At 65.2% G+C, this 133,769-nt stretch overlaps 7 protein-coding genes and 2 long non-coding RNA genes across 30 annotated transcripts; 2 read left to right on the top strand and 7 right to left on the bottom strand.

Moving 5' to 3' along the window:
* Positions 1–22,097: 22,097 nt before the first annotated feature.
* MRPL23 (mitochondrial ribosomal protein L23) lies at positions 22,098–31,979 on the bottom strand. Of its 3 annotated transcripts, none has more exons than XM_079787181.1 (5): positions 30,754–31,979; positions 26,679–26,801; positions 25,809–25,891; positions 25,196–25,269; positions 22,098–22,344 (listed from the first exon to the last, which is right to left on the bottom strand). In XM_079787181.1, the coding sequence occupies exons 1-5, from the start codon at positions 30,981–30,983 to the stop codon at positions 22,180–22,182; spliced, it is 675 nt and encodes a 224-aa protein (XP_079643307.1). In that variant the 5' UTR covers positions 30,984–31,979; the 3' UTR covers positions 22,098–22,179. The 3 variants fall into 3 exon arrangements, with proteins under 3 accessions (XP_079643307.1, XP_079643309.1, XP_079643308.1); XM_079787183.1 differs by lacking the exon at positions 30,754–31,979 and adding an exon at positions 27,510–28,215 and having other exon boundaries at positions 22,099–22,344; XM_079787182.1 differs by lacking the exon at positions 30,754–31,979 and adding an exon at positions 28,944–29,060 and having other exon boundaries at positions 22,102–22,344.
* Positions 29,093–40,313, top strand: LOC307108891. The gene is made up of 4 exons (XR_013814357.1): positions 29,093–29,234; positions 30,820–30,962; positions 31,411–31,511; positions 39,488–40,313. It is a non-coding gene; the product is annotated as an uncharacterized lncRNA (long non-coding RNA).
* Positions 40,314–43,071: 2,758 nt separating this feature from the next.
* Positions 43,072–56,398, bottom strand: TNNT3 (troponin T3, fast skeletal type). Of its 7 annotated transcripts, none has more exons than XM_079787178.1 (14): positions 55,961–56,398; positions 55,794–55,814; positions 54,943–54,963; positions 54,703–54,717; positions 52,719–52,754; positions 52,060–52,078; positions 49,061–49,106; positions 47,532–47,648; positions 47,353–47,430; positions 46,999–47,112; positions 46,772–46,881; positions 46,507–46,597; positions 44,730–44,770; positions 43,072–43,293 (listed from the first exon to the last, which is right to left on the bottom strand). In XM_079787178.1, exons 8-14 carry the CDS (start codon positions 47,613–47,615, stop codon positions 43,239–43,241), a joined length of 573 nt encoding a protein of 190 aa, XP_079643304.1. In that variant the 5' UTR covers positions 47,616–47,648; positions 49,061–49,106; positions 52,060–52,078; positions 52,719–52,754; positions 54,703–54,717; positions 54,943–54,963; positions 55,794–55,814; positions 55,961–56,398; the 3' UTR covers positions 43,072–43,238. The 7 variants fall into 7 exon arrangements, with proteins under 7 accessions (XP_079643304.1, XP_079643305.1, XP_079643303.1 ...); XM_079787179.1 differs by having other exon boundaries at positions 52,719–52,751; XM_079787177.1 differs by lacking the exon at positions 54,703–54,717 and having other exon boundaries at positions 52,719–52,751; positions 54,925–54,963.
* On the bottom strand, positions 56,271–64,848 carry LOC307109281 (uncharacterized protein; the record flags this gene model as incomplete). The annotated part of the gene is made up of 4 exons (XM_079787976.1): positions 56,271–57,482; positions 57,617–57,647; positions 58,338–63,231; positions 64,832–64,848. 2 exons carry the CDS (start codon positions 64,846–64,848, stop codon positions 62,232–62,234), a joined length of 1,017 nt encoding a protein of 338 aa, XP_079644102.1. The 3' UTR covers positions 56,271–57,482; positions 57,617–57,647; positions 58,338–62,231.
* An 82-nt stretch (positions 64,849–64,930) lies between these two features.
* On the bottom strand, positions 64,931–98,030 carry LSP1 (lymphocyte specific protein 1). 2 transcript variants are annotated; one of them, XM_079787172.1, is made up of 11 exons: positions 97,901–98,030; positions 75,421–75,558; positions 74,036–74,158; positions 72,092–72,272; positions 71,682–71,774; positions 71,424–71,467; positions 71,180–71,261; positions 69,543–69,677; positions 69,194–69,271; positions 68,914–69,041; positions 64,931–65,373 (listed from the first exon to the last, which is right to left on the bottom strand). In XM_079787172.1, the coding sequence occupies exons 1-10, from the start codon at positions 97,969–97,971 to the stop codon at positions 68,952–68,954; spliced, it is 1,035 nt and encodes a 344-aa protein (XP_079643298.1). In that variant the 5' UTR covers positions 97,972–98,030; the 3' UTR covers positions 64,931–65,373; positions 68,914–68,951. The 2 variants fall into 2 exon arrangements, with proteins under 2 accessions (XP_079643298.1, XP_079643299.1); XM_079787173.1 differs by lacking the exon at positions 97,901–98,030 and adding an exon at positions 88,081–88,490.
* On the top strand, positions 65,380–68,907 carry PRR33 (proline rich 33). Its single transcript, XM_079787171.1, has one exon. The coding sequence runs from the start codon at positions 66,406–66,408 to the stop codon at positions 67,951–67,953; it is 1,548 nt and encodes a 515-aa protein (XP_079643297.1). The 5' UTR covers positions 65,380–66,405; the 3' UTR covers positions 67,954–68,907.
* Positions 98,031–102,630: 4,600 nt separating the features above from the next.
* Positions 102,631–103,814, bottom strand: TNNI2 (troponin I2, fast skeletal type). The gene is made up of 5 exons (XM_079789017.1): positions 103,677–103,814; positions 103,449–103,577; positions 103,238–103,327; positions 102,975–103,151; positions 102,631–102,858 (listed from the first exon to the last, which is right to left on the bottom strand). The coding sequence occupies exons 1-5, from the start codon at positions 103,701–103,703 to the stop codon at positions 102,763–102,765; spliced, it is 519 nt and encodes a 172-aa protein (XP_079645143.1). The 5' UTR covers positions 103,704–103,814; the 3' UTR covers positions 102,631–102,762.
* Positions 103,815–104,143: 329 nt separating this feature from the next.
* Positions 104,144–111,499, bottom strand: SYT8 (synaptotagmin 8). 11 transcript variants are annotated; one of them, XM_079789009.1, is made up of 10 exons: positions 108,891–111,023; positions 108,378–108,586; positions 108,110–108,276; positions 107,564–107,662; positions 107,306–107,473; positions 107,053–107,220; positions 106,865–106,970; positions 106,642–106,775; positions 104,903–104,998; positions 104,144–104,351 (listed from the first exon to the last, which is right to left on the bottom strand). In XM_079789009.1, the coding sequence occupies exons 2-10, from the start codon at positions 108,556–108,558 to the stop codon at positions 104,148–104,150; spliced, it is 1,323 nt and encodes a 440-aa protein (XP_079645135.1). In that variant the 5' UTR covers positions 108,559–108,586; positions 108,891–111,023; the 3' UTR covers positions 104,144–104,147. The 11 variants fall into 11 exon arrangements, with proteins under 11 accessions (XP_079645135.1, XP_079645140.1, XP_079645133.1 ...); XM_079789008.1 differs by having other exon boundaries at positions 104,259–104,351; positions 104,449–104,998; positions 108,891–111,024; XM_079789006.1 differs by lacking the exon at positions 104,903–104,998 and adding an exon at positions 104,449–104,478 and having other exon boundaries at positions 104,312–104,351; positions 108,891–111,020.
* An 8,101-nt stretch (positions 111,500–119,600) lies between these two features.
* LOC307109201 lies at positions 119,601–128,383 on the bottom strand. 3 transcript variants are annotated; one of them, XR_013814393.1, is made up of 4 exons: positions 126,687–128,383; positions 121,861–125,496; positions 121,352–121,638; positions 119,601–120,108 (listed from the first exon to the last, which is right to left on the bottom strand). It is a non-coding gene; the product is annotated as an uncharacterized lncRNA (long non-coding RNA). The 3 variants fall into 3 exon arrangements; XR_013814392.1 differs by having other exon boundaries at positions 121,352–125,496; XR_013814394.1 differs by having other exon boundaries at positions 121,352–125,496; positions 127,028–128,383.
* Positions 128,384–133,769: the final 5,386 nt, after the last annotated feature.

The following is a 133,769-nucleotide window of genomic DNA, read 5'->3' as shown; positions in this document are numbered from 1 at the left end:
CAGCCCCTGTCCACTCCCGGGCGGCCTCAGGGAGCTCCCTGGGAGAAGGCCGTGAGGCCCCCCACGTGGGGTTCTCTGGCCTCCAGCCGCCAAGAAGCGGGTGCACTCTGACCTTGGGGTCCCCTGCACCAGAACCGAGTTTCCTTTGTGGCGAGGGTGGGACTCGGGGAGACGCGCTGGAACAGGGGCGTGCGAGTGCTAACCACGGGCCGCCGGGCCCCCTGCGAGCTCGTGGGCTCCGGCAGCACCTGGGCGTTTACAGTGACGCCCGTTCTGCAGATGAGGAAACTGAGGCCCTGAGCTCCCGCAGCCCCTACGGAACCCCCGGAGGGCGGGTCCAGGTGGCCATGCAGACCATGCCGTCCTCACCACCCTGGGCTTCGTGTTTGCTTGGCGGGCAGTGACGGGCCCCCCAGGGCAGAACCGCCCAGAGGGGACGCTCATCAGCGAGATTGCCCCAGACACCGGAGAACTTTCTGGAAGGTCAAAGGCTTCCGAGGTGGAAGCTTGCAAAGGAGGCAGGTGCCTGTAATCCCCCCCTCCCCCCGCCCCCTCCCCTCGCCCACTCCCCGGCCGGGCAGGATGGAGGGGTGCAGCCTCGTGGGCTCTGGGAACACCCACCCTGGGCAAAGTCCAGGGTACTGACCTGGCGCTCCACAAGGCCGCTGGGCCCCCGGGGGGCGGAGGCCGCGGCTCCCTAAGTGGGGTAAGGGTAAGGCGCCCCGGGCCAGCTGGAGGCCCCTCAATGGTCTGCGCCTCGGGCTGAGCTCAGCCTGAAGGTGGTCTCTGGGGAGCCTCCAGCTGCCCACAGCCTCTCTGAGCGGAGACAGTGGTTAGCCCCCCAGGCGGCCCTTTCTCTTTGAGGGTCCCCAGCCCTCGGGGAATTCCTGGAACGCACTGCAAGCCTGCCCCCTCCCCTCACAATCGCCCCCCAAATGTCTGCAGGGTCCCTCTGGGCAGGGCGGGGCTTGGCACCAGGCCGGGCTGGGTAGGGGCAGAATGTCAGCTTGGCCTGGAGTTCCAGGGGCTCCAAGGTGGGCACAGCACGGGGTGCCCCATGTCCATGCAGCACTGGGCCCCGGAGGCCCCGGGAGGATGCGCCCCAGCAGCTCCGAGGGGGATGTGCCATCCTTCCGCCCTTCCTGCCACCCGCCCCACCATGCCAGGGAAGAGAAGGGTGCGTGGTGGGCTCCGGGCAACGCCATCCTGTTTCCAGAACCTTCTCAGGGCACTGAGAGAGCTTCCGGCCCTCAGGCTGGCTGGGGTCCTTGCTCAGGCTGCCTTCAGGATTCCGGGGTGCATGGGGCCTGTGGGCGGGGGGCCGCCGGTGGGAGAGAGCCCCCCCCCCACCCGAGGCCTGGGCCCAGGTGGAGGAAGTGCCACGTGCCTTTGCAGGGCCTGCTGAGGTGGGAGCTCCTGGGCCTTCAGTCCCAAGGCCAGGGCTTGAGGCTTGGGAGCAAAGCAAAGAGCCGGGATGGGGGTTGGGGGGAGGAGAGGGGGCCTGTGTAGGAGAATCGGGGAGGGAGGGCTGTGCTGGAGCGGGGAGACCCCGCTGGCCTGGCCTGGAGCAGTCACCTGAGGGGGGAAGGCAGCCGCCGGGGAGACTCACGGCTGCGTCCCCAGCTCTGGGCGCACCGGGGGCCCAGCCTCAGGAGCCAATGACCAGGGCGTGGGGTCCCCTCGGCGTCCAGGCAGCTCGGGCGGGAGGACCCCACGCTGCCCCCCTCGCGCTCTGGGGATCCAGGGCCGTCAGAGAAGCGCCAGCAAAAGTGTTTATTTTCAAGTGACATTTTTAAGAAAAACAGCTTCCCCCAAAGGCTTGACCTTGCGTCTGGAATGTGGGAGGCAAGCAGCTGTCCACTCCCCGGACCCTGCACAGCCCTGATTGGGGTCGGAGCTGGCGGGGCCTCCTGGGGGACACGGGCTGTACGTGGTCAGAGCGTGGAACCCGGCTCTGGGCTCCGTTCCCAGTCTCGCTGTGTCCCCAGCAGGACGCTGACACCCCCTCCCCGGCCCCTGCAGGGACAGCTTATCTTGGCTGGGGCCCCATCACCCGGGGCCTGGAGTTCTGGGCCATTGGCTCCCAGCAGCACGCGCCACACTCCGGGGCAGCCCCGAGCTTCTGCTCCTGCTGGGCTCCCAGCTTGTCCCCCTCGGCCGACAGCCGGCCCCAGCCCTCTCGCCCTGCGTGGAGCCTCCACCTCCAGGAAGCCCTCCAGGGGAGCTCAGCAGGGTCTGCTCTTGGTGGGCAGCCGGCAGCCCCCATGCCTGTCCCGCCCACGGCAAGGGTCCCGTGCCTCTTGCCCACGGGCCCTCAGGCAGCGGCTGGGTCCGTGGATCCCCTTGGAGAGGATCATGGGGCAGCTGGCTCGGTGACCCCTGCCCTAGGTGATTTCCTGGAGCCGACCCCTGCCCTGTGCCAGCCAGTGACTCTCTGCCTGACGGCACCCGGGCGGCCAGCCCACTCCGGCTCGTCCTGACGGGGTGCCCACGGTCAGAGGGTGGGACCCGTCTCCTGCCCCCGGCAATGGCCTTCACTTCCCCGCCGAGGCCAGGTGGGGAGGGAGGGGGGGTCCCTGACAGCCCTCTGCAGAGGAGGCGGCGCACGCTGCCCCAGCCCCCCACTTCCTGTTCGCAGCCCACAAAGCACTAAAGGCCTCGCTTGGACATCAAAGGCCCAGGAAGCCGTTGTGCGGAATTAAGTGTAAATGGCCAGAGGCATGTGGCTTGCATTTCCACAAGGACCGCCTGCTGCCGCCCCGCTCGGAGGTCCGGAGGTCCGGGGGAGCTGGCGGGTGGGGAGGCAGCCTGAGAGGGTGCCCCCCCCCCCCCCGCAACTGCCCCCCACTGCTCCTTGCCCTGAGGAACAGCACGGACAAGCCCCTCAAGGGAAACCTACTTGGAGCCCAAAGCGAGTGGGCTAAGGGCCAGGATTCCGTCCCCCTGGGCTCCCACGCCCTGGGCCCCCTCTGCCTGCCCGTGGGCAGCCCTCAATATTTGCCAGGCCAGTGCCCTCGGGACCCGAGGGGCCTTCAGGATCGGCTGGCCTTGAGCGGTGACCAGCCTGAGAGGCACCAGCCTCCGGGGTGCCCAGCCTTCATGCCTGGGGCACGTGGAACTCGGGCAGACAGACAGACAGACAGACTGACAGAGAGCCAGGGGCTTCCCTCCCCCTGTGAGTCCTACTGGGTGGGAGACAGGTAGGGGCAGAGGGTGAAGGGAGCCCAGCGTCGCCGGCCCCACCTTCTCCGTCGTCTAAGTGGCGGGGCCTCCAGCCAGGGCTGCGGGAGGTTCCGGGAGAGGGTGGGCAGCCCAGCGGGGGGAGCGGGCTGGGGGCTGGGGGGCAAAGAGCGGAGGCCGGAGGAGGGGCGCCAGGAGCCGATGACCCGGGGTTATCTTGGGCCTCTGCACACAGTGTCTCGTCTGCAAAGTTGGCTGAGCAAACACGGAGCCAAGGGTCGAGAGATAGGCCTGGTGCCCCCCCCCCGCCCCCTCTGCTGCACGTCCCCACCAGGCCCTGCTTTTCCGGGTCAAACTCCAGCTCGCCATCTGCCCCCTTTATGACCCAACGTTCCCGGAGGCCCAGGGGTCCCGCGGCCCTGCCCGGCCCACCGGACACGCCAGCCCCCACCCCCTCTCTCCCCCGGGGGGTGGCTCCCCGGGCAGCTTCCCCTCGGACGAGAGCAGCGGGATCGGGTGGTTCTCCGGGGGGGGGGGGGGGAGGCCTCGCTCGGCTGGGCCTGGGTGACTCGGTTTACCCAAAGTCCCCAAAGCCCTGGAGCCCGGCTCTGTCCGCTTCGGGGGGGAGGGGGCGCCTTTCTCGGGAAGGGCCTGAAGCCCCAGAGAGGGGAGCAGGGAGAGCTGGGGCCGGAAGGAGCCCGTGGGAAGCCGTGCAGGCGGGGGGAGGGGCGGCGAGGGGAGAGGAGGGGAGGGAGCGGGGGAGGAGACACCAGGGCCCCTCGCCCCTCCTGCAGCTGCTGCCTGAGCCGGCCTTTTCCCGGGTGTGAGTAACCACCTCCATCAATCATGGAGGCTTAGCCCAGGGGCTGGGACAGCTGCGACTCCGAGGGTTCCCAGGCACCAGACCCACCAGGCAGCAAGCTCAGCCCCTCCCCCGAGCGGTGCCCGGTGAGGGGCCAGGCCCCAGAAGGCCGAGGGCCAGAGAGAGGATGGAGCCCATGCAAGTGGCAGCAGGGAGGGGGGCGGGGGTCCCAGCCTCTGGCTTCCCAGGAACCCCCTCCCCGTCCGCTCATCACACCCTGAACCCCGCACTTCTGCCTCTGGTCCCCGTGCAGGCTGTGGGTGCCATCCAGGGCCCAGAGCTGGCACCCTCACCAGCCCAGGGTCAAAGGTCTTCGATGAGCCACTGGAAGAAAGGGGGAGGCTGACAGATGGGGACAGCTGCTCCCCCCGCCCCCTCCCGCTCTCCCGCCCAGCCAGGGAGCCCCCTGCCCACCCGCCGCGGCCACCCAGGACCGTGTGCCCACCTCCCTTCTGCTAACCCTAACCCCCCACTTCTTCCCAGTGCTCCAGGCATCGGACATTTTCCAAATTCTCAGGCCCCTGCTGCTTCCTCTTCAAATTCCTCGCCCCCCGCCGCCCATCCCCACCCTGGGAAAGGCTGTTACGGCCCGGACACACGCTCCGTCCTGGGCCGGGCCGGGGCAGGAGCAGCTGGCTGGTCCCTGCAGCTGTGAGGTGTGGGGGTGCCAAGGAGAAGAGCCCAGATTATGGGGGCGTCATGGGAAAGCTGTGAGGGAATGCTCCCCAGAGCCCTCCTGCCCACAGCCCGGCCGCTCCCTCTCAGGGTTTCCGGCCTCTGAGTGGCTCTGGAGGGAGGCAGATGGGGTTCCCCACGGGGACCACCGTGACCCGCTGGCCATGGGCTGTGCCAGGAGCGTCCATCTGCCGGGGCTGTGCGGCCCCTTGGAGCTCCAGGACCGGGGCCCCCGCCCGAGGCCTGCTCACGGGCACAGAGGGCAGGGCCCGGCCGAGCGGCACGCATCCAGGGCCAGGTCCACGGGCAGCAGCAGGATGTCCGCAGCCCGGTCCTGGAAGGGGCCGGAGTGCGGCTGCTGGAGGCCCCGGGGGCAGCCCAGCCAGGTGTGCACGGGTCCAGGTAGCCCAGGGATGCAGGGACAGAGGGACCGCCCGGCCGACCAAGGGCGCGTCCCTGCTGGTAACAGACCCTGGGCCCCGCCTCCACGTGGACAGGGCTTGGGCCGCTGTGGTCTCTATCCGTCCAGATTGCAGAGCCGGCCCTTTCCGGATGGCAGCCGGAGGGGGGCTGCACCCACGCTCAGGGCTGCCCCCGTGGCCGGGGGCCCCTCTTTGGACCTGGCTCCGGGGCCTCCCCCAGGCTGGCGGCCCGGACCCACTCCTTCCTCCGTGCAGCTCAAAGGCGGCTCCTCAGCAGCCATTTTCTCCGTCCTTTCTCCCGTCCCCTCTTCCCAATAAAAACCGGAGCCTTCTGTCTCCTGCCTGGGGAGACGGGACCCCAGGGCCACACGGCCCAGTGTCCCGTGGGCGGACCACGGCCAGTCCCCAGCCGCTCCCCTGGGCCCGGCCCCCTGAGAGCTCACGTCCCAGGGTCCCGGCCCATCGCTGTGCCCCGTGCGATGGGGCTTTCTGAATGGCCAGCGTCTACACGCACCCCGGCCTTCCATCGTCCACCCCCGGGCCCCGCCGGCCCTGCTCCTTATCGGCGGTGGCCTTCCGTGTTTCCCGGGCACGTGCCCACAGCTTGGAGCCTGGCGCCTTCCTGCTCCCCGTGTCCCCACCTCGCAGGTGCCCCTCGCGCCCACGGGCGGCCACGGGCGGCCACGTCTGTCCCTGTCAGGGCTCCGCCACAAGGCACAGGGACGGGGCCGAGAGCCAGGGGCCGTGGCTGGACAGTGAGGGCTGGTGGCAGGAGGCAGGCGCGGGGACCGTCTCCTGGTGGGGGGTCAGGCAGGTCAGCGACCTGAGTGAGGCCGGGGTGGGGTTCCCGGAGCCCGGCCCGTGGGATGCCACCTCCCTGTGCTGGGTCTCGGCCCGGGGACTTGCCCGGCGGTGGGATGGCGGCTGCAGGCACTCCCGCGTCAGCCTGTGCATGTGATTGAGGTAAAACGTGGGACAGAGAATCGCCATCATGGCGTCTGTCCGGGAAGGCCAAGGGCGGCTGGCTCGTCCACACTGTGGTGGCCACCCCCCCCCACCCCCCGCCGTCACGTGGCGCCAACACTCGCCCTCCTGAACGGAAGCTCCTGGGACCTGCCCGTCCGCCTTGGCCTGCGCCCCTGAGGGCAGAGGGACAGGGAGCAGCTCCGTGTCACACAGCAGCCATCGGGGACCAGCGTCCACGGATCCCTTTAAGGTCCCGTGGAAAGCACGCGGCAGCCGGGCACTGGGCGGACAGACCGGGGATGTGGTGGAGAGGCTGTGTGCCCGAGGGAGGCCGTGAGCCGACCCATCGGCTGCGCCAGGCCCCAGCCCTGCTGCCCACCTGCTGGCCGGAGGGTCGCCCCGCGGCCTTGACAGCTATGGGGGCTTCACCTTCCAGCCTCTGTTTGTCATTAGCCGCTGCCGGGCGGGAGGCGGGCGGCGGGCGGCGGGCGGCGGGCTCTGCAGCCAGTGAGGGTCCATGCTCGCGAGGGGCCACCTGGACCTCATTATTCCTAAGTGGTCGGGCCTGAGAGCGTGGGGGAGGGAGGAAGAACTGCCCACCCCACCCCCACCCTCCCAGCCAGCACTCTGGGGGCTCCACAGAGTGGACTGGACGGGGCCACCCAGGGCCCAGAAGGGGCGTCTGTAGACGCTCAGCCCAGCAGGAGGAGGACCCTGGTCCTGCCCTGGCTCCTGGGGTCCCTCTGTCCTTCCGGGAGGTGCGCTGGGGGTGCAGTCAAGGCCTCAGCGATGCCCTGGTTCGGACAGGTGGGGGGCTGGGGGTCTTCCTCACCAGCTCTCCACCCCCCCCCCCTTCTGGCTCCCCAGCTTCCCCGCCCGGAGGCGTCCGGCAGGTGACGGGGCCAGGAGGGTGCTCAGGGGACTCCGGTCCGGCAGACCTAGGCCCAGGGTCCCCGAGATGCCAGCGCGCAGTCTGGGAGCTCGGGGTCTCAAGGACCCCCTCGAGGGACAGGTCAGCCAGCAGCCTCAGCTGACTGGAGGCCCCTGGGCCCTGCGTGGAGAGGGACCCCGGTTCGCCCCAGCCCACAGCCGCTGGCCCACGGGGCGCAGAGGCCTGGAGGGAGGAACCTCAGGGCTGGGGTGGGAGGCGGGCGGGCGGGCGGGCGGGGCCCCGGGTCTGGGAGACGGCTCGGCACCTCCCAGAGGGTCCTGCACCCACCTCCACCCACGTGCTCATCCCTTCACTCAGGGCCCAGGGCAGGCTCCGGTCGCCCTCCAGGCTGACCACAGGAATGTGCAAAACGGCCACTGGAGAGGGCGGGGTGGGCGGGCGGGGCGCCTCCAGCTCTGACCGGAGTGATGGGAGCGCGGCCCGGCCCTTGGCACCCTCACCTCCGCGCTGTGACCCCCTGAGCAAATATCACTAAAGGAGGCACAGAGCAGCGCCGCCCAGGAACGGCCGATTCCGTCCTTTCTTCTTAATCCCCTTGGCTTAGGGTTTCCCCGGCCTGGACCGCCTGTCCGAGGGGAAGGCTGCCCAAGGGCACGCGGGCATCCGTCCGGGGACACTCAGGCGGCGACCAATCCCCGGCCGCCCTGGCCTGCGCCCTGCACCGTGGGCCTTTTCCCAGCCGGCCGGTGGGGGAGCGGCCACTGTGGGTCCCCGAGTCTCGGTGAGACGGTCGAGGCTGGACCTGGGATGGGGACCGGCGTGCGGTCGTGGCCGGGAGGAAAGGAGGAGCGCAGGCCGAGACAGGGGACCTCTCTGCCGGCCCCTGGGCCAAGCCAGGGAAAGCGACCTGGCCCCCAGCCCCCGCGGTGCCCGGAGACCACCCTGCGCTGCCCCGCACGACCGCCATCGCGCCTCCGCTGACCGGCTTGGGACGGGCCGGTTCTCAGACGCCCACGCTGGAGCAAGTCCTTGAAGAGCCTCGGGGTGGTGCCGGGCACAGGAGTGCCAGGTGAGGGTCCACCGCGGGCTTTGAGGTGCGACTCAGGCTGGACACTTGCCCGGAAGGAGGCGACGCCGCCCTGATGGCCATTTCCCGGAGGCGATGCCCACGGCCCGGCTCTGTGGGCCGCAGGGTACCAGGGAGGAGCCCACCCCGACCCGGGTCAGGACCTGTTCTCCGTCCCACCCAGTCACAGGCTATTCCCTCCACCTGGCTTCCCCGGAGACGGGGCAGAGCCTGGCCCCCCGGAGGCCCTGGGCCACAGGACGCCCCTCCGGGGCTTGAGCTCCCGCTGGACCAGGAGCTGCTGCCCAGCCCGCTCCCTGGTTGGCGGGGGGGTAAGCGGGCCCCACGGGGCATGAGCCTGGGTCTCTCCTCTAACCCCGGCCCCATCCCATTGGGCTGGGAGCTTTGGACTCACAATGACGCTTTGCATCTTTCGGGGCCTCCTCCAGTGTCCCCCGGCCCCAGGACACCGGAGCGGGGGTGCTGGGCTGCCACCCAGCAAACAGGAGGACAGAAGCCCAGACAGCAGAGGGGTCCACGCTGGACCGGACGGGGTCGGGACCTCCTCACCCTGAGGGGAGCGCTGGATGCCACCCAGTCGGCTGGTGGTCCCGGGAATGATAGAGGGATGAGCGAACAGCCCTGGGTTCTAGAAGGTTCTTCCATATCTCTTCTGATGGAGTATCGCTATGCCATGGCCCTATGGGATGGGGGTCTTGGGGAGAGCATGGACCCCAATCCCCAGGGCCCTGCCCTCAGCCCAGCAAGGGGGTCGCTTGGGCCATGGGGAGAGCATGGACCCCAATCCCCAGGGCCCTGCCCTCAGCCCAGCAAGGGGGTCGCTCGGCCATTTCTGAGAAGCCCTCCCCCTCCCTGCTCCCCACATTGCCTGAAGACACCCCAGCCTGGGGGGGAGGCCACCACAGGGGAAAACATGGCCCGGCACCCCAGCCCCTCCATACACCTCCTGCACTGGCCCTCCCACCCCCAGACCTGGAAATGCAGACATGTGTCTGCTCTAGTTTCCTGCCCGCCTGCCCACCGCCCAGCGCAGCCGGGGGGCTGAGGGCCTGGGCACAGCGGGTGCACAGAACGGCCCCCATCCCCTCGGCAGGGACGAAGGGCTCTGATACTTGGCCAGCGGACACTGCACCCTCTGTCCAGCCCCGCTGGCTTCCGTGGCTCCCTCCTCCCTTCCGTGGCCCCCACGCCCGCCGTGACCCCTGTGGGAAGGCTCCAGACCCTGTGCCCACTCCCGTCCGAGGCCCCAGCCTGTCCACCCTCCTTGTTCTCTCCCCAGCGCCTGGCCTCTTTCTCTCAACGTCCGGTTTGTCGCCACGAGGTGCCCGCCCTCCCAAGGCCCCTCACCTGCGCCCTCTCCCCGTGCTCCGCCTCCCAGAACCGCCGGCCTCCTCCCTGGTCCAGTCTCCACAGGGCGAGAGGGACGCGGGCGGGGCGGCTCGCGCATCGGGCCTGGGGTGCTGCTGGCCGCCTCCAAGGAGGCCCGAGGAAGTGGCTGTGTGGGTGGCCGTGGGGGGGGGGGGGTGGCCCGGGCCCGCAGAGCATCCAGGGGTGGCCGCGCCTTTGCAGCCAAGCAGGGCCACATCCGGCCGGGGCTTCCTTGCCGGGGCCCGAGCTTCGGGCCTGACACCCAGCCGAGGGCTGGACAGAGCGGCAGGCGGTGCCCGGCCTCGGCTTGGAGTTGGCCCTGGTGCTGGGTGCTGCGGGGCCTTACCATGTGACCACAGGGTCCCCACTGTGGTCCTCAGACCACCTGGAGCCCCCCCAGGCCTCCCACGGGGCCCATGGAAATGTGGACAGACTGGGTGTCCAGCGAGAACTCAACCATCGGCCAAGGGGGCCAGGCCTGACTGGAGCGGGCTGCCCAGAGGCTGCGGGCGGGTCTGGGATGCCCTCCTCTCCCGCTGGCCACCTCTCTCTGCCGCGGACGCGAGGCCGGCTGCAGGAGGCGGCAAGGCCGGCGGGGAGGGAGGAAAGGGCACCCTGGCCGCTCTGCTCCGTGTGGGGATTGGGAGCGTCCCAGGCGGCGGGGAGGGGGAGGATGAGGGAAGGAGCCTCGGTGGGAGGCAGCATGGCGGGGACTGTCCCGTCCTGTGGAGCTGGGCCATGCACCCCGGCCAGCTCTGCGGAGTTTGCAGAAAGTGCTGACCCACGGAGCCCACGGGCCAGGCTCGGCTCGCGCCTGGCCTTGGGCGCTGCTGACCCAGCTCCCATTTCCCGGGTGCCGGAGCCACCAAATCTGCCGGCTCTGTGCCCAGGACGGGCTCGCCGGGACACTCAGGCTGGGCTGCCGGCCTCATGGGGAGGGTGAACTGTCTGCCCCTCACCCACGCCCTCGTGTCGGTCCCCTCCCTGCTCTCCCTCACCTCCTGGGCCCTCTCTCTCTCTCTCTCTCTCTCTCTCTCTCTCTCTCTCTGAAAGTGACAGAGCCGTGGAGCTGCCCGATCCCCCACCCCAACCCCCGCCTGCTCTGCTCCCCCTCTGTCCCCTGGAGGAAGGCAGCACTCGCGCAGGGAGGGGTGTCTGAGGAGCTGGGAGAGCAGCCCCATCTCAAGGGTCTGCCCGGGAGGGAGGGAGGGTGGGCAGCAGGGAGAACCTGGGCATGCCCCCGCAGCCCCCCAGGGTCCCCACGGCCCCCCACGGCCTCCGAGGCCGTAGCCGGTCACTCTCTGGGGGTTGCCATGCCAGGGAGTGAGATGAAGGGGGAAGGCCCGGCCACAAGGCCAGGCCGGCCGACCAGCAGGCTCTGGGGCCTGACAGGGATCCCGAGAGAAAAGGGGGCAGGGCGGGGAGGGAGCCAGAGCAGGCTGGGTGGTGGGAGACTGGTGTGGGGAAGGGGAGACCCAGGGGGGCCCTTGGAGGTCCCAGGGGGAAGGGTCTCGGGCCGAGGAAGGGGGATGGAACCAAAAGGGCCGACCCCAGGAGCCGGGCTGCCAAGGAAGCCCCAAAGGGCAGGCGGGGCAGGCGGGCGGGGGCCTGTTGGGAGCTGGCCTCGTCTGGAGGAGATGGGGGGCCTGGTCCAGAGATGGGGGCACTGGGGGCTCTGGGGGCTGCATAGTGCAGAGCCGGTGGGAGAGGTGCCTGGGCCCGGCTGGCGTCCGCTTCTCACCCACAGTGTTCGGGAGGCAAGGGGGCGGGGGCCCTGTCGGCGTGGCTGTGAGAGCCTGGGCTCAGAGAGAGCCAGGGGGCCGCTGAGCCGGCGGGACCTGGGTGTGAGCCCAGCGAGCACGGGGCAGCCGGCGAGGGGAGGGCCAGCCCGGTCCGGTGTTCGGGTGGGAGAGTGAGGAGAGCCGGCAGCACCCGCCCCCCCACCCTCACCCCCACCCCCCACCCCGGCCTGCGGCCCCCCCCACCTCCGGCCGGCCCACTCAGGGGCCGTCTGGCTTCCATCAGGTGTCACAGCAATCTGGCTGTGACATAATGAGGCAGGCCGGGGTCAGCAGGATGACCCCTGGTGGCCCCGATGTTTGAAAATCCCCAAATCAAAATGACCCGACAGACAGGCTCAAGACTGCATTTTCCAAGGCACCCCCCCCCCCCCCCCCCCGCTTCAATTACCCAGAGGCACACCGCCAGGCCTCACGATTAGTGCTCCCCACAGCGGGTAAAGCACCCCGCCCCCGGGACCACCTGGGGCAGGGAGCTGGGCCCGCGGGGTGGAGGGGGTGGGGGCTCCTGCAGGCCCACCTCTCCTGGGGCAGGGGGTTAAGACAGCGGGGGCTTCCCGGAGCCGAGCCGGCCACAGGAGACAAAGGACAAGGCATGACCATGCCTGCGCTCACCCCACCCCCACCTCCACCCCCACCCCACCCCCACCAGGAGCCGAGGGCAGCGGCAGGACTGGAGAGGGGCTGGGAGGAGGCTCACGTGGCCGGAATCAATAACTCACTCGGAGGAGGGGAGTGGGGAGGGGTCCCTCCTGCACCCAAGTTCAAAGTCTCCTGTGAGCAGGCCTACCACCCTCTCGCCCCTCCCCGCCAGGTGTTTGCTGGAAAAGAATTCCTTTCAAAGTGCGTGCTGGAACTTCAGCATGGAATTTCATGTCAGACCCGTAATCTCTTTCCCAGAGATAAGACGCAGCCCGGAGGAGGGGCGGCCCACCCCCTCGCCCGACTGCCTGCCGACGTGGAGCCGCCGGAAGGCAGGGCGGGGGCCCGGGCGCCTGAGAGTGGGCCCCTGGGGCAGGGGCTGCGGAGGGGGCCGTGGTTGGGGTGGGGGGGGCACGTCCACAGCAGGCAAGCCACAGCCTGTCTCCGGCATGGCCTGTCCCTGGGGTTGGACGGACATTCCTGCTGCCCCGAGGTTCAGTGTCCCCATGAGGCTGAGGTCTCTGCTCAGACCCTAATTTAGGCCTCGTGGCTCCTGGCCAGCGAGAGGGTCAGGTTATCAACAGCTGAGCAGAAGAGGGACGGTTCGGCCCCCACAGCCCGCGACCTCCCCGAGCCCTTGGGGGATGTGCCCCATGCACGGTTAGGTCCCCTGCCCAGGCCCTGGCACTGGGTCCACGCCGGCAGTCAAGGCCCTGGGGACAAGGCTGCTGTGGAGCAGAACTGCCCGGACACCCCGAAGGGTGTGGAGAGGTGAACAAAAGGCCTCGGTTTCCCCTCGGTGACACAGTCAGAACTTCTCTAGTGCACCCCCCCCCCCCCCCCCCGAGTGCTCCCTGCAACATGCCTGGGCCTAGCCTTTGGGGAACGGTCCGACCCCCCAGCCAGCCTGTCCCTGCCCAGGGTCCTTGCTCAGCACCCCAGGAAGGTGGGTGGGGTCGACCCTGTGGCGCCGGACCCCGATGTCCAGGACGGTGTTCGGAGAGAGGGGGTGCGGGAAGGCGCTTGGGGTGGCATTGGCCTGGCTCGGGGGGCGGGGGCCGGCTGCCCGCGGCCGCCCCGCGTGACGAGACTGCCCCCGTCAGGCGGCCACCACCTGCCTTTGGCCTGGTGACCCGCCCAGCCCTGCTCGGAATGGTCTGGGACTCAGACACCCTGAGGAAGGGAGGGGTTGTGGCAGGGTCACCGAGCCCCTATTTTAATGGACGGAGATGGGGGTCCCCTAGAGTGGGCCCCGAGCCCCGAGCCCCGGTTTGCCAGCAGCCAAGCCCTTCTCTTGACAAGTCCTGGGGACCTTGCCCCGGCCCGGCCCCACGCGAAGGCCCTGGTGCGGCGCTGGGCTGGAGCCAGGCCAAAGGTGAGCCTCTTCTCCCAACAGGCTGCCCCCTCCCGGGATCGGGCTCGCGGCAGTCCTGCTGCGGGCTGTTTGCTGGTCCCTCCCCGTTGCTGTGGTGACGACCTGGGTGCAGGGGGTGAGCCATACCTCCAAGGTGACTCAGTGTGCTCTGCCCCCTCCCATACAGCCCCCGGCTCCCTCCTGGGCTCCCACCTTGGCCCCCGGCCCCTGGCCCCTATCCCCCGGCCCCCAGCAAGAATGTTCCATGACCCCGTGGGCAAGCATGTGTCCCAGCACGTCAGGCCGAGGGCGCCTGGCCGGCGCCTGCCCCCTCCCGCCTGCAGGCCTCCCTGCCTGGCTGGAGTTGCCCCGCCCATGAGTCCACCCTGGCCATCCTGGGGTCCTGTCCTGGGGCTCCCGGGGCCTGGCTTCCTGGTCGCAGAGGCTTCCCAAGTCCCCCTGCTTTCCATGTGGTCCCCAAAACCCACTGGCCTCAGTCCCCTCGCTGTCCCACGGCCCAAGTCTGCGGCCCGCACACACGCCTGGACCCCAGTCTGCGGAGGGGGCTCAGGCAGGGAGGAGGCAGGGAGGAGACCGGGGGGGAGTGGGCAGACGTGCGGAACCGAAGCCGGGCGGCCGGAAGGCCTTTGAGTGATCCTCTCGTGGGGGGCTGTTGGGGACCCTGCCGCCTCCCTGACCCTGGAGGTCAGGGCAGTTCAGAAACGGCTCCGGCCGGTGGTCCTGACGGACAGGGACAGCTGTGTCCCACCGCCCGGGCTATTTCGGCTCCAGAGGAGCAGGAGGGCTGGCACAGGCTCGGCATCCCGGCGGGCAACCCGATAGCTGCAGATGGAGGGCATTCCTGGCGCCCACATCACCCTCCCGGGCAGCTGTCGCTCCCCTCACCCGCCAGCCCCCCCCCCCCCCCCCCGAGGCTGGGAACACATAGTTTTCCCGTTTTGTACCAGCCGAGGGGCCAGCGCAGGTTTAGCCGGGGTGAGGCGGGCAGGGGGACAGGCCTGGCCGGGAGGACCCTGGGAGGTGAGGGCAGGCCAGGACGGGAACCCCAGCTGCTTCTCACCCCACGGGACCTCCTCGGGACCCGCCTGCACCTCCCGCCAGGAGTTACTTTAGGAGGCACCTCTCAAACGGGCACCCCTCCTCCCAGGGGCACAGGGACAGCTCAGCAGGCCACGTGCCAGGTGGTCCCAGGGTCCGGGGAGACCTCCACTGGGGGTGCTGGAGTTCGCAGCGTGTTTCCCCACACACTCGGCCACACCTCCCCTAGCAGGGGCCAGGGCGCCCCCCCTGCCCCCCCTTCTTCCTGGCGGGCAGGGTGAGACACCGGCCACCCCTGCCTGCACACACCTCTCCGGGGCCCAGGAGCACCCGGGGCCACCTGCAGAATGCGGGGCGCTCTTTAAGGGGGAGTCTGTGCTGAGCCGACACTGGGGAGCAGGGAGCCCCTGGAGGGGCCATGCCACAGGCCGGCTCAGGGGGGACGAGAGCCTTGGTGCCGGCGGGTCAACCTCGCCACCTCCTGACCTCACTGCTTCCCCTCAGGGTTCGGGGACGAGACGGAGGGAGGGTTCCCTCCCAGACCAGCAGCCTCCCCGGCACTTCTGTGGACGTGGCCTGATTGGGGGCCACACGGGGCAGCGGCCATGGGGGTCGCTCCGGGGTGTGTGGGTCCAACCCAGCACCCCCTGCCGAGCCTGGACAGGCACACGCGGGTGGACGCTGGGCCGTTGGACCGGCCTCTGGAGGCCCTGCGTCGCACACTGCCACCCCGCGGCCGGGCGGGGAAGCTTGCCCAGCCCCGGGCTGCGTGCCACACCCAGCAGGGCCACGGGACGTGACAGGCCGCCCAGGGGCGGGGCATGGTGACGGACAGCCTCAGGGAAAGGCCGGGGACAGGAGCCCCCAGGCCTTGCACAGCACTGGGACGCATCTGGCACCGGGGTCCTGGGGTGGCCCCGACGTCAGCCCCGTGGAGAGCTCGGGCACCCTCCCCCACCTGCCGCGTCCCCGGCCGGCTTTATTGTGCCCGCGTTTTAGACAAACACAGTCAAGGCTGTACCCACGGCCTCACAGTTGCAAGGCCAGCAGCAGACGCCCCGGCTCCGGGACGGCCTCCGTCACCCTAACCCCGAGACGGGGCCTCACCCCCCAGGTCCCGATGGCCCGCTGGGGGTCCGCGTTCCGGCTGCGAAACCACAACCCGGCCTTGGACGGCCACGGCGGCAGGAACCTCACGGCTGCCGCGCCCACCAAGGCCCGGCCCCGCGGGCGACTTGTGACCGAAGCATGGGGGTCCCGGGGTGGGACTGGCTTCCCGGCAGAGCCCCCGTGCCCGTCTGCCGGCCCCGGCCGGGCCTCCCTAATGACCTGTTTCGAGGCCCTTTGATCTGATCCAGCCTTTAATCACCAGCCCCTACAGAGCCGACACCCGCACCCCCGGCCCCGGCCCACGCAGGGAGCACGATCCGGGCACCACACCAGCGGCAGCCCGAGCTGGGTCCTGGGGGCTCGCGTCCCAATCGGGGCCCAAGAGGACATTCCCGGTCATGATCCTTGGCCTGTCCCGGGCAGCTGGACGCTTCCTCCTCCGTCACCCTCGCGCTCTCTGAGCACCGGGGCCGGGCAGTCATGCTGGGGAGCAGCGCCCGTCAGCGGCCTCCGACCACGTCCCAGCGTTGCCCAGTGGGAAGGCCTCTGTCTCGCCAGGGTGTCCGGCCACAGCTTAGTGACACGGCACAAAGTGGGGTGTGGGTGGAGGGGATGGCTTCGGGGCTCAGTGCGGGCATCGAGCTGCAGGAGCCCTGCTCTTTGGAGGTACCCTTCCCTCCCTCCCACACACGTGCACACGCACACGGACGTGCACACACATGTGCACACACACGTGCACACGGACGTGCACACACACGTGCACACGCACCAGCAGGACACGAGGCCTCTGCAGCACCAGCTCCCGCCGCCCCCGCCCGGGCAGCAGGCGTGGGTTATGAGGGCTACAAATCAGAGGCCACACCGTGGGGGGCTGACGTGGGTCTGAAGTTACTGGGGGCCTGGCCGCCCAAAGCCCGGGAGAGCCTGGTGGGGAGCACCCAGCTGCTCAGGCGTCGGACTCGCAGCCCTTCGCGAAGCAGCGGTCTGAGGCTTCACCCCGGCCCTGGGCCTGCCGCACAGGCTTCTGGGAGGCACCTCCCCCGCCGCGGGGAGGGGCTGCCTGCAGCTGTGAGGTGAGGGGAGCTGGGGGTCCCCACGGGCGCCTGCCCCCTTCCGAAAGCTCCTCCCAGAAGCCTCGGAGGCCCAGACCCTCTCAGGGGCCTTCACACTTTCCGGAGTCTCTTTTTTTGTTTGTTTTAAATATTTTAAATTTTATTTTTATTGATTTCAGAGGAGAAGGGAGAGGGAGAGAGAGAGAGAGATGGAAACATCCATGATGAGAGAGAATCACCCATCGGCTGCCTCCTGCACGCCCCACACTGGGGGTCAAGCCTGCAACCCGGGCACGTGCCCTGACCGGGAATCGAACCCTGACCTCCTGGTTCATAGGTCGACACTAAACCACTGAGCCACGCCAGCCGGCCCAGCAGGAGTCTCTTCAAGCTTCCCCCGCCAGGCGGGCAGTGGGCAGCTCCAGACACCTGCCCAGGCCTGCCACCCAGAGACTGTGCCCAGGGACCGCACCCGGGCATTCACTCCGGTGCCAGGCGGCAGCTCAGGGCTCTCCTCCTCACACCCACCCCCCCCCCCCTCAACCTGGCAGCATGGAGATTGTCACGGGGCTGGAGGAGGGATGGGGAGAGGATGGCCAGGGCATGGGGACAAGGGGTCGGGCCTGCAGGGCTGAAGGGACCGGCGGCTGGCGAAGGGGGTCAGAGAAGAGGGTCTGTGCTCCACCCCCATGGCTGTCCACTGGGCACCCCAAGCTCAGCAGAGCAGGGGGCTGCCTCAGGGACCCTCTCGGGGGCCCATGGAGTTGCACCAACGTGCACGAGCCCATGTGGGAAGGGAAGGAGGACGGGAGCTCCTGTTGGAACCGGCAGACCAGCAGTCTCCAGCCTCCAGCCTCCCTGACCTCTGACCTCCAGGCCCTGCTCCCTGCAGGGGACACAGACTCCATGCAGAAGGGTAGGGACTTAGGGAGTCCTCCTCGTGCACGGTTCTTGATGAGAGGGGCTGGCCAAGCTTCCAGGGGTGAGAGGGAGCCGCCCGCTCCGTCCCAGGGTAAGCGGCACGGGCGCTGGGATGTTTGCCACATGTCGGGGGCCTGGGGCTGACCCCCCGTTGCTGAGGGTGTGGGCGTCTGTCCTATCTTTGCAACCGACTCTAAGTCCCTTCAGGGCACAGAACCGAGTGCATTCCTGGGAGCTCTGTGGAAGGGGAGCCCCCAGCCCCCAACGCTGCGGAGGCAGAAGCAGGGCCCTGCAGAGCGGGGCGGGCAGAGCGCAGCTGTGAGGGGAGAGGAGGACCCCCGCCCCCCCGCCGCCCCCACGCCGCCTGTGCGGGAAGGAAGGCAGGCGCCCCTCTCCCCTCATCATAACGTCAGGGCTGCAGCATCCACCCCAGGAGGCTGGGGCCAATCAAAGCCAGATGTGGGAGCAACACAAAAATGCTGATTATTTTGACTAGGAAAAGCCCTATTTACAAAGAAATAATGAAGTGATTTGGGGGGCTTGGGCTGCGGGTGATCTCAGCCGGGAGGAGTGAACGCAGATGCTGAGCAGGTCGCTGCTGGACCCCGAGGGGAGGGTCCCGGGCGGCTGCCTCCAAGGCCAGGGGCCCTCCTGTCCCCACAGGCATCTTGCTGAGCCCTGTGGGGTGCAGCGCCTTCGGCTGAGCTGGGTGCACATCTGAGAGGTTCCTGGGATGCAGACCAGGCTCTCGCCCCTTTTGCCCGGGAAGCAGAGGCGTCCCAGAACCCGGGGGGAGCAGAGCGCTGAGCTGGCAGGAATGGAGGGGTGTCTCCGCAGTGGGTCACCCCCACACACAGAGGGAGTCCCGGCATGGCTCAGAGGGGGGTGCTGTGCTCCAAAGGGACTTCGAGTTGGTTGCAAAGACACCTCTACCCTCTGCCACGTGGGGTTCAGCCCAAGGCCCCCACATGGGGGACCCAGCACACACACACACACACACACACACACGCACGCACACGCACACGCACACACCACCCCGCCTGGGCACTGGAGGATTTCTGAGGGTGAGAGCCGAGTGTCCTCTGAGAGGAGCAGGCCCTGGGGTGCAGCACTTAGAGGGGCACGGGGAAGTGGGGGGAAACGCAGGGCAGCTGCACAGGTGGAGGCCCGGACCCCCCTCCAACTCCCAACCCAGGGGGGCTCAGGGACAGAACACCCGAGGGAGCGGGGACTGTCCGAGGACGTACCCCCCTCCCCGCGGCCTTCGGGGACTTGGGGGATTGGAGAGACCCTTCCACGGAGGGCAGGCCGCTCCAGTTCCAGTGGGACCTTTCGGGTGACGTGGCCTGTGGCGTGGAAGCAGCCCACGCCCATGCGGACACGGCCCTCGGGCGTGTGCACACCCACACGGACACTCACTCAGCCCCGAAGCCGATGGGCCCGGAGGGCACCGCGCCGAGTGAGAGAAGCCGGTCGGTCACCCAAGGCCACACGTGTGACCCGTGTCTCAGAACCTCCCGAATCCACACGGTGGCAGCAGGTCGCAGCGGGCAGGGTGGGCCGGGCAGGGGGCAGGGGGCAGGGGCAGCGTGGGAATGTTCTAAAACGGATCAAGGGGACGGCACCTGACTCGGGCATCGATGGAAGGACGCCTTTTCAAGGCGCGGGGACTGCAGGCTCTGGTTGCTGTGTCTCAATAAAGCCGCTGAAAACAGACGCAAACAGCCCGGCCGGCGTGGCTCGGGGGTTGAGCACTGACCTATGAACCAGGAGGCCAGGGTTCGATTCCTGGTCAGGGCAGTGTGGGGCGTGCAGGAGGCAGCCGATGGGTGATTCTCTCTCATCATGGATGCTTCTCTCTCTCCCCCTTCCTCTCTGAAATCAATAAAATATATTTTTTTAAAAAGATACACGAATGCCCACACCTGCCCTTCCTGCCCCATGACGGGCGTGACGGCTGACACAGCCTCGCACCAGCCAGGCAGGCGCCCGGCCCCCAGCTCGCGAGGGTGATGGCGTGACGGTGGCAGAGGTGCCAGCACCACCCAGCACCTCGCTGCCTGCCTGTCCGGACCTCCCGCCCTGGCCAACCCCATTCCCAGCCCACCTCTGCTGGGGAGCTGCCCTGGTCACCACTCCCCCAACATTCACGCACGACAATCGCACTGGACGGCGGGAGGTGGAAGGCACCCAGACACGCTCACTCCCGAGGGGCCTGGCTTCTCCAGCTTCTGCTGTTTAGGACCTGGGTGGGGGGCGGTCCCTGACCTGGGTCCCTGCTCGAGGCTGGGCCTGAGGGAGGAGGGCAGTGGGGAGCGGAGGCCAGAAGACGGGTGGACACCCTCATATGGAACTTGAGGCTCCTTCTCGGCAGAGGGGCTGGCCGGGCGGGTGGGGCGTCCGCTGCAGGGAGTCACTGAGGGGGCTCAGCGGAGCCGGGTGACAACGTGAGGGGGCCCAGGGAGGACCCTGCTGGTCCTGAGAGGAAAACCTGAGGCTGAGGAGACGCTGGCCAGTGGGCTCCTGCTCCGCAGAGGCCTGCCTGGGGCAGTGGGGGTCTGGATGCGTCTGTGGCCCTGGAGCCGGGCCTGGGGCAGCTCAGTCATCACCGACTGAGGAGTGAGGAGTGGGCCCAGGGCACTCGAGGGCGGGAGGCGCTGGTCCCAGTCCCCACAGCCCCCTGTCCCTGCAGCCGTGTCTCCCTCCCTCCCACAAAGCAAGCACCACCCACCGGCTGACAACAGACATCACCGGCGCCTGGGCAGTGCTGCGGGCTGCGGGCTCTGCTCTGATATCATCGGGCCTGGACATTGCTGTGGGCTCTGCTCTGCTCTGCTCTGATATCATCGGCGCCTGGGCAGTGCTGCGGGCTGCGGGCTGTGCTCTGCTTTGACATCACAGGGGTCTGGGCAGTGCTGCGGGCTGCGGGCTCTGCTCTGATATCACCGGGCCTGGGCAGTGCTGCGGGCTGCGGGCTGCGGGCTGCGGGCTCTGCTCTGATATCACCAGGGTCTGGGCAGGGCTGCGGGCTGCGGGCTGTGCTCTGCTTTGACATCACCAGGGTCTGGGCAGTGCTGCGGGCTCTGCTCTGCCTCAGCCGTTTCCTCTCCCCCAGGAGCTGCCCACCAGCCCCCAGCCCCCAGCCAGAGGCACCCACGGAGGGGAGCCTGGCCCACTGGGTCGGGCCCCTGCTAGGGCTTCCAGCAGGACTGGGCCTCTGCAGGAGCCGACGGCCGTGGGGGCCACACGGGGGTCTTATGGGGAGGCCTCCTCTGGTCCCCATGCAGGGGGGTGCACGGGGGGGGGGGGGGGCAGCTACGAAAGAAAAGGGAAAAATGAGTCACCGAGAAGCAGGGGCTCACGCTCTCTGGGCAGAGGCGCCTCCCAAGGCCTGGTCCCCCCTCCCCAGCCCCCGCAGGGAGGGTCTGGGTGGGGAGGGGGCAGCCCCCAGCCCCCTGCCTGGGGTGCAGCCCAGCAGGCCCCCAGCTGAAGGCCCATTTCAAGTAACTCCCACCCCCGCATTCCCTGCCTCACTGCTGGCCCAGACCCTTCCCTCCCCCACCCCTCCCTGCATTCCCATAGGGGCCCTGCTGGCCTGGGGCGCCAGGGAGGCAGAGGACCCTGAGGTTGGGGGGCCCTCCTCCCCCCAGCAGGGAGGGCCTGCAGGCCAAGGCTGCCCTGGGAGGAGCCTGTGGGGGCGGCTGGGCTGGAAGGGCAGCAGCGGTGAGGAATGAGATTCCCCTCCCAGCCTTGAGTTGGGGTCCTGGGGGCTGCAGGGCCCCATGAATTATTTCTCTAAGGAAAATACCGTTGCCTGGTCTCCAGTTCACTTCCGGACCCTCCCGTCACTTTAAATCAACACTGAAGGGCGGAGTTTGCCCGGACCTTCACCCTGCAGGCGTGGAGGGGTGCCTGAGCCGCCATCCTGTCGGGGATGGGGGAGAGGGGGTGTCCCCACTGGTGGAGGGGGTGGCCAAGCTAGCTCCCCACTTCTGTCTCCCCTGAAGCCCCCGCAGGGGAAGAGTGGGCAGACCGCACGGGGCCGGGTGGCATCGTGGCCCACTCTCTCGCTGCCCAGCTCGAGGCCCGACCCCTCAGCACCAACCCTGCACGCAGACGTGACTCCGTCCTGGCTCCCAGGCGGCCAGTGCAGGGGGCAGCTGCCCGTGGGGCTCAGGGCAGAGCTCAGGCTCACAGACCAGCAGCACGGCAGCCGGGCAGGAGACACAGGGGCCCTGGTGGCCTGGACACTCACACCCACGGGCTGTGAGTCTGCAGGCCCCCCACCCCCTGGACAGGTCCCCCCTGACCACGCTCCCTTCCTCTCTGGGGCGCTGGGCCGAGCACCCTTCCCAGGCCCGGTGCTGTGTCGGCTCCAGGCCCTGCTCTGCGTGGCGTCTCCTACACACCTGGTCCCTCGCAGCCCCTGCCCACTCGAACCCACCCACCCTGCGGAACTGGATCCCCAGCTTAGACAGCTCCTGGCCCCTGCCCCTGCCCCTGCGGCAGGAAACCCCTCCAAATACCCGCCAGCTCCTCAGTGTGGACGCTCAGAGGTAGCTTCTGGGTGCTCTTCCAGGGGCACCCCATTCCCACACTGCATGGGGGTCCGGGCCTCGCCCCTGCGCCGTGGGGCCAACTAGACGTGTGACTGTGGGCTGCCGTGCGCACGTGCCGGGAGTGGGGTGCCGGGACCAGCGGGAGGACCGTGGAACAGAGGGTGAGCCGGGGTGCGTGGTGCACTCAGGTACTTTTATTTACTTAGGCGGCCGCCCTGCGCCACGGGGCCGTCACAGGCCGAACCACTGGGGGACGCCGCCCCGCCGGGGGTCCTGGCGCTGCCTCTGTCGCTGCTCCTCCAGCAGCGCCTCGAGGCCGTCCTCCGTGGAGCCGTCTTCGGGGCTCGGCTTCTTCTCAGGGAAGAGATCTGGGAACGTGAAGGTCTGTCCGTGGGCCTGCGGAGCGGGAAAGAGGCTGCAGCCGGCCGGCGCCTGCGTGGCGGGAGGGCCCCCAGCAACGTGGACAGGACCTCCCCACCCCCCACCCGTCTGCCACCCGGGACGGCGGGGCTCCACTTGTCTGACCCACAGTGAGGTTCTGACTCTCCCCACGGCACTTCTCTTCAGGGGTGCCTGCGGGCCGCCGGGGGAGCGGGGCTGGAGGGAGGCTCGGGGACACGGCTCCACTGTGCGCGGGGACGGCCTTCACCCCACGGAGGGCACCCCTCCCGGCAGAGCCCTGCGCCCCAACCAAGAGCAGGGGCCTGGCCTCGGCCCAGCTCTCCCCTCTCACGCACGCCCCCAAGTCCACCCAACCCCGGGCCTAGCGCCGGTGAGCCAGCCCCCCAGTCCCGAGTCAAGGCCAGGAGAAGAGGGCACCCAGACAGGTAGGGAAGGCGGGGGGCGGGGGGGGGGGCACCGTATCGGGAATTCCACTCGTGAATCAGGAAAGTGTGCTTGGTTCTCGCAGACCCTTGTTTTGCAGAGAAATCTGGATCGTGGGCGGGCGGCCAAGGACAGGCTGACCCGGCCCGTGTGCCCCCCGAGAACGTGAGGTTCATACATTCGGGTCACGTGGCGTGGGGCCCGGTGGTAGCCAGCCCGCGGGAGGATTATCTTACACGTTTCAAAACCTTTTTTTTCCCTTTTTTAAAATACCAAAGGGCAATAGTTTACATGCAAGGCTGACTGCTCGGAGCAGGGGGGGCGGTATGTTTAATACATCGAGGTGATTCTGCTGGTTTTCTGAGGTGGGGGAAACCCAAAATGACATTTTAAATATAAATACAAAGATGGCAGTTTGCAACAGCTTGGGAGAGGACAGGGGCTCAGGAAGAGGAATGCGGCGTGTGGGTGCGGACAGCGGCCCCTTCCAGAGAAGTCACCTGGTCCTTTCCCCACAAGCCCCTCCAGCCTGCAGAGAGGGCGGCCGGACTGCGGAAAAGTACAGGAAAGCAGGAGGCCATGCAGTGAGGGAACCAGCCCAGGCGGCTCGGAGCCGGGCCATTGTCTGCACTCCGCGCCTGCAGGGCCCACAGCGCCTTGCATTCCTGGTGCTGTGTCAACAGCAGGCCCCGCGGCAGGTCAGCCCTGTTTGCTGTGCGGCCACCGAGGCCCTCGCTGGAGCTGGACTTGCGGCCAGAGAGATGTTTATCAGGTTGTCAGAGGAGGAAAGCATGTGGGTCTCCCACCCGGTGGGACCAGCTTTTCCGCAGCCGCCGACTCAAAATAAACCTGGTGATTTGATTTGTCTTTCTGATTGACCCTCTGTGTGCTTTATAATTGCTCTGTTTTTAGAAGCCCTGAGGGGGGCCCGAAGGGACAGGCCGGCGAGGGTGGGCGGCTGCGGCCGGGGCCCCCACCTCGGGGGACTGGACAGAGGAGGAACCCTTTCGGAGGGCACGGCCCCCCTCGCCGTGCTGCCGTGCTGCAGGCTGCGTAGAGCTCTGCAGCCCCAGGGTGGGCCGGGGCTTCACAAACAGTAATTCGGAGCAGCAGGGCTGGCCGGCAGGGGCCCTGGGATCCCGGTGGGGCGGCCTGTGTTGCTGCCTGGGGCTCACAAAGGCGTCGGAGCGGCAGCTGCAGACCCCAGATCTAAGTGCTCAGTTCGGTTTTCATGAGTGGAGGTGGGGGTGGGGGTGGGGGGCCCGGGCAAGAATGCGAGGCTCGGATGACTCAAAAGCCACTTGTAACTATAGCTCTCCTGTGAAGGGCCTCGTGGCGAATGTGGGCATATGGGCCGTCCACCCGCTGCCGTGACAAAGACGGATGGCCGGCCCGACACAGAGGACACAGGCGTCTTTATGAGGCCAGCGGTGCCCCCCCGCCCCACGCGGGCTGATTTTATGTACGGCAAATATTAGGGCAAATAATTACGGGGGCCCCGTTTAGGACAACAGCTGTGACTGTTTTTCAGAAAAGCTGCCACGCGGACGGACGGGGTCTCCTCACCAACGGCCTCCCGGAGCCGCTGGGCCTGCGGTCGGCCGGGCTTCACCACAACGCTACTGCCATCTAGCGGCCGGCACCGCGGCTCCGCGCGGGGCTTAGACACAGAAAGGACGAGCGAGCGGGAGGCCCCCCACCCCCCAGGGTCCAAACAGAGGGGGCAGCCCCCGGACCCCGCGAGCAGGGCTGACCTGGGAGGCGCCCACCCAGCGACGGTGGAGACCCTGCCCGGGCCCTCGCGGCCTCGGGGGTCAGGGAAAGGCACCTCTGAGCAGGCGGCCAGCCTGGGGCCGTCATGGGAGAGCGGGAGAGGGACGTGGGAGCGAGTGTCCACAGCCCTGGGCTCGGTCAGTAAGGCTTGGGGGTCGGATCCCCCTGGCCAGGCAGGAGCCACAGGGGGAACCTGGGGACTGTGCAGGCGCCCACAACCCAGCGTGCAGGGAGGGGGGCGCTCAGGGCCTGGGAGCCGTCCCAGCGCAGGCCCCCGAGGCCGCGGCTCTGAGGCTCGGCGTGATCTGGTTTCTGTCAGAGTCCAAATCCCCGGGCCTGGGTGGGCCTGCTCTGCCCACAGCGTGTTCAAAGTTCAAAGGCTCGACAAGGGTGGCCCCGAGACGCTCCAAAGTGCCCCGGCCCGGCCCCTCCCACCAGCTTAACTGTGCTTTGAACCCCAGCTCCTCAGGGCTCGCTGTGGATTAGAGCGAAGGGCAGTGGACCTTGAGATCCTGCCCCTCAAGGCCTTCCTGGGCCCCGGGCAGTGGCTGCTGCACAAACACGGCCGGCCCCCCGCCCCCGAGAGGTCACTGCCGGTCACGGCGCGTGCAGGTTCCCCGTGCCCCCCGCCGCCGCCAGGCACGCTCACCAGCTGCACGTAGGCCACCTTGTAGTCCGGCTTCTTCACCCTGACGTTCCTGTGGTCCCGCTTCCTGTTGGAACCTGTCGGGGGGGCGGGGGGGGGGGGGGAGAAATCGTGACTGCCGCACAAAACCTGGAGCCCCCTAATCCAGGCGCCCCCTTTCTGAAGAGACGGGCCGGGGAGACTGGGCCCACGGGTGCCGGCACGGCACACCCCAAAGGTGGCCATGCAAGTCTGCGGGCCGTGCTCGGGGGCGCGAGCCAGACCCCTGTCTGCTAAGACCCCGACGTGGCTGGAACGCTCAGCACAAGGCTCCTCGGTCAGCACAGCGGCTCCCGCCGGCTCCTCGCCTCAGACCGAAGGCCTTCAGGTCTCCGGGGAGGAAGGGGCCAGGGAGGAACCGGGAAGGCGAAGGGGGTGAAGCAGTGCTCAGAGGGGCCTGTGGGGCCGGCGCCCAGCTCTGCTCAGGCCCAGACCAGCTCTGTCCCGTGAGAAGCGTGACCCCGGAAGTCAGCCGGGCACCGTGCCGAGGGCCGCGAGGGCGTGGTGGGTCAGTGGGGGGGGGGGCAGGGGGTGATCCCATTCATGCAACAGGGAGCAGCCCCGCCCAGGCACCCACCATGCTGCACCCTGGTCCGCACGGCGGCCACGGGCACGCTGTAAATGCGCTCCAGGTAGTTCCTCAGGTCCACCCTGGTCATCCTGGGGGAAGGAGGACGGGGACGTGTGAGCTGGGCTGGCGACCAGCGGCCCAGCCTTCGGGGTGAGAGTCGCCGGGTGGCAGGGAGGATGGGGCACGGCCTCCTCGGCCACATCAGGGAGAAGCCACGGCTGCGGCTAAGCTGGCCCCCACCCCCCGGGGCCAGCAGCGGGTCCCCGCCCCTCACTCCCACCACCACGTCGGTGTGGGGGTGACAGCGGGACCAGGCCCCAGGCCCCTGGTCAGTCCCACTTGCCCACGCCCACGAGAGGCCCCGTGGCCTCGCTGAGGGGAACGCTCCCGAGGGAAGTGGCGGTCTGCGAGTGCCCCCTGGCTGCCGGGAGCCCAGCCGGCCCAGCGTCCAGCCGTGGGGTGGCCCCGTCGGCAGCTGCCGCCCCACCTCGACCGTCCTTGGAGGGTGAGGCCCGGTTCCCCTTTCGCCTGAATGCATCTGAAACTCGGGCCCCAGCCTCTCCTGCCCCTGCCAGCTCCCACGGGAGCTCGAGCCAAGCCTGGGCCCACCCCTGGGACAGGCACACCCTGCAGCTGTGGGGACGGGAGGCCCGGAGGAGCCGCCTGCAGGAGCTGCTCCGGGGACCGGGCCTAGCCTCTGGGGAAGAGCAGTGACTCGATTGGGCGGGAGGGGCAGGAGAGAAGCCCCCCCCACGCCCCCCCGGCTCGCCCCCAGCTTCCCCAGGTGCAGGGGGCTGGCCAGGCCTCTGTCAGCACTTGCAGAGCCTCATGGGGCTGCCTGCAGGGTTTTCCACGGCCCAGTTCCTGCGGACTCACTCCATGGGGATCCGGAACTGCACGGTGTCCTCGGGCTGGGCTCTGCCGGGCCGCACCAGCTGAATGAAGAAGTTGGTGCGGAAGACGCGGAGCTGTGGGTTGCCCACCTGGTACAAGGGGTACCTGTGAGGGGAGATGCACGTCCACAGGGCGCCCAGGACGCCCCCACGGGCCCCCATCTGCCCACCAGGTCAACAGCTCTCTGCAGGCCACGGCCCCCTGCACTCACTCGCTCACGTGGCTCTGCCCCGTGTGGGGGCCCGTTCCCCAGCCCCCGCACCAACTGGGGTAGCATGGGCCGCTGACCTCTGAGGCCAGCCTTCAGAAAGCACCAGTGAGTGACTCAAGAAATGAAGAGCCACAGAGACCAGGCCCCCCCCCGGCCCCCACACGGCAGGCGGCCTGCTTGTTCAAAGCACACTCCCCCAGGCACACGGCCCCGCAGGGCGGTCGCCATCCCAGGGGTGGGCCCCACACGGCAGGCCCGTGCGCTGGGGTGAGGTGGGATGGAGTCAGCCCAGGGGTCCAGGCTCAGCCCCGCAGTGGGGACGGGTCCCTTCCACACCCTGTGGGGAGGGGGATACCAGCTCCTCCAGGAAGAGCGAAGACGCAGGGTTCAGGGTACACGGTGTGTGCAGTTCCTCGCCGTGAAGTCCCCCAGGGTGGGCAGAGGTGGCTGCAACTCCGACCCACTGCCATCTCCAAATGGAGCCAGGCTCCGGGCCAGACTGGCGGGCTGGGAGCCCAGGGGCAGACCTTGGTGAAAGGTGGGTGCTGGGGGTCTCCTCGAGGGTCCCACACACACACACACACACACACACACACACACACACTGGGTCCATCTGCAGCACCCAGCACCGGGAAGGGGCTCCGTGGGGCCGAATTCCACGCTGGCTCTTGCTTCCCAAGTCTGGGAGCGTGAGGAGGCCAGGGGGTCAGAGGACCTGGTGGGGTGTCCTGAAGGGTGCATGGCTGAGGCAGGAGCGCTGGGGGCTGCTCCCCCAGGGCAGGGCTCAGGCCAGGACACCTGAACTGAATGGCCGGGTGCCATCCACCTCCTGCTGGCACGGCTTTTGTGCAGGGCTGGGCACCGGCAGGGGCGGGAAGGAAGCAGGTCTGAGGGTACAGGCCTGCCTTGTACCCTGAGCTCCTGATGGCAGCTCTGCAGGGGCCAAAGGCTGGGCCCGCGGGCCACGTGGGCGTGCAGGGGCACTGGTTCGGACCTCCCAATCTCTCCAAGACCCCCAGCCCCAACTGGGGCCTGAGGGGGCACGCTTAGCTGGGGGTGGAGAGAGGCCCGATGTGAGGGTGGAGGTGAGAAAGGGAGCCTACCAAGGCCCCTGCCCCCCCAGCTCGGGAGCAGCGCCTGCTGCTGACCACCCTCCTGCAGGGCCCTGGAACCCAGCTCTCCTGGAGGCCCGGCTCCCCTGTGGGGCCCACCCTGGCCTCTGGGTGGTTTCGCCCACCCCTGCCTCCCTGACCGCTCCCCCGTTTCGCAAGCACCTCGACCTAACATCGCTCAAGCAGAGCTTGAATCTCTCCTCTGCTCCAAACAACGAGCTGGCTGCCCGCCAGCAGCCCTCCCGCCCTGTGGCCCCGAGGCTGACTCATCCCCATCCCACCCTCTCCCTCACCCACCGCGGCTCCACCGCCAGCCTCCCCTCCGGGGCCTCCCTGGCCAGCCAGGCAGCACGTGCGCGCCAGCGGGGGCCCCTGTCCCGGCTCCTTCCCGCCGGCACGTCCCTGGCCTCCAGGCCTGGCTTGCAGCTCCCCCTGCTCGGGGCCCCCGCGCCTCCGGGGCTGCTCCAGAAAGCAGGGTCCCCTTCTCGGAGCCCCTCGGCCCGCTCCCCCACCCACACCCTGGCCCTGCCACGGAGACTGCTGGGCGGTGGGGGTGGGAGCGCAGAGCGGGGGGGGGGGCGGGGTGTGTGTGGCGGGACGCGGTGCCGGGTTTGGGGGCTCCCTTATCCCGCGCGCCTGCACTTATTCACTCATTTGTTCACGCGCAGGCGTGCACGGGGCCCCGCGGTCGCGCGCCCTGAGCGCCCTGCGCGCACTTGGGGGGTTGGGGCCGGGGGGCGGGGGCGCGGGCTGCGAGGGCTCCGGGCCGCACCCGGGGCCGCGAGGGGGTTGGTGCGGGCTGCCGGGCCGCACTCGGACCACACTCCGCCGACCGCCAGCCCCCACCCCGGCCTGGGCCCGCGTCCCCTTGACCGTGACCCCCTTGCCCGCCCCCCCGACCCCCCCGCGGGACGCCCCACTCACAGCACGTTCCGCGCCATCGCTGACTTCCGGTCCGCGGGCAGAGAGGCCGGCGCGCGTGGCCCCGAGGCCTCCGCACAGCGCCCCCTGGCGTCCGGAGGGCGCGCCCCGCCCCGCGCGGCCGGCCTGTGTCCGGAGCTCCCCGCACCTGAGCCCCACCCGGCGGGCCAGGAGTCCCCGCAGCGCCCCCTCTCCTGTCCCCGGGGCGGGCCTGGTCCTCTCTGCACCCCGCAGCGCCTTACACGCTCCGCAGGGCAGGGAGGGCATGGCAGGGGAGTGCCCAGCAAGCCACAGGTGGGCATGCGACCCCGAGAGAGAGGGGGGCAGGCGGCTGGGCCTGGTGGCTGCTGCTGGGGGAGCCCCCGGGAGGCGGGCCCTGTGCCCTCAGAGGCCCGGCCTGGGGAGGGGGCTGCAGGCCTCCTCCTGGGTGTGTTTGCTGATGGGAACGGCCTGAGTGGGTTCACCCAGGATGAAGGCGCAGGTGAGGACGGGCGCGGGGCAGGGTCGGCGGTGACCGTGGGCCCAGCCTGCCTGGGGGACGAGCCGGGCAGGGCTGTCCCGCTCTCTCCTGGAGGGGACTGTGTCAGAAAAGCCGCTGTGGCCGAGCCGGCTGGCTCAGTGGACAGAGCCTCGGCCTGTGGACCAGAGGGCCCAGGTTCATTTCTGGGTCAAGGGCACATGCCTGGGTGCAGGTTTGATTCCCGGCCCGTGTCGCTCGCTCTCCCCCTCCCTCCCTTCCTCTCTCTCTAAAAATCAATGGAAAAATATCCTCGGGTGAGGATTAACAAAACCAAACCAAAAAAAAAAAAAAAAAAAGGAAAACCCACTCCGCGAGGACCAGCGGGGGGAAGGGGAGGGAGCTGGGAGGGCCCCGCTCTCCGTTTATGAAGTGTGGCTGAGCCGTGTTCTAGCTGGAAGGTGAGATGTTACGTGCGGAGATGTGGCCGGAAATTGGGTTCAGCGTCGTGGGTGGCTGGCGAGGGGGTGGTGGGAGACGCGGAGCCGGGTTTGGGGGCTCTGCTACGGTGTGGACCCCTCAACACTCAGCCCTTGCCTCCCTGATGATCTGTCAGCTGAGCCCTCCCCCCAGGGCCTCGGGTTTCTGAGCACAGAGTTGGGTCCCACGCTGAGGCAGCGGCGCCGCCAGGGAACTGCCCTCACTTCCTCCTGCCCCCACGCCCCCGGGAATGCCCCCTCCTTGCCCGGCTCCCCCAGGGGAGAGGTGCCAAGAAAGCAGGGACCCGGCTACATGTGAAGCCTGAGAAACACCCGTGGTGCACGTGGCCGCCCACACCTGCCCTCCTGAGGGTGTCTGACCCCAGGGGCTCCGGCAGGAAGCCAGCCAGCAGGGCCTGGGTCCTGCGACCCTGCACCGTGGGTGGGTGGCAGTCTTTTTTTTTTTTTTAATATATTTTATTGATTCTTCCCAGAGAGGAAGGGAGAGGGAGAGTTAGAAACATCGATGAGAGAGAAACATCGAGCAGCTGCCTCCTGCACACCTCCTACTGGGGATGTGCCCGCAACCAAGGTCCATGCCCCTGACCGGAATCGAACCCGGGACCCTTGAGTCCGCAGGCCGACGCGCTATCCACTGAGCCACACCGGCTAGGGCCGTGGGTGGCAGTCTTGTCTCCACGCCTCCGCTTCCCTCGGGGGCAAGGTTAGGGTCAGGTGACGCTGTGGGTGGCTGGCAAAGGCCGGGCAGCCCAGGCCAGGGTGGCGGGGCGGGGCGGGGGGGGGGGGCCCCTCCCCAGCACCGCACCAGAGTGGCTTTGGGATTCCAAGCAGGCCACGCCCCCAGAGCCCAGGTCACCTGCAGGGACGATGGGTCCAAGTCGCGGCCATGCTGACCGAAGGAGTGTTTGCCATCCCGGCGCAGATCAAGGCCCGGGCGACCTTCCGGCCTTCGGGACCTGGCTGAGGACACCTGCCTGGCTTCCCCGAGGCACGTCTGGCCCCCGGAGGGCCTGGCACACAAGGACGGGTGGTCCTCCCCGGCGAGCGGCCTGTGGAGACCCGGAGGTGAGGCCTGGCACCACACATCTGTGCTCATAAGCTTTGGCCCTTTTTTGTTTTTCTGAATCTGTGACTTGTCTATTCATGTATTTGGCTCATTTTCCCCCTCTAGCGAGGCTATGCTATGAGCTGAATGGTGTCCCCCACATCCATGGCTGAAGTCCTCACCCCGGGGACCTCAGAATGGGCCTGTGTGTGGAGTGGGGAATCTTTTTTTTTTTTATTATTGAGGTATTATATGTGTACATATCTTACCATTACCCCCCCCACCCCACACCCATACATGCCCTCACCCCCCAGAGTTTTGCGTCCATTGTTTATGCTTGTATGCATGCATACAAGTCCTTCGTTTGATTTCTTATCTCCCCCACCTCTCCCTAACTTTTGGAGTGGGGAATCTTTAAAGCCGTGACTAAGCTGACACGCGGTCACGCGGTGGGTCCTGATCTCACAGGTCTGGGTCCTTCTGAGAAGAGGAGGCAAGGACGCAGGATGGAGGCAGCATCCTCACACCCAGGCGGGAGGCCTCGGGGCGCCCAGCCTCCGGGACCCACAGTGAGTGTCTCCGGTGTCCGACGCCGTCCCGGGCACTTGGTTACGGCCGCCCTGGCAAGCCTACTCGGGTGTTCGAGTTCCCTGTGCATCTCCAAGTGCGTTCATTGTGTTCATTCCGTGACCCTCTCTCTGGTCATATTGGACTCAAAACATTTGCTCCGATGGCCCTCCGGCTCTTAATTGTTCAAACCAGCTCTCCTGTCGTCCCGCGGACGAACAGCCCCGGCGCGCACACCTCTCCCCCACAGCTTGATAGCCCCGCGTCCCTCACCCCCGGAGCGCCCTGAGGCCTCCTCGGTCCCCTCTCCCTTCCCGCCCCACCCCCCGCTCCCCAGCGCCCGTGACCTGGTCAGCCTGCACGTTATAGTCTTCCATAAATGGAAGTACAGTATATACGCTCTCCTGGTTGGCTTCTTTCCCCGGCATAACTATTGTGAGACTCATTCGTGCCTCGCGTGCGTCGGGCCCGCATTCCTCTGGCTGCCATGGTAGGGACACACCACAGCTTGTTTATCCATTCCCCGTTGATGGACATCTGGGCTGTTTCCAGTTTTCGACGATGAAAAACAAAGCGGTATTTACATTCATGTGAAAGTCTTTACAAGGACAAACACTTCCTTTTCTCGTGGGTAAATGCTTCGAAGGAGAAGGACTCAGATCACACGGGAGGTTTATGTTTAACTGTTTTAAGAAAAAGAGACATTGCCAACTGGTCCGTTTCACATTGCTGCTAGCGAGGTGGGGCCCCCCACCGTCCGCCGACACTGGGGTGCTGGGCCTGCGAGCGCCCCCGTCCTCAGAGCCGGGCATCCTGTGATTTTAGTTCGTGCTTCCCCGGGGGACCCAGGGCCCCCCACCCCGAAGCGTTCACATGCTCACTTGCCATTCATTTATCTTGTTAATGAGGTATCGCTTCTAATCTTTGGCCCATTTTTTTAAAAAAAAACCCGGTTGTTTGTTTTCTCATTATTAAGTGTCTGCACTTTCTGGTGCATTTCTTGTTCATTCCCCCCAACCCCCCCCCCCCCTTTTTTTTTTTGAGAGTACTTTCTATCTTCTAGGTCGGGCCTCGGTGTCTTAGATTTTCATTCTCTTGACAGCGTCTTTTAAAGAGCAAACGATAAACATTTCTGAGGCCTCGTAACGCACCCGCTTGCTTTTTCGGGGGGCTGTGGTTTCGGCCTCGTGTCTGGGCGATCTTGGCCCCGTCCGCGCTCACAAAGGTGGTCTCCCGTGTGACAGTGGTCCTGGCTTCCTGTGTGGGCCCGTGATCCACGCTGCGTTAACCTTTGGCCGGAGGGTGAGGTCTGATACCAAACCGTTACCATCACTAGTCCTGCCCGTGGGCATCCCAGTGTCCCAGCATGGTTTCCCGGACAAGGGATCGCTCCCGCGGGCGCGAGTATATTTCCGGCCCCTTCATTGCACCCTCTTGCTCTGCGGGAGTAGCTTTACACCCATCCCGGTGGTTTTTTTTTTTCGGTTGCTCTCATCCTATGCTGATTCTTAGAATGCCCGCTCCACTTCCTCCTTCTTTCTGGGGCTGCTCGGATGGTGCTGGGTCCTCCTCATTTTCCCGGGAACGGTGGACTCGGTCGTGGGAAACCACTGGGGCTCTGACTGGGGTTGCATTGAACCTAGAGACTATACTGAGGGACGGCTGGTACCCTCCCTGCCTTGACCGACTCTCCCAATCCACGAGTCTGTGGCTCCCTCCATCGCTCCCCCCGCTGTGTTCGACGTAGCCACGTGTAGCTCTCTCATACCCTTTGGCCGGGTTTATCCCGATTTGGGGGGGACCCGCTTAGGACGTGGTTTCGTTCTTAAAGAAACCCCATCCCGTTGCTCACGCCCACCTTATAGAAAGACGTTGGAGACCAGTGTGTGTCCTGGGACCTCGCTAAACTCACGCTGGTCCTTGTAGCTCTCCCCGGAGGCCCCACTGGGTGTGCGGCCCGGGTTGTCCGTCACGAAAGCAGTGTCCTCGCCGATGCGCACCATCTTTTTCTTGTCTCATTGTGGTAGCCAGCGGACTCCCTCGCCCCGGCTCACTCTTTCTCCTGGGGTAGGGGGGACGCGTGGGGCGTGTGGGGGGGGGGGCGTGTGAGAGTGAGGGAGCTCCCTCTGTTCCTCATTTGCCAAGAGCTTTTTCTTGGTTGTGTGTGTGTGTGTGTGTGTGTGTGTGTGTGTGTTAAAATCAGGAACGAGTGTTGAACTTGGTCAAAGGCTTTTTCTGCACCTCTTGAGCCGGTCCTACGGGCTTCTTCCTTTTTCCGTTGGTTGACACGGCGAATGGCGCTGATTGTCTGAGTGTTACCCCAACCCTACTTCCCTGGGGTAAGCCAGGCGTGGGCCCGCCGGGTTACCCTCCTCACACGTGGCTGGGTCCCCCTGGCCGACGCTGTATTTAGAATGTTTGCACCCGGGGTCTGCGGGCTGCTGGTCGGGCAGCTTCCTTCTCTCATCCGGTCTTTGGTGCCGGCATCCGGTGGTGCGGCCTCACAGCGTGAGCTGCAGGCCGTCCCTCCTCGCCCGTTGCCTGGAAGAGTTTGTATGTGATGCCTGCGATCGCCCGGCTTCCTCCTCTAAACGGTGGGTGGGATCCACCCGTGAAGCTGTCTAGGCCTGGAGTGGTCTTTGTGGGGAAGTTTCTTTTGTTGTTGTCTTTTGTTTGTTTTTCAGTCCTCATCCGAGGATATTTTTCCCATTGGAAGGGAGGGAGAGAAAAAGAGAGAGACATCCCCGTGAAGAGAGACACACGGATTGGTTGCCTCCTGCCCACGCCTCGGCTGGGGCTGGGGACCGAACCTGCAACCCAGGTCTGTGCCCCTGACCGGGAATCGAACCCGAGAGCCCTCGGTGCTGGGGCAGTCGCGCTAACCACTGAGCAACCAACCAGGGCTGCTGTTTTTCTGTGGGAAGTCCTTCCCTGCGCGTCCGAGTCTCTGGTCGCTACGGGTTTGCCCAGGTTCCCCCTTGCTTTCTGCGTGGGCGTCCTTAGGTTGTGCTTTTCACGAAACGTGGCCATTCTGCGACCCCCGCCCCGCCGACTGGCATAAAGCTGTCCGCACTCTGCCCTCGTGGCTCCTTCTACCTGCCCCACCGGCGGCGAGGTCCCCCTCGCTCCTGAGACCGGCGCTGTCTGTCCCCTCCCTCTGTCCCTTTTCCCGATCAGATGGATTCGAGGTTTGTCAGTGCGTGTCGATACTTCCAAAGTACCAAGTTTTGGGTTTTATTTTTATGTGTTTATTTTATAAATATTTTTTTTCTTTAATTTCCGAGAGGAAGGGAGAGGGAGGGAAAGATAGAAACGTCCATGAGGAGAGAGCGTCATGGATCGGCTGCCTCCTGCACGCCCCACGCTGGGGATCGAGCCCGCAACCCGGGCCTGTGCCCCGACTGGGAATCGAACCGGGAACTCCTGGTTCATAGGTCGACGCTCAGCCCCTGAGCGATGCTGGCCGGTCTTGGCTTTATTTTTTTAAAACGTTTCTATTGTTTTTATGTTTTCCACTTCGTCTGTGTCATGGCCTTTCTGGTGCTTCCTTAGGCTTTAACTTGCCTTTCCCCCTATGTTCCTGAAGGAGGGAGCTGGGATCGGGGACCGGGGGCCCCCCACCCCCCTCCGCAGGCGCTGGCGGGCGGATCTGGCCCCAGCACTGCCTCCGTGGCACTCCCCCGCCCGCACTCCTTCTGGCGCGAGCCCTTCCCAAGGCCCCTTTTTGCTTTCCTTCCCCTCATGGATCATTTAGAAGTGTGTTATTTCGATTCCAAATACTTGAGCGTTTTCCAAGGATCTTTCTGTTATTGATTTATAATTTAATTCCTTATGGTCCAAGAACATAATCCGTGGGACTTGAACCCTCCTCAACTTATTAAGTCTTGTTTTATGGCCCAGAACGCGGTCTGTATCCGTGAGCGTCCCGTGTGCACCGGGAAGGAATGTGCTTTGGTGGAGTGTTCCATGGGCTCGGCGGGCGGGCGGTGGGCGGGCGGGCTGGCAGCGGCGAGGGCCCCTCTGTCCTCGCTCGGTTTCGGCCTGCACGTCCCATTAACCATTGGGGGGGGGGGGCTCTATCCCACTGTAGCTGCGCCCTCGTTTCTCTCTCCGCTCAGGCATCATTGTCGGCTTCACGTCTATTTCGAAGGGACCGACGTGTGTCTTCATATTTATTTTTGATTTTTTAAATATACGTATTTGTATCGATGTCAGAGAGGAAGGGAGAAGGAGAGAGAGAGAGAAAGAAACATCCACGAGGAGAGAGAATCATGGACCGGCTGCCTCCTGCACGACCCACACCGGGGATGAGCCTGCAACCCGGGCCTGTGCCCTGACCGGGAATCGAACCCTGACCTCCTGGTTCCTAGGTCGATGCTCCACCCCTGAGCCCCGCCGGCCGGCCAGGCGGAGTCTTCATATTTAAAGTGTGTTCCTAGCCGAAACCGGTGTGGCTCAGTGGATAGAGCGTCGGCCTGCGGACTCAAGGGTCCCAGGTTCGATTCCGGTCAAGGGCATGTACCTTGGTTGCGGGCACGTCCCCGGTGGGGGGTGTGCAGGAGGCAGCTGATCGATGTTTCTCTCTCATTGATGTTTCTAACTCTCTATCCCTCTCTCTCTTCCTCTCTGTAAAAAATCAATAAAATAAAATAAAAAAATAAAGTGTGTTCCTAGGCACCAGCTAGACCCTTCCCCGCGTGGCCCGTTTCCTCCGAGCACGGGCCGGTCAGTCGGGCTCTGCTCCCCTGGGAGCCCCACAGCGCTCTCCTCTTGGGTCCTCCGTCCCACCAGCGTTCCTCGTCTGGCCTCCCTGCACCTCCGTGCTCTCCCGTCAGCCCAGGGATCCAGTGGGGCTCCCCCTCCGTGCCCCCCTTCCCGCACCGCGGCCCGAACACTCCCCGGGAAGCGCGCTGGGCAGCCGCGGGGCACGCCCCGACCCTTCCCCGCCTCCCAGCGACCCCGCTGCTCACTGCCTAATGGCCTGTGTGCTTGTCACCGGTGTCTCCTGCTAGCTGCTCGGTGGGGTGTTTCGGGCGGGAGGATGAATGTGCCCCGTGACCCCACCTCGTCTAGCAGCGATGAGCACCGTTTGATGTGCAGCAACTGGACCGTCGGAAGCAGGGAAATTTACGGAGCCCGCCGTGCCCCTCCACGGCCCGCGAGCTAGAAAGCCGATCGCTCACCGCCTCCTCTTTCCTCTGTTTCACTTCAGACGACTTTCTCCCACGTTGAACTCTCTCACCCTCCCGGCACGTGTTGGTATGTGCTGCGGCGGCAGGGACACGCTCCTTGCCTTTGTCCTCCACATACATGTGATGCCCTCAGCCGCCTTCGGTAACCATCCCGCCACCGCCCCGTCCTTGACGGAGACAACCCAGATCCTTGTGTACCCCGTGACCGCGCCGGTGAACCCCGTGGAGCAGGGGGAAGCTGTGCAGCCTCCAAAAGCAGAGGTGTTGGGGCTGTGAGTCCCGGCCGGTAGCAGCGTCCACGGGGTAGTGGCTGCTGGGCCCCGTGTCCCCGTGGCACCCACTCTGCACCCCCGTTGGCTGCGTGTCCCTGTGTCCCCGTGGCACCCACTCAGCACCCCCGTTGGCTGCGTGTCCCCATGGCACCCACTCAGCACCCCCGTTGGCTGCGTGTCCCCGTGGCACCCACTCTGCACCCCCATTGGCTGTGTGTCCCCGTGTCCCCGTGGCACCCACTCAGCACCCCCGTTGGCTGCGTGTCCCCGTGTCCCCGTGTCCCCCACTCAGCACCCCCGTTGGCTGCGTGTCCTCATGTCCCTGTAGCACCCACTCAGCACCCCCATTGGCTGCATGTCCTCATGTCCCCGTAGCACCCACTCAGCACCCCGTTGGCTGCGTGTCCCCGTGGCACCCACTCAGCACCCCCGTTGGCTGCGTGTCCCTGTGTCCCCGTGGCACCCACTCTTTGCCCCTGTTGGCTGCGTGTCCCTGTGGCACCCACTCTTCGCCCCCGTTGGCTGCGTGTCCCCGTAGCACCCACTCTGCGCCCCCGTTGGCCCCCCTGGAAAATGCGGATGTGAGGGCATCACCACCTCGGGCAAAGGCACAGAAGCTCGGCCTGACCGCCGGTGCCGGGCACCCAGCACCCGCCTTTGCATCCACTCCTCATCCCTCACACTGAGTCCCCTCTTGGTTTTCACCCCGCTCTCCGCGCTTCCTGCCCGCTCTCCCTTCCCAGGCATTTGACATTCATCCGTCAGCCCCCCCGCCCCCCGGCGTGGCCCCAGACACATCTCGTCAGGATCTGCCGGAGAAACCTGGCAGCTCCATACATCGACTTGGGAAGAGCCGATTCTTGTAAACTTCCTGCCCGAGCAGGATGTGTGCTTTCCCTCCTGCTCTCCCCCCGTGTTGTTTATACATTTCTCATTAGCGCGTCCTGTCCCTCCTCCAGACCCGGGTCCTCCGGAGGGCCGCGGCTCCGCGGCTCCCTGCGCCGGCCCCTCGCTTTTGTTTGGGAATGAAGTGTGTTTTACCCACTTTATCTCCGCGCGGCCCCGGCGGGGAGGCAGGCCGCGATATGGATGTGAAATATGTGCCCTGCGTCTGGCGGCTTTCCTGCGGCCTCTCATCGTTCTGAAAGCTCTTCCGCTGGCTCTCCGGCGGGAAGGGCTGCGGCCCCCTCCTCCCAGGCCCCTTCGCCCGGTTTCCGTTTCACGTCGCCCGCATTGTCTCTGGTTTCCAGCCCCGGCCGGAGCCCTAATGGTAAAAGCAGGCGTCCTTGCCGGGTTCCTGTCTCGGCCCGGAATGCGCCGGCCGGGCGGGCCGCACAGGCAGATAGCGGAAGCGCCTGGCCACCGCTGCCCGTCGTTTCTGCAGGTTTTGTGCTCAGAAACCAGGGCTGACCCTCAGCAAAGGCCCTTTCCCGCGGTTTACTGCCCTGAGCGCCGGGAGCTGCTCCAGGAGGGAGAATAAAAGTAGCAAGAGACGGCTGCCCCCAGCCCCAGCCCCCAGCCCCCAGCCCCCAGCCCCGGGCCTAAGATCACAGTGATGAGCCCTGTCCCGCGCCCGCTCGGGGTCCAGCACATAACTCACTGTCTGGCTGAGAGATGGCGTGTCAGGAACAGCACGCCCTCCCTGTCCTCACAGCTCGCTCCCCACCCTGCGGGAGCCGTGGGTCCTTGCTTCAACCCTGCAGGCCCCGGGGAGGCGCACGGCACGCAGGAGGTGGCATTGCTCGGACTGCGTCAGGGGCAGCGGCCACGCGGGCCCGGCTGGGAGCCCACAGCCCCCAGGACCCCGGCGCCACGTGCCGGCTCCCACCCACCACGGTGTCCTTGCGTGCGTGGCTCTTCCCGGCCACGGACAGTGTTGAAGCACAGCCCAGGCCCGTTGTGGTGACGAGGGGCCCGCGACCGTACGTTTCGGGTGGCGTCTTCACGGTGTCTGGGCCGGAATATTGCTCGGCGGCCTTTTTCCTAAAGGGCCCCTGACATGCCTCCTACGGGCGCGGAGCGCCGACCCTCCTGGGGGCGAGCGGGACGCCCCCCCGCCACGGGGCTGCGGGGTCTCCTGACCCAGAGAAGCTCTCTGTCCGGAACCGTGCTCCCCTCGCGCCGGTTCTTCCCCGGTTCTGCGGCTGTGGCTGTGTCTCGTCCAGGGTCGGGCCCGGTGAGCAGGGCTGTGGGGCGTTGTCCTGCCGTCTGGTTCCTGAAGGCCTGTGCTTTCTTTTCGGATGGCGGTCTCCCGACAGCCAGGGGTCCACTCCGCGGGGATGCAACGGAGGGCAGCGCTCTCACTTTCTTATCCCTCCGCCCGCGGCTGCTCCAGCACCGTCTCTGTGGCAGGCGCCCGCCCCCCAGCCAGCACCCCCCGCCCCCCCAGTCTGTGGGATGTCCCCATGCCCCTGGGGCCCAGCACCTTGGGGGCCCAGAGAAGAGAGTGTGTTTTTCTTGTCTACGAGTGCTTTTTGTTTTACGTGTTTTTTTTTTTTTTTTCTTGTTCCACAGCTCCGGCTGGGACAGCCGGGTGAAGGCGAGCGGAGTTCGCCACTCAGAAACGTGCCTCTTCGGGGACAGCGATTGTTTGAAGTGGGTAAATCTGAAGGAACAGCAGTTCTGGGAGAATCTCGCCCGGCCGGCGTGGCTCAGGGGTTGAGCACCGACCTAGGAACCAGGAGGTCAGGGTTCGATTCTGGGTCCGGGCACAGGCCCGGGTTGCGGGCTGGATCCCCGGTGTGGGGCGTGCAGGAGGCAGCCAATCCATGATTCTCTCTCATCATGGATGTCTCTCTCTCCCTCTCCCTTCCTCTCTGAAGTCAATAAAAATGTATTTTAAAAACATATTAACAGAAAAAGACTCTGAGACCCTCGTGACGTTGGCCTTGGTGAGCCGGCATTGACGTCTGGGAGGGAAACCTGCCCTGGGAGGTGCCCCCTCGGGGGCCGGGGGGCCCGATGCCCGAATGCACAGCCGCTGAGCTCAGGAGAAGGCTGGACACACACCTGGGGACCGCGTGTCCTGCTCCAGAACTGCCCCCCCCCACATCCCTTCATCTCCAGGGGCACGTGGCTGGTCACGGGTGGCCTCCGCCATGGCGGCGCGTTGCTCAGCGGGTGCTGCCTGTCCGCGGGCCCGGAAGGCGCTGTGTGAATCACACCGATTTGCGTTTCTCCCACCGATCTGGCCAGTCGCGTGCTTGCGATGGTTAGAGCGTCCGGAGGACCTGGGCGGGTAGAATAGAGGTTCCTCCCCGACGTGGCCGTGCGTCGGGACCTGGGAAGCGGACCGTCCTGCCTTACCCCTGGTTTTCACGGGAATCTGTGAGGGTTAAAACCCCCCGTGAGGGGTCCGCAGGTTTGGGGAGATGCCTTCCTAAGGGTGGGGAGCTGGGCTGGGACTGTTCTTTGCTGTGTTCTGCTTTGTCCCATTACCCGCCCCCCTCCCCGCCCCCCGGCCCCCCTATCCCCGACCCCCGGCCTTCCAACGGTGTCTTACACGGACGGCCACGCGGTCCGTTTGCTGATACGAAGCTATCGCAGCGTCGGGGAGCACCCCGCGGTCAGGACGTGATGCTAAGAAAGCTCTCCGTGCTCTGTGGTGGGGAGATATGTAACTGCTGGGTCAGCGTCTTTAAAATGAAATCAGTGTGTGCGAGCGTCTCCCCTTCCCTCGGAGTCGGGCCGGCAGTCACGTTTCCCGGGGAAGCTGGCCATTTTATCTACTTCTCCAGGCGGTTGTCACAAAGCTGCGTGTGGCGCCTGTGACTCCTCACTCACCCCTGCAGCCCCCCCCCCCGCCCCCGCCGCCCCCTTTATGCGAACGCTCGCGCCGGCCCTTCTGGTTCGTGGCGGCCGTGGTCGCTCTTGCAGAGCCCGTTGTAACTTTGTGGGTCTTGTCCGTGAATTTTGGGTTGGTTTTTTTGTTTGGTTTTATGTCCTTTTCCTTATTATTTGCCTGCTGTTCCTTTTTTTTTTTTTTAACTTTAGGTGTTGGGCTCATTTGTCTAAGGCAGGCGTCCTCAAACTACGGCCCGCGGGCCACAGGCGGGTGTCTTTGCCGTGTTGTTTTTTTACTTCAAAATAAGATACGTGCAGTGTGCATAGGAATTTGTTCATCGTTTTTTAAAACTGTAGTCCGGCCCCCCAACGGTCTGAGGGACAGTGAACGCCCCCCCGTTTAGAAAGTGTGAGGACCCCTGGGCTAATGTTTTGCAGTTGATGTTGAACTTGTTAAAACTGCGGCCCTTTCCTGCCACGAGCCTCGTGCGGCCCCAGCGTGTTCTGATCCTTCGGGTCGAAAGCGCTTCCTACTTTGCGCTTGACCCTGGAACTCCCCAGCCGCGTTTTGCGTCTCTGCGCATCGGCCCCCCGGTGAGCGCCCTCCGGTTCTGCCTGGGCCGCGGAGGGGGACCTGCCTGGGGCCCCCCTGGGAGCGCTCCGGCTTCCTCCACGTCCTCCTCTCCGTGGCGCACGCTCCCAGGCACGGCCCTCGGTCAGCGGTTGCCATCAGGCCCCCGTGGCCCGGGGCCTCCCGATGCGCAGGGACTCCCAGGTGGCTTTGCAGCCCCCTCTGCTCCCAGCCGTTTGCTCCCCCCTGGTTCTGCCCGTCACCGGGAAGCTCACATCACCCTGAGCCCGTGGAGCCCTGGCCAGCCGCCTGGCTCCTGGGTGCGCTGTGCCCCGGGGCAGCGTCTGCCTGCTGTCAGCACCAGGCTGCTCAATTGCCTTGTCACACAAGCCGGGGGGCACGGCCTGGTGGGGACACAGGCCCGGGGCCTGTCACGTATCACAGGGCCGTGTGTTTGCCTCGCTGCGGCCGAGCGTGCTGGTCACGTAGTGCATTTGCACCGCGGCACGTAGCCAGCGTGTGGGGCGGGGGCGCGGGTGGGGGACGGGGTCTGAGTGTGCCGGCGGGGTATGAGTTACGTGGGGGTGTCCACACACAGGAGGCAGTGTTGGGAGGGGGCATGTGTGTTGGGGTGCTCACACGTGCGCCGGTGGGTGCTCTCTGGGGTTCGCCTTGGTGGTGGGGTCCTGCCCGCCCCCCCCCCCCCCCCCCGCAGGGCCTTCCTGGAGGCCGTTCGGAGCGGGAAGCTCCCCGTGAATACCTGGCTGTGCAGGGCTGTGCGTCTTGATCCAATTTCTCTGATTTATATTTTCCATAATTCCGTTGGGTCAGGATTTTCAAATTTATTACACAGTGCGCACTGTGTTCTCTTATAACATAGAAAGAGCCGTCTGTCTGCCGGCCGCTCTCCCCGAAACGTGCCTTTCCGCTGCTTTCCTCCGGCTGCGCCCCCCACCCGGCCCCCGGCTCCCTCAGCCCCCGCATTTCTGTAAAGTCTCCCACTGTGTGCCGAGCCCCTCCTCTCAGAACCCCTCCAACGGCCAACACAGCCGCCCCAAACCGGTATAGAGCTGCCCTAACCGGCCTCAGAGCCCCCCAAACCACCTCAGAGCTCCCCCAACCAGCTCAGAGCCCCCCAAACCACCTCAGAGCTCCCCCAACCAGCTCAGAGCCCCCCAAACCACCTCAGAGCTCCCCCAACCAGCTCAGAGCCCCCCAAACCACCTCAGAGCTCCCCCAACCAGCCTCAGAGCCCCCCAAACCACCTCAGAGCTCCCCCAACCAGCTCAGAGCCCCCCAAACCACCTCAGAGCTCCCCCAACCAGCTCAGAGCCCCCCAAACCACCTCAGAGCTCCCCCAACCAGCTCAGAGCCCCCCAAACCACCTCAGAGCTCCCCCAACCAGCTCAGAGCCCCCCAGTCTCAGAGCCCCCAAACCAGTCTCAGAGCCCCCAAACCAGCCTCAGAGCCCCCCCAAACCACCTCAGAGCCCCCAAACCACCTCAGAGCCCCCCAAACCAGCCTCAGGGCTGACACAGGGAGCCAGGAGGTGGAAGCTGCTGGCAGAGCTGGGGGGCTCCCCGGCCCCGCGCCCACGGCAAAGCATGGCCACAGCCCTGTGGCCTCTTGGGCTGACCCCTGAGGAGAGCACCCAGTGTCTCCTGGGCCCTCCATGCTTCTGCCCCCTCCTCACCCCCGGGTGCCCTCCCCCCCGCCCCACGAGCCAGCACACACTTGGTAGAGGGGAGTCTGACAGCTTTATTCACAGACCCCAGGGGAGGAGGGCCGCGAGGACAGGGACTTGGGGGGTGCTCGGGAGCCAGCCCCCCGCCCCCAGGCCTGGGGGCCAGACGCCACCACGGGGGCTGCCCTGGCGTGTGGTCTCTGCCTCGGGGGGCCTCTCTGGCTGCTCTACTTCCAGCGCCCGCCGACCTTGCCCTTGGCCGTGGCCCCGGCCTTCTTGCTGCTGCAAACGGGAAGCAAGTTGGTCTTGAGCATCAGGGTGTCCAGGACCCTGGCCGACCCCTTCCCCATCGTCCAGCAGCCCTCCGTCCTCACAGCTCTGCCCACCCAGGCTGCTGCCAGGGCGAGGGCCTGGCTCGGCCCCTGAAGCCCCCGGCACACATTCCTGGCGCCATCCAAGCAGCGACTCACCTGTGCCTGGCCGGGCCGGGCCTGGGCGGCTTCGTGCCGAGGCAGTTAGAGTGTTAGGAGAGGGGCTGGCACAGCGCTGGGACCCCCCCCCCGACTCCCTATATGCCCCAGGGGCCTGACTTGGGGCCGACCCCAGCCCGCCCCGAGCTCTCTGCAGAGGGCGGCGGGCTCCCCAGCGACTTTGCTCGGGAAAGAACAAGCCACCTGGCTCCTGGGGCAGCTGATGGGCAGGCCTGGGCTCTGGACTCGGGACCCGGGAGGCCTCTGTCTCGCCCCAGAGTCTCAGTTACTTGGCCCCTGGTTAGAGCTGGACCCGGGGTCAGGCGGTCACCACCGCTGGGGGGTCCCCAGGGGCCTGCCCCTTCTGTCTGAGGCACTCTGCATGCCCGTGCGCCGGGGCGAGGTGGGGGCGAGGACCAGGGCGTGTGGGCCTGGAGCCGCCTTATCGGACACCTCTGTGTGGGTCCCGAGGCTGGCTTCCCGAGAGGCCGCGCCCTCGTCCCGTCCTGCAGGAAGCAGCCGGGGAGCTCCCACATGCAGGTCCCCGCATACACACCCATGCACACGCACACGCACACACATGTACCTGCACACGCAGACACACGCACACCCTGCTGAGTGGCCCGCTCTCGGGGCCTGCATCAGCCCCTGCCCCACACGACAGAGCCAAGGAGGGAGGCCCGATCCAGGGAGCAGCAAGGAGCAGAAAAACCCTTAGACTCTCCAACTCCAAGCCGCCTGCTCTTGCTGGAGGGTGACCGCTCAGGACCCAGAGCGCAGAGCAGTGGCCGCAGGGCCCAGGGTGGGCCTGGCTCTCTGGGGCTTCCCAGCAGTGTGTCCACGGGGACCACGGACTTGGGGGCCCATCTTACAGACAGAGGCTCACTGTCCTGAGGAACCAGGGTCATAGAGCGCCCGGTGACAAGGCCCAGGCCTCCTCATTCCTGCCCCAGGTCGCCTGGAAGGGACACACTGCTTGGATGTCCAGGAGCCCAGGCTGCCTCGCCAGGCCCGCTGCTGGCCTCCCCCACATGCCGTCGTCCTGGGCAGGGGCAGCGTGCACAGGGGGGCTGGGGTCCAGGGCATGGGCCCCACATGTTAGCTTGAGCAGCCAGTTAGTCCTGTCCCTGCTCTGCTGAAGGCCGGCTGCCCCTGGGACTGGCTCGACTCGCCGGGCCCCGGGGGGTGGGCAGCCGTGCCCTTGGGTCGTGTGCCCGCGCAGAGCAAGGCGTGGGGCAGGCTACTCACTGCTTCTGGGCCTGGTCGATGCGGCTCCTGAGGTTGGTGATCTGTGAACAACACGGACGACTTACCGCGGCGAGTCTGGACAGGGCCACGCGGGCATGGGCCGCACGCCCGCCCGCACTGCAGGCCTCCTCCGGCGGCCCCGGCGCCTCAGTGCCCACACGGGCCGCGCGCGCTCCCTTACTGTGCCTGTGGCTGGAGGACACCGGCCGTGCCATGGCCCTGGGGCTCCGACTTACTGTCGCTGGTGCACTGAGACCTGGGCCGTGCCACACAGCAGCTCCAGAGCTGGCACTTACCTTCCTGCCTCGGCAGGACGTGGGCACGGGCATGGCGGGAGGGAGGCTTGCAGACGGAGCCCCTGCCTCTGGTGGCCGCCGAGCTCAGAGCCACCCTCCGCTCCTCGGCCCGGTGGCTCCCTCCTCCTGACTGCCCGGAGGGGAGGGCAAGGCCCGTCCCCATCTGCCCACAAAGAGGGCAGGTTCGCCGGGAAGCAGGGTGCAGGCAGAGGGAGAGGCCAGGGCAGGAGAGGGGAGGCCTCCGTCACCTCCATGCCCGCTGCTGCCAACATCCTCTCTGACCCAGGGTTTTGCCATGCGAGAGGCTCACCGTGCACCACATACCACGAGCCTGGGCTTGGGCGGACCCGGCTACTTACAACTTGGCCAGCATCTCCACTCTGGCCCGGGCAGTCATGATCTGGAAAGACCAAGACGGTTACGGGCTGGGTGGGTGGCTGAGGCCTAGGCCCCGCCATGCACTGGGCTGGCCCGGGCCAGGACCCTCGTGCCTCTTCCCGCCCCGGGACCCTCGAGGGCCGTGCCCGGGCACGTCAGGAGGGAGGGGCCGGTCTGGCTCTGGGGGCGTGAGGCCCGTTCCTGCAGGCAGCCCAGTGGGGAGCGTGGAGAGAGGGCTGCGCCGCCCCAGGCCCGGCCCTGCTGGCCTGCAGGAGTGTGTGCTCCGGGGCGGGGGGGGGGGGGGGGGGGGGGGGGAGGGCAGGAAGGGTCGGGTGATCCTTCTGTTGTTGGAGGCGAGGAAACGGGGGCCCAGAAGGACCGGTAACTTGCCAGGGCACAGGGCTCCTGAGAAGGAGGCAGGATTCGCCCAGTTGTGGGTTCTGGTCCCCCAACATCCTCTAGGCAGTGGCTGGTGGAGGTGTCAGCCTGGACCGGCCTCCCCAGCGGCCCGGGGAGAGGGAGGGGCAGGCACCAGGCCTGGCTGTGAGGCTGGATGTGGCTGGGTCTGCGAGCGGCCGGTTAGTCAGTGGCACCGGGTACCGTTCCCAGGTGCACGCGGACTCGGGCCACGGCCAGGGTCGGCACAGGGTCGGTGAGCCCCTCTCAGGAGACTCCACGGGGCCGCCCTCCACAGGGGCACCGTCCCAGCCCCAGCCCCCGCGGCAGGGTGGGGCGCACGGCACCCTGCCTGCTCTGAGCTGAGGAGGGGGACCCCGGGGGCTCTGGGGAAGCAGATTCTGGGGGTCGGTGTGGCTGGGGCTTGGGTTTGCAGAGACGGCCTGTGTGGAGGACACCCAGGAGCCAGGGCACCTAGTGCCGCCCTGGGCTGGGCGCGTGGCACGGGGCCTGTCGGAGCCCCGGTGACTCAGAAACTGAGCCTGAGGCCTCTGCCCGCTGCTCCCTGGGGCCGCCCTCAGAGCAGCTCGTGGCTCAGGGTCGCCTGGAGGAGCAGGGCCCGCGCGTGGGGCCAGGCCCGGGGGAGGTGGGGACGTGGGCGCTCGGCTGGCGGGAGAGACCTGGATGGCCCAGGCTCCGGTACTCACGTCGTATTTCTGGCGCTTCAGCTTCTCCGCAAAGTCGTACTTGTCGGTCTCCAGCTGGTACAGGGTGTCCCACAGCTCCTTGGCCTTGTCCCTAGGAAGTGGCCAAGTCAGGCTGGGCCAGCTGAGCCCCGGACGGCAGGGCCCTGGCCACCCTCGGTCCTCCTCCGGCCACACCGAGGGCCGGCCCCAGCGACCCCACGAGACACCCGGGCGGTGGGTTCAGAGAGGGCTCCCCCCGCCCCCGCCCCGGGCGCGGCCCCCTCACCTCAGCTTGTCCTCGCTGAGGTGGTCGATGTTGAGCGGCTTGCGTCTCTCGGCCAGCACCTTCTTCTTCATCTCCCGGGCCGTCTGCTTCTTGCCTCTCTTCTGGTCAGCCTGGGGGGACACGGCCGAGGGGCCGGACTCAGGAGGGGACGCTGCATGGCTCAGCCCGAAGTCCGGAGGCCGGGGATGCGGGGAGCCGGGCCGCCCGGGCTCTGAGCTTGCGCTCACCTTGGCCAGGTAGCTGCTGTAGTTGGCGCCCATGGAGGACAGAGCCTTCTTCTTCTTCAGGTCGTCCTCGGCTCTCCGCTTGGCGTCCTCCTCCTCCCTGCGGGCTTTCTCCTCCTGCAGAGACCCCGTCCCACGGCTCAGGGCCAGGCCGGCTGCCCTTCCCCGCAGGCGTCCAGGACCGCCCAGGCTGGCGCTCTCTAGAGGCTCCGGTCCTGGTCAGGGTCTGCCCTCTCCCCAGGGCTCTGCAGGGCTCTGGCCACCGGCCAGGGTTGGGGACCCTCAGCAGCAGGAAGAGCAGGGGCCCTGGCGAGCCCGTGGGCCGTGGGTGGGGGGCAGGAAGGGCAGAGGCCTCACCGCCAGCCTGTTCTGGCGCTCCCTCTCCTTCTCGGCGCGGATCCTCTGCTGTTCAGCCCTCTCCGCACGGCGCTTCTCCTGCGGCCGGAGGAGTGGGTCAGCCCGGCCCGGCCGACCCTGGCCCCTCGGGACGTGACCGCCGCCCACCTCCTCCCGGACTGCCCACGCTGCCCACGCACGATTCTCTCCTTGAGCGCGATCAGCTCTTCTTCCTCCTTCTTGCGTGCCTCAAAGTGGCTGTCGATGAGGGCCTGCAGCTCCATGAGGTCTTTGTTCTGCCGCTTCTTCTGGATGTCCTGTGGGCCAAGCGGCCGTCAGCCCCACCCTCCTCGCCCCTCCACCCCGCCCGGCGCCCCTGTGCTCCAGCAGAGCAGCCCTGACTCCTCCAGCCACCACGGAAGCTGAACGCGACAAGGGATCCCCAAGTCACAGGGTAGGAACGGGACCCCCTGCCCCCCACCCGTGGATGAGTCCGGGCCCTGCACAGCTGTGAAGTCATCAGGAACCCTGGGATGGACTAGCTCTGACAAGGCCCTGTCACCATCCTGAGATGTCCTGCAGGAGCCAGGCAGAGAGGAAACTGGTGAGCAAGATAATTTGTTGGAGGGACATATGGATGGTGGATAGATGGATGGATGGTGGATGATGGATGGATGGATGGTGGATGATGGATGGATGGTGGATGGTGGATAGATGGATGGATGGTGGATAGATGGGTGGTGGGTGTAAGGATGGTGGATGGATGGATGGATGGTGGATAGATGGGTGGTGGGTGTAAGGATGGTGGATGGATGGTGGATAGATGGATGGATGGTGGGTGGTGGATGGATGGATGGTGGGTGGTGGATGGATGGATGGTGGGTGGTGGATGGATGGATGGTGGGTGGTGGATAGATGGGTGGTGGGTGGAAGGATGGTGGAAGGATGGTGGATGGGCGGATGTATGGATGGTTGGATAGTGGATGGATGGATGGTGGATGGTGGATAGATGGATGGATGGTGGTTGGATGGTAGATAGATGGGTGGTTGGATGGATGGATGGTGGATAGATGGTTGGATGGTGGATGAATAGGTGGTTGGATGGTGGATGGATGGGTGAATGGATGGGTGGTTGGATAGTGGATGGATGGTGGATGGATGGTGAATAGACGGGTGGTTGGATGAGTGGATGGGTGGTGGATGGATGGGTGGTGGATGGATGGGTGGATGGGTGGTGGATGGATGGGTGGTGAATGGATGGGTAGGTGGATGGATGGATGGATGGTGGATAGATGGATGGTGAATGGATGGGTAGGTGGATGGATGGATGGATGGTGGATAGATGGATGGATGGTGGATGGTGGATGGTGGATGGATGGGTGGATGGATGGGTGGTTGGATAGTGGATGGATGGTGGATGGTGGATGGATGGTGGATAGATGGGTGGTTGGATGGTGGATGGATGGGTGGATGGGTGGTGGTTGGATGGGTAGGTGAGAACATGGATTGGTGACTAGCTGAGTGGATGGGTGATGGGCAGAAGGACAGATGGAGAGAAGGGAAGAGAGATGTCATTAAGGGAGAGGTTCCCTCTGGTCCAGGAATGAATGAAAGCAGGACTGCCTGGGGTCAGGAAGCCCTGGCTCGGGATGATTCAGAGATGACCTTGTCAGGCCTGTGGCCGGGGGTTGGGGATGGAGATGTGTGGATCCAGGTTCCACAAACTTACATCGAAGTCTACTTTCTCCCCTTCCGGGATCTTAGGAGCAGTGAGTCTGGAAAAGAGAGAGGCTCATGAGCAGGGACAAGTGGGGACCCCCCAGGAGAGCTGGCCTGGCCCTCCCACCCTCTCACCCTGGCACCTGGCTGAGGGCACATTGCTTGACCTCTGTCTTTTTTTTTTTTTAAGTTTTTAAAATATGTTTTTATTGATTTTAGAGAGAGAGGAAGGAAGAGGGAGAGAGCTAGAAACATTGATGAGAGAGAAACATCGATCGGCTGCCTCCCTCCTGCACGTCCCCCACTGGGGATTGGGCCTGCAACCCGGGCATGTGCCCTGACGGGGAATCCAAACAGTGACCTTTTGGTCTATGGGATGATGCTCAACAACAGAGCCTCGCCGGCCGGGCCCTGACCTTCGTCTTAACAGATGGATAACCCCCTGTCCCCAGGGTGGCTCGGCCCCCTGGAGAAGGCGTCAACCTCTAGTGTCCCTCTGGGTGGCCAAGTCCTGTCCATCTCGAGGGCTTGTCCACCCCCGTCTGTCCAGGGGGACACCCTCGGTTTCTTCCTCAAACAAACAAACAAATGCCAGGAGGTCAGACCAGAGGCAGGGTGGTCACCGCAGGCGCCGTGGGGGTCGCGCGCCTCCGTGGCCAGGAACGGCCCTCTCGACCCTTTGCCTGTCTGTGGCCCCGCTTTCATCTTTCTTTCTGGGGACCCGGAGGAAGGGGGGCTGGGCAGAAAGCAGTTTGAAGAAGAAGCGAATCCCCCGCCCCGCAACCCGGCGGCCGGCCGGCGGCCTCCCCTCCCCACCCCCGCTCCAATGCATTCCAGATGGAGCAAAGAGTTAAAACGACAACAACAATTTTTTAAAACAAGCCGTTGAAGAAAGAGGAACTGAATATCGATCAAACTGCTGGACCGGGAGAGGGTTTTCTGAGCTCAGAAGGTCCCGCTGAGGGAAAGGTGGCCAGATGACTCCACGCAAATGAGAAACTTATGTATGTGAAAAAAAGGCAGAAATGGAAGAGGGGGGGAAAGAAAACCCAACCCAGACTAGAAAAATATTTTCAGCAAATACAGAGAAGACTTATATCCTTATGCAAACGGATGATTAAGAAAACAGAGCGCTGCCTGCCTCAGATAGATGGGCAGAGGCCATAAGCCGCGGGTCCTCCCGAGGAAGAAGGAGAACCAGTGTAACAAACAGGGGGCAGCTTTGCCTGCAGTAATCAAAGGGACGCCAGGAAAACAGCCCTGAGAGGCCCCTCTCATCCATCAGCGCTCCCCGGGCGCAGCGGTGTGGGGCGCAGACCCTGCTCACGTCCACGCCGGAGACCGCTGGCAAGCCCCTCGCGGAAAGCCATTTGGCAGGGATGTCAAAAGCCTTAAGAGCGTTCATACTCTTTGACCCATTAATTCCAGTTCTGGGAATGAAGCCTAGGGAAATAGCCAGGAAGACAGAAAATGCTTTCCGCCCGCGTTATTTATGACGGTGAAACCCGGGGCGAAGCGGCACGGCCCGCGCTGGAGGGACGGTTAGGAAAATTATGGTTTGTCCGATTGATGGAATATTATGTGGCCATTCAAAATATTTAAGAAGACGATGTAAAAACATGGAAAAATACTTATGAATGGTGCTACATTTTTTAAAAAAGGCAGCACTCAAGGTTCTATAGACAGGCCGGGGTTTGAAAAACAGCTCTGGGTTTAAACCTTTTTTTTTCCGAGCCCAATGCATGGAAAGAGTAGGAAGAAATAAGCCCTTTTATTTCCCTCCCCTTTCCCGCAGTCTGGCTGGCTGGGTGGGAGTTATAGATGATTTTTTTCTTCTTCTTCTTCTTCTTCTTCAGTGGACTTTTATGTATTTTCCAAATTTTCTTTAATGAGGTGTTTTATTTTCATAATGAAAACACAAACATTTTTTTAAAACTAGAAAATATCTTGTGATCCGGCAGCTTTACTCGAAATTGCTGACAAATAACGTGGCAGGGACGGGGAAGTGCTGGCTCCGCGGCGCCCGGCGCCCCCGTGGAGCCCGCGCGGCGGGCGTGTGCGGAGGCCCCGCATTCCAGCCTGCAGAGCACACAGGCACGGGCGTGCAGTCACGTCCCGAGGGCTGTGGCTGACGTGCTTATCGGCGGAGAAGTCAGAACACTCGGATTAAAAAAACATCCCTGAAATCTCACCAATGCGATAAAGGCGGGAAGGACCCTCCCAGCCGGGGCCCTGGTTCCAGCCGCAGGGGCTCGGAGGCCCCGGGGCAGCGGGAGGTCATGGAGCCTGGGTCTGGGCCCGCCACGGCTCCCAAGCGGGTTTCGGGGACGAGACCCTCCTCCCGCGCACCCCACTTTTGTGCCTCTTTCCTGCCTCAGGCCCTGGGAGGCCCCGCCACACAGGGGAGTTGTGAGGGAGGCCCAGGGGGGTACGTGGAGGGCCATGGCCTCCCCTCTCGACGCCTCTTCTCCCCCACTCCCGGTCCCCCTTCCTTCCTGAGCTGGGCCCCCCCCTGCAGTAAGTCCTCCTGGCCTGCACTGAATGACCAGGGCAGAGCTGACCCCACGGGACGCGAGTCTGTCTGTCCCTGGGGACAGAGGGCCCAGGTAGAGTCTGGTCCCCGGCTGCGGGGGAGGCACCAACTGCCCAGATCACCCCATTCTCAGAATGCCTGCGCGGGACAGCTAGAAGGTTCCGCTCCAGCTCCAGGAGCAGGAGAGGCCACTTTCTCTCAGGGTCTGGGTGCCAACGCATCCCCCACGGAGCCAAATGCAGCGTCTTCCTCTGGGGGCACCCGGGCCCCGGCCCTGGGGGTGGCGGTTTCCTGGGTGACCTGGTCCCCAACCAGCTGCCCCCACCCCGGCTCCAGCCTCACACCCCAGCCCGCGTCCCCCCACCCCGGCTCCAGCCTCACACCCCAGCCCGCGTCCCCCCACCCCGGCTCCAGCCTCACACCCCAGCCCGCGTCCCCCCACCCTGGCTCCAGCCTGGCCTGGGCCTCACACTCACTTGGGTCTTGGCTTCTCCTCTGGTCACCACCGCACCAGCCAGCATGGGGAGAGGGGAGAGAGACCACGTGAGACTGGGGTCCCCGACTGCCTGCAGGCCCCGGGGGTCCCCCAGCTGCTGCTCTGCAGCTGAGCCCGCACCCACTCCACCAACCACCCGAAGAAGAGGGCTCGCCCCCACTCTGTGTCTGAAGAAGTCCCTGTGGGTTCTGGGGAGGAGAGTTCAGGGGGACCAGGACACAAAGAGGGAGAAGGGGTGAAAGGGAGGAGGAAGCAGAAGCAAGAGGCACTTGGGGGGCAGGGGGAAGGGGGAGAGGGAAGACCAGAGAGGCAGGAGGGGACGGGGAGCTGGGTAAGGAAGGAGGGGCTCTGATGGAGGGCGACGGCGGGGAAGAGGGGAGAGGAGAGAGCACCCTTGCCCAGGCTCCTGCCTGCTGGCCGGTCCCCACGACCACCTCCCCCCCCCCCCCGTGCCTGCAGACGCCCCGAGGGGACAGTGCCCATGAGGCACCAGCCTGGCCTGTGACGAAGGCCATGCCGAGCAGCCTGGCCTGTCCTTGGAGGGAGAGGGACGGAGAGCTGGCGAGACAGAGCGCAGGCGGGCAGCGGGCAAGCGCGTCCTCCCCTCTCCGGGCGCCATCACGGCACCGAGGCCCTTACCTTCCTCGTCCTCCCGCTGCTCCTCCGCGGCGTCTTCTGGGCAAAGCGCACATGCAAGAGAGAAGCCAGCGAGGCTGCGGAGCGTTGGCGGAGCGAGGACGCGGGCAGGGATGGGGAGGCAGGCACGGGGGCAGCGCCTGGACCCCATTAGTGCCTTCAGCTGGGGGCCAGAGACGGCTGTCCGGGGGGTGGGAGCGGGGGGTGGCCATGCTGTGGGCCAGGTGGCCTGGGAGACCCGCCCCCCTGCACTGGGGCCTGAGGTGAGAGGCGACCCTGGGCGGCCGTGGGTGTGGCTGCTGGCTGGGGGCACCTTGGGATGCTGAGCACCTCCCCACATGGTGCCCTCGGTTCTGGGGGGGCGGTTCTGGGGCCCGGCTGCCAGGTTTTGAAACCCGGTGGGTCCAGACCCATCAGGTTAGTGAAGCCTGTTGGTGCTCGGGCTAAGCCCACCAAGGCTGGAGCGTCCACCACGTGCCGGGGCCACGGAGCCCAGGCCTGCTCCTCCCAGGGACAGGGGGCGGGGGCGGGCTGCCTCCCTGGGGACCTGCACCTGACCGGAGGGGCTTCTCTTTCCTCCTCTCTCGGCCGCCGTGCCGCCGGGGCCTGCAGATCCGAGCTGCCAGGCCGACGGGTTGCCCTCACGTGGGGCCTACATCCTTTGACCCTCCGCACCCAGGGCCCGGGGAGGTCCCAGCTGGCCTGGCCACCGCCCGGGTCTGCAGCTGGCCTGGCGGCCCTGGCTGAGAAACCCGCTCCGACCCCCAGCTCCTCCTCTGCCCTTGGCCGCAGCCAGCCAGCCCCTGGGCGTGGGTGGGGTCTGGCCTGGTGTGCCCTCGGCAGGTTGCCCCTCACGTGCCCCCAGCTCAGGAGTCGCTCAGGATGCTTAGGAACCAGCAAACAGCCCTTTGCAGGGGGCCCAGCGCCCCGTCACCCAGCGCCTGGGGCCGGTGAGCCATGAGCCTGAGCCAGCGGCGGGGGCGCTTTGCACGCAGGAAGCTGGTCGAGGGGCAGAAGGAGAGCTGCTGAGGAGCTGGGCATTTGTAGGGGCCTGGCTGGGGAGCGGCTGGCGGGGCCGGAGTCTGCGAGGGCGGGCCCAGGCCAAGAGCTGGGGGGCAGTGGCCATGCTGCAAAGCCCCGGCAGTGGGCAGCGGGGGCCTGGCACCCCGTCCCCGCCTGTCGTCTCTGTCTGTCTGCGGCGGGGCTGGGGCTGGTGGCCCGGGGACCCTCAGCCCCTACAAGCCTGGGCCCTGGCACCTCTGCCTGCTCTCCCACCACACAGGTCCCTGGGTCTCCCGGGGCCTCTCTGAGTCCAGGGAAGGGAAGACAGTTTGGGGGTCATGCTTGGGGTTCACCGAGGCGTCATGAGGAGAAGACCACCGGGGCCCCTGGCTGGGACCCTCCCCCCGGGGGCTCCTCACACCCGGGCACATCAGGCTCTGACGCCGGCGACGGGTGGCCCCTGGGACCTCACGCTCGCCTACTGGCTGCTCTGGTGCTGCCGTCCCCACTTGGGCTTCAGCCCCACGCGAGGCCTCACTCACTCGCCCTTCTCCCCCCTCCCCCCCCCTGCTCACGTCCCCTCTCCGGTTTGCTGCCTGGGGCAGGGTGTAGGCCGCCCGCCCTGCCTCTCCTCCTTGCTCTTCTCCACCCCACCCTGGAGGATCCAGAGGGTCTAAGTGGACCCCAGCACCATCCTCCAAAGACCCTACCCTAGGCTTGGCCTCCAGATGGGCCACCCCCAACTTCCTGCTGGCGGCCTGGGAAGGGCCTCACCGCACCCCTGGTTGCTCCCTGCTGGGATGGGGGGCAAGAGGAAGCCTGCACCCCGCAACGAGGCCCGCCGGAGCCAGCACCCCAGGCCTAACCTGTCCCCACTGGGTCCCAGCCCAGAGGAATGGGGGCGAGTCACACAGGCAGGCAACGAGGGAGGGAGGGACGGAGGAGGGAGCGGGGAGCGGCTCGGCCTGGGACGGGGACGGCATACCTTCCTGGACCTCCTCTGCGGACGGACGGACGGACGCAGCGCATGTGGGGAGAGAGGGGAGAGAACGGCGGTGACTGGGGGCAGAGGCGGGCGGGGGCAGGGACGGCAGGGGCAGGGGTCAGAACCACGCTGTGAGTAGGTTACACGGCCTCTTGTTCCTTCGGAGCCAGGCTCCTGCTCCACCCACACATGGCCACGTGTGCACACGCACCCACACGGGACTGAAGTCACGGCACATACCTGGTTCATGAGCTTCAGGGGCTAAGGAGGGCGCGGAACAAGAGGCAAGACCACGGGTCAGAGGTCAAAGGAGGAAGGATCCGAGGTTAATGGACACAGCCGGTCACCACGCGAGAGGGTCAGTGGCCGCGGCCGAGGGGTGGCATGCAGGAGGCGAGCAGGACACGGTCAGTGCTGACCCCGGGTGCGGGCTCCCCAATCCTACCCCTGCCTCGCACACGGGGAAACCCAGACTCAAGGGGAGGCTTCGGCCCCGGCTCTAGCTTTTGTTCTGACTTCAATGCTCTGGCCTTGGGGACGGGTGCTGAGGCTCTGGCCAGTCCTCGCGCCCCTGGGAGGACGTCCATGCCGGGCCCAGAGGCCACGCTCGGGGCTGCACTGCGGTGGCACCAGGAGCCGGGACGGACAGGGCCTCCTGGGCAGGGTGCAGGGGTGCCAGGGGCCGAAGCACGGCGGGGGCTCAGCCCTCACTCCAAGGCGAGGCCTGCTGCAGGGGTGGTTCCTCCATGGCCCTCTGCTCACCCAGAGCTGGCCGGGGGCCCTGACCCAGACGAGGGGTCAGAGGTCGCGTAGCCTCTCCGTCACCCACCGTGGGCTCTCTTTGGGGAGGAAGAGGCCAGGCCTCGTCGCACATCTGGTACATCTGGTCCAGCAGCCCCCCCCCCCCCCGGCCGTGACCCACCCAGGGGCGTGCCCAGTCCTCAGGGCCCCCCAATCTGGTCAAGCGTGGGGAGTGGTTAGTGTGTTATGTGGGGGCCACATGGGGGGCCCCTTGGCTGGCTGGTGCCTCGCTGTGGGCTCCAGCCAGGCCCGGGCCCCACATGGGGACCAGAAGTCCTGTGTGCGCATACCTTCCTCCTGGACTTCTGCGGCTGAGGGTCGGGCGGGCAGAGGAGAGAGGAGAGGGTTAGGCCAGGAGCACACTGCAGCCCTCCGGGTGGGCCACCGTGAAGCCCAGGCCCGCGGGCAGGTGGGCTGCGGGGAGGGTGCAAACCAGGCCCCGGACCCGCTTACTCACCTTCCTCCTGGGCCTCTGAGCCGGAGCGGCGGGAGCGGCGGGAGAGAGGGAGAGAGGGAGAGAGGGGCAAAGGACAGTCGTTAGAGGCGAACGGGGCTGGCGGGGAAAGGAGGCGGCACGGACGGCGGCTCAGAGACCTGGCCTGTCTGCCTCTGCAGGGCCACCTCCTCTGGGCTCTGGGGGACCCCGAGTCCGCTGCCCTCCCAGGGCCTGCCGCCACCCCGGCCCTGAGGCGTCTGCGCACCGAGGGTCTGGCTAGGTCTTGCTCTGCGGGCCCCAGAGGTGAGGACAGGGGACGAGACCCACCACGTGGTACAAGAGAACGCCGACCCAGCAGAACGCGGCATGGCGGGCGGCCTCTGGGTGTGCCCGAAGGTGACCCGTTAAGGATCGGCTCCCCAGGCCGAAAGTCTCCACTTTCAGCAGAAAGAGAACGGTTTCCCTCACGTTGTTAGGGGAGCCAAGTGCTTTCAAAGTATTTTCAGCGCAGAGCGTGCAGGAGGCCTCCCAGGAGAGCCCTGCTGGTGAGGGTGCACGAAGGCGCGCGTTCCCAAGGCCCAGCGGGTGCCAGGCTTCCGCGGGCCTCCCCTCTGAGCCTGAGAACCGCCTCCCCGCACGGTTCCCAGGTGCGCGCCCAGGCAGGGCCTGGAGGTTCCCACGGAGGCAGAGCCGGGCGGGCGAGGGAGGCGGCTTCAGAGGATGCCCCGAAGGTTACCCGCGGCGTGGGGTGGGGGCAGGGGGTGCTGAGCCAGAGCGAGCTGGAGACGGAGGGACACGGGCCTGCACTCCAGACCCTGAATATTAACGAAGGTGAGGGTGTTAATGGCCGAGTCCCAGCTAACTGCTCACGGCCGGGCGGGCGCGATGAGGGTGAAGGATTAATGAATGATTAATGCGTGTGCGTCTATTAATCAGTTAACGAGATGGGAAGGCAGCCGTGACCGCAAATGGGAATTAATGGTGAGGAAGGAGGGTGGCTAATTGTCGGGCTCCAAGGGGCCCGAGGGTCCTCAGGCCGAGCGGGTGGAGCGGATGAGAAAGGTCGAGTTCAGGGGGAGGCCCGGGCGGGGGCTCCGGGGGCTACGCACTCACCTTCCTCCTCGTACTGCTCTGCAATGGGGAGAAGAAAGGACAGAGCCTGTTAGCGGGGTGACCCTGGGGCTGGCCGGGCCCCAGAGGAAGAGGCAGCTCTGGGGGTGACAGTGGCTTTCGGGGGGCCTGGGAGCCTGGGCACCTCTGTCCTACTAGGGGGGCATGGCGGAGAGTGGTGGGGCCTGCAGAGCGCCCTGGGGCCGGGCTGCCCGACTGCCTTGGGGTGCAGGCTGGGTTCAGGAGGGCCCACATCACCTTTCAGAAGGAGGAGGCCATGGGTGCAGGCACGGGGGGAATCTAGGGCCCACGGGACGAGGCAGATCTAGGGCTTGCAGGCAGGGGTCCCAGGAGAGCCACGCCTGGGGACACGCAGGTCCCTGGGGGCCGCGCAGAGGGATAGCAGCACGGACACTTACCCTCCACCTGTTCACTGTGGGGAGAGAGAGGGACAGAGCGTGAGGGGCTTTCGCTCAGCTCCGGGGGTTCTCACACACACAGCCAGGGCCTGGGGTCCCCAAGCAGGCGTGGGGGGGGGGGGAGGGGGGCTCTCCGACCGCTACTCACACTTCCTCGTCCGACATGGTGGCGGGTGTTTCTGCGGGGAGACCAAGGCCCGAGTTAGGAGTTGCCTCGGTCCAGAGGGGTTCAAATGGGGAGGGGCTGGGGTGGGAGGGGACATCTGTGGGCAGGGTCAAGGGCCACCGCTCTGGCCTTGGGCAGGCCCCTCCCACACTGGGGGCCGCCTCACGAGGCCTCTTGCTTCCGCCAAGGCCCAGGGTGAGGCCCACCGTCTCATCCTCCTACCCTGGCTCCAGCCCGGAGCGGGGACCCCCAGGGATGCGGGATGTTGGAAGGTTGTGCGGGCCACCCCTACCCCCCCAAGCGGGTCCTGCCCGTCCAGGCTGCTCTGGGGGGTCTTGCCTTTGGGGCGAGTTGGGGGCTCCTTGGTCTTCCTACCCCACCACCCCCACAAGAGCCGTGTTCCTGGTGTGAGCCCCAAGCTCCCTTCTTTGACCCATGGGTTCCTGCAAGGACCCACGTTCTCCCACGAGTACCCTGAGGCCGCTGTGCGCCCACAGCCCTCGCGATCCCTCTTCCCGGATCACAGGGGGCCCAAGCTGTCCCTTTGTCGCTCCCTCCTCCCACCAGGCAGCCGCCCGCGCCCTGAGCTCCCGGGAACAGATGGGGGCCATTTCCCTGTGTCCCCCCCACCACACACACACACACATGTGCGTTGCAGGACCGAGCGGACGGCCCCCTCCCCCCACCCCCCCGGCTCTCCCGCCCGCGTTCCCAGGCCCCGTGCATGCTCTTGAGTTTGTCAATGTCTGCGGGGACGCTCTGTGTCCGGGCTGCACGTGTCCAGGTGCGGCCGGCGCCAGGCCAGCGTGCTCGAGGACCGTTTTCCGGCGAGCTGGCCACCGCTCACGCCCGGGGCGGCCGGGGCCTGGGAACGCTCGAGCAGCTGCAGGAGATTGCCGGCCTGGGGTTTGAGACAGCCCAGCGCCTGACAGCCCATTACAGCTCACTTGAAGACAATAGTTATGGCCCCCCCGGGGGAGCTTTGTATAAGAAAAACACGCGTTCATCATCGAAAAATGCGTGCACGTCGCATTGCTAAGGTGGGAGCAGCCCTGCAAAGCCTCGGTCAAGAATGCTGCTTTCCCCAGAGCAATTTCAGCTCCATGCATCATTAAGCAGCAGCTCCGAGAGCCCTCCAGGCAGCGAGCCCTTCCCATCCCCACGCGCTTCCTGGAATCCGCTGCTCCCTCCAGTTACAGCCTCCGGCCACGTCCACAGTGTATGTGGGGGGGGGGGGCGGGGGTCTCACGGCTCCCGAGCCTCCACCCCCCCACACACCAGCCTGGACCCTGGGGCCACGCTCTGGAGGGTCAGGGGGAGCCGGGGCCTGGCCCTGCTGTGCCCACCTCTCGCCCTGGCAGCACCCAACACCTGTCAGCCTCCTTCAGAGGGGCGGGCACAGCCCCAGCCCAGACGCGGGTTATTTTTAAGGAGCTGGTGGCAGCTGAGGGGTCTAGAAATAGGCGCCCGGGGTCAGCCAAGACGCCTCTGCCCAGAAACCCAAGATGGTGGGAGGGGGGCTGCGGGGCAGCTGCCCGCTCGGGCCTCTGCCAGGCCGGCCCTGCTCCGTGTCCCCGTAGGTCCACAGGCCGCCCGAGTCCCTCTGTCCTTCTGGGGGAGCCTGAGGGGCACCCGGCGGGGGGGGAGGAGGGCACAAGGAGGGTGCTCGGGGCAGGGACGGCACGGCACAGCCAAGAGGAGGCCAGCTGGCCCCGCGGCCCCGCCCTCAGCGGGCGAGGGTGGAAATAGCCTCTGAGCTCAGCGTTCCTTAGGAGACACACACCCTCCTTCCCGGGTGACAAGACGTAGCTGGGGGGGCGGGGTGGGGGACACAGGAGGCCCTGCCACTCACTTGCCGTGGGCCCTGACCACGTCCCCCCAGCACCTCCCCCCGGCCCTGTCCGCTCCCGTCCTTGGCTGCCTGGGTCCCAGCCACCCCGCCCGGGGCCATTCCCGGTGGCCTGGACAAGCCCCTGCCTGGGTGTCGTCTGTACAAATGGCGGCCTTAGAGTCACGGCCACCCGGAGCCCAGAGCCCCAGGGGGCGGCCTTCCTGCCCGCTTTGTCTCCGAACCCTCAGCTCTCTCCAGCCCCAGCCTGGGGACCCCCCTCTCACCCAGGACCTCCCAGAAGGTCCCCCGCTTGGGCCTCCACGGCCTCGGGGGCGCCCCAGTGTGCTCCCGTGGTTCCCCCCGGCCGCTACCCTTAGAATCGAGACTCCTGGAGCACGGCGGCCTGGCACCCCAGTCCCGGGACCCCAGCAGGTGCCTGGGGCGCGGCTGCCCAGGCCCCAGCACGCAGGCCCCGCCCCGCCCGGCCGCTGCGCCGCCGTCCCCACCTGGCTGAGTCTGGAGAAAGGGCTGCGGCTCCCTGTGGACAGGACCGGCTCGGGCGCTGCCCTCTCGGCCCCACACCCTTATGTTATAGTGACACTTGATCTTTCCCAGCAGCCCATTGGCCAAGGCCGGGTGGCCGGGGCCGTGCCCACGCGGGTCCCTTACCAAGTATAGGAATAGCCCAGGAGGAGGCCCAAGGAGGTGAGGATGGGGGCAAGTGTGCTGAGGAGCGGGGCCGCCCTCTGCGCCCAGGAGGTGTCAGCTTCTATTTTTACTGCCCCGACAGCGGGCACATTCTTAGCGGCTGAGGAGGATGAAGGAAGGGATTGGGTGCCCCCGGGGACACACAAGGTTCTCCTTGGGCCAGCCTGGTGTGGGGTCCCCAGCCCAGGTGCCCCTCTGTTCCAGGCGACAGTGGGGTGCACATTACACAGTGCCCCGGCCCACCTACCTCCCCCTCCGAGGAAGCGGCCAGGGCTTGGAGACCCCCGTGGAGTGGAGGACCCCGAATCCTCAACCAGGCCCCCCTCGCATGCAGGCCACAGCAAGGCCAGACCTGGTCCTCCGGGCACAGGACACAGGTGTGGGGAGTGCTCAGGCGAGAGGGGTGAGCAACTGCTAGGCCTGGCACCCCCGTCCCCAAGCCAGGGCCCGCCCTCTGCCATCAGCCCGGAACTCCCAGCCGGGCTCAGTGCGCCCCCACAGTGGGCTCGGCCATACCCGTGGGTCCCCGCCTTGCTTCTCAGGACTCCAGGTGGCACCCTCCAGCCAGCACACAGCTCGCTTGGCCTCCAACGGTCCCCACGCAGACCAGTGAGGCCACAGGTCCCCCCGGCCCGGCCCCTCGAATTAGGGAAACCAAGGCCCGGAGTGGGGGAGAGCAGCCTGGCACCTCCTTCCAGACCCCGGCTCAGGCAAGGCAGACACAGATGAGGCCGCTGCCCTCTGGACCTCAGCGGCAGGGGTGGCAGGGGGACCTGCCTGGGAAGCTGACCTGCCCAGCCTGCCCCCCTCCGTACCCACCCCGGGCTTCAGAGGCCCTCCCTGCCCACCTCCCCGAGGGCCCGGCCGTGGAGAGCCCCAGAGGCCGGAGCTGCGGGGGACGTCCCTACCCTCCTGGGTGGAACCCTGAGCTCCTCTGGCCCGACGGTGTCCCCTGCACCGGTCCAGGTCCTTGGTGGGCAAGGTTTTGTTGGGCCACACGCAGCCCTGACCCTTGGCCACTTCGCATCCACTCTCTGCCCAGTGGGCTCTGTAAGCCCTGAGCGGCCCCCTGCTGTCGCCCCCGAGGTGGGGGTGCTGTCGCTCCTCAGATCGACTCCTCTCGCTCTGCCAACAGCCCTAGGATCGCCCCAAGCACCGAGGCAGGGACATGCACGGGACAGCGTCGGGGCAGCTGGCTGTCTGTAGGCCCTGCTGGAGCGTGGCCTGGGAAGCCCCAGGCACCCAGGGAGCTGCCCGCTGCCCCCTGCCCCGTGCCGGGCCCAGGGGGCTCCCAAGGGCTGCACCTGCAGTGGCCCCGCTCGGCCAGCAGAGGAGGGTGGCTGCCCGCTCAGCGGCGTGGCCCCTGGCAGGTGCTCTCTGTGAGCGGGCTGAGCCAGAGCGCGGGCGCTGAGGTCAGAGGGACGGGGCAGGTTTTATTTTGGGCACCAGTGACCTCCCCGCAGGCGCCAGGCCCACGGCACGGCAGGACACACCAGCGGGCACTGCTGGCCGGGCCGCGGGACACAGAGGGCCTCCACAGGTAATCCTCACTCGTCCCCGGGCCTGGCGGGCTGGGGTGGCGGAAGAGGGCAGGGCAGGGCAGGGCAGGGGCCTCAGGGGAGCGGGAAGGGCACTGAGGCAGGGGCAGGGGTGGCCCGGCCCGGGCTGTGGTGGCGACTGGTCTTTACTCCAGGAAGAGTGTGAGGACTGGCTGCAGGTCCTCACCCGGGACAGTGCGGGGGGCTGAGCGGGGCCGGGGAGGGCGCCCCCGAGTGTCTTGGTGCCAGCTGTTCTTGGAGTGGCCTTGGGGAGGGCAGGGGTCCCTAGATCTTGGCCTGGCCCCCAGGATGTGTGGTTGGGGGTATTGGAGCCCAAGGAGCTTGAACATGGCCCGAGAGCCCTGAACTGACCTGGGTGACTGCTGGTGCCAGCTGGGCTGCATCTGCCAGGCCTTGGGCTCCAGCTCTGCCAGGCCCAGGTGCAAGCTGCTGACATGGCACTTTCCCATCCCCATGCAGCTGCCGCCCCACATGCCCGGGTGCCTGGGCAATATACAGATCAGGCCCCTCTTCCTCCCACGCGTGGGCCCTGGTGCCCTGAGCAGGGGGGTGGGTGAGGCCTCTCAGGTAAGAGAACGGATGGCGGGTCCTCACTCCAGATGGATGATGGATGGATGCACAGACAGATAGGTGGATAGGTGGGTGGGTGGATGAATGGATAGATGGATGGATAGGTGGATGGATGGGTTGGTGGGTGGGTGGGTGGGTGGATGGATGGATGGATGGATGGATGGATGGATGGATGGATAGGTGGATGGATGGGTTGGTGGGTGGGTGGGTGGATGGATGGATGGATGGATGGATGGATGGATGGATAGGTGGATGGATGGATGGATGGATGGATGGATGGATGGATGGATGGACGAGTGGGTGGATGGATAGATGGATGGATGAGTGGGTGGGTAGATGGTTGGATGGATGGATGGATGGATGGACAGATGGATAGATGAATGGACGGACGGATGGACGGACAGACGGACGAATGGATGGATGGATGGATGGATGGATGGATGGATGGATGGATGAATAGATGGATGAATAGATAGATGAATAGATGGATCAATAGATGGATGAGTGGGTGGGTAGATGGATGAATGGATGGATGGATGGATGAATGGTTGGATGGATGGATGGATGGATGGATGGATGGATGGATGGATGGATGAATAGATGGATGAATAGATAGATGAATAGATGGATGAATAGATGGATGGATGAGTGGGTGGATGGATAGATGAATAAATGGATGGATGAGTGGGTGGGTAGATGGATGGATGGATGGATGGATGGATGGATGGATGGATGGATAGATGAATAGATGGATGAATAAATGGATGTATGAGTGGGTGGGTAGATGGATGGATGGATGGATGGATGGATGGATGGATGGACGGATGGATGGACGGATGGATGGATGGACGGATGGACGGATGGATAGATGGGTGCGTGGGTGGGTGGACAGCCAGCTACCCCGTGGGCAGTGATCCCTCTGAACCTCTCTGCCTCAATGGTGGACAGGTTCTGACCCCCTGGTCCTGAGTCAGTACAGAAGTGGGCATCAGTGATTCTCAGACTGGGCCAGGTGTGGACAACCCGACAGGGGCTGAGAGGGTCAGAGCAGTGTGGTTGGTTGCCTCCCTGGCACCATCCACCCCACCTGCCTCTCTCCCCTTAGGTGGTCCACCTGGTCCCGGCACACTGCCCAGATGTAGACCTGTGCTGCCTGCCCACTATCCTCAGCTCAGGCCCCATCCAGCTGTGGGAAGGGAGAGAGCACCATGTCTCCGACACGGCCTCAGAGGTGGGCCAGAGTGAGAAAAGGTGCCAGGACTTTCTTGGGTTTCACACTTCTGAGCCGACACGTTTGCTCTGTCTTTTGGGAGGCTGGCAGATTTTGACCATGAGGACTTCAGCAACGGAGGCTCTGAGCAGAGCCAACCTAGAACCCAGGGTCCAGGCCAAGGTCCTGCCGGCTCTGCAAGGGGCTCCCTGGACACGGAGGGCGCAGGGCCCAAAGTCAGGCCAAGTGCAGGCCCCGTGAGAGGCGGGGGAGCAGGGAGGACCCCCACCATGTCTCCCACTTCACACATGTGTCCACTCACCCCACTTATTTTTATACATCCACGATCACTGTCTATCTCCCTCCCTTCTTTTTCATCATCCATCTATCTATGTCCATCTTCCCACCCATGTATCCACCCACCCACCCAGCCACCCATCCACTGTTCTGGGCAGCATGTGTTTATCTGACCACCTCTCCCACCTTTCTCCCATTTACTCTTCACACAACCATTTCCTGCCCATCTACCTCTCATTCCTCTACAGGCCCATCCATCCATTCATTCATCCATCATCCTTCCATCTACCCATTCATCCACCCATCATCCACCCACCCATTCATCCATCTCTTCATGCATCCATCCATCATCCATCTGTCCATCCATATATCCATCCACTCACCCACCCATCCATCCATCCACCCAGCCACCCACAGGTCTGTCTGTCCATCCATCCATCCATCTGTCCATTCATCCACCCATCATCCACCCACCCATTCATCCATCTCTTCATGCATCCATCCATCATCCATCTGTCCATCCATATATCCATCCACTCACCCACCCATCCATCCATCCACCCAGCCACCCACAGGCCTGTCTGTCCATCCATCCATCCATCCATCCATCCATCCATCATCCATTCACCCATTCATCCACTCATCCATCCATCCACCTAGCCACCCACAGGTCTGTCCATCCATCCATCCATCCATCCATCCATCCATCCATCCATCATTCAGACATCTGTCCATACATCAAACCTTCACTGAGCAACTCCTGGGTGCTAGGATGGAGCATGACCCCAAGGCAGGTCTTGTCCTCAGGGGGTGCACAGACCAGAGGGGCACACTGTTTTGGGTGCTATGAAGTTTCTCTCAGGCCAGTCAAGGGGGAGACATCACAGACACTCTGGAAGAGGGGAGCTGTCCCCCACACATCACATGTGCCGGGATTTAGGCCATCACACACCTCAGATCCAAGAGTCTAATCCCAGAAGCTACGGGACGGGACTGGGTGTCTGAATGCAGAGGCCAGAGACCTGGGTCCCACCACCATGTCGGGGGTGGCCCTTGCCCCCGGCCAGCCCTGCTCCCGTGTCCCTCCCCACCCAGTTAGTGAGCAGCGAAGGGCCAGCGTGTGGGGACAGAAAGAGCTTTATTGCACAAATGAAGGGGCTGCAAGCAGGAGGCAGGGAGGGACGCAGGGCCGGAGTGTCCCGCACAGGCATCGGTGGCTCCTGACGGGCATGTCCCCTGGCTGGTGTGCTCTCTGCACAGGACACCCCTTCCTGGTGGGTGTGTGGCCTCTGGGGATGGTCCCCTTAGCCAAGCACCAGTGAGAATCCCATTGCTCCCGGGCTGTGAGAGGCAGAGCCGGTGGGTCAGGGAGCGGAGGGGAGAGAGGCCGGAGGTCCAGGGACAGAGGTGGTGGCAGTGGCAGGTGCTGGAGGGGTGTGGGCAGCCAGGCAGGCAATGGGAAGCGGCTTCTTCGGCAGGGCTGGGTGGGCATCTGGCTGGACTCCCCGGGAGCATGGGTGGGGAGTGTGGAGGGAGCCCCCAGCCTGCACCCGGCTCAGGACAGCTGAAACACAGGCGAGGGGGTGTTAGGCTGCAGTCCCAGGGGGGCACCCTGCCCCATCCAGCCTCCAGCCCCGCTTTGGTGGCCACCCTGGCCTACCCACAATCCCTCCCACCAGGAGCAGCCCCTGCTCCAGTCCTGCCTTCCCCTTAGAGGTCTGCTACCCGGAGGCTGAGCTCTTGAGCCCTGGCCTTGCTCGGACTCAAGGCCCAGAGAATGCTGCCCATCACTGCTGGCCTGGCAGCCCCCCAGACATAGAACTGGGGCTCCTGTGGCTGCTGGGGTCCCAGCCTCTCCGAGGCAGACAGCAGCCCAGATGGAGCCCCTGGGCAGACCCCTCCCCGGGCCCATCCATTCCTGCCTGGCGGAGCCAGCGGCCCCCAGGCCTCCCTCCTCCCCCGCACCAGCGGCCTCTGGCTCGGCCCAGACACCATTTGTCAACGTCCTTGCTAGCACATGGCGCCCAGAAACCGGGGCGGGCGGCTTGGCCGGGACCACCCCAGCCAGGAGGTCTGCGGGAAGATCCGTTTAGCATAGCTCAGCGAAAATTGCTCCCACCTCTAGGCCACTCGACCTCTGATGATGCAGCCCCTCGCCCGGAGCCCCTGGCCGCCACCCTCACCGCTGGCTCACAGCGGACGCGCCTGTGGTCGGGCCGGCGACGGCACGGCGCCCCTCACGCGTTTGCGGGCGGGCGCTCTTCCTGCCCTCACGGGCGCCCGGCCCAGCACGTGCCCCCCACTTGGAGCTGGCCGGTGGGTATACCGGCCCCAGCTGCGCTCCAGCCCTCGTGCATCACCCACCGGCGACTGGGCCCCTGTGGGCTCGCTCCTGACCCGCGTGACGGCACAGCCGCCCACACAGAGCTGCTGATGCGGACAGACGTGCCTAGAGCCCACCTGGAGGGGGCCCAGGGCTGGGAAGCAGGGCCCGATGGTCCTTCCGGACTCGGGGGCCGTGTCCCCCCTACCCCAGAGGGGGGCCGGGGTGAAGAGGGCTAACTGACCGCTGTCCCTCTCCACCCAGAGTGCAACCATGCTCATCTCTGCTGCCTCGATGCCCCCTGACGCAGCGGGCCTGGGCCTCCAGGGGCCCCCGGCGCCCCCACCGCCCCTGCTGCCGAAACCCGGGAAGGACAACCTGGTTCTGCAGAAGCTTCTGAGAAAGGCGGCCCGGAAAAGGGGGGCCGGGGGCGGGCCCTCAGCCCCCACAGGGCCTTTCCGCACCTCCCTGTCCCCCGTGAGCGAGGCCAGCCACGACCAAGAGGCCACAGCCCCACACCCCGCCCAAGCCCCACACGTGGCGGCCACCCTGCCTGGCGCCCCCCGCGCCCCCGTCACCCACCGTGTGCCATCCCCCCTGCAGAAGTCCACGCTCGCCCTCAGCTTCCCCCCGCACAGGGGCCGAGCCTCTCCCCTCACGGTCCCGGGGCCCCCGCTCACAACCCCGGCCCCAGCCCGGGGACCCAGCGGCTTTGCCCGTGTCTCAGCACCTGCCGTGGGGGACACCCACATCAGCCGGGTACACATCCAGCTGGTGCCATCCCCAGGGGCCGGGGCCCCCGAGCCGCCCCCGATGGCCCCTGATGGGGGTTCTGGCGGGCAGGACCGAGACACAGCCCCCTGCCCTCCTGGAGCCCAGCCCCTGGTCCCGGTCGCCCACATCCGCCCTCTTCCTACTGGGGCCCAGGCGGCCAAGCCCTGGCCGGAGGCGCCCCCTGTGCCCAGGCCGCCCCCCGGCTTCCTGGCTGCGGGGCCCAGACAGGCCCACACCCGGGTGGTGGTGCCCATTGCGCCTACCTGTCGCTCGCCGGGGCCCTCGCCTGCCAGGCCAGCCCCTGCGGCCCCCGAGGCTGAGCACCTGGAGGAGCCACCCACTGCTGGCCCTGCCGCGAAGGCCCAGCAGGTCTCCAGCCCTCAAGGGGCCTGGTCCCCCGCCTCGCCCTCAGGCCCCCACCCCTGCCCTGTCCCCAAAGTTGCGCCCAAGCCCCGGCTCAGTGGGTGGATGCGCCTCAAGAAGCAGCTGATGGAGGAGGTGGAAGAGGCCCCATTGCTGAGGCTGGAGCGGAGCGCGGAGCGGATGGAGCAGGAGAAGACGGCACCCGCCAACCCGGCCCCCCGGCCTCCCACCGACCCGGCCCCTCGGCCTCCCACCAACCCGGCCCCCCGGCCTTCCACCGACCCGGCCCCTCAGCCTCCCACCAACCCGGCCCCCCGGCCTCCCACCGACCCGGCCCCCCGGCCTCCCGTGGACTTGGCCCCTCAGTCCCCCGTGGACCCGGCGCCCCAGCCCACCTCGAACCCGGCGCCCCGGCCCCCTGCCTCCCGGGCCTCCAAGCTGTGGGACGCGGTTCTGTACCGCATGTCGGTGGCCGAGTCCCACAACAGCCAGGCGGGGCCTGGGGATGGGGTGTGCACCCTGCCCAGCCTGGGCCGCCTGCCCTTTCTGTGCCGACCGCGCTTCAATGCCCGGAAGCTGCAGGAGGTGGCCACCCGGCCCCCTCCCACAATCCACCCCGTCCTGGAGCTGAGCCCCGCGCCCAAGAACTTCAACCGCACGGCGGCTGGCTGGAGGCTCCGGTGAAGGGCCGGCCGGGGCGGCCCCTGGGCCTAGGACCACGATGGACCGGAGGGGCCACAGCCAGCGAAGAGGCTGCATGGACCTGGGAAGGGCCAGCGGGGGGCTGTCAGGAGGGACAGGGGCACGAGGACGGGGGAAGTGGACGAGGCTGGAGCAGGGGGTAGGGAGGAGGTGGTTTTCATGTGTGGAGGGGCAGGGGCTCCGGGTAGGAAGGAAGGGGCCCAAGCCCACGTGAGGCAGGAGTTGGGCAGGCTGACCTCACACCTAGTGCCTGCCCGGGTCTCCTGGGAGGCAGGGAGTGAGGGAGGAGGGCCACAGGTTGGGCGACCCACTGCGGTGGATGGGAGAGGGACACAGAGGGACCTGGGGAGGCCTCCAGCCACAGCCCCCCAGAGAGGACTCAGGAGGGGAGGGGAGTAGGTAGGGGCGGAGGCCGCACTCACCCCAGGACATAATGGGTGCTGTATGTGGATCCTGGGACCCGGGCCACAAATAAAAGTGTGTCACTCCGTGGCAGCGGGTCACCTTTCTGACTGCTCCGCTGGTGGGAAGGGCAGTGGACACCAGGGAGGCCGTGGCTGGGACAGGACAAGACCAGGGTCCTGGCCCCTTTCAGACCCTCAGCCCACTACTGGCCGGGCGCCGTCTCGTCCTCCCATCAGTTTTCTGCAACGCCAGCCTCGCGGCGGCCGGGCCACCTCACCTGCCCAGGGAGCCGAGCTGGGCCCTTATGGCCTCGTCCCGAGAGGGAGTGTGAGGTCCCCCCTCGGAGAATGGCCGAGCGGCCCGAGGCCACGGGGTTGATGTCAGGTGGGGTGGAAGACCCAGAGGAGGCTGGGTTCTGGCCAGTTCTGAGGCTGGGCATTTGGCCCTCACTGGCACCTTTGCTCCCTGTAACACGGACAAGCAGGCCCTGCCTACGCCACCACGTTCCCAGAACAGTCCACGTCACACATGACTCACCTGCTGCGGCCGCTGCCCTGACTCACGAGAGGGAAGGCTTAGGGCCCCGAGCCCTCGTCCATCAGCACCTTCTCGTACTTCCCGTGTCCGGTGGCCACAAACTTGTACCTCTTCCCAGATGGGGTGCTCTGTCGGGGAAGGAGCCCGAGAGCAAAGGTGAGCATGGCAGAAGGGAGATGCTGCTGCCTCCGGGAAGCCCTCCTCGAGGCACTCAGGATGGTCCCTCGTGGCTCTCGCCTGCGGACCCGCTTTCCCCGCCACCACGACATACGGACTCTACCTTAATGGTCGACGAGGTCTTGGAGCCTCCTTCCTGCTCCCAGAGGCTTTTCTTGCTCATGTCTCCAGCCACAATGTCCTGGGGGCAGAAGGAGGACACATCACCACTGCAGACAGCCGGCTGGGGGCCGAAGCCCTGGGCCCTTCTCTCCTGCCTGGCCTTACCTGGCCAGGCCAGGCCTGCCTGCTTGCTTCCTGCAGGAGGGCCGAGAGCCCGGGAGAGGCAGGGAAGGGCGGGTTGCACCTTCTGCCTTCACCCTGCCAAGCCACCTTCTCCCCGCCACCGTCCACGCTCAGGGCCAGCCTGGGTGGTCTCAGCCTGGACGGCCTTGCCCGGGGAGGGGTCCTACCTTGCAAGAGGGGCTCTTGGTAGCAGATTGAGCTTGCACCTCTCCCGTCTCCCACCGGCTCTTGGTGCTTGCCACGGCCATGCTGGGCAACTCGATGGAGGGCTGGCGAGCTAACTTGGCGTTCCGGCCAGCAGTCTACAGAGGAGACAGAGTCCAATGCCACTTTAGTGGAGAGCCATGTGGGACCCATCGCAGAGCCCAGGGAGCACGCAGGGGACATCCTCTGTGTCTCTGCATTTCCCCAGCGGCGCGTTCCCAACCCAGGGCAGGAGCAGGGCTCTGAAAAGGTGTGTGCGCCTCCATTCAGTGTACTTGTGAAGTCCCCTTGTTCTGTAGAGCACAGGTGACGTGGTGGGACATGAGACAGACCTGGGCTGTCCTCACACTGTTCATGGCATAGGGATGGAAGGGCATGGGATGAATGGAGGGGTGTTGGTTGGATGGAGAGGTGTTGGTTGGATGCAGGGGTGTTGGTTGGATGGAAGGGTGTTGGTTGGATGCAGGGGTGTTGGTTGGATGGAGGGTTGTTGGTTGGATGGAGGGTTGTTGGTTGGATGGAGGGTTGTTGGTTGGGTGCAGGGTTGTTGGTTGGGTGCAGGGGTGTTGGTTGGATGGCGGGTTGTTGGTTGGGTGCAGGGGTGTTGGTTGGATGGAGAGGTGTTGGTTGGATGGAAGGGTTGGTTGGATGGAGGGGTGTTGGTTCAATGGAGGGGTTGGTTGGATGGAGGGGTGTTGGTTGGATGGAGGGGTGTTGGTTGGATGGAGGGGTGTTGGTTGGATGCAGGGGTGTTGGTTGGATGGAGGGGTGTTGGTTGGATGAAGAGGTGTTGGTTGAATGGAGGGGTGTTGGTTCAATGGAGGTGTTGGTTGGATGGAGGGGTGTTGGTTGGATGCAGGGGTGTTGGTTGGGTGGAGAGGTGTTGGTTGTATGGAAGGGTGTTGGTTGGATGGAGGGTTGTTGGTTGGGTGCAGGGGTGTTGGTTGGATGGAGAGGTGTTGGTTGGATGGAGGGCTGTTGGTTGGATGGAGGGCTGTTGGTTGGATGGAGGGGTTGGTTGGATGGAGGGCTATTGGTTGGAAGGGTATTGGTTGGATGGAGAGGTGTTGGTTGGATGGAGGGCTGTTGGTTGGATGGAGGGCTGTTGGTTGGATGGAGGGGTGTTGGTTGGATGGAGGGGTGTTGGTTGGATGGAGGGGTGTTGGTTGGATGGAGGGGTTGGTTGGATGGAGGGCTATTGGTTGGAAGGGTATTGGTTGGATGGAGGGGTGTTGGTTGGATGGAGGGGTGTTGGTTCGATGGAAGGGTGTTGGTTTGATGGAGAGGTGTTGGTTGGATGGAGGGCTGTTGGTTAGATGCAGGGGTGTTGGTTGGGTGCAGGGGTGTTGGTTGGATGGAGGGGTGTTGGTTGGATGGAGGGGTGTTGGTTTGATGGAGAGGTGTTGGTTGGATGGAGAGGTGTTGGTTGGATGGAGGGGTGTTGGTTGGATGGAGGGCTGTTGGTTGGATGCAGGAGTGTTGGTTGGGTGCAGGGGTGTTGGTTGGATGGAGGGGTTGGTTGGATGGAGGACTGTTGGGTGAGTGAGGAGAGCTGCATGAACAGAGTGGAGATCCAGCAGAGCAGGAGGGCTGAGCCTACCTCGATGGCCTGGGTGTACTGCTCCAGCCGGTCATCAATCTTGGAGATGGGCAGGGCTGGCTGGGACCTCTTCACACTGTTGCTGGAGGGTAGGAGTAGGGTCACACCCTGTGTCCCCTCACTAGGCTTGCAACCCTACCCTTTGCCCTAGGAGAGCTCTCTCAGGCCCCTGATCTCCACCCCGCCTCTCGACCTCTCTTGGAGAACCTCGAGTCCCCGCCTGGGAAGCCGTCAGGGTACATACCTCTTCTTGATGGAGCGGCTCAGGGACTCGGTTCTGTCGATGAGCTGTGCAGGGTGACAGAGACATGAGCCTTGGGAGCCGAGTAAGGCCTACCCTCCACCCCTGCCTGATGGTGCTCCCCGGGATGCTGGGTGTCGGGGGGGAGGGCAGGGGCCTGGGGGACGGCAGAGAAAGAGCAGGAGTGCTCCCCGTTTGGCTGATGTGGCTGCTTCTGGGGCTGGGAGGAGGGAGAGGCAGCATCCTTGGAGCTTGACCTACTTTGGTGCTGGGGCTCAGGGGAGGCGAGCTCGGCTCGGTGGTCTCCTCCAAGAGCAAGGGGCTGGGCGCCCTGGGCCGCTGACATTGCTGGTGCTGGAAACGAAACATCTGAGCTTATGGGACCTGGATGAGCACCCCCTTTGCACCCCTCCTGCCCCACGTGGAACCTGTCGGGGCAACTCTCTCCCCTGCCTGGGCCTCAGGTCCTTCCCAGCCCTGACATGCTTTGGTTCTGGAATTCTCTGCAGCAGGACTGACCACGCAGAGTCACCGAGCCCCACCCCCACCCCCCGCCCCTGAGAACGTGGGGGCTACACACTGCTGGCTCTCCGTGGCTGGTCTCACAAGGCCACGGAGTGAGCAGGCAGCAGAGACAGACGCAACCCGACCCCGAGGGACACCACCATCACCTCCTCAGCCTCCTCGGCCTCTGCTGGGCCCGGGCTCCCCCGGCCCGTCTCCTCTGGGCCCACAGGCTCTGCCTGCTCCGGCCCCGGCCCCTCCTGGGGCTCGGAGTTGGGGTGCAGATGCAGCTCCTCCAGGCAGACTCTGGCTGGACACAGCTCATCACCATCCTGGGGTCCACAGGGCCTGTGGGAGGAAGAGGGACGCAGGCTGAAGGGTCATTTGATGGCTTGGTTCCAGGCCCTTCCCACTTCCCAGGCTCAGTTTCCTCATCCGGAAGATGGGGGCGGTCAGACCAGTGGAGTGCTAAGGATCCCCGAGACCCAGGCCCTGGGGTGAAGGGGGTGCAGGGACCTGAGAGCCAGCCCCTCTCCCTGGGCCCCTTGGGAAACAGCCCTGACTGCCACAGCCCCACGGAGGGCCACCCCATGCTGAGGCTCCCCCCGGGCTCAGACTCTGGACAGACCCCTGCCTCGTGTCCTGCTTCTCCTCACCCACCCTGTAGCCTAGGCTGGCCGGTCCCCTGCAGCCGAAGCTGCCCTGCTCGGAGTGTAGCCCGTGGGCCTTGGGGAGAAGGCTGTTGCACGGAGTGAGGTGGGGTCTGGGGGTGGTCTGGGGGTTGGACAGCTGGCGGACAGGCAAGGGCAGGCCCCAGCTAGGACGCATCCCTGAGGAGGGGGGCTGACTGAGCTGGCCACGGGGTGGGCGGGGGTGGGGGGTGGGCAGCCTGCTGGCAGCCAGTTGCTCTGCATTTGAGCGGGACTGAACCTGGAGAAGAAGGTGGGAAATTCTCGAATTTTCCATGATTTCAGGCCCCTTGGTGTTGGTGCCAACCAAGACCCAGACCCACCACCCAGGGTGGGCCGGGGTCCAGCCCGCCGCAGGCACACAGAGGGCCCATTCAGTCGAGGTGGCGGCCGCAGGTGTGGGGGTGCAGGGAGGAGAGCCCGGGTTCTACGGAAGAGCCAAAGTGCCCCCTGCTGTTGAGAACGCTGGCCTGCTGCTGGCCGGGCAGGAAGGAGCCGGGCTGTGGCCGCCCTGCAGACCCCGGCCCCAGTTCAGAAATGCAGAATGTGCCCCAACTTACAGAGGCAGATGGGGAACCCTGGGGCCTGGAGCGGGTGGTGGGCAGGAGGCTGAGCCAGGACCAGGGCCCCAGCTGGGCAGGCGGCCCCTGAGGTGAGGGAGTCTGCTTGTAGGGACGGGAAGGGCTGGCTGAGCCACGAAGGGTTCTCAGCCACAGCTCGGGGCTCCTTGGAGGGCCGGGGAGAGCTGGGGGTCTGGTGACTCTGGGGCGAAGGGAGATCCTGTCCCCCCATTGGAGCTTCTAAGCAGAACTGGGACCCTGAGCACATGGGGGGGAGTAGGGGGGCTTGGGCACAGCCTGCACAGCTCAGAGAATAGCTCAGACCCTGAACTGGGGAGGGGGGCAAGCCCGGGGAACAGCCCCCAGCCCTGGGCCCCGGGGATCTGGGCCCCCACCCCCGCCCGCTCCGGTTCAAACCGGCAAACACGTCTGCACATCTGGAAAGCTTGTCCCCCAGGCCGCCTCGCGGGCCCGCACATCTGGAAATACCTGCTCCCCTCCGTGGGAATGGAGGCCAGCCAGCCCCGCGGGAGGAAGGGGCGGCGCGGGGGCCAGAGCCTCCATTACGTAAGTGGGCTGCAGATGTGTGCTGATGTGGCAACACCGCCGGCCGCAGCTGGTCTGGATGGGGCCCAGGGCCCTGGGGAGCCAGGAATGAGATTTCCTCACCGCTCCCGCGGCCCCTCGCCGCCGCCTTGCCGTCTCGTTCTCTTCCTCCCTTTCCCCCTTTCCCCCTCCCAGTCGTGGGGCCTTTTCGGGGGGCTGGCTGGGAAGGGGAGCAGAGGGCTCTGGCTCAGGCATGTGTCGGGGGGCTTGCAGAGCCCTGCCCGAGGCCTCTCTCCCAGCGTTAACCCCTACTTGCCTGGCCTCCTCCTGCTCCCCCTCTGGGCTCTCTCCCTGCAGGGGCTGCCGCAGCTCTGACTTCTGTGCCCAGTCACCGAACCCCTCATCCTCCTCCAGTTCTGGGGCCTCCGAGGCCTTCAGCCTGCAGGGAGTCGGGTGGGAGGGAGAGCAGAGAGGCCGAGCTGGGCCAGGGTGCAGGGCAGGCAACCTCCACCCGCACCTCCTCCCACTCAGACCCACGTGCCACGGAGCCGCTCCGCATGGCCGGACCAGTCTGCCCAACGTCACAGTGTCCCCGAGGGCAGGGCTGTGTCCCCCACAGTCTGGAGCTGCCTGAGGCCAAGGCTGCACCTCACCCCATTGAGGCAGGTTCCCCAAGACGGCTGTCTCGACTCCATGAGTTTACAATTCCCTACAAGCTGGGCTGTGTCCCCCACTTTGTCTGGGGCTCTCTGAGAGCTGGGCTGTGTCCCCCACTTTGGTCTGGGGCTCTCTGAGAGCTGGGCTGTGTCCCCCGCTTTGGTCTGGGGCTCTCTGAGAGCTGGGCTGTGTCCCCCCCTTTGTCTGGGGCTCTCTGAGGGCTGGGCTGTGTCCCCCACTTTGGTCTGGGGCTCTCTGAGAGCTGGGCTGTGTCCCCCACTTTGGTCTGGGGCTCTCTGAGGGCTGGGCTGTGTCCCCCCTTTGTCTGGGGCTCTCTGAGGGCTGGGCTGTGTCCCCCCTCAGCTGGTGTCTCTGCGTGTGGGTAACCAGTGTCCTTCTGCCCTCCTAGCTGTGCCCCAGGGCCTGCCCGGCTCCTTCCCTGGGGGCAGGGGGAGCCTCTGCACCCCGTTCCCCTTTGCAGGCCGGGATCCTGGTGCAGGTCGGCTCCCCCTGCCCCCAGCCTCTGGCAGCTCTGCCTAGAACCTGGCCCGGAGGCTGTGACCGCTGCAGGACCCCACCCCGCCCAGAGCTGCTGACTCGGAGAAAATGGAACAAAACAGGCCTGGGAAAGGGGGCGATATTGGAAAAACAGCCCAGCCCAGCCCAGCCGGGGAGGCCTCCTGGGCCCGGGGCCGGCCAAGTTGGACTCGGTGTGTGTGAGTCATCGGCAGCAGGGAGTGTGGGCGGGGGGCTGGGGGCCCCGGGCCGTGCAGCTGGGGTCAGAATCAGTCCAAGCAGGGCTGGGACCACTCGAGCTGGCCAGAGCTTGCACCCTGGGAGGGGGGCTGTGCGTGACCCCGGTCAGGCGTCCAGCAGGCTCGGCTGGCACCGAGGCCGGGAAGCCCCTCACCCAGAATACTCCAGTCCTGCGGCTGCTCCGGGCCCGGCCCCTCCGATCTCATCGCTGAGGGACCCCAGGGCAGAGCCTGACCACAGTCCCCTCTGCCTGGGGTGCAGGGCCAGGCAAGCCACGGGGCAGCTTACAGCTTCTCCTGCTCCGGGGGCTCCGGGGTTGGGCTGCCTCCATCCTGGTCCTGGGCCCTCTGATGCCTGTCTCGCTCCCGCCGACGCCGCTCCCGCGCAGCCTCCTCCTCGTCTTCCAGGCTCCACTGCGTGGCGAGCCTGGGGACACGGAGAGATGGTCACCCCTCGGCCCACAGCTCACATCTCCTCCCCAAGCAGCCCCCCCCCCCCGGGCTGCCTGTGAGGGGCTGGACGTTCCCGGCCCTTCCCAGGCCTCAGTTTCCCCATCTTTAAGGCAGAGGCCATGGGAGATGGTCGAGAAGGTGCCCTCGGCTGGAGGGAGGTGCCGGGGTTCTGCAGGCATCTGGCATCTGTGCGGGCCTTGGTGGTGGAGGGGCCCTGGGGTCCAGCCTGGAGAACCCCAGGGCCCCCTTCGCCCAGCCTGGATCCCGGGCCTGAGCAGAACCGGGTACGGGCCAGTGTGGCTTTGACCCCAGGCAGGGAGGATGTGGACAGGGGTCCTGAGGTTCAGAGAGCTGGCTCTGGCCACCAGACAGCCCCGCCATTGCCCCACCTGAGTCGGGAGGCTTAGGCCTCGCTAATCGGGCACTGCCAGGCTGGGCCGGGCCAGGCAGGGCAGAACCAACTAGGCAGCGGCCTCGCCCCCTTGACCACCCTGCGGGGGACGTGGGGGGGCTCCTTCCTGCTCCCCAGGAGAACGCTGACTGGGGAGAACGTGGCCCAGCCAGGGCCCAAGGCCCAGCGAAGCGGGTGTCTCCAGCCTGGGCCTGACCCCACAGACAGGGCCCCGCAGGGTCCGCTCACCAAGACCGCCCCACCCCTCTGAGCCCCGCTTGGAGTTGAGTCTCTCTGGGTTGTTCCAAAGAGGGGAGACTGAGGCCCGCTGCAGCGCCAGGAACAAAAGAGCTGCCCCTCACTCAGGACGACACCAGGTTGGCCTGGGACCGAGGGTCCAGCACCCACCGCCTCTGCCCTGGCCCAGCAGACCCCGACCCTGTGTTCAGCTGGCATGGCCCTGCCCCCCCCCCACCCTGTTCCCCTGCAGCCCGGCGGGCCCTGGGTCCCCACTTCTGCAGGGCGCACTGCCCCCCCACACACACACCCGGGGTCCCAGCCCCTCCTGCCCGTGTCCGCTGCCTGACCCCGCAGCTCTCAGCTCGCTATCTTCGGGCCTCCGCCCCTGGGCCTCCGCCGCCAGCGTGATCTAATCTCTCCTAAGTCTCCTTGGAGCCTCTCAGACAAAAGCCAGGCCCTCCACAGCCTCAGCTCGGGGGCCCACTCCCCCCTGCGGCCGTGGGATTCTGGCCTCCGCACCCCCATCCGTCCGCCTCCCACACTCCCGCCCCAGGGCCTCAGGGAGCCCCTGATTCCCCACACCTGGTCCCATCACATGGCGCCTGGCCCTCCAACCCCCCTCCCCGTCCCCCGCTCCAGGCCCTGGGAGGGGGCTGCAGGCCTTTCTGTGTGCGAGGCAGAGCCTGGGGTGCTCTTGGGGCTGTTGGGGACCTGGGTCCCGGGTCCCTCCCCTCCGTGCAAACCAGCAGCCCCTCCAAATGGTGGGTGGGAGGGCTTCCCTGGCTGGGGGCTATCTTGAGACGGCTCGGGGCACCCCAGGAGGACACTGGGAGGGGTGAGACGGCCACTTTGCTCCCCTTGCTCCGGGTCCAAGCTGCACCACGGGTATGTTTGTGTTGCGGTGCTTTGGCCAATATGTGCTGTTTGGGGGTGTGGGGGGCCCAGGTGGGGTGTGTGCAAGGCCCCCACCCACACGGCCCTTCTCCTGCTCCCCAGACCTGTGCACCCAGCTCTGAGCGCTGGAACCCGCAGGGCGCAGCGGCCACGCCGTGTCCAAGGTCTGGGCTCACCCCGCTGGCCATGTGTCCTGGCCGCAGAGCCCCGAGCAGGCCTGTGCTCGGCTCCCAGCACACATGGCCGAGCCGCCTCGCACACAGACCACACGTTCTCCATGAGCCCCACACAGACCACACGTTCTCCATGAACCCCACACAGACTCACATGTTCTCCATGAACCCCACACAGACCCACACGTTCTCCATGAACCCCGCACAGACCACACGTTCTTCATGAACCCCACACAGACCACACGTTCTCCATGAACCCCACACAGACCACACGTTCTCCATGAACCCCACACAGACCACACGTTCTCCATGAACCCCACACAGACCACACGTTCTCCATGAACCCCACACACACCCACACGTTCTCCATGAACCCCACACAGACTCACATGTCTTCCATGAACCCCACACACACCCACACGTTCTCCATGAACCCCACACAGACTCACATGTTCTCCATGAACCCCACACACACCCACACGTTCTCCATGAACCCCACACAGACTCACATGTTCTCCATGAACCCCACACACACCCACATGTTCTCCATGAACCCCACACAGACTCACATGTTCTCCATGAACCCCACACACACCCACACGTTCTCCATGAACCCCACACAGACTCACATGTCCTCCATGAACCCCACACACACCCACATGTTCTCCATGAACCCCCCACACACCCACATGTTCTCCATGAACCCCACACAGACTCACATGTTCTCCATGAACCCCACACACACCCACATGTTCTCCATGAACCCTACACAGACTCACATGTTCTCCATGAACCCCACACAGACTCACAAGTTCTCCATGAACCCCACACAGACACACATGTTCTCCATGAGCCCTGCACACAGGCCCACGTAGACACAGCCACACTCCCCATGTGGGCCCGGACCCCCTCGCTGAGTACACACGCGCACACACACACACACGCACACACGCACACACACACACAGACGTGCATGTGCAGATCAGACGTGGGAACAAGGTGAGCACAGAGTGGCAGGTCCCAGCACTGTTTACTGTTTGCCTGCTGTCGCCCTGACAACGGCCCTGGGAGAGGCCAAGCCTCATTTGCTGGGAACATCCTCCCTGAGGCCCCTCCAAGGGTCACCCCATTCCTGCCACTCCATGGGACCCGGGCCTTCCTGAGGGGCAGAGTGAGGGGGCAGGGTAGGGGTCTCCCCGTGTCTTCCCAAAGCCCCACGCTGGGAGAAGCCACCCCAGCGGCAGCCCCTGACCCAGCAGCCCAAGGACAGGGAGCCTGCTGGGCCCCTTCCCTCCACCTCCTCCCCCCTCCCCCCTCCCCTCCGCCCCAGGATGTGAGTAATGCGGCCCCTCCTGGCCCCTCCCATGACCTCAGCCCCTCACTGATCCACAGCTGGGCCCAGTTCTGGGAACTGAGATGGGGGTGGCTCTCTTGGGGTGGGGTGGGGGCCCCTGGCCTGGGAAAGGCGCCCCCGGCCAGAGGCCCAGACCCCTTGGCACGCTCAGCGGAGCTGTCAGGACGCTGGCGACAGCCGGCCGCCTGTGGCCCCAGCTCAGCCGCTGCAGCTGCGAGGGATTTGCTGTTCCGAGCAGATGCAATTAGGCGATTTCCTGTGTCTGTGCTGGCTCCGTGCTGGAGGCCCAGGGTTCAGCCCGGGGGGCGCGGGAGTAGGCTTGGCCCCCCTCCCAGTCAGGCTCCACCGCGGGGCCCAGCCCCACCCGCCTGCACAGACCCAAGGCCCTCAGGCTCGAGGCTCCCGGTCTGAGGGGGAGTCCCTGAGTTCAGGGGTTGTCCCTGCTGGCCGGGTCCATTGCCTACTGGGCCCCAACTCAAAGCACGGCCCCCCTCCTTCCTCCACAGCCCCCAGTCCCCACCAACTGCTGACGGTGCCAGTTCTGGGCCAGGCCTGGCCCTCCCAGCTGTCCTGCCCCCTCCCTCTCCTTCCTCCCCTGCCCGCAGGGCTGGGTCCACAAGGGGCTTCAGGCCCTGGCCCTGTCTCGACTCTGCCCCCTGCAGGCGGCTAGTGGGCTGCCCCCTGCCTCTCTGAGGCCAAGGTCTGCTGAGTCCCGGGGGAGCTTGGGGCTTGGCTGCGGGCGGGGGCCACAGGGAGGACGCCAGTCAAGACCCGCCAAAGAGGAACTTCTCCTTCAGGCCCACGGGGACCTCCTGGCCACAAGGCCCCCGGCACCATGGGCTGGGGGTGCCGGAAGGCCTAAGGAGGTGGGCTGCCCCCTCGTGCCCAGCCTCCCGAGTGGACACTGCATGACAGGTCCCGAGTGAGGGACAGAGTGGAGGGAAATGACCCTCTGAGAGGCCTTCTCAGGGCTGGCTTCTCGGGGTGGAGGCAGCAACCACCTCAACCGCGCAGAGCGGAGGGCAGGCCCTCTCGGGGAGCACGGGGAGGGCAGCGCTGCGCCCCGCCACCCGGGGTGCCCCTCACTGGTTGTGCAATGCAGGGTCCTGGCCCAGGCCACTGGGGAGGGGTCTGCGGGCATGGCACTGCCCGGGGGCTGGCTGTCCCTCGTCATGGCAGGGGCAGCTGGTGGGGGGGGGGTGGAGGGAGGTGGGAGCAGAGCTCTGAGCCAGCGAGGGAGCAGGTGGGTGGCAGGTGGGGCACAGGAGCTCGAGGTGCCCTAGGCAGGGGGCGTGGGCACGGCGGCAGCTGCTGGGACCCACCCCACTCCCCTGGCGCTGCTCCAGCTACCTCCCCCAGCAGCACCTTGCTGAGGGTGCCCGCGCCTGGCTGGGCTGGGCGAGGCGACCCTGTCCGGGTGACAGCCGCCTCGTGGGCCAGGTACATACCCTGCTGGGCGCCCCCCCCCCCCCCCCCCCGCCTGGGGAAGGTGGCCTGAAACTCGGGTCTGAGAGCTGAGCAGGGGTTTGTGGCCAGGGAGGTGGGGAGAACTAAAGGATAGGAGGGAGGCCAGCGGCCGGCAGACCCCCGGGTGCTGAGGCAGGAGGGGCTGCCATGGGGAGACGGGCAGAGGTCCGCCCCCCCCCCCCGGGGTGGAGCTGGCTGGCAGGTGGCATGCTCGCACAGGTGAGCGTTCTGGAAGGACGCCCAGAGGGATGAGGAGGAGGGGAAGGGACAGGCCCAGATGCCGCCCCCCACACCCTGGGGAGCCCGAGGGGGGAGGTTTGGGGGAGGCGCAGAGTTGAGCTGGGGCTTGCAGAGAAGGGGTGCCTGGGGGCCCCCTGGAGAGGGTCAGTGGGGAGGGACTGCAGGTGAGGAGGGGCAGAGCTCTGGGGGTGAGTCCCCAGGAACAGGGAAGGCCTGGAGCCCGGGCAGGCCCGCTCCTCCCGCCTGGGCTCTGCTCCTGCCACGCGCCTCCAGGCTCGAGTGGAGGCCGCCCAGCAGGTTCCTGGACAGTCATGGTCCCACCGCCCCTGGGCCTGCCTCAGTGTCCCCACCTGTGAGGCCCAGGGAGCTGCTAGCTCCTCCTGACCCCTCCCCCCCCCCCCCCCCATTGCAGTCACTCCCAGGGCAGGGCAGGATCCTGGGGCCAGGGCGGCTCAGGATTTGGGAAGATTCTAGGCAGATCCGCTGAGCTGAGGGCTCGGGGTCATGGAAGGCTCTGAGCAGGGAGGGGTGTGGGTGGATGGTTATTGGAGGGGGACGCGAGGTGGTTGTGGGGTGGAGGGAGGGCTGAGTGCAGGGGACCGCAGGGCCATGCCAGGCCAGCCATCCCTCGGTCACCCCGGGAGGGAGGGGTGCAGAAAGGCCAGGGTGGACAGGAGCTGGGCCATGGTAGGACTGTGGGGTCTCTGACCCACCCCTTCCCAGATAAGACCCCAGGCCTGGCCTCTAGCTCCTGGTGTGTAAAGAGGGGCCTTGACCTCAGCCAGGTGACCCTGAGACCGTCCTGGCAGGCCCACTCCAGCTTCCCCACGGCAGCTGCCAGGGAGTGGGGGGGGAGGGGGAGGCCTGGGCCAGGAGGAGGCTGGAGCTCCAGTAGGGGCAGACCTGCCATGCCCCACACCGCGTCCCTCCGGGCCCTGGTGAGCAGGCTCTGAGAAGCATCCTGGAGGGGACCTCTGTCTGCAGAGCAGGCTCCCCCACAACCAGAGTGATGGCACGTCACAGCCCGGCGGGCGCAGGCTGCCCCACAGAGCTGGGCCCTGGCTGGAGCACCGTCCAGGTCACCAGCCCCATGCTGGGGGTGACGGGAGCACAGTGCAGGCCTCTGGGAGCCCTAAGCTTGTGGGAGAGAGGCTGCAGACCAATGGGGCCCCATCTCTGGTTGTTGGGGAGCCTCCCAGAGGAGGGTCAGGGGCATCAGCTCCTTCCCAGCCCCCAGGGGAGGGGGGCGGAGTGACCTCGGAGCCGCGCCTCCGGGAGAGGGCTCGGCCACCTGTTTGTGGGTGTCTTCACACCAACAGGGACATCAACCCCGGGTGGTCTCTGTGGGGCTCTGCTGGCCCCATCCGCCCAGCACCCCCCACCCCCCGTCTTCCCAGCAGGCAGCCCTTGGGAGCCTCTTGTTTGGGGGGTTGCCCTACCCAGAGCCACCAGCGCCAAGGAACCCCCTTCTGCAAGTCTTTCCTGGCCGGCCCCAGAGAGAACCTGTGAGGGGTGGCCACGCCCCAGCCTTCGCCTCACCTGGGCCTTCACCCCCTCGGCCTATGGTGGCTCCCGACCCCACTCTGTCCGGGAAGGCCCCCCATCCCCCGTCTCCTGGTTTCTGAACCCTCTCTGTGGGAGCTGCCGCCCCAGCCCCTCCGGGGCCAAGCTCCCTGCTCCCCCCGGTGACACCCGATATGTGCCACCTGCTCCGTAATCTCGTTAAGGTCCTCAAATCCCTCCTCCCCAGGCCTCTGTCTGGGCAGCCCCTCCCTCCCGCTCTCCGCCAGGTGCAGGGAACCCAGGGGTGGGTGGTATTTCCTCCGTGCCCTGCAGGGTCGTGTCTGCCAGGAAAACCGGGGGGGGGGGGGCGCTGACCCCCGCACCCAACACCCTCGGGTGACTCCGGGACACGGAGGCGGCCCCGCTCTGGGCCTTGGTTCGCGGGGGGAGTAGCTGGCAGGGAGTCCTCTCAGCAGGACCTGGGCCTGCGACCGGTCTGCGGGGACAGGGGACCTGACGTGGACAGGAAGGGGCAGCAAATCAGGCATCTGGGAGGCATTCTGAGGGGCCGCGGCCGGGGAGACCGAAAGGAACCCTCGCCCAGCCCCATCTCCCCACGTTCCCCAGAGCCCAGGCTGGAAGCCCCTGCGACCCACAGCCCCTGCACCTCCCACGGGGGCGCCCTGGGGAGGCAGTGGTGTCGGGGGGCACCTGCTTCTATGCATCCCGCTCGCCCACATCCTGTCCACCGCCCCGTGAGCTGCCCTCGGGGACAAGCAAGACCTCATCCCAGACTTCGGGGGCACCGAGCCCCTCCCAGGTGGCCGTCCCCTGAGCCCCCACAATGCACCTGGCCTTTGGTCCTGCCGAAACCTTCCCCGACTCCTGTGGCGGGGCGGCCTCCTTGGGACCCACGTGGGTCCTGGGGACCAGGCTCTGGAATCCTGTTGGGGTGACCGCTGCCTGAGCTTGCCTAGCACCCCCCCCAAAACCACAGCCCAAAGGCCTCCAGGTGGCCAGCGGACCCCCGCCATCCACCCAAACAGCCCGGAGGGAAGAGTCCCTCGCCGGAGCAGCCGCCACCCAGGTGGCCACGAGTAGGTCCAGCCTTAGGGGTCTGTGACCCCGAAACCTTCCTCAGAGGCACTTTGCCCACTTGCAGGCCTTTCTTTCCAACGTGGGTCCCCGAGGGGAGCTCTGGACCCGTGAAGACCCTGCTGAGACTGGAAATGGGCCCTCGGGCCTCCCTCCCGCCCTCCACCCCACGCTGCCCCTCAGCGGGGGCCTGGAGGCTGGGCCAGGGACCGCCCACCTCTGCCCAGAGCAGGGTCCAGGGTGCAGCCAAGCGCTGGTCACCTCGCTGCGGCGGGGGTCCTACCTCTCCTGACGTGCTCCGTGGCCAGCCTCTTCCACACCTCAGCCCCCATCTGCCCTGACCAGCCACCCGGCCAGGCTTGGGGTCGGAGGTCAGGGCCTCCCCACCTCCGGGTCCTCCGGCCTGGAGGATCTGGCAGGGCCGTGCAGGGCCGGGCCGGCGTTCGGCCCTCCCTCCGCCCTCCATGCTGCGCACAGGTCTCTCCAGCCCCTCCGTGTCACTGACCACGCGCTGCAGGGCCGGGGCCAAGTGCCACGCAGCCCGAGACCTCCCAGGCGCCCCGCCCCTGCGCTCAGCATCCTGCGCACCAGACGTCACCCCTGCCCCCGGGACACCCACGCCCAGCGTGGCTCGGCCCGACCTCCCGGGACTGGACTGGGGGCTGACCGCACGGCCCCCCGACGGCCCGGCAGCCCCGGCCGCACCTCCAAGTCCAGCCCAGCCTCCAGGAGAGCCGGGCGCTGCAGAGCCGGCTGGGACTGCCTGGCACGGCTCTCGAGCGCTCACGAGGCCAGGCCTTGGCACGTTCCCTGACACGCGACTGGTGGCTGGCACCGGCTGGAGCCTCTCCATCCCTCTCCCCGTTCCGCCTGCCCAGTGCCCAGACCCACCGCACACCCCGAGGCCCCACGCGCGGCTCTGCCCACAGTCACCGCCGAAACGCTTCCCACGTTGGTCCTGCCCCAGGGTCCGTGCACGGGACCCAGACCCGGCTGCCCACCTGGCACCGGACCGCCTGTCTGTCTGTTCCGCCTCTGCCCTCCCAGGGAGCCCTCGACCCCCAAGTGCACAAAGCAGCCAGACCCTCTGCCGGACGCCTCCACACGGCATCAGAGCACCCGCCTGGCCCCCAGCCTCTCTCTGAAGCCATCCTAGCTCCCTGGTGATTGGGGGGGCGGGGGGAGTGCAGGCCAGAACAGACGATCAGGGATTTGCCACCAGACCGACCCTCGTTCGGTCTCCATCCTGCCACCTCCTGTCTGTGTGTCCTCCTTCTGCCAACCCCCACGGCCTGCCCCACCCAGAAGGAGAGCAAGCCCCTGACTCCCCTCGCCCCGCTTCCTGGGAGCACGCACGGGACGTGGGGCGAACGGCAGTGGCCCTTGTCCCACCGGCTGAGGTCAGGTGGACACGCCCTGGCCCTCTGCCCCGAGGCCCCGGCCAGGAGCTGAAGGCCAGCATGTGGCTCCTCATGGCCCCCCTCCCATCACCCCGTTACCGACGAGGAAACTGAGGGTTAGAGGTGCAGCATCCTCCTGGGGAGTCCAGGCCCCCAGCCCCCAGGAGCAGGTGGGGGGCAGCAGGCAGTGGCAGGCCGGTCCCCACTTGGGGCTCAGCCCAGGTGCAGAGACTCCACGCTGTGCCCCCCCCCCCCGCCCTCTCTCCGACCCACCTGCCTCCACCTCCCGGTGGCTCCTACCTGCCCTGAGGTGCAGGAGCAGGCACTAGACAGTCCTCTGGGGGTCACCACCCCCCTGCCTGCCCCTCTGGTCTTCCTCGGCTGTGTGGGGACAACATGGGGGGGGGGCGGCCAACATTGGGGGCACCCGTGGCCCCTCAAGCACCCCATCTCCTGCCTCATCCATCCCTTCTCCTCGTTGCTTTCACTTGGCCTCTCCCTCCTCCTGCCCCGTCCTGCCCCGTCCTGCCCCGTCCTAGCCCGTCCTGGCCCGGCCATTCCAGCCTGTACAGTCTGTCCCTGTCCCCAGAGTGGACCCCTCTTTCTGCCGTCATGGTGGCCCCCGTCCCGTCCTCTTCCCTTCTCCCACCACCTGGACATGCCCTGGCAGAGCCCGCAGGGGACAGGCGCCCTGCCCCCGCCTCACCTCAGGACCCATAGGCAGCAGCCCTCCCTCCGGCCACCCTCTCACCTTCTGGGGTGCACTGGGGTCTGACCCCACTCAATGCCCGGGGCCCTGTCCCTCTTTCCTGCCCCCCCCCCCCGCCCCGGGGCCTGCCGAGGGCCTCCCGCCCCTGAGCTAGCTCCCACCTGCAGCCGGGTGCCCGCCTGCCCCGACACCTGTGTGGGCCAAGCCCTGGCCACCAACCTCAGCTGAGCTGCTCTGAGGGTGACGAGGGCGTCCTGGGGGCCGGGCCCCGCCAGCCATTCCTGGGGGCCGGGAGCCCCGGGGCACTCTCTCGGCGCTCTGGCCGGGGGCTGGGTCGGCTTCAGGTGCCCGGAGCGCCCTGGCCGCCGCACGCCGCTCTGCCCTGCTCCTGTTCCCAGGCTGCAGCTGGAGCCCGGCCTGAGCCTCAGCCGCTGGGCTCCTGCCCTGACGCCCTGCCCAGGGGGCTGGGCCACTCGGTCCCTGTGCCCCCTGCTGCTGGCTCGCCCCGCTCCCGGGCAGCACCCACTCTGGCTGACAGACCCCGGTCCCCAGGCAGTGCCGCCCCCCCGACGCCCAGCCCTGTCAACGCGGGGACACCCCACCCCCGGACCCGGGCCTTGGGTGGGCCCGAGGCAGCCACGCCTCTTTGGACACTGTGGTTTGGAGGCCTGGCTCCCCCAGCCCCTTCTGGCCAGCCCGGCGGGCGGCCGGCCCCATCCTTGCCCTGCTGGCCACACAGGCTCCCCAGAGGCCTCGGCAGGGCGGCCGGTGAGAGGAGAGCCTGGTGCTGGTGGAGGACGGGGGCCCCGGGGGCGGCAGAGAAGCCCCCGCCAGGGCTCCTTCCGCCTGCAGAGCCTCCCCTGGGACCGGCAGCCCGAATGCCATAAGAACGCCAGCCTCCTTGCTCTGTGCCAGCCCAGCCCCCACCTAACAAAGCCAGGCCCCCACGGGCTGTAGGACGGGGCAGGAAGCCCAGAGTTGGGGCGACTTCGGGAAATGTGCGGTTGGGGTCCCCTGCCTCCCTCTCAGCGTCCTCAGCACTGGCCTGGCCCGGGGGAGCCCGAGGGGAGCCTCGAATCCCTCAGGGGTGCAGAGGGGCAGAGGGAGATGCGTGTTCGGCGTGGGGCACTCCTGGGGCGGGGGCAGCGGAAGCGTCCGGCTTGGCGGATGGGGAGGACCCGGAGTCTGGGCGGCCGCGGGACTGGCCGCAGCCCCAGCAATAAGCCAGACTGAGACGAGAAATAGCTGCTGTGCCTGGCTTGTCCCAGAGGGAGGCCGCGTCCCCTCCGGCTTCCCCTCCCTGCCCGGCGCCTAGGCGTGGGTTCTGGGGAGCCCAGGCAGCCCACAGCGAAAGACGGGGTGATGCCGTGGGCCGGGGGGCACTGCCCACTCCCACAGCGGCCCTGGGCGAGGGCGGCCCCTCAGGTCCCGGCTCTCACCTGTCAGCCGTGCTACCCCCTGGGAGGGCGCGGCACGGAGGGTCCCAGCCTGGCAGGGCTTCACGAGTCCCTGTGGGTGTCACCGGGTCGGGAAGCTGGAGGGTGTGGGCCCCGCACCTGCCCGTGGGCACCTCCGCGCGGCTCGGCGGATCTGCTTACAGTCACGGGCAGACGTGGGTCTGTCTTGCTTTATAAGGGACTCTCCTGCTCCCCACATCCCACAGGGGGAGTTCCCAGGGAGTTCCCAGGGACACTTCCTGTGCCCCAACCCACTGGCCAGCCACCGCAGGCCCTCCTGCCTCGTGCCCATGCTTGCCCCCACCCTCCGTGGAGCCGGAGGTGTACCATCTGCACCCCGTCCGTGCCCCCTGCTCCCCCACCCAGGCAGCAGCCTGGTGCTGGGCCGCGGAGCTCCCTGGAAGGACACATCCCAGCCGGGCAGACCCTGCAAAGGACTCGAGGGTCCCGTGAGGAGCAAGCACAGTGGGGCTGCGAGGGAGCCGGCCAGCAGGGCCCCTCGGACCCGGGCCCGGGCCCGCCTGCATGGCAGTCCTTGCGCCATGCCGCCGTGGGGCGGGGAGAGAGCCAGCACCTGGTGTCTTCAGGGGCCTGGCGAGCTGGAGCTGCTGAGCCCACGCTCACCCCTGTCCCTTCCTCCTCCCAGAGTCCGGGCTTCGGTGGACCTGGCGATGCCCAGAGATGCCCATCCGGGAGCTCGCCAGCATGCTCCATGCCAGCAAAGAAGGCGGGGAGCCAGCTCATGGCCTGGCACAGGAGGACAGTCCTCCCAGCTTGGGAGAAACCTTGCAGGCACCCGGAGGAGGCAGCCTTTCAGCTGGGCCTTAGCTGCCTGGAAGGGTTCGGGAGGAGGAAGGGCATTGCAGACGGCTCAGAGGGAGGTGGTTACCGGGCTCTCAGCCTGCCTCCCGCCCAGCTCTGCGGAGTCTCTGGCCTTTGCCTCCGCTCTCTCTCCGCAGCACCGTGAGGCAGGTGGCACCGCACCGTGACGTTACAGAGGAGGAAACTGAGGCCCAAAGGGGACAGGGCACTGGCCCGAGCCGGCAGGAGCCGGGATTTGAGTCTGGAGAAGTGCTGAGTTCGAGGCCCGAGCACCCCCCAAGGCCCGGGTGCTGCCCACGCAGAGCTGGGTGCTGGAGGCGCACGGCTGCAGGGCCCAGTTCCATCACCTGTACAGTAAGGGCGCCCGGGGGGTGCCCAAGGCCAGTGGGCGCAGGCGAGGCCTCGGAGCCGTGCGAGGCGGTGCCCTTCCTCCCGGGAGCACGGGCCGGGCGGAGACCCCGGCGGCGCCTCCGGAGGCCCAGGGCGCAGGTGGGAGAGGAGGAGCCCCGGCGGGTGCACGCACCTGCCCACAGCCAGCCAGCTGGGCACCCCGAACCGGCCCCCAGCGCAGGGGCAGCTCCGGCTGGGCTGGGCTGGGCCAGATCCTGGGAAGGACTGGGAGAGCCCTGCCCGGGGCTGGCCTGGCACAGCCGCTTCGGCCCAGGCTCAGAGGGTGCCAAGCGCCTGTGGGCGGTGCCGGCGCGGACATCCTGCCCGGCCCTTCGTGCAGGTCTGGGCCGGAGGCACCTACCTCAGGAGGGTGTCCAGGCCCTGTTTGCTAGGGCTCCTCCTCAGGACCGCCGAGCTGCTCATGCTGCGGGTGGCCGCCGCCTGGCCGGTGACCTGGCCTGACCCCCGCCCTGGGGACGCTGTGGCGCCTTCTTCACAGGCCCGCTGGCCCTGGTCTGCTGCCCTCCTCCTGCCCCTCCTCCTGCAGCGTGGACCCTTCTCTCCCGTCTCCTTCTCCCCTCCTTGCCTGCCTGCCCTTCTCCTCCTTCACACCCTCTGCCCCTGCCCCTCCATCGCCAGCTGTCCCTCCCCTGTCTGGCCTGGTCTCTCTGGCCCTGGTGCCCCCTGCCCCGTCTTCTCTCTGTGTCTGCTGGTCTGTCCTGGGCCCTCTGGATCTGTGGGTCTCTGGGCCCCCTCCTCCTTCAGGCTTAGCAGCTGCTTCCTTTTTGTTCCCCCCAGCCCCCCACTCCGCCCCCCTCGGTCTCCTCCACCTCCTTCCCCCTCCTTCCCCCCTAGTAAATGTCAGAGAGGAGCCCTCCCAGCCCACAGCCAGGGCAGTGGGACCTGGTGGCCTGGGACGGGCAGGGCTGCCTCCTGCCCCCTCCTCTCCGTCCCCCTCGGCCATCTTGCCAGCTGCCCCTCGCCTCACTTGCTCCTCTTCCTCGTCACCTCCGCTCCCCAAGCTCAAGGGGTGCCTGGTCCCACATCTGCCCCGCATCCCTTCGAGCCTTTCTCCTCGCCTCGCCTGGCCTGGCCCGCGCTCTGGCCTCCTCTCGCTCCCTCCTGCATCTGTCTTTTGGGTCCAGCTCCCCTGCCTGCCTGCTCTCCCCCTGCCTCGCCCGCCCCTGCCCTGCCTGCTCCTGGGCCCTCGGCACCTTCTCTCTCATTCCCTGTCTCCCTGGTCCCAAACGCAGCCCCTGTCTCCTCTTTTCCCTGCGGTGTCTCTCTGTCCCTATCTCTGTCTCCCTCCCTCCCGCCCTCCCCCTCCCTTCCTCTCCCCTCCCTTCCTCCCTCCCTCCCTCTCCCTCCCTCCTCTTCCCTCCCTCTGGGTGCTCCATTTTCCTTTGTTTATTCCCAGCCCTCAGCTCCTTTTATCACCTCAAGGGGGAGGCCGGGCACCCCAGGGATCCTCTCTGTTCCCCAAATGGGGAGGCTCTGCCCTCCCCGGCCCCCACCCCCAGCCTGCCCTGGGCGGTCAGCGCGGTGAGACCCCTAGGGGCCAACCCCAACCAGCCTCTCTGGGTTGGTGTCCACGCTCCTGAGAAGTGGCCACTGGGCACAAGGTCAGTGCGGTGCCCTGGCCAGCCGGCCCGTGGCCCCTGGCTCTTTGGCCAAGGCCCCGGAGAAGCAGCCCAGCCCACGGTTTGTCTGGTTGGGCTGAGTCACCGTGACTCACTGGAGGCTAGTGGCCGGACAAGGCGGGGACTGGACCCACTCGAGGGGAGGCACCGAGGGAGCAGTCTCCCACCCGGGGCTCACCCGCGGGCCGACAGGCACACGGCCCCAGAGGTGGACACCACTGCGCCCATGGCTCAGATGGGGAAACCGAGGCTCAGACTGGATGCCAAGGCCTCAGAGCCGGGGCCCGGTGGAGCCAGAACCACAAGCCGGGTCTGCGGACTGCTGGCTACCCCGGCACGGTCCAGAGAGGCCGCCCTGCGCCTGAGGCCCGGCCCGCCCCTCCAGGCCCACAGCCACTCCTCGGGGATGTGTGAGTGGGCAGAGGGCAAGGTAATGAGCGCCCTGGCAAGCGGGCAAAAAGGCGAACGGGTCTCTGTGTGAAGGCAGATGTGTTGAGGTGGCGGCAACAGCCGGAAAAATTCCACATGGGCCCATAGCTCAGTCCGCAGTGACTCAGGTGGCGGCTGCTGGGGGAGACTCCGAGGGGGTCAGGAAGTCCGTGGGGGCCTGGAAGTCCCCCCAGCCCTCCCCCCGCCCACACGCAGGCTGGGTCTCGTGGCCGGTCCTGGAGGGGAGCCCAAGCATCTTCCCTCGCCCCGCACAGCCCAGGAGGAGCTAAGCATGTGGGGCGTGCCGTGGAGACCGCGTGACCACGGCTGGCCCCGTGTCCAGCCAGAATGTGGAGACCTGGGGACTCGGGGGCATGAGGAGGAGGGAGGCCGCAGGGCCAGGACCCAGCAGGTCACCCGGGAGGGGAGCTGGCTTCACGTTCATCTCCACCGGTCCACCACCCCCTTGCCTCTTGCTCTTAGTTCTGGAATCACAGTCGCCGCCAGGAATGGAATTTGCCAAGGCATATTTTGGTTTAATAGCAGGAAAAATATTCCCACAGGGGAGAAGGCTGCCTTGGGATTATGGGAAACCCCTGACATTAAGAACTTAAAATGGAATCACACAGCTTTCTATCAGAAATATGGATGAGGGAGAGGCTCGGGGACTGATCTTTCCCTGCACTGGCCATGACTGGTCGTTCTATAGCCAGGGCATGTCCTAACAGGGACAATAAGGTCAAGGATTTGACCTCAACTCCACTACTATTTGTCCATCCATCCATCCACTCATCCTCCCATCATCCTCTATCTATCATTCATCCATCCATCCATCCTTCCTTTCATCCATCATCCCTTTATTCTCCCATCCATCCTCTATCCATCATCTATCCTCCATCCATTTACCTACTCATCCATCCATCCATCCATCCATCCATCCATCCATCCATTCATTTATCCATCCTCTCTCTATAGCTATCTGTCTTTCCATGTATCGTTTATCAATCCATCAATTTCTCAATATATCTAACTATTCAATTATTTATATAAACACAATATACCCTTCTATCAATCTATTCAAGCATCTATTAATACATATATACCCATGTTCACCCATCCATGCATCCATCCATGCATCCATCCATCATCCACACGCATCCATCTACCCTTCTATCTAGTCACGCATCCATCACCCATTCATCTTCCCCTCCGTCTTCCATCCTTCCACCCATTTATCCATCCATCCATTCATCCATCTATCCATCTACTCATCCATCAACTCATCCTCCCATGCATTCACTCATTCATCATCCCTCCATCTATCCCCCATTTATCATTCATTCATTCACTTATCCTCCCATCCATTCTTTATTCATTCTTCATCCATCATCCATCCATTTGTCTGTCCACCCATCCACCCATTCACCCACTCATCCATCATCCATGTATCCATTTATCTATCCACCCACTTACCTGTCCATCCATTATCCATCCATTTATTCATCTGTCTATCTTCCCATCCATCATCCGTCCATCCATTTATCCATCTATTCATTCATTCTCTCATCCACCCTCCATCCATCATTTATCCTTCATCCATCATCCATCCATTCATCCACCTATTAATCCATCCATCCATCCATTTATCTGTCTATCTATCTATCATCCATCCATTCATCCATCCTCTATCTATAGCTATCTGTCTTTCTATATATAATTTATCAATCCATCAATTTTCTAGTTAATCTAGTCACAAAATTATTCATATAAAATCAATATATCATTTCATCAATTTATTCATTCACGTGTCAATCAATACATATGTACCTATGTTCATCCATCTCTCTTTACATGTCTTATCAAGTTTCCATCTATCCAACTATCCATTCATTCATATACACATACATATACACATACATGCATTCATACATACATCCAGCCATCTATCTAAGTGTCTTAATACATATAAAACACTTAGAAGAAGCATTCAGCTAGCCATCCATCGATTTGTAACATAATAACCACTCAATCTATGTCAATTACTATTATTTATATGTTCATCCATCAATTTGTATATCTACTTGCCCAGCTACCCAACCAGTGAATTATCTGTTTATTCTTTAATACATCCTTCTATCTCTTCAAATACCTCCTATCTCTTCATATATTCTTCTGTCCTTACTTTTATTCAACTCTCCAAATGTTTTGGTATTTACCCATCCCATTCCTACATCCATTCATATATCTGTCTGTGCAGCCACGCATATGTCCACCCCTCTTTCCATCTAGCAAGACATACACCCAACTGTGCATAAATACGTATATGTATGTCCTTCTTATACATATTTGCCCATCATATTACCCATTAAGCCACCCAAAAGATCTAATACTTAAAGCAGTTGCTGATACATAGTAAACCTTGAATAAAACTTACTATTGTTTTCATCCATCCATCCATCCATCCACTAATCCATATCTCACCCAACCATTTATCTCCATATAACTGTCCATCTATCCATATATTTTTTCAACAAACTTACTAAACACTGTGTTCATGTTCAGGTGCTGGGAATTCAGCATTAACTAAGTCCCTGTTCTCTCACAAGGCTGGCATTTTTGTGGGAACAAAAAAAAGTAGATATTTACTGTAATAGATCAGATGATGGTAAATGCCATAGAAAATGTGATTCAGGGTCTGAGGACACGGAGATCTGGAAGGGATTTGGTGTGATATATATAATAGTCAAGACAGCCTCCCAGGAAGGAAGTGGCCTTTCCTTATTTGAAAAGAGACTTTCCCATTGGTGGGCGAAAGACAGAACAGTGAGTGCAAAAGTCCTGACTCAGCTGTGTCTGTTCATCACTCTATCTCTTCAATAGTTTACCTAGCATCAGCCATATGTGCATTTACTCACTATCTTCCCATTTGTCTCTCTATATTTGCCCATCTCTCCATCTAAAAGTCTATTGTCATTCATATCCATCCATATGTCTAACTCGCCCTATAACTTTCTATTCATCTGTCCAGTTATTTATCTGTTTACATTTCATCTATCTATCCTCCATCTATCCCCCATTATCTATCCTCCATCTATCCCCCATTTATTTCCAGTCCATGTGTCCATTTACTAATTCATCCATCCACCCATTCATTTGTCCATCCATCCATCCATCCATCCATCCATCATCTCTTGGTATACCTGCTCATTCATACATCCAAGGCTGATTATTAGCTTGATATGCACAGGTCCAAAACAGTACCCATTTCATAGGCTAACATTTGTGTCATATATGTTGTTAAATATTCTAAATATTATGTCTGTGCTTATCTATCTATCCACCCATCCATCTATCCACCCATCCATCTATCCATGTCTATGTCTATTTATATACACATCCAGAATTTCGTTTATCCACTCATATGGCCAAACATCTATCCATTTGCCTATCTAATACTGCTACTTCTACTACCACTACAACCACTACCACCACCACCATCATCACCACCACCACCACCACCAACATCACCACCACCATCATCACTACCACCATCACCACCACTAGCTAAAATTTATGAGGAATTATATGCCAGAGACTTTTTAAGTGCTTTTCTTTATTATATAAACTTCATAAAACCCCAATGGGGTAGGTAGTATGCTATTTTAATGAGGAAACTGAGGTGCAGAGAGTTAAGTAACTTGCTCAAAGTCACATACTATACATCCATTTTAATTCCTTTCATAAGTCAATCGTATATATTTTATCACTACTTTCTGCCATCAATTTATCACCTGTTTTTCCATATAGTCAACTGGCCATTCACCCATTAATGTATCCATTCATCTACCCATCCATTCATTCATCCAAACATACATAGATATGTTCTCCTATCCCTCCATTTATTCTGTATCCATCCATCCATCACCCATCATTCATCCCCTTTTCTACCCATCTATCCATTCATCCACCCATCCACCTACTGATACTTTTATCCATCATTGAGTCTCTTACTTTCCTTTTTCCTTTCTTTTGTGACTAAGCCGTGGTTCATAAGCTTGTGGCCCAAGATGACAAGAGAGCAGACCCTTACGGCCCAGAAGACTGAGTGCCACAATAGAACCTCAGCAGGGACTGGAGAAGCAAGATGTGTCCTCTCGTTTAGACATTCTCATCACCACACACACCCATACCCACTCACAAATATGTGCTCACTCACAGAGCGGCAACGCAGTGCAAGGCACCACAGCAGTGAGAGCCCATGGCGGGCAAGGGGAGTGGGTCAGGGCTGGTGGCCTTCCTGGCTCCTGGGGGACCCGGATAGAGAGATGCTCCGACTTTCAGGGGAGACAGGCGGTCGGTCTCACGTGTGCCTCGGTCCAGCAAAGGCGAGGGCAGGATGGCAGGTGGTAGAGGTAGTGAGGTGCTGGGGTTCAGGTTGGGGCTGGGACCAGGAGAGGCTGAAGGCTTCTTTCTGGATTCTTCTGAATGAACCGGCTAGATCCCTCGATCCCAAGTCCCATTTCATTTCTTTTCTTTTTGGTTAATCCTCACCCAAGGGTATTTTCCCTTTGATTTTTAGAGATAGTGGAAAGGAGAAGGAGGGACAGAGAGAAACATCGATGTGAGAGGGACATATCGATTGGTTGCCTCCTGCCTGTGCCCCGACCAGGGTTGGGGAACCTGCAACCCAGGTACATGCCCTTGACCAGAATCGAACCCGGACCCTTCAGTCCACAGGATGACGCTCTTTCCACTGGGCCACACCAGGTAGGGTGGCCCTTAATCTTTAGGATGCCCTTCAGAAGCCCTGGGCAGAGCATCCCTGATGCAGCGGGTGGGGCGGGGACAGGGAGGGGCGGGGCTTGGAGAGAGCCAGTTGTGTTCTGACCAGGCCCGTGTCATTTCTGCTTTCTGGGCAGGTCCCTGGGGGCCTCCACGCTGTGCCCTAGTCCATGTGCATCCCAAAGCGCCGCCCTCGCCCCAGTGGGCACCTGCAGGTGCAGAGCCGCAGTGGCACTGCGTGGGGTTATCCAACACCTGCCAGCGGCAGTCCAGCCACTCCTGGGTCCCCCCGAGGCCTTGCCGGGTCCCTGGCATCCCGACCTGGAGCCCACACAGGGTACAGGCTTCCCAAACAGTCCGTAGGGCAGCCGAGTCAGGGGCGCTCTCCACGCCAGGGCCCGGCAGGGCCTGTCCAGAGTCCGCTGCTGCCCAGCTGCCTAGACAGCGGTTTGGCCCCGAGGCCAGTGTGCCCGCCTGTGTGACGGGAGGCCCGGATGTGCCTCCCTGGACTCCACGATGGAGAACAGGGGAGCCTGGCCTGGGGAGCGAGCTCACAGCCCAAGCAGCCAGGACCCCCACCGTGCAGATGGGGAAACGGAGGCCTCCGGTTGGGGCTCGTTTGTCCTGAAAGTCCTGGCTCTGCTGTCAGCCTCTGATGCCGGTCCTGCCCCCGGCACTCTGCCCATCCTTCTCCTCCCGCGGGCACTTGGGACTCAGGGCCCGGAAAGCAGAGTCCCTGGGCTTGACCCCCCCTGCTGGTGGGGGCTCCAAGGGGCCTCTCCCCACTGCCACCCATGGGCCCATTGCTCTGGCTCCCTCGGAGGGAAACCAGGCAGAGGCAGGCCGGCGAGTATGGAGGGCAAGACAGCAGGGTGCCAGCCCTCGTGCCACCCGGGCGGGGAGAAGTCTATTGGCCTGGTCCCGACCCTCCGGGCACTGCCTTGGGCCAGGGCTGTGGGACGAGGAGGCAGATGGGCCCCGAGAAAAGGTGGGGTGTGGGGAAGGAATTTTGACTTGCTGAGTCGGCAGGGGCGGGGCTGAGCCATCCTTCTCTCTCCCCACCCAAGGCGGGAATGTAGAGGGTCCAGATGGAGGGTGGGGGAAGCCAGGACCTCCGCAGCCTCGCAGGAGGCAGGCACCCAGAGTCCCCACTGAGCTCCACCTCCTGCCTGACCAGGGGGAGGAGCGAGGCGGCCCACCTGGGGGTCCCCAGGCCCAATCCAGCTCAGACTGGGGACGAGCCCCTGAACCCAGGCCCCCAATTCTTCCAGCCCAGCAGCCCCTGCCAGGGTGACTCTGCCCAGCCCCTCCCTCCTGCCCAGTGGCCTTGGCACTGCCCGCTGCTCCGGGCCGTGTTCCCTGTACCAGGTGGTGTCTGGCCCTGCTGGGAGGGCAAGGGGGTGAGAGGCCACCAGGGGCAAGGCAGCATGGGGTTCCCCCCACCCCAGGGCAGTCTGAGGGAGGAGGCCCCGTCCTGAGGCAGTCTGAGGGGGCAGCCCATGTCCCCAATGGGAGGGCACGGCCTGCGTGGGACTGGCGTGCAGGGCGATGCCCTGAGCCCCAGCAGGTCTTGGTGGGCCGCGTGTGGAAGTTGGGGAGTAGCCCAGCAGACCCAGCCCATGGGGGCTCCGGAGGGGCTTCCCAGGCCACACCCCCTCTCCTGGGCGTGGGGACCCCCCGTAGGAAAACCCCCAGTCCTTAAGTCACCTTGTGAAAGGAGAACCCATCACACCCTGAGTCTCGGTTTCACTCTGAAAGGTCGGGGTTGCACACACACCACACGGGGCTGGGGAGGGAGGAGGGACGTGTCTGCGGTGCCACCCACTCGGGACGGGGGTCCGAGGGCCAGGTCTCCAGCCCAAGACCCCACCGGTGCAGCCTAAGCCCCTAGGACAGGCACCGGGAAGCCCCACGCCCCAGGCTCAGCCACAGGCCCCCTGCTGCTGCCTGGGCCTGCCCTCCACCCTCCCTCAGCTTGAGTGACAGCTGGGAGGAGGGGCCAAGGATCAGCCAAGGAGGGAGGCAGGCGTGCCCAGCCAGGCAGCTCAGCCGTGCCCTTCTATGGGCATGAGGTGCCCAAGGAGCACGGGAGGCCAGGGTTTGGATGGCGCTGACGTGAGGAGCCGGTTCTGAGCAGGACACAGCTGTCCCCACTCACCAGCCGGGCGTCTGAGCACGCGCACCCTGACCAGACCCCGCCGGGGCCGCTGCTCAGCCTCCCGCCCGCCTCACCCTGGGCCGCAGACCCTGCACCAGCCCCTCCCTCGCACACACACAGGTACCTGCACACACACCTGCACGTGCTCACACTCATGCACACGTTGTCAGTAAAGGCACCCGCACAGCGTCAGGTCCTGCTGCCTCCAGCCTCCAGCAGAAGAGAGTGTGTGTGTGTTTTTTTTGGGGGGGTGGGGGAGTCCAGAATCCAGCAAGCCCGCCTTGAGGCTCCGGGCCCTGCCCTGCTGCCCTCTCCTCCCTCCTGCAGGCCCGGGCATCCCACCCCCTCCCTCTGAGCTGGGGGCCTGCTCCTTCCCTCCTGCTCGGCTGGGCAGCACCCCACTGGCCTCCTCCTGGGCTGGTCTCCACCCCCACAGGCCTCCGCATCCCCGCCAGACACCCCCCTGCCCCTGGACGCCCCACTTCCCCAAGCTTGCCCACTGCTGTCTCTTCTGGGACATTCACCCTGGGCCATGGGACCCCAAGGCGTGGCTCAACTGAGGTGCTTGCCCCCCCGCCACCCCTGACAGCCCTTCCCCAGGCCCTGGAGCCCCCCCTCTGCTTCTGCCCAGGCCGGGCCCAGGGCTCTGCAAGCACAGGTGCTTCCCGGGGGGCCGTGGGCATTCTTGGCCCAGCTCTGGGGGGCGGGCAGCCACGGCACAGGTGGCCCTTTTTGCCAGCAACCCACACACAGCCTCTGCCCATGCCCCGTCACACTGCACCCCAACCAACAGTCCTGCTGCGTCCGCTCGGGGACCTGCGGCCTCCCCAGCCTCCATCACCCCAGGAGGCTCTCGGCTGAGCCCCACACATAGTCTCGGCGGGTCCCCAGGTGAGCAGCCCCTCTCCGCCAGACCTGGCCCAGGCCTGCCCCCCCACCCCACCCCAACCTCCAGCCCTCCCAGCACCAGCTCTGCCATCCCAGGCCTCAGTCTGAGTCCCTGCGCCTGGCGGTGAGCGTCCAGCCCTCCTGGTCCCGGCCCCGCTCTCGGCCTCTCCCGGGGAGGCCCAGCCGCCCAGGCGGGTCCCAGGAAGGTGCCCCAAGGGCCGTCGACCTCAGGATTGAGCGTTACCCCGAAGTAAACACCAACGCACGGCCTCCTGTGCCCTTACCCTGCGCCTTCTTCGTCCACCAGGAGTTCTTCCTGCTCCTCAAAGCCCAGCTGGCCGGCCGCCTCCGCCATGGCCTGGTGCTCAGGGGACCGCTATGTGCGCCGGGCTCTGGGCGCTTCCTGGGGCGGCGGCTGAGCCCCTTCCCCCCCCCCCCCCCGGGTTTCACTTCCCCCTTCGCTGCAGGTTGAGGTTTGGCTGGGGTTGGGTGTTGTTTTCAGTCTGTTGCTGCAACAGGAGGGACACACCAGCCACCAGGAAGCATGAAGCAAGTCGTGGGGCCTGGGGGACAGGCCCAGGAAGGCGGGGGGGGGGGGGGGCTGGGACACCCTCCCGTGCTCCAGAGTCCCAGGGCCTGCCCAGGAACCCCCACGCACCTCCCAGGACCCCCTTCTCGGGCAGCCGTGGCCCCGAAGGGCCTGTGTGCATCCTGGTCCCCAGCCCCAGGGCGGGCGCAGTTCCCGTCCCCCACCACCATGCTCAGCATCTCACCACCCAATGAAGTCTTCCGGGTGGGCCCAGCGGCGGGGCTCAGGGGCTGAGCATCAACCTAGGAACCAGGAAGTCACGGCTCGATTCCCAGTCGGGGCACAGGCCCGGGTTGCAGGCTTGATCCCCAGTGTGGGGCGCGCAGGAGGCAGCCAATCCATGATTCTCTCTCATCATGGATGTTTCTATCTCTCTCTCCCTCTCCCTTCCTCTCTGACATATATATATATATATATATATATATATATATATATATATATATATTAAAAAGAGACATTTTCTGGGTGTGCGCACAGAGCCGGACCCATGTCTCACCACGCCGGGGCCGTCGCTGGCACCCCTGACCTGCACGCAGCGCCCCACACTCTGCATGCCGGCTCGTCTTAGCCCTACAGGGCTCCCTGTGGCTCCTCCACGGTCCCCTCCACTCCCCTGCCTCACCCTCTGCTCCAGGAGCCCAGACTGACCATGTGGACAGATAGTGTCCCAGGTTCTGGGTCGTGGGGGGTCCCTAGGAGGCACAAGCAGGATCGAGGGGACCCGCCGAGCCTGTTTCCACCCTTCACTGTCCTCCTCTGTGGAGAGGGGCCAGACTCGGGGCTCCGCAATCCGAAGTGGGGGCCTGGGGCTGCGTGCCGTCCAACCGAGCCCGGCAGCTGGGCCATGGCAGGGACGTCGCCCCAAGACCAGGCTGCCCCCGGGCCCCTGAGCCAGGAAGAGGGAGCCCTGGGCCGTCTTGAGCCCTGGCCACGGCGGGCCTGAGGAGTCCCGAGGCCAAGGAGGCAGGACCAAGGCCCAGGTGGGGGAGGCAGGGGCCCGGGGCTTCACCCACTATTAGCCATGGCAGCCTGGCCCTGTGGGGCGTCGTTCTGCACCCAAACGCGGAGGCACACACAGGAGGCAGCCCATCAATCTCTCTGTCTCTCTCCTCTCTCTCTCTCTCTCTCTCCCTCTCTCTCTCTCTCCCTCTCTCCCTCCATGTTCTGGGGTGAGGATTTAAAAAAATAAATTTAAAAAAAATTTCAAGCAGGACACACAAGAGAGTGAAACCAAGCCCAGTCCCCCAGGCCCGGACGGAGCGCACGCTGCCGGGGGTGGGGGGTGGGGGTGGGGTGGGAGGCAGCAGGATCTGTGGTGCTTTTTTATGGGGACTCGGGACCCTGATACGGGGACGTGTCAGCCAGGGAAGGCAGACCAGCTGCTGTGACAAAGCCCCGTCTGCAGACTCCAGTCTCCCTCCAGCAGCCATCAGGCCGGTGCAGTGGGGAGGGGGCTCTGGGCCTTTCTGGGACCCCCGGGTCCCCCCACACTCCCCGAGGAGCCAGAGTCCCGGCTGTTCCTCTGTGTCCCGCTGGCAGGGCAGAGGGCACAGAGGGGAGAAGCCGTCTGCGGGGTCTTGCTATGAGCCGGGCCCCATCCCAGGGCGATGGCAGGAGGAGGGACCTTGGTGGTTAGGAGATGGGAGCAGAGACAGGGAGGGGAGAGGCAGGGGCTGGGGTGTGGTTGCCGAGGGGACGGGTCTCCGAGGGGCAGCAGGCAGCCCAGCGGGAGGGAAGGCTCGTCTGGGAGGCCCCGTGTGTGCGGCGCCTGGGGCACCGTCCGCTCCATAGATGGTGATGGAGGCCCAGACGCCCCCAGCCCTCGGGGCTAGTGGACATCATGGGAGGCTTCCTGGAGGAGGTGGCTGTGTGGAACCTGAGGGTGGACGGACGGGCTGCAGGAGAGCCCAGGCGACGCTCCAGGCCTCGGGCTGTGGTGGGCACGGCGTGCCCGTGAGGCAGGGAGCAGCGCGCTCGCTCCCAGGAGGTGCCAGCGGCCCCTCCTCACCGGTCTGTCCCCTGAGGCAGGTGAGCTCGTCTCCACACCCATTCTATAGTCGGGGAAACTGAGGCCCACAGCCCGTCGGGATGCGTGAGGAGGAGTGAGTGGGGGTCAGGGAGGAGGGATCAGGACAGCAGGGTGACAGGGAGGCCGCGGGGCGTCGGTCATGGGGCCCCCACAGAGCCGGTGTTGGGACCAGAGGCAGCAGAGTGGGCAGGTTGCTGTTCTGTTTGCTAAAACGAGTCTCCCGCCGCCTGAGCCCACAGGTGTGCCTGCCAGCCCCTTTCACAAGGAGCAGCTCTTCCCCCCGCCCCCCTGGTCCTGGTCACCGGCTCTCACCGGGTTTGTTTTATTTATTTTTTAAAAAATGTTTTTATTGATTTCAGAGAGGAAGGGAGAGGGAGAGATAGAAACATCAATAATGACAGAGAGCCATTGATGGCTGCCTCCTGCACACTTCGCACTGGGGATGGAGCCCACAACCCGGGCCTGTGCCCTGACCGGGAATCGAACCCTGACCTCCTGGTTCCTAGGTCGACGCTCAGCCCCTGAGCCCCGCCGGCCGGGCTCCCAGTTTATTGTATTGACTTTCGCCGTGTTGCCCACTTGTTGCCTCCAGGCACCCAGGACACTCAGGCCGGGTGCCTTCTGCCCCCGCCCTGCTCCCAGCCACCCAGGAGCCCAGTCCCTTTCTGAGGAGGAGATGGTGCCAGGGACGGAGGACTGGGGGCCACGTCTCCTAGGGTTCCCACGGGCAGGCCTGAAAGCTGCGGCCACCGCACACGCACCACCCGCACAGGGGCTCCCCCCCTGCATGCCCGCCCACCCACGTCCCTTCCTCCACCTCCACACTTCCCCCCGGGCTCCCCACGTCTCTGCAGCCTGACCCCACCCTTCCCCGGGGCTGTGTCCACCCCGCCCCAGTGCCCTCCACAGGCCTTCTCCCCGACCCGCCCACCTCAGGGCACCCCCCCTCCCCCCCCCACCGCCGCTCACTTCTGGGGACCCAGTCTCCTGCCCAGACTCCTGCACCCGCTTCCCTTGCTGGGTGCTCCGGCCACCAAAACCCGTTCCTTGAATTCACGGTCTGCTCTGCCCGCCCTGGCCTCCGCTCAGGGTGAGCCCCAAGCGCCCCTCAGCCCTGACATGTGCCCTGCGCCCTGGAGGGCTCCCGCATCGCACGGCCTGGCTGCGCCCACTGTGCAGGGACATTGCCGCCATCTGTGCTTCCTGGCCCCAGGGGAGGGCAAGGGCTGTCCCCGAGGCCTGGCCTTCCCCTGCGGTAGCTGGAGCCGCTGCCCGGGCAGCAGGCCGAAGGCCGGGCCCCGGGGTGATAAACCGGCCGGAGCCGCAAGGTCACCTGGTTGCAGGGCCTGTGGGAGCCGCTCAGAGGACGCAGCGGGTCCCAGGCCGCCGCGGGCGGGAGCGCGGCGTGGTGAAGGCCATCGGGCGCCGCTGACGTCAGCCTCCCGTCCCGCGAGGCAGCCAAGGCTGAAGGCAGCTGCCCTCCCCATCTCCGGCCCCGGCAGATCAATTGCTGGGACCTCCGGAGGGCAAGGGCGGCCGACAGCCCCTCCATCACGGGCCGCTGGGCCTCCCGGGCTCCCCCCCGAGATCTGAGCGGAGGGACCTTGGCGGGCGGGCCGTCGCCCCATCTATCACGGGGAGGCTGACAGCCGTGGCCTTGCCGTGACAGCCCTCATCCGGCCGTCAGGGACACGGCCCCTTGATGTGTGAGGTGGGCCAGGACCTGGGGCTGAGCGAAGAGGGGCCCCGAGCCCGCCTGCTGGGCCCGTGTGGGGCCAGGTCGGCCTGTCCTGTCTTTTGGGGGAGCTGGGCCCCTGGCCCCTCTGAGCCTGAACCCCCTGGCATAAGCCATCTGGGGGGCCATCGGACCCAGGGCTGCCCCACGGTGTCCCCCAGGGGAGGCTGTGGGGTCTGAGGAGGGGCGGCCTGGGAGGAATGGGGAGTGGCCCCCAGTGCACATGCCCGCCACGGCCCCCGGCCCAGACTTGTGGCGACGGATTGAGACGGTCTCTGGGCGGCAGGACCCCTGTGATGGCTGCGCACACCGACCGAGGGTCTCCTCGTGAGAACTGCTCAGACATGCACCAGCCACCGTCGCCAGCGCCGAGGGCTCGGGATCGCCCAGAGCCGGCCGGGAGCCCTGGGAACGGGCCGTGAGCACAGCACCAGCCCTGGGTGCAGGCCGGCCCCACGGAGTCCACGCTCAGGGCCTTCCCCGTCTGGCCCGAAATTCCTGAGGCCCCTGCATGGCTCCCTCATGCCCTCACCCCAGCTCCCCTAGCACCCGGCCCAGGGCACCGGCTCCCTGCCAGCTGCTGGGCCTTCCCCGGGGCGCAGCACCCAGAGGCTCGGGCGGCCTGTGGGCGGTGAGGTTGCAACAAGGCCGCGGAGACCAGTCACAGGGTGGGAGGCCTTTATTGACAGCTGCGGTGAGCCCGCCCTCCCAGCGGCTCCCTGGGCCCGTCCTCTGCCGCCCTGCCCGGAGCCGGGGTGCCCGCCAGTGCGAGGCAGGGGGTGCAGCCGGGAGCCTAGGACTCGGACTCGAACATCTTCTTCCGGCCCTCCATGCCGGACTTCTCCTCGATGTTCTTCCTCCAGTCGCCCACGTCGCGCAGGTCCCGCTCCTGGGGGTGGGGCCAGAGAAGGCTCAGCCTCAGTTTCCCTGCTGGGAATGGGCTCCCGGGGCAGGGCGGGGTGGGCCCCGCAGGGACGGGGTCCGGGGGGGGGGGGGGGGGCCTACCTTCTCCGTGTCCTCCTTCTTGACCTGCTTCAGGTTGGCCCGCAGGTCCATGCACACCTTGTGCTTCGAGCCCAGCAGCGCCTTGAGCATGGCGTCGGCCGACATGCGCACCCTCCTCAGCGGCGGCCTCTTGAACTTGCCTCTGAGGTCGAACAGCTTCTGGTTCATGTCCTCCAGCTGCAGGGGAGCGGAGGGCTGGGCAGGAGCCGCGGGGCCAGGCCGCCCGCTGCGCCCGCCGCCCCCCTCGCCCCTCGCCCTCTCACCTCCTTGCTGCTCTTCTGCACCTTCACCTCCATGTCGTACTTCTCCTCCTCGGCCGCGTCCACCTTGGCGTGCAGCTGCTTGCAGAGCTCCTGCGGCGGGCGGGGTGGGTGGGGGCGGGTGGGTGGCCATCCTGACGCTGGACCCCGCCCCGCCCTGACCCCCGCGCTTGCCTTCCTGACCGGTGGGGAAACCGAGGCGGGCGGTGGGTACCTGCAGCTCGGCGGTGGAGCCGGGGATGTGCAGCGGGGGGCAGTGCTCCGACAGGTAGTTCTGCTTCTCTGTCTCCTTGCGGCTCTCCTCCTTCTCCAGCTCTGTGGCCGCGATCTGCAGCATGACGCTCTGGGGGGAGCGGGGGCGGGGGGGGCAAGCCAGTGAGGGGCTGCGAGCGGCTGCCCGGCCGGTGCGGACCCCCGCGGCCCTCCCCGGGGGGGCACCTACCTTGAGGTGTTGTCTGCGGGCCGTCATGGCCCTGTTGCGCTTCTGCAAGGCAGGGGAGAGGGTGCAGAGTCAGGGCCGGGCTCCCCACATCCATCCACATCCCTCCCCACTCGCCACCCGGCCCGCCGGGGGTCCTGCTCAGGGGGACAGCTGGGCCTGGGGGGCTCCCCATGCCGCCCAGGTGGTCCGTCGGGGTGTGGAGACCAGGCTGGGCCTCGGGCGTGGGGGCCTGCAGGGCCGGGCGTGGGGTGTAGTAATTCGAGAGAAGCAGCCATTTCCAGGGTGACCAGGCCGCAGTCCCACTTCCCCTCCCCGTGAGGCAACAGCAGCCACTTCCTCCGTGTGTCACTGTCTGTGGGGAGGTGGGGACGGGGGGGGCCTTCTTCCTGGGCCTTGATACTCTGACCTCTGACCTATCCCAATTGGGGCAGGGGGCTCCCATCCCCTCCATGTTTCACCCTCAAGAGATACTCACCTCATCACTGTCCCAGGAGGGTGGGCGGGGTGGGGGGGAGAGAAGAGAGAGGTTAGGGATCTGTGATGGGGTAGGGGGGATGGAACAGCGTGGCCAGGGCGGGCAGAGACCCCTGCCTGGGGGTGGGAGGAGCGGGTGGCAGGGGCATTGGGATTGGGGACTTCACTTACTCCCCCATCTTGAAGTCCTGGGCTTAGAGCCTGTGGGAGAGAAAGATGGGGTATCAGGGCCTCGGACCCGTGGGGGACAGCACCTCACCTTCACCCAGCCCCCTGCTGCCCCGCCCCCAACTCCAACCTCCTGGCGGGGGGGTCATCTTGGAATTCCCTGGGAGAGGAGCGAGAGGAGAAAGTGTCCCAGAAAAGTCCCTGGCGGGCGGGTGCGCAGCTGTCCCCGCGGGAGGGGCGGGCGGGCCCGGGCAGGTGCTCCTGCTATTTTTAGCTTCGCTCCTTCGGCTTTGGGCCCAAGTGCCTGCGAGAGGCTGCTCCCCAGTTCAGCCTGGGGTCCCCTGTCGCATAAAGACCCCCTTCCCGCGTCCCAGAGTCGAGGCCTGGTCGTCGAGGCCCGTCCAGGCCCCCTGCCCCGCCCTCGCCCACCTCCCGCTGTGTCTCCATCGCACTCCCAGCTCCGAGGAAGCCCCCCGGAGAGGGCTGCCGGCGGGGGTCCCCAGCGCCCGGGCCCCCACCCAGGGGTGTCCCACGGGCTGGCCCGAGCAGTGCCTGCGCCCGGCCCCAGCCGCCCGCGGCCTCACCTGGCGTCGGGCTGCGCGGGGAGCGAGGTCGGCTGGCAGTGTCGCCTGGGCTGGTGGGCCCGGGAGGGGTATAAATGTCCTCCCCAGGCTGGGCCCCTGCTCAGAAAGGACATGGAGCCCTCCTCAGACCAATGGGGCGCAGGGCCCTCCCCGCCGGCCCGGACCGCCTGGCCCGGCTCAGCCACATGCTGCCGTCCAGTCCGAGAAGTCTTGGGCGGGGGGGGGGGGGGGTGCGAGGTTGGGTTGCTCTATTTAGGGATCAGTGACGAGTTCGAGAAGCTCCTGTTCTTGCAAGGAGCCTCCAGGCAGCTGAGTGGGGCCTGGCTGGGCTGTGGTGGGAGCACGGCTCAAGGGTCAGCTGAGGGGCCCCTGGGACTCGGGCCCCCTGGGTCCTACGTCGGGATCCACGGCACAGTGTCCCCCTGGCCCCCCGCCGCCTGTCCTGCAGCTCACTGCTCTCCTTCCAGGCCAGGGGCATCGCTGCCACTGCTGGCCAGGCCCCCTTTCTCCAGCCCGGCTCCGAAGCCGGGCCTGGACCCCAAACGGGCCTCTGGGCCTGCAGCAGCACCGGGGGTCTCGGGCGGGGACGTGAACCCGCCTTCCCGCCCGGAGCAGGCACGGGGGCGCCCTGGACGTGCAGCCATGCAGGGACGCCCCACCCAGGGCTGTTCTCACACAACTCGGAACACTCCCTGCCAGAGGGGGCGGTGGGCCCCTGCCTGGAACGCTCCGGCCCGCGGGCTGGGGCCCAGGCAGCCCCCACCCAGCTCAGGCATCCGGAGGACCATGACTTGGCTGCCTCCGAGCTGGGGGTGCGGCCCCAGCTCGGGGCGTGGGGAGGGTCAGGCAGAGCCGAAGCCCCAGATGTGGGGGATTAGAGCTGCATTCTTTCCCGCCAGGCTGAGCCCCCAGAGACCCGCGAGGCTTCCGAAGGCTTCTGCTGCCCCCTGCTGCTCGCTCGGGCAGCCCGGCCGCCACCGCCCCAAGGTTTGGGGGCCGAGAGGAGCCATGCCGGGCCCTGGGGGTGGGTCCCTTCCTTCCCGCAGCGCCCCTCAAATGCCCCCCGATTGCCCACCACGTCCCGTGGTGCCCCCTCCAGCCCACCTGCCCTCACTCACACTGTCCCTAACGCTGAACCCCAGGCAGGAGGGCTCCCCGCTCCGGTGTTGTGCTCCTTGGGCTTGGAGGGGCCCCTCACCACCACCCCCCCAGGGGCAGGCAGAGGCCGCAGGGCCTGGATGAGTCTGGAGAGGGGTCTTCTCCTCCTCACCCTTGGAGGTGCCCCCCCCATGGTGCCCCGAGGGCGCAGGAAGGACGCCGAGGTGGTGGGAGGAGCGTTTATTGCAGCAGGCCCCTCGTGGCGGGGACGGGCCCACAGCTCAGTGCGGGGAGATGGAGGCACAGGGTGCTGTCAGGAGCCAGGCAGGGGCAGGCGCCGGCGGGGCTGCAGGCCCAGGGCCTGGTCCACCTCCCCGGCAGGCCGCAGGCGGTGCCACTGGGCGATGGGCCGCCGGGCGTGGGCCAGCATGTCCGCCCAGTGCTGCAGGGGCTGGCCGGAGGCCCGGGCTCCCAGCGCCACCTTACCCACGGGCTCAGCCCGAAGCCGCGAGCCCCGGGCCCAGATGGCCAGCACCAGGTCCACGCTCTGGGCAGAGACAGGCAGAGGTGCGGGGAGGGGAGCAAGACAGCGGTCAGTTTGGCCCCCAGGGAGGACCTGCCCCCTCCTCCAGGCAGCCTACCTGGATCTGGCTCAAGGGCACGAGGAAGGAGAAAGCCTCGTTGAAGTAGGGGGCGGCCGTGCCCTTCCGGGCAGACGTCCTTCTCGTCTTCCACTTCTTCCGGTTCAGCATGAGCTGGACCTTCACGTAGGGCTCTGGGCAGGTGGAAAGGGGTCGCGGGGGTCGCGGGTCTGACCGCCGAGCCCTGTGCTCCCCCCGAGGGGATGCGGAGGGGGGCTCTCACCTGCCAGCCCCAGGCTCAGGCCCCGGGCCTCCAGCACGACCACCGTCAGCCGGCCCGAGCCGGGCACATACTGGAGCGAGAAGCACAACTCCCCCGTCTGCTCAGCCTGCGGGCACGACAGGGGCCTGGGTCTCCCTGCTGGCACCCCGGGCAGGCCTGGGCCAAAGCCAGGGGGTCAGCACCCTTACCTCGGCGGTGCCCGGGGGGCCCAGCTGGCGCCAGATTTCCAGGACGTGCTGCAGATCCACGGTGCCCAGCGGCAGGTGGAGCTCGCCCAGCGGCTCGTGCCCGGAGACACGCTTGAAGTCCAGCACCTGCACCCACAGGGTGGTCCGGGGCAGCTCCGCCAGCAGCACCTGCAGGCGGGGGTGTGAGCCGCGCCCCGGCCGCCCGGCCCCGGCCCCGCCCGCCCGCCCACTCGCCCGCTCGGCCCAGGCTCACGCGGAAGCAGCAGGTCTCGTCGAACACGGGGCAGAGCGTGCCGCGGTGCACCTTGGTCTCGTGTCTGTGCCCGGCCTGGGTGGACAGGCTGACGCGGGCGTAGGGGTCCGCTGTGCCCCCCGGGCTCCTGGCCCTCAGGTCCACTGCCTGCTTGAGGCCCACCCGGATCTGGGAGCCAAGGGTGACTCAGCCGGGGTCCCCTTGGTCTGCCCCGCGCCCGGCCCCTCTCCAAGCCCGCAGAGCCTCCGGGGCCCTCACCTCCTGGCTTCCAAAGTCATACTCCAGGGAGAGCTGCAGGCGCCCCCACTGCTGGGCTCCCCCCGGGCCGGACCCCACATCGTCCACCTCCGGCTGCACCTGGAGTGGGCAGGGATGCGGAGAGGTGCCGCTGGGACCGAGCCCTCATCAGAACCCTAACTGCCCACCCTGGACCAGGCCACCAGAAGGGCTCACCCTCAGCTCAACTGACCAGCCAGAACGGTGGCCCTGCCCCAGCCCATCGCTGGCACCACTGCCTCCTCGGAACACGCCGAGGCCCCACTGGTGCAGGGCCCACTCTGGGGTGGCACTCCCGGCCTTGGGCCCCGGGCTCACCTGCCTCTCTTTGTCACTGCCTCCCCTCCCCTCTGCTCCCCGCCTCCCCCGCCAGGAAGGCCCTCTGGCCTCCTCTCCTGGGCAGACCTGCCGCTGGGGGGGCTGAGCTCGTCCTGAGCGCCCTGAGCCCCTGAGCCTAGACCTTGAGCTGGGATCTGGGACTGAGCCAGCCGGGTGCTGGGCACGGGAGCGCTGGTGCCCGCTCCTCACCAGGTGGGTGGTGGTGGTGCCCCGGACGCTGCCCAGGCCCACGGCCTCTTTGTCTCGGGGCTTCCTCCTGCGGGCTCGGCGACAGTAGCAGCAGACGACGCAGAGGAGGCAGGAAGCCGTGAGGATGGCGGCGGCCACAGCGATGGCCACCAGTGCCCATCGGGGCCCTGGGGTGGGCGCAGAGATAGGCCCGAAATGCCCCTGTGGACAGCACTGCCCCCCACCCAGCCTGGCCAGCCCCGGGCCCCTCCCGGGTCCCACAACTCACAGGGAATCCTGGCAACGAGGTCTGGAATGAGCCCGGATCCAGCCGTGGTGCCCGTGGTGGCCGGGGCACTGTGGGGGCCTGCGGGATGCCCCATCTCCCCACCCTGCTGGCTTGGAGGAGATGGCCAGGGCGGCAGGGTCACCTGTGGGGATGGCCCCTCGGCCCCTGCCCACCGCCCCATCTTCCAGCAGCAGCCGGTCTGGGTGTGCCTGGGCAGGGAAGCAGCCCGGGGTGGCCGGGGGATGGTTCTGAGTGGAGCCGAGGGGAGGGAGGCCCTGGGCTTTGGCCAAAGTGCCAGTTAGCTGCCACAGGCCTGGCCTCCTGGCCACCTCCCCGGCCCCCAGCCCTCACCAAGCAGGCTGGGCCTACCCGGGCCTCCCTGCAGACCCCTCTCATTGCAGGGCCTCCTCCTGCAGGAACCCCTTGATCCCAGCGGGGTGTTGCCTGGGGGCCCCCCTTATCCACCAGTCTGCATGTTACACAGGAGGAGCTATTCACACATGTGAGCCAGACCTGGGTCACCTGAGAGCATGGTGAAGGGGGCTCAATGGGGTCAGGGCTCTGCGGGGGTCATGGGGGGAGCAGGTGGGTGAGGAGTGGGGCTGCTGCCGGTGGGAGCTGGTCTGAGCAAGCTTGGGCTGAAGGTACGTTCCTGGCACGGGCGGGCGCGGGGCCAAGGCACCTGGGAGGGCGCGGTGGGGCAGGCAGGCTCAGGGTGTGTCTGGGAGCGGCCGAACATTCCTCGCAAACTGACTCAGCAGCTCGCCCGCCCGCCCAGACCTGCCTATCTACCACCCTTAGGCGAGGGGGTAGGAAGGAGGGCGGGCCAGCGCAGCCACCTGCCTCGGGCCTGGGGAGGGAGTGCACCTGGCCAGGCCGGCCCCTCCCAGCCAGGATTCCAGCTGAGGGCCCTTTGCCCCAGTGGTGTGCACTGTGACCCTAGGCCCATGGGCAACTCTCGGCTCAGCTCCTCCTGGCTCCTCTCCTCTGGGGAGCTCTGGCAGCAAAGAGGCACCCTCCCTCCAACCTGGGGCTCCCCCTGTCTGCCCACAAGAACCTGGCACCCCTCTTGCCACCCCCTCCAGAAATAGCCAGGCATGTGGGCCAGATCCCCTCATGCTGCAGCCCCACCTAGCCCGGCGCTGAGCTTGCTGAGGGACAGACAGGAGCCCACGTGGTCCTGAGAGGACCCCACAGACGCTCACCCATGCCCCGGTCCCACTCCCAGAGCCAACCCAACCCCTCGACGCCGAGAGGGGAGGTGCCCAGCCCAGTGTCCTGCCCCCGGGGCCTGGCTCGGTCACCCTCGGGCTGGTCCCGGTGGTCACAGCACAAAGCAGGATGTGGAGGGGGCTCAGTGCAATGCCTGCCGTTGCTGCCTTGAAATTCTAACCATCTTTTGAACAAGAGGCTACATGTTTTCCACACGGCCCCCCCCCCCCCAAGGCGAGTGCCCCGGTGGCCCCTTTGGGCCTGGGGCTGGCCCGAGAGCCTGGAGGGTCCCTTGGGGTCCCTGGAGCCGCAGGGTGGAGGCCACGGGCAGAGGCACCAGCTCCCGTGTGGGATGTCAGTCTTTCCTCTACAAACTGCCGGAGCCCACGTGTATTCTGGAATCAAGACAGCTGCCTTCCGGGTTCTTACGGTGGGGACTTTGGGATCAGTGGTCAGCACACTGTGTGTGCACACATGCATGCGTGTGCGTGTGGGAGGTGTGCATGCACATGTGTGTGTGTGTGCATGTGCATGCCTCTCCCCTGCCCTGTCTTGAGGGCGTTCTCACCGAGGTTAGGGCAGGGGCAGGGCGGGGCGGGGCGGGCAGTCACAGGATTTGGTGCTGCTGGCACAGGATGCCTGAGCTGATTCCTGCTGAAGGCTGCCCCTCGGGACCACAGGAGATGCCTGGGAGCTGGCCTGAGAGGGTCACGGGGCCCTCGGGATCCTGGTCACAAGCCCAGAGGCACCCGGAGGCCTGGGGAGCCGCAGGGTCCCTCAGGACCGCCGGGTCCGCCTGGTGGTAAAGGTTCAGACCGGCCCAGGGCCACCAGGTGGCGCCGTCTGCTCCTGGGGCCCGGCTGGCGGCCAAGGTCCTGCCTCTGGTCCTGGGGCTCCTCTGGGGGAAAGCGTGCAGGTGGGCGGGCAGGCAGGCCGCCGGGGTGACCCTCACAGGCCCGGGGGAGGGGGCGTCTGCGGGGTTCGCCCCTCCCCAGCCCTCATGCTGGGCTGCCTCGGGGGCTTCCCTGCTAGAAGGCCAGGAGGCCTGCCTGTGGCTTACTCTGGCCGCTCTCTGTGGCCGGGCTGGGGAAACCCTCACTAGGGGCTCCAGCCGACTTCCCGGGGAGGGAGGCTGGCGTCTCCTCTCGTCTCCTGCCAGCCGCCTCTGGGGGCTCCCTGAAGCCCTGCAGACAGCGCCCTGCTCTCCCCCCCGGACCCGGCAGTGTGTCCGCACGCAGGCCCGTCCGCTCCTGCTGCCCGCGCACTCCCCCTCCCATCCCACCCCACGGGCCCTCAGGGCTGCGTGAGCTCCACCTCCTGCAGGAAGCCCTCTAGTCGCCCCCGCGCGTGGGCCTGCCCTGACGTGGGCGCTGGATCCCACCCGCGTCCTCTCCCAGGTCCCCGGCACAGGGCTGTGGGGTGCCCCCCAGGGACTCCCCGCTCAGCCCGGATCGCACCTATCAAAGCCGTGCTAACTGTCCAGCTGGGACTCTGTGCTCTGATAGGAGTGTTCCTGCGGGCCTTCCTCGGGAAGAGCGAGGTTCCCTCAAAGGTCGGGGTGGCAGCCCCCCAGGGTAGGGTGCTCTCACCTGACGCCTGACTCGGTGGCCCGCCCGGCCTCCAGGCTCCCCCGAACCCAGGCACCGCAGGCCGTGCTCAGAGGCTGCGGCTGGAGCCCTCGCTCTCCGCCTCCAGCGATAAGCGTCTTGGTGGGTGAGAGGGTGTGGAGGCCGGGCTTTGGGGAGCCCCACCTCAAGCCAGAGCTGCTGGCCCTCAGGAGCCGGAACTCCCTTGGGAGGAGGGCACCACCCGAGCCCCAGGACCAGGCATCTGGGCCCACCCCATCTCCAGGGGTCCCCGGGGCTGGGCGCCTCCAGTCCTCCCCTAGGACTTGCTAGAGGGGTGACGGAGGGGGTCCCGGGTCAGGAGGACGCCAGTGTTGGAAGGACAATGGCTCTCTGGTGCCGCTAGAACCACGCGCACAGAGCCTGGTGCCAGCAGGTGAGCTGCGGGCACTGCTCGCTGAGGCCGCCTGGGTGAGCGGGCAGGGCCGTGGGCGGCACCCTCCCCGGGCCACGAGCAGGGCCTCCCGGTGCCCAGGCTCCTGGAGCCAGAGAAGCCTCTGGAGGCCTTTTGCAGGGAGGCCTCCGCCCCTGGCTGGGCTGCCAGGTCCCCAGGGTTCTCCTGAGCCAGTGAGGAGCCGCCGCTCCCAGCAGGGCGTCCCTGGGCCCAGCTCCACCCCGGGCTCTGGCCAGTTCCTCTGCTCCAGCGATTCTGGCTGAGGTCCCTCCCCGGGCCCAGCACTGGGCACCCTCCCGGGCCGGGGTGTCTCTCAGAAGCCATTTCGGGCCGGTGGCCAGACGAGGGCTCGCGAATGTGTCCCAGGGCCCGGGCACGGCGGGCTGCCGGCGGGGCTCGGCGGGCAGGGCTCCCCCTGCCTGTGCTCTGAGGCACCGCGGTGGCACGTGCATGCCTGTGCCCATGCCAGTCACGAGAGGCCCTGGGGCACGCGGCACGTGGCGCGTGGGTGTCCCTGCGCAGGGCCGGGCCTCCCTCCAAGCCCCACCCCGCGATGCGGTTTGGAAGAAGCGCCGGACAGCGGAGGGGCCGGGTGCTGGCACAGCTCCGGGTCCTCAGAGGAGGCCTGTGGGGCAGTGGGGCATGCCGGGAGCCGGCACCCTGCTCTGGGGGGAGGCGCGTGGGCGGGCACCACGCCAGTCCCAGGACGCAGGGCCCTAGAATGCGGCCGCATACGTGTGCCCCGCGTGAGCCAGCCGCCGCTTTGTACCCTCCCCAGGAAAGGGGCGCCCCCGTGGCGAGACGGCGGCTGAGGTTCCAGGGCAGGAAGGGAAAACCAAACAGAGCCGGCGGCCTCGGGCCGGTGGCCCCCAGCGGGCAGCTTGGCAGCGCCTCACGGAGACCCTGGCGGGGGGGGGGGGGGGGCGGGCTGCTGGACCGGCTTCCTCTGGGGTGGTCTAGGGGATGTTTGAGGTTGGAATTCAGGGCAAACGCTGGCTCGGGGAGTTGGGAGCTGCTGGCAGGGAACCGTGAGACGTGCAGGGGCCGCCCGCAGGCCCTGTCCACACGGAGCCCGGCCCCCAGCACCCAGGACAGCGGGGACGGGGGCTCCGCTCGCCACAGTCCTGTGGGCTGAGGAGCCCTGTGCCCATTTGCTAGGTCTCAGCCTGTGTCTTCCTCAATGTCTAAGCCCCTTCATCTGGGGAGCCTCACCCCACTATCTGAGCCTCTAGGGGGCCTGCACCCCACCATCTGAGCCTCTAGGAGGCCTGCACCCCACTATCTGAGCCTCTGGGGAGCCTGCACCCCACCATCTGAGCCTCTGGGGAGCCTGCACCCCACTATCTGAGCCTCTGGGGAGCCTGCACCCCACTATCTGAGCCTCTAGGGAGCCTGCACTCCTCTATCTGAGCCTCTGGGGAGCCTGCACTCCACCATCTGAGCCTCTGGGGAGCCTGCACCCCACCATCTTTCCAGTCTGTGCTCTTTTGTCTGTGAGTCTGGGTTTCTGGGGGATGAGTCCCATTCTTTGGAGTTTCGGGGTGAATTATAACCAATTCACCTGGAAATTGAGGGGACATACCCCACCTCTGATTGCACTGCAGCATGTAACCCACCCCCCAAATGCTGGTGCTCCAACCCCCATTTCAGAGAAGTGAGGTTCCCTGTGGCCTGGGGACTGGGGTCCCTCCCAGGGCCTGTACCCCACCCTGTCACTGGGGCTCACCCTACGAGCCCCTCTGCAGCTCTGGGTGGGTCCAACTCGTCCAGGGCGTCCGCGTCAGAGCGGCTCCCCCACTCCTGTGAATGCCTGGGACACGCCGGACCCCCGAGTCCCGTGCAGCCTTCTCCGTCACGCCCCAGGTCTGGGCACAGGGACACTGCTCCGTGGTCTCCGGGGCCCTGGACAGCCCGGCCCCACGCGCTGGCCCCAAGCTGCCTGATGCCCGGCCGACACGTCTCGCTCGGCCCGTGTGCCAGGCCAGGCCGGTGGCCTCAGCCTGTGGTTTGGACGCCCCACTCCACCCCCCTTGCCTGTGTGGGTCCCATTCATCCCTGTCTCCAGCTCTGTGTGCTATTCATCCGTGTGCTGGGCGCCTGCCCGCCCGCCACCCAGGTGTCTCCAGAGGGGCGTCCCCACCCAGACATGTCTTGGCCTGGACCCCGTTAGTCAGACTGTGGGGTCCTGTACCCCATAGAGTACCTGGGGTCCTGAAACCCATTAGTGCGCCTGTGGGTTCTGAACCCCAATGTCGGATGTCAGAGTACCGCACCCCACTCCGCTGAAGAGCTGAGTTGGGGTCCACAGCCAGGTGCTCCTGTGGCATCGAGCACTAACAGACTGTTCTTGGGGCTCTGAGTCCTGAACCCCAGTCCCTGCAGAACTGGGGTGACCTCTATGTCACCCAGTCCTCTCGGCCTTTCTGTAGCCAGGATGATGGGTGCTCTGTTAGACTGCAAAACTGGGGGCCTGGTACCCCATTAGTACAGGCAATACGGCCCATACTCTGAGGGTCTGGGTGCCTAGCCCTGAGGGCCCGGGACACCTGGGCACATGATCACTCCGCATGGCACCACTGGAAGTCACCGCCTGAACCCCGAGAGGGTTGGGTAGCCTGGCTCCCCTGAGCGGACGGGGCAGGTCCCTGACACCCCAAAGTCCTGGGTCCAGAAGCAGGTCTGGCCCGCCCGGCTCCGTCCTCCAGGTCCGAGGCAGCCTGGCCTCCTCGCGCCCCGGCTCCGGCCTCAGAACCCTCGGCTCCGGGCCTCACAGTCTGGCCCACACTTTTCTGAGTATCTGGGCAGCCCGTATCCCACTCCTCCGAACGCCAACCTGACGGACACACAGCTCCCCCGTTCCCAGGGCCTCTGGGGGTGAAAGCCCTGACCGCCTGAGCTTCGGCGCCCCCGCCCATCCGTGTTGTCCTGCTTGCCTGCGCTGCTCGGGGCCACACTCCCTTCAGGGTCCTGGGCCGTGTCACCCACACGCCTGCCTCTCACGCCAGCCCACGCCCAGCTCTCAGGCCCCCGGGGGCCGGTTCCAAGTCCCACGGCGTCTTCGGATGCCCAGCGCCCTCTCACGGATGCCCCCGCCCACGTGAGCCGGGTCTCTGCCCATCATGGCGGTGCCAGGAGGGCTGACCTCTCCACCCGAGCATCGGGCGAAGCCCCCGCAGTCCCCGGGCTTTGCCGCCCGCGTGCAGGGGCCTCGTGACCCCACTTGTGACTGAAGAGCTGACCCTGGTACCCCAGGGCCCACGTCCAGGCGACACGCCTGTGACTCCCACGTGTGGGGTCTGGACGTGGCACCGTTCCTGAGGGCCTGAATCACGCAGAAGTCTAAGTTTTGGGGTGCTCTGTGCCCCGCTCACCGGGGCCGTCAGCAGTGTGTCCCCTCGGCGCCTGCACCCACCCCGCACGGGGCCCACGTCCAGGCCTGGGGCCCCCGGTGGCTAGTTCCAAGCCCGCCTTGTGCTTGGACGCTCGGCGCCCATTCACGGGTGTCCGGCCTGTGTGAGCCCATTCATCCCCCTCCCCCCGCGGCCACCGGCTCCTGCGTGACTCCGGGCAGGCTGCGGCCCGTCCGCCCCCACCTCCAAGACAGTCTGTGCTTTGTCGTCCCTGTTCCAGGAACAGCCGCCGCAGGCCAGCAGGCACATTCCAGGGTTTGGCCGAGCGCCAACGCAAACCCGTTTGCTGGCATAGCAGCGAGAGGGGGCTGGGCGGGAGGACGTGGCGGGGAGAGGGGGACCCTCCGGGTGGGACATGCGATCAAAGCCTTCCCTACATGGAGCGTGTCCTGGACGGGCTGCCGGGGGGGCGGGAGCGGCTGCGTGCAAATTCCACCCCCTCCACCACCGCCCCTCCACCCCCTCCACCACCCAGGCAGCCCCTCCGCCCGCCCATGGCCTCCCGGCCGCAAGACTCGTCCCCGTCAGCTCGGGCAGGGCCCAGGGCCCAGGCCAGGGGTGGGGGGCAGAGGTGGGAGGTGGGTTTTCTACCTTGGGGACCACAGACAGACCCCGCTCCCTGCTGCCACCTCCCCGCCTCAGCCCAAAGCTGGTCCCAGGGAGGTGGCCCCGGCTCCGGCATGCTGCCCCGTGGGGCCCTCTTCGGGGCTGGCCGAGCTCTGCCTGCACGGCCTCCCACCTCTGCCAGGATGTGGTGGTGGGCCCCTGGGCCCCTTCCTGCCGGGGGACAGGGAATTCGTTGTCCCAGCTCCCCAAAAGCTGCCCTGTGAGCCAGGACAAGGGCCCACGCTCTAGGATTCTCGGGGGGGCGGGGGGGGCTGGTGTGTTTTCTCTGGAGGGGCTGTCCCCCACAGGTGAGAGGATCCCTGCCCCCCTCTTGCTCTCATTGGCCCTGGGACTGCCCACGTCCGGGGTCCTGCGCTCCCTCCACACTCGGAGCTCGGGGCCTGGCCACCAGCTGTCACTGCACCCCCGCCGGCCGGCCCCTCCCTGGCCCCAGGGCTGTGCAGGATGCACGGGAGCCCCTTCAAGCCGGCGTGAGGGCCGTGGGGCGGCCGAGGCTCTCCTGCCCCCCGTGGGCCGGGTGGGCTGCGCTGAACCTGGCCCGAGGGACACTGGGCCCAGCACCAGGCTGGACCATGGGCTGTGTGGTGTGGACAGGCCCTGGAGGGGGTCTGGAGGCCATTGCCATGGACCAGCCATGCAGCAGAGGGCCCATTGGGGTCACTGGTGCTCCTGATGTCAGGTGAAACCTGTCAAGGAGGGACGGGGGAGGGCACCCCGAGCCTACAGTGCCTGGACAGGACCCCACCACGTGTGGCCCCTGAGTGAGTGCCGGGGAGCTCACCACAGAGAATAGGAATGAGCCAGGGCCACCCCAGTCTCCCCAAAGCGACCCCCCAAAGCGCCCCCAAAGCTCCGGAGAGGGTGTCCTGTCCAGGCCTGCAGCTCTTCCCGCTCAGGCTAGGGGCTCCGTGTCCTGGTCTCCCCCGGACCCTGGCTGGGCCCCCCACTCTGTGCTGCTGGTGGTCTGCAGGTGACAGCTGAGCGCCGGGGAGCCCAGGACCCGGCCCCCGACACGTCCCCTCTGTTGGGCCTTTCTCACCTCCCAGGGGCCTGGGACCCGTGACCAGCCCGTCAGCACGCCTCGGCCTCGGAGGCTGGCACAGCAGGGCCAGGACTCAGGTGGCCAGGTGACCGAGCGGGAGGAGGACAGATGAGCCAGGTTCCAAGCTCCCCCTGCTGTCCGCAGGCTGCTGCAGGAGGCGGCTGACCTGCTCCCGCCGACCCCCGCTGTCTCCCTGCCAGCCTGCCTGGCTCCGCCCGCCTGCCCAGCCTCGTGCAGCCCAGCCTGGGGGCCCTGGCAGGCACTTGGGCACCCCCTTCTGTACACGGGCTTCTCCCGGGGCCCCTCCGCACCCCCCAACCTGGCCGCCTCCTCCTGAGGGCCCATCCTGGGAGCCCTGACTCCAGACCTTTCCGACCGAAGCCCCTCTCAGTAGAGTCGCCACGCTGACCCCCTTCCTGGATATGGGGCCCCTCCTGGCGCCTGGTCAGCACAGTAACCTCCCTGGCCCCTCAGCCCTTCACTTGTCCAGGAGGGAGGGCGGGTCCTCAGGGAAAAGCTACAGCTTCCTGACCTCACGCCTGCCCCGACTCCACCCCAGAGGGCCACCTGGAGTCCTGGCCGCCGGGCATCAAAGGTGCCTGAGGGAGGCACAGTGGGTCACCCTGTGAGACAGGAAGTCCCAAGGACATCTCCCAGTGCCCAGCCCCCAGGACAGGCTGGGGACAAGGGGGTCCAAGGGCCAGGAGCTCCCCGATGCCCCTGGGAAAGCAGGGGAGGGGGGGCGGCGAGAGATGGGGAGAGTGGTGACAGGTGGGGCTGGGCACACATGAGCTCCGGGCAGCAGGGGACACCTGTGTTTCTGTGGGTCTCAGCTGGGTGCGTGGAGACACTGGGGTCCCTCCACCCCGTAGCCAGGCAGCACCGAGCAGGTTGGCTGGGCCCCCACCTGCATCCTGTCCCTGGGTGGTGGGTGCGTGGGCTGCAGGGCTGCTGGGACTCGGGCTCATGTGACGAGGGAACGGCATCTCTTGTAAAGAGCATTCCTGTCCCTCCCGGCCGGCGTGGCTCACGGGATGAGCATCAGCCTATGAACCAGGAGGTATGATTCCCGGTCAGGGCACAGGCCTGGATTGTGGGCTCGATCCCCAGTGTGGGGCGTGCAGGAGGCAGCCGACCCATGATTCTCTCTCATCATTGAGGTCTCTCTCTCCCTCTCCCTTCCTCTTGGAAATCAATCCTATATAATAAAAGCCTAATATGCTAATTGTCCGACCGTTTGTTCAACTGTTCCACCAGTCACTATGATGCACACTGACCACCAGGGGGCAGACGCTCTGACCAGTAGGTGAGCTTGCTGCTGGGGTCCAGCCGATTGGGACTGTGCAAGACGGGCCGGACACGCCCTGGAGCGCTCCCGTGGTCCCTCCCCGGCCTCTGAAATATTTCTTCTAATTAATTTCCTTTCACTGTGCACGAATCATCATTGAGGTCTCTGTCTCTCCCTCTCCCTCTCCCTTCCTCTCTGAAATCAATAAAAATGTATTTTTAATAAAATAAAATAACAGTCGGGGTGGCTGACTCCCATCACATGAGGCTTGGAAAGCAGCTTCCTTCCTCAGCTGGAGTCCGACGAGGACGTCGGTGGGATTCAGTGTGAGCGTCTGAGGTGAGGGAGGTGTCCCCGCGGCTGACGGTGGGGCTGCGTGGGGGGCGCTGACAGCCAGCAGTAAGTGGGACCCTCAGTGCCGTAGCCACAGACACTGAATCCCGTGCGGCCTGGACGGGCGCAGGTGACCTGCCCGGAGCCCACGGCGGCCAGGCCCTGAGCAGAGCCGCAGGCCCCCGACCCTGTCCTTCGGCACTGCGGCCTGACGTGTCCCGTGGCTCGTCTGTTTCATGCACAGAAACCAGCGCCACGTCGGGCCCAGGAGCCGTGGCAGAGACCGCGCCCTGCAGGGCCCAGACCATCCGCCCTCTGGCTCTCACCCGGCACACCTGGCATCTGGGGCCCGGGTATGTTTACTGTGTGGCAAACTGGCACAGACTGGTGGCGTAAAACAACACACGTCTATTACCCTCTGGGCTTGGGGTGGGCGGTCCAGGAACAGCCCGCTGGCCCCTGCAGGCTAGGGCCGGGTCTCCAGAGCACCCAGCTGAGCCTGGACTGGGGACAGCGCTATTCGAGCTCCCGCGAGCTGTGGGCGGGACTCAGTTCCTCGTGGTTGCAGAGCGGGGTCCTCACCTCCTCCAGGCCACGGTCCCTGTCACAGGCCTCCCCACCCGCAGGTCACGCAGCAGCCAGCAGGGGGAGTGGATCCGGCATCTTCCAAGGTGTCCCCTCAGCACAGGGGGCGCTCAGCCCCGTCGCCAGGCTCTGGGCGAGGAGCGGGGCACACACACCGGGTGGAGAGGGTGCCAGGAAGGGGTGAGCATGGGAGGGAGGCCCGGGGTCACCTTAGGTCGCCCACCACAGCCCATCCTGCTGGCGGGGACCTCCTGGGCCCGGTAGGGCATCTGTCTGCAGCCCCGCCCCCCGGTGCCAGTGCTGGGAGCACCTGTCACAGTCATCAGAAACGTCTCCAGCCCGGCCAGCGTGGCTCAGTGGTTGAGCGTCAACGGCTCGATTCCCGGTCAGGGCACACGCCCGGGTTGCGGGCTCGATCCCCAGTGGGGGGCGTGCAGAAGGCAGCCGATCCACGATTCTCTCTCATCATGGATGTTTCTATCTCTCTCGCTCTCCCTTCCTCTCTGAAATCAAGAAAAACATATTTAAAAAAAAGAAATGTCTCCAGACATTGCCGTCTGTCCTTGCGAGACAGAATCACCCCCCACCACCGCCCCCTCCCCCCCCGAACCACGGTCCTGGAGCCACCAGTTCACCTGGGCTTACAAATCGACAATTTCCCCAATCTGGCCTTTCCTCAGCATTTATTTCTAAGAATTCCCCTCCTCGGTGCCCCACAGCACAAATCCGGAACAAGGGGAAATGCTGACTCTCACACGTGTATACCGCTCATCAAGAACTTGTGAGTTCAGGCATTTATCTAAATATAGCCCCTGTGTGTAGAGTCCTTTCCTACGGCCGTGCAGCAGTGACCAGAGGCTGGAAGGCATTTTGGCGTCCGGCATCCGGTGTGACTCAGCAGGTCCTCGGCCCACCACCCAGGCTGAGCTGGGGAGAGCAGGGCCGGGTCCTCGCTGGGACGCCCCACCCAGCAGGGGGTCCAGGCAGGGTGTTGGCGAGTTCATTTCCACACAGTTAGTTGCAGAGTCCTGGTCTGCGGCTCCCTCGAGGTGGTGACGGACAGCAGATGTCTGCAGAGAAGGGCCGGCCTGAAGGTCACCTCTACCAGGAAGCCCTCCTGGACTCACTCACATCCAGATGAGGGGCCGCACATCACCGTCATTTTTGCCCTCGTCTCTTTTTCTTTCTTCCTTTCTTTTTTTAAGTTTTTACTGACTTCAGAGAAGAAGGGAGAGGGAGAGAGAGATAGAAACATCAGTGATGAGAGAGAATCATGGCTCGGCTGCCTCCTGCATGCCCCACACTGGGGATCAAGCCTGCAACCCGGGCATGTGCCCTGACTGGGAATCGAACCGTGACCTCCTGGTTCATAGGTCGACGCTCACCCCTGAGCCGCGCCGGCCGGCTGCCCTCGTCTCTTGGTGAGAAGCAAGTCATAGGCGCCGACCACGCTGAAGGGGAGGATGCTGGGTAACGGGTGACTCTCGGGGGCACTTTAGGGTGCATTCGCCACAGGGTGCGTCAGGCCCGACAGTACTTATCCCGACGGGCGACCACCGGCACATGCGAGCCGGGCCTCTGGCTCCAGAGCCTCCCTCTCAGCCGTCCGCTGCCCTGTCCCCCACCATCAGCGAATTCTTTCAAATTCCACGTTCTATTGTTAAATCGTGGGTCTATCTGAGCGATGTCGCGTGGGGTACGAGGTAACTCATCTCCCCAGCTGTGAATTAATTTGCAATTTTCCTCCTCCCTCCCTCCCCGCCCCCCAGGGTGAACGCCACCCGCCTCAGCCCGCCTGCTCTTCCGGCTCCGCCCCAGGAAACTGATTTATTCCCGTGGCTTTGAATGCCACAGATAGGCGGCTCCCACATCCTGACCACCCACCGGCCTCTGTCCTCACAGGTGCCCTCTGCCCTCCGACGTCCCGCTCTGCCAGGGGCAGCCCTGCCCTCCCTTCCCTCACAGCCACACCGAATCTGCCAGCTCTCACTCGAAACACCAACGTGCCGGCCGGCCGGCATGGCTCAGTGGCTGAGCGTTGACCTATGAACCAGAAGATCACGGTTCGATTCCTGGTCAGGACACAAGCCCGAGTTGCAGGCTCGATCCCCAGTGGGGGGCTCACAGGAGGCAGCATTCTCTCTCATCACGGATGTTTCTCTCTCCCTCTCCCTTCCTCTCTGAAATCAACACAAATGTATTAAAACACACCCACCAAAATAAACCCTGCAAATGCGTCCAGAGTCTGCTGGCTCCCACGAGGAGCTGTCTATCCTGTGAGTCCCCCCGGGTCCAGGGAGAGGGGAGCGGGTCTCACCACTGGCCTCTCAGCCCGAGATCGGGGTCACGGCACCCCAGGAAGCCTGGTCTGTGCCGCGTGATGTCGCAGACACAACGCTCTCCTTTCCTAGGGCCGCCGCCGGGAGCCGCTGCCGCTCGGTCCAGGGGACAGACTCACCCAGGCCCACGGCTGCCACACTCCTCCTCCCTCAGGCTGAGGAGGTCCTGGCGGGGGATGGGGAGCCACTCAGGATGCATCGAGGTGGACGTGGGCCCCAGGCCCCGCTGGGATCCATGCCTCCTGCTCCGACACGTGCCGTCCACCTGCTGGGCCGTTGCCGGCTCCTCCGTGAGAGCCCATCTCCTGTGCTCGCTGCCCGTAAATCTCCGAGGCCCGGGGGTGGAGCCGGGCAGATGCCGGGGTCTTTGTTCTCAGAAGAGTTGTGGCCGAAACTTCAAAACCTCCTGAGGAAGTGAGAGCAGGAAGAGAAACATCTGGGAGACGGCTGCTTCCCCACATCCATCCCGAAACCAACGGGAATGTGTGAGAAATAAAACACGTGTGGACATCGGCAGCAGGGTAGGGGTCCCTGGGTGAGGGGATGATGAGAGGGTGGGGGTGCACCCATCTGCCTGGAGAGGGTCCAGACGCAGGTGGCGCCTGACAGTCGGCTGAGCTAAGCCAACCTGGGAGCCTAGGGAGGTCACACGCTGGAGGTCACACATTGGAGGTCACACGGAGGTCACACAGTGGAGGTCACATGCTGGAGGTCACACGGTGGAGGTCACACGCTGGAGGTCACACACTGGAGGTCACATGGTGGGTCCCAGGGTGGGCAGAGCCGCTGGGAGAGCCCCAGGCACCGGGAGGGTCCCTCGCAAGTTTCCAGCTGCTCGGATGGATGAATGCACGGGGGAAACCACACTGAAATGGGGACAGACCGCCAGAGAGAGCGGAGGGAGAGACCCTCAGAGCTCCCAGCACTGGGAACACTCGCGCTCAACCCAACGGTGGGAAGCTGGGCGCTCACAGGGGCTGGCAGAGTCCCCAGGAGGGCCTGGCCTCGCCGGAGGGAAAGATCAGCTCCAGACGAAGGCTGCGCTGCTTCTGTTAACAAGGCTCTCCACTACGACGCACGCAGCCCGGCCAGCGTGTGAACCAGGAGGTCAGGGTTCGATCCCGGTCAGGACGCATGCTCGGGTGGTGGGCTCCATCCGCAGTGTAGGGCGTGCAGGAGGCAGCCGATCCATGATTCTCTCTCCTCACTGATGTTTCTCTCTCCCTCCCTCCCCCTTCCTCTCTGACATCAATAAAAATGTATTTTTTTAAAAAAGACTGAAAAAAGAGGTGCTTGGTCACGGAGACGGAGGAACCCTGGAGGGGCCCTGGAGCAAGAAGCTGAGAGGAACGTACCCACAGCACCAGGAAAACACCCCCTCATCCCAGGAGGCGGGACCGGCTCTCCGTCCACAGGATCACCCTGAGGAGCAGCCTGGGCGCCAGGGGAGGGGGCAGCCCGCCGCTCCCGGCATTTCAGCCTCAGCCAAGAACCGTGGATGCCAAAGGGGCCACGCACGACACCCCACAGGCTCCGGGAGGCCTGCAGGGCGGGCCGCCACTCAGAGACCAGAAGGAACCACACAGGAGGGTGCGAACTAACGACTCCCCGGGAGGAAGTCCCGCGCGCGAGGCCTGCAGTCTCCTCCACAAATCAGCCTCTGCCACCGTAAGAGGGTCGGTCTCCTGCCCCGTGCCTCGGCGACAACATGCCTTTGAGATGTCAGACAGCCCCCCTGACCAACCCCCCCGACCCCCCGGGCAGGGGCAGAAACAGAAGACTGGGGACTGGCTGCCGTTCTCAGACATATCAATCCTGCTCGGTTAACCGCGATGGCTTTGCTCTGATCAGAGAAGGCACATGCTGACCCGCTGGGAGTTGTACACCCCGGGGACCTGGGAGTCAAACTTGGAACGTGGCCCCTCTCCTCCGGCCCAGGATCCGGGGAAGATTCACCGCCTTGCTGCCCACACGATGGAGTCCGCCCACATGGCCCGTGACCTGTGGCCATCGCACCCGTTCGTGCTCCCTGTGCCGGCTGCCCCAGGGAGTCCCTGTCCTGCCCATAGAAGCAGCGGCTATGGTGGGGCCAGAGCAGCCTTTTGTGGGTGACCTGCCGCTCTCCTGTGCTGCCGGCAGGACTGGGACCCGCTCGTGCACGAGCTCGTAACTGGCCTCGGGTACTGACCGGCACCCGGACCCCTTGCTTGTGCGGTTTCACCCTCTTGTTATCTTGCTCCCTGTGCACCGTCTCCACGTGCAGGAAATGTTAGTAAGCGCCCACCACGGAAAAGAAGTGCCTCCAGGTGTGCTCTTTCTGTGGCTACTCCTCACCCGAGGATATTTTTCCGTTGATTTTTAGAGAGAGTGGGAAAGACAGAGAGAAACATCGATGTGAGAGAAACACATCAATTGGTTGCCTCCTGCACGAGACCAGACCAGAGTCCGGACCAGGGAGGAGCCTGTAACCGAGGTACTAGGTGTACTGGTTAATAATGCAGATTGAACCTTTACCGGTTAATAATGCGAATACCCGTTAAAAATGCGAATTTTGTAATCAAAGAAAACATGATAATTTCAAGAGAAACATCAAAAGTGCTTTGTTCAAAGTAATGTCCATCGCTAGCTACACATTTCCCCTATCTTTCAGGTAATTTGTGGGTACCGTCCCAATAGAACTTTTCTTGTTTTGAGGCAGACCATTCAGAGACCCCATTTTCCACTTCTTCGTCCGTTTTGAAGTGCTGCTCAGAAAGTGCGTGTGCCATCGATCGGAACAAGTGGTCATCTGAAGGAGCAAGGTCTGGTGAATATGGCGGGTGGGTTCATACTTCCCAGGCAAGATCTTTTAACGTGTCTTTAACTGGTTTTGAAGGGTGTGATGGTGCGTTATCATGAAGCAAAATTACTTTGCCATGTCTTCTGGCCCATTCTGGTGGTTTTATGAACAAAGCGTGGTTCAAATTGATTATTTGTTGTCGGTAGCGATCAGTATTAATGGCTTCACCTGGTTTGAGAAGCTCACAATACACCGCTCCTTCCTGATCCCACCAAACACAGAGCATTGTCTTCTTTCCAAAGCAATTTGGCCTTACAGTCGATGTTGATGGTTGACCTGGATCAACCCATGATTTTGTATGTTTGGGATTCTCAAAATAAATCCACTTTTCATCTCCAGTCACAATTCGATGCAAAAAATACTTTCTTTCATGCCGTTGAAGCAACATTTTACTGATGACTTTTCGGTTTTCCATTTGTCTTTCGTTTAGTTGAAGTGGCACCCACTTTCCTTCCTTTAAAATCTTTCCCATTGCTTGTAAACAATTGGAAATTGTTTGCTGAGCAACGTTTAATTTTTCTACAAGTTGTTTTTGAGTTTGACACGCATCTTCATACAATGCTTGTCATTGTTGGTCTTCAAACTTTTTCGGTTGACTGGACATTCTTTGTCTTTCACATCAAAATCATCACTTTTAAAGCATTTAAACCAGCGTTCACAATTATCTTGAGATGGAGCATGTTCACCATAAGCTTCCCCAAGTATTCAATAACTTTCAGCAGCACTTTTCTTCAAAATAAAGGAATGAATTAAAACCTCCCGCAAATGCTCTTTTTTTTGGCATAAAATTCGACATTTTTAAGTGTAAAAATATCTATGATGTTAACACCTTCCTAAAATTTGACATATGAAATTTTGAAGCTTCTTGTCAATACAACAAAATAGCACACATATCAAATTGCATATATATATCAACATATGTGTACCTCCAGCTATTGAAAAAAATCCGCATTATTAACCGGTACACCTAGTACATGCCCTTGACCGGGATCCTTCAGTCCACAGGCTGACACTCTATCCACTGAGCCAAACCGGCCAGGCCGCTCAGGTTTACTCTTAATCCAATCCCAGAGCTTCCCCCACTTTGCTTTCTCCCGCCCCCTTAACCTACCACCACGGATTTCACGTGACCCCCACCCCCCTCGGGCCTCCGGCTTTTATTCTAATTCAACATAAACTGCAAAACTGCCCTTTTCGGGAGCGTTTTCTCAACCCGCAGAGATTTTACTCCCCAGTTGTCAGTTTGGCCCTAGTGAACACACAGAAATCCCCTGCAGGTTTGGTGTTTCTTACCCCGACAGGACCCGGCCTCGGCCTCTGGGTCTGCCCAGAACTGGGTGAGACGGACGCCGCTGTTGGGTGGCTGCACTGGTGCTTACATTCGAGCAGCAGGAAGTTCTCAAATCAATTGCCTCGGCTGCCACCCTGGGAAATCAGAAAAGAGAAACACAAATCAAATCTACAGTGAGAGGAAGGAGGGAAGAAAGGAGGGAGGAGGGAGGGAAGAAAGGAAGGAAGGAAGAAGGAGGGAGGGAGGGAAGGAAGGAGATGTAGGAGTAGAAACCTATGGCGTGGAAGACAGAAAACCAATGAAACTCTATCTATACAGATTTATTCAGAAAGAAACGAGAGAAGATACAAATCATCGACATCAGGAATGAGACAGGAGTGATCACTGCAGATCCTACAAAAAATGAGTAAGAGAATTCAGCTTGGCCGGCGTGGCTCAGGGGTTGAGCGTTGACCTATGAACCAGGAGGTCATGGTTCAATTCCCGGTCAGGGCACATGCCCGGGTTGCAGGCTCGATCCCCAATGTGGGGCGTGCAGGAGGCAGCTGATAGATGATTCTCTTTCATCACTGAAGTTTCTCTCTCTCTCTCCCTCTCCCTTCCTCTCCGAAATCAATAAAAACATATATATTTTTAAAAATTTTTTTAAATATGTTTTATTGATTTTTTACAGAAAGGAAGAGAGAGGGATAGAGAGTTAGAAACATCAATGAGAGAGAAACATCTATCAGCTGCCTCTTGCACACCCCCTACTGGGGATGTGCCCGAAAACAAGGTACATGCCCTTGACCGGAATCAAACCTGGGACCCTTGAGTCCGCAGGCCGACGCTCTATTTACTGAGCCAAATCAGTTTCGGCAAAACATATATATTTTTATAAACGAAGGTTACGGGCCAAAAGAGGGGCCACAGACTGAGACGATAAGTGGACTGCTGAGGGGAGGTCACCCCCCCCCCCCCCCCCGGCTCCCGCCACTTGGGGAAGGTCGTGTCTTATCAGCCCAGGACCAGACTGATGGGGCCCCGCCCGCCCCTCTCCCCGCCCCTCTGGTCACTGCTCTAAAGAGGGGGGGCGTCACAGGCCCCAACCCGTTTATCCAGCTGCCCGGGAGGGGCTGGGTGCCACAGGGGAGCTGGCATCCCTGAGAGCCGGCGGGCACGGACTGCCAGCCATGGGCCCACCCCTAGGAACAGGCCCGTGTGGCCCGTGGCCGTGGGCGAAGGGTGGGGAGGCTGCAGGGAGACTGATAAGGTCAGTTCCGGGAGCCGAGGCAGAGCAGGTTCTCCCGGGAGTGGAGGCCTCCCCTGGGCTCACCCGGCCCACCTCTGCACCCCCTCCAAGAGGCCGGGACAGGGTCGCAGGGCCCTGCCCTCTGGGGGCCAGCGATGTGGGCACCCCCTGCCCCGTGGCTCTGCAAGGACCTCTCTGGGTCGAGGCGGGACACGGAGGCGAGGTGGCCCGGCCCAGCCCGGCCGGCCCGGCGTGTGGAGTGGAGCGAGGTCAGCTGTGGCCGCAGCGGGTGAGGTGAGTGCAGAGGCGGGGGTGGTGCCTTCTCTCCAGGGGCCTCCAGCTGCTGAGCACAAGCCGAGCCTTTGTTCTGTGGGACACTTAGGGCCCAGGAGCACTTAGGCAAGGCCACCGCATTGCTCAATTCCCGCACTCACCGAGCCTGCTCGCTCGCAAAACCGGCCACCAGCCAGCCCGCCCGGTGACTCTGCAGAGCAATCCGACCCTACGGCCAGGCAGCCCCGCAACTCACCCGGCCCGGGGCCCAGCTCACTCAGCCAGCCCCACGGCCTCCCCTCCCACAGCCCTGCGAGCCTCCCCTAGTCCTGCCCCCACCCATCCTCCCCCAGCCCCTCCACTCAGCCCCGGTGTCTGTCCCCAGCCCGGGGCCCCGTCACAGGCCCCTCAGACAAACGCTGGGCTCCGGATGCCTGCCCCTCCCCTGCGTCTCACCCGCCCACCTGCCCTGGCGGTTGTGCAGGTGCCAGGCCAGGCCCTGGCCAGCTAACTCCATCCCTCGCCCTCCCTGGGCCGTGGCCTGACTTTGCCCAGATGCACTATGTGCTTGGGGACACCTCTCTCCGAAGTCCAGCCACTGGCTCTGCCCACGCTCTGGGCCCCAACCGAAGTCCTGTCCTCACCCCAATGTTCTCTATGTCGACAAAGGGCACCCACGTTCTGACCCCCAAGCCTGTGTCCATGTGACCTCACAGGGCAAAGAGGGCTTTGCAGATCAGGCTGTGGACCCTGGATGACCCGGTGGGTTCCATGGACTCACAGGGGACCCTGGGAAAAGGAGGCAGGCGGGGGAGAGTCGGAGAGGCACGGGCAGGGCCACGCACCCAGGATGCAGCATCCCCAGGAGCTGGGAAGGGCAGGAAGGGGGAGTCTGCCCTGGAGCCTCCGGAAGGACCGGCCGGCAGCACCTTGGTCTCAGCCTGGGAGGCCGATCTCGGATGCCTGGCCTCCAGACCGCAAGAGAATGACTCTGTGTTGTTTTAAGCCGCTCCATCTGTGGTCCTTTGTCACGGCAGCCACAGGGCACTGGCAGGCAGTGCTGTTTTCCCAGTGACTCATTCCTCTTCTCACCTCCCCGTGCCCACCACTTCCTAGTATGTTGTCACTCCCGCTGTCCCATTCTCAGGTCATGATCCAAGCTCAGATCCATCCCCTCCCAGGTGTCACGCTGCAGGAGACTGGGCCCCTGTCCTCCCTTCTGTCCACGTCACTGCGGTAACTCAGCCCTCACCCAGGGCCTGCACACCAAACTCAGCCACCTCCACCCACAGAGGCCTTCGCCCAGCCCGCCTCCCTGAATACCCCAAAGAGTCACCAACACCCCTGTTTGGCCACCACCGCCTGCCTGGCTCACAACCCCCCAGAGCACCTCTCAGGGAAGCCTTTCCTGAGCCTGCCTATTGGTCAGGGTTCTCCAGAGAGACAGCGTGCTTATCTGTCTGTCTGTCCATTCATCCTTCCATCCATCCATCCATCCATCCATCCATCCACCCACCCACCCACCCATCCATCTATCCATCCATCCATCCATCCATCCACCCATCCATCCATCCATCCACCCACCCATCCATCTATCCATCCATCTATCCATCCATCCATCCACCCACCCATCCATCCACCCACCCACCCATCCATCTATCCATCCATCTATCCATCCATCTATCCATCCATCCATCCACCCACCCATCCATCCACCCACCCACCCACCCATCCATCCATCCACCCATCCACCCATCCACCCATCCACCCATCCATCATCCATCCATCCACCCATCCACCCATCCATCCACCCACCCATCCATCATCCATCAATCCATCCATCCATCCATCCATCCATCATCCATCCCTCTTTCCATCCATCATCCACTCACCCATCCATCATCCATCCATCCATCCATCCACCCACCCATCCATCCACCCACCCACCCATCCATCTATCCATCCACCCACCCACCCACCCACCCATCCATCCATCCACCCACCCACCCACCCATCCATCCATCCATCCATCCACCCATTCACCCACCCATCCATCATCCATCCATCCACCCACCTACCCACCCACCCACCCATCCATCCACCCACCCATCCATCCATCCACCCACCCATCCATCCACCCACCCACCCATCCATCTATCCATCCATCCACCCATCCACCCACCCATCCATCCACCCACCCACCCATCCATCCATCTATCCATCCATCCACCCACCCATCCATCTATCCATCCATCCATCCACCCATCCACCCACCCATCATCCATCCACCCACCCATCCATCATCCATCCATCCATCCATCCATCCATCCATCCATCAATCCATCCATCATCCATCCCTCTTTCCATCCATCATCCACTCACCCATCCATCATCCATCCATCCATCATCCATCTATATATCTCCCATTCATCCTTCCACCATCTCTCCACCCACCCACCCACCCACCATCTATACATTTTCTATCCATCCATCTTTCCTTTCATCCTTCCATCCACCCACCCATCCATCCATCCACCCATCTATCTAGAGGGATTATTTGAAGGGATTAGCTCGCATGACTGTGGGTCCTGCTGGCTGGAGCCCCAGGAAGCTGAGGTAGCAGCTCCAGCCAGAAGGCGTCTGGAGGTGGAATTCCTTCGCCCTCGCGGACCTCAGTTTTTCTCCAGGCTGCAGCTGACTGGCTGAGCCCACCACAGGATGGGGGGCGATCTGCTCCAGTCCAAGCCTGCTGACTGGAAATGTCAATCACAGGAGAAGGTCACCTTCACAGAGACACCCAGAATGACGTTTGACCCAATAGCTGGGCACCACGACCGGCCAAGTTACCACCACGTGACTGCCCCACCCTCCCCTCACCTGCCCTCACCTTGGGCACCTCTGTCCTCTGCCATCGGAGCAGGGCAGTCTCTGTCCTCACACCCCTGATCCTGTCACCAAGTGGCAGAAAATGCAGGACACAGACCCCAAGGGCAGGGACCTGGCTGCACCCCGAGAGCTCTGTGCAACTCACCACAATGAGCCTCAAACCCACCACTACAATCCATGTGCCCCCTGGGCCCCAACACCCCTCACACTTGAGAGCAACCCCTCAGAGCACCTCTCAGGGAAGCCTTTCCTGAACCTGCCTGAATTGGTCAGGGTTCGTGGGGCCCCTAAGAGGGGTTCCCTGCGTGCCCGGTTTGTCTCCCCAGTGAATTGGGGTAGAGAGAGCTATGCCCTCCCCTACCCCCCCCCCCCCCACAGCCTGGCCAAGTGCATGTCTGCTCCAGGCATTCCTGGGGTTCCCCAAGGTCCCCATGTGGTTGCCAGACCCCCGAACCACCTCCCAAGGGGAAGGCCATGGCTCTAAGCTCAATCCTTGGCCTACTCCAGAGGGCTTGTGAGCCACTAGGACCCTGGTCTCCTTTTCATCAGCATCTAGACTGAAGCCCTGAGATACGGTTGTGTTCTCTAAGCCTCTGAGCTCTGTCTCCATCTCAGCACCATCCACCAGTGTGTGTGTGTGGGGGGGGGGGGGGGGCCGGGGGGCGATGTTGAGGGGGTGGATGACTTAACAGGTCAGCAGGTCCACCCACCAGACTGAAGAAAGCAAGTGTCCCTGCAGCACCTGGGCTCCTCCCGATGCCCCAAAAGGGCCAGGCCTGCCGCAGCGCCCTGCCGGTCTGGAGTCAGCCCCACACTGGGCACAGAACTGGGGCCGGTGGTGGCTGAGGCTCAGGGGAGAAGCAAAGGCCCAGTGGAGAGAACATATGGACTGGGCTCCAGCCCTTGCGGGCCCTGGACGCTGTGCCTGCCTGCCGTGCAGAGAGCTGGACTGAGGTGTAGGGGCAGTGACCAGGGTGGGAAACCCTGAATGACAGCGGGGGAGGGTGGCTGACTCTTGTGGGGAGAACCGAAGGGCACGAGGCCACGCCAGGTCCCTGTCCCGCAGGGCACCCAGAATGCCCCCTCCTGGACCAGCTGAGCCTGGGCATTCCCCCCTGCCCCACCCCAGGTGCCCGTCACCCTCCCCCTGCCCTAACTGTGCCAGCCACTCTCAGCCCACCCTCCCCCACCAACTCAGGCCCCGCCCAAGGCAGCTGACCCGAAGCTAATTCCCTCAATGGCCTCATCCACAGCAGAACTAATGCCCTGGGTCTGTGGCTGGGGCCCCAGGGAGCTGCACCCCCACTTCCTCCTGGCTCCGAGGGCCTGCAAGTGGGGTGACTCAGGCCCAATTGGAGGGCAGGGCAGCCCAGCAGGCGTGACTCAGCTTCTTAGCTGTCCCCACCCACCTCCTGGGAGGACCTGTCACAAAGACTTCACGCTGGCACCCAGAGCAGCCCCGCCCAGGCCGCCCGCAGCCCAGCCCTGTGCACCCACAGACCTCTCCTCTCCTCTCCTCGGGCACCAGGAAGCCACAGGCTCAGAGCTGGAGCTGAGGGCGTGGCCAGCACTCTCCTCCCGCGCTGCTGGGGGTCTCGGGGCCTCCGGGTGACACCCAGGCGCCGGGCAGGGGCCCAGGGCAGAGAAGAGACTGCCCGCCAGCTAGGACCCCTTCCCTCCTCCCTGAGGGACGGGGGGAGAGGCGAGAGAAGGGCCAGCAGCCGCAGCCCCCCGCTCCGCGTCCACTGTGCGTGCTGGGGTTTGTTCCTTCTCAAAGCCTGTCACCTCCGTTGTGTGAATCTGAGGCGTGATTCGTCTCGCTACGTGTCGGGGGCTACTGTCAGCGTTGCTGAGTGCACATTCTCGCACTGACCCGGTGACGGGGGACACTCGCTGTGGGTCTGTCCCTCGAAGAGGTGCCGCTGGCCTAGGGCAGCTCGGGACCAGCTTCCATGGACAGGGCCACACGGCGCCCAAAATGCTTGTGCCAATTCGCCGTCCAGCCGGCCGCTCGCTCCCATCGCTCCCTCCCGACCACTTGGTTTCCCAGCGTTTGCACGCAGCGTCCTGGTGGGCGAGCCGGAGGCGAGCAGCTCCCACCTGCCCATCTGCACGTTCCTGGACGAGTGAAGACAACACCGCCACCCGCTACTGGCGCCTGGCTTCCCTCCCCTTCCCTTTCCTATGGGGTTGTCCATCTTCTTATGGTTTGGGTTCTTTTTTATTTTACACTGAGGCCCGGTGCATGAAATTTGTGCACGGGGGGGGGGGGGGTCCTTCAGCCCAGCCTGCACCCTCTCCAATCTGGGACCCCTTGAGGGATGACCAACTGCCCATTTAGGCCCGATCCCTCTCACAACCCAGGACTGCTGGCTCCCAACTGCTCGCCTGCCTGCCTTCCTGATTGCCCCTAACGGTTTCTGCCTGCCAGCCTGATCACCCCCTCACCACTCCCCTGCCAGCCTGATTGATGCCTAACTGCTCCCCTGCCAGCCAGATTGCCCCTAACTGCCCTCCCCTGCTGGCCTGGTCACCCCTAACTGCCCTCCCCTGCCAACCCGGTCACCCCTAACTGCCCTCCCCTGCCAGCCTCATCGCCCCTAACTGCTCTCCCCTGCTGGTCTGGTCCCCCCACCAACTGCCCTCCCCTGCAGGCCTGGGTCCCCCCAAACTGCCCTCCCCTGCAGGCTGATCGCTCACAACTGCCCTCCCTTGCAGGCCTGGTTCCCCAAGTGCCCTCCCTTGCAGGCCTGGTCCCCCTCAACTGCCCTCCCTTGCAGGCCCGGTTGCCCCCAACTTCCCTCCCCTGCAGGCCTGGTCCCCCCCGAACTGTCCTCCCCTGCAGGCCCAGTCGCCCCCAACTTCCCTCCTCTGCCAGCCTGGTCACCCCTAACTGCTCTCCCCTACTGGCCATCTTGTGGCAGCCATCTTGTGTCCACAGGGGGGCAGCTATCTTGTGTGTTGGAGTGACAGTCAGTTTGCATATTACTCTTTCATTAGACAGGATACTGCTGCTGGTCAGATACGTGATGCGTGTTTCCATCCCCGTGGCTTGCCTTTCACTCTCCTCTCACGGTGAATTCTGAGGGACAGGAGTTAGTCACGTTAGCACATCCAATTCATCATTCTCCCCCTAGGAGAGGTGGGGGCTCCTTCCCCCCAGTGACAGGCGTCATTGTTTAGAACAGTTTACACATGCAGAGAAGGTGGCAGAGAGCACGCGGTCCCCTGAGCCCACCCCTCACACACAGGGTCTCCTGCTATTAGCATCTCCGTGACCGTGACCATGGGCCATTTGTTACAACCGATGAGCCAGTATCAACACATTGGTTCCCAGAAGTTCGTTTCTTGAGGTGTGTCTTCTGTGGGTGTTGGGAAATCTCTAACATCATGTGTCCATCATTCTAGCCACATACAGAGCTGTTTCACTGCCCGAGAAATGCTCTGTGCACCACCCGTCCCCCCGCCTCCCGCCCCACAACCATGATCGGTCGTGTCCCCACACCCCTGCCTTTCCGCAGTCGCAGGGTGGACTCACATACTAGGTGGCCTTTCACGTATGAATATGCATTTAAGTTTCCTCCGGGTCCTTTCGGGACCCGATGGCTCATTTCTCCTTGTCACGGAACAGCACCCCACCGTGGGAGGGACCCCTGTCTATGTGTCCATCACCGGCGGCAGGACAACGCGGTTTCTCCAAGTGTTGGCGATGATGACTAAAGCGGCTGTAAACATTCACGTGCAGGTTTTCAGGTGGACGTACGTTTTCTTTCTTTCTTTTTTTTTTTAATAAATCTTTATTGTTCAGATTATTACAGTTGTTCCTCTTCTTTCCCCCCATAGCTCCCCTCCACCCGGTTCACACCCCACCCTCTGCCCTTACCCTTCCCCCCACACTGTCCTCATCCATAGGTGTACAATTTTTGTCCAGTCTCTTCCCACACCCCCCACACCCCTTTCCCCCTGAGAATTGTCAGTCCACTCCCTTTCTATGCCCCTGATTCTATTCTTTTCACC

The sequence above is a fragment of the Cnephaeus nilssonii genome (genome assembly GCF_951640355.1).
Source record: "Cnephaeus nilssonii genome assembly, chromosome: 13".
Classification (NCBI taxonomy): domain Eukaryota; kingdom Metazoa; phylum Chordata; class Mammalia; order Chiroptera; family Vespertilionidae; genus Cnephaeus; species Cnephaeus nilssonii.
Note: the sequence above shows the minus strand (reverse complement) of the source record. Positions and strands in the feature narration are given on the sequence as shown.

Excerpts from the sequence above, each read along its gene's own strand:
- MRPL23 (XM_079787181.1), bottom strand. The coding sequence starts at position 30,983 with ATGTGTGGTGCCAGGCCTCACCTCCGGGTCTCCACAGGCCGCTCGCCG. Across the intron at positions 25,892-26,678 it reads CAGTTCCGGATCCCCATGGA|GATGACCAGGGTGGACCTGA; the intron begins GTGAGTCCGCAG and ends TCCTTCCCCCAG. Across the intron at positions 22,345-25,195 it reads AGGTGGCCTACGTGCAGCTG|GCCCACGGACAGACCTTCAC; the intron begins GTGAGCGTGCCT and ends CCCGCTCCGCAG.
- TNNT3 (XM_079787175.1), bottom strand. The coding sequence starts at position 53,055 with ATGTGGGGAGGTGCTCAGCATCCCAAGGTGCCCCCAGCCAGCAGCCAC. Across the intron at positions 46,882-46,998 it reads ACAGCAGCTACCTGGCCAAG|GCTGACCAGAAGAGAGGCAA; the intron begins GTGAGCGCAAGC and ends GTGTCCCCCCAG. Across the intron at positions 44,771-46,506 it reads TGAAGCGCCAGAAATACGAC|ATCACCAACCTCAGGAGCCG; the intron begins GTGAGTACCGGA and ends TGTTGTTCACAG.
- PRR33 (XM_079787171.1), top strand. The coding sequence starts at position 66,406 with ATGCTCATCTCTGCTGCCTCGATGCCCCCTGACGCAGCGGGCCTGGGC.
- LSP1 (XM_079787172.1), bottom strand. The coding sequence starts at position 97,971 with ATGGCGGAGGCGGCCGGCCAGCTGGGCTTTGAGGAGCAGGAAGAACTC. Across the intron at positions 71,775-72,091 it reads AGGCCGAGGAGGCTGAGGAG|CACCAGCAATGTCAGCGGCC; the intron begins GTGATGGTGGTG and ends TTTCGTTTCCAG. Across the intron at positions 71,468-71,681 it reads CCCTGAGCCCCAGCACCAAA|CTCATCGACAGAACCGAGTC; the intron begins GTAGGTCAAGCT and ends CACCCTGCACAG.
- TNNI2 (XM_079789017.1), bottom strand. The coding sequence starts at position 103,703 with ATGACGGCCCGCAGACAACACCTCAAG. Across the intron at positions 103,578-103,676 it reads CCCGCAGACAACACCTCAAG|AGCGTCATGCTGCAGATCGC; the intron begins GTAGGTGCCCCC and ends CGCTCCCCCCAG. Across the intron at positions 103,328-103,448 it reads GCTCCACCGCCGAGCTGCAG|GAGCTCTGCAAGCAGCTGCA; the intron begins GTACCCACCGCC and ends CGCCCGCCGCAG.
- SYT8 (XM_079789005.1), bottom strand. The coding sequence starts at position 108,558 with ATGGGGCGGTGGGCAGGGGCCGAGGGGCCATCCCCACAGGTGACCCTG. Across the intron at positions 107,474-107,563 it reads ATGACTTTGGAAGCCAGGAG|ATCCGGGTGGGCCTCAAGCA; the intron begins GTGAGGGCCCCG and ends CTTGGCTCCCAG. Across the intron at positions 106,971-107,052 it reads GCCCCCCGGGCACCGCCGAG|GCTGAGCAGACGGGGGAGTT; the intron begins GTAAGGGTGCTG and ends TCGTGCCCGCAG.